This window comes from Balaenoptera ricei, chromosome 15 (assembly GCF_028023285.1).
Source record: "Balaenoptera ricei isolate mBalRic1 chromosome 15, mBalRic1.hap2, whole genome shotgun sequence".
NCBI classification, from domain to species: domain Eukaryota; kingdom Metazoa; phylum Chordata; class Mammalia; order Artiodactyla; family Balaenopteridae; genus Balaenoptera; species Balaenoptera ricei.
The window spans coordinates 59,428,750-59,536,893 of NC_082653.1; the positions used below are offsets into that span (position 1 = coordinate 59,428,750).

The 108,144-nt window shown below is 47.2% G+C and overlaps 3 protein-coding genes across 4 annotated transcripts; 2 read left to right on the forward strand and 1 right to left on the reverse strand.

Moving 5' to 3' along the window:
• Positions 1-14,259: 14,259 nt before the first annotated feature.
• Positions 14,260-32,889, forward strand: NUBP1 (NUBP iron-sulfur cluster assembly factor 1, cytosolic). 2 transcript variants are annotated; one of them, XM_059895919.1, is made up of 11 exons: positions 14,260-14,338; positions 14,417-14,521; positions 16,197-16,330; positions 22,268-22,336; positions 24,547-24,579; positions 25,479-25,569; positions 26,224-26,378; positions 28,187-28,297; positions 28,546-28,648; positions 31,787-31,870; positions 32,607-32,889. In XM_059895919.1, the coding sequence occupies exons 1-11, from the start codon at positions 14,320-14,322 to the stop codon at positions 32,663-32,665; spliced, it is 963 nt and encodes a 320-aa protein (XP_059751902.1). In that variant the 5' UTR covers positions 14,260-14,319; the 3' UTR covers positions 32,666-32,889. The 2 variants fall into 2 exon arrangements, with proteins under 2 accessions (XP_059751902.1, XP_059751903.1); XM_059895920.1 differs by having other exon boundaries at positions 28,549-28,648.
• TVP23A (trans-golgi network vesicle protein 23 homolog A) lies at positions 32,766-74,944 on the reverse strand. Its single transcript, XM_059898696.1, has 8 exons — positions 74,836-74,944; positions 72,003-72,085; positions 65,434-65,513; positions 37,466-37,610; positions 36,292-36,381; positions 35,932-36,060; positions 34,783-34,911; positions 32,766-33,016 (listed from the first exon to the last, which is right to left on the reverse strand). The coding sequence occupies exons 1-8, from the start codon at positions 74,942-74,944 to the stop codon at positions 32,984-32,986; spliced, it is 798 nt and encodes a 265-aa protein (XP_059754679.1). The 3' UTR covers positions 32,766-32,983.
• Positions 74,945-105,157: 30,213 nt separating this feature from the next.
• Positions 105,158-105,622, forward strand: LOC132349878 (MHC class II transactivator-like). Its single transcript, XM_059898697.1, has 2 exons — positions 105,158-105,440; positions 105,540-105,622. Exons 1-2 carry the CDS (start codon positions 105,158-105,160, stop codon positions 105,620-105,622), a joined length of 366 nt encoding a protein of 121 aa, XP_059754680.1.
• Positions 105,623-108,144: the final 2,522 nt, after the last annotated feature.

Sequence of the window (108,144 nt, forward strand, 5' to 3'; positions counted from 1 at the left end):
GGACATGGTTCAACCAAAACTCAGCAAAAAGGAATAGTAAAACCTAACAACTCAGTCCAAAAGACTCAAGGAATCACCTTCTAAAAATTTAGAAAGTGAAAATACTCAAATACTTTGTGTGTGACTGTTAGAGAACTCCTGATCAGTGCCTTCCAAGCATGGGGCAGTGGAGTTTTTAGGGTTCATCCATGGTGAAGCAGGTGTCGGTACTTCGTTCCCTTTTATGGCTGAATACTATCCCAATCACATGTCTAGACCACATGTCGTTTAGCCATTCATCCGTTGATGAACATTTGGGTTGTTTCCACTTTTTGGCTGTTATGAATAATATTGCTGTGAACATTTCTGTACAGGTTTTTGTGTGGACATAAGTTTTCAATTTTCTTGAATAGTTCCCAAAGAGTTGAATTGCTGGGCCCTATGGTAATTCTGTTTTGATTACTGTTGAGTTTTAATAAAATGTAAATCAGCACATTTTGTTACTTAGTTTTTAGATAAATAAAGTATTATCCATAGAAGTTAATTCAAGGAACTCCCAACTACACAGTCAGCCACCGCACACACAGGCTGGGCCACATGTGTTTGGTTGGACAGTAAGTTCCTAACGCCTGGGAATCGTTGACTCTCTCTTTGGGCTCAGTTAGTGTCTCCAAGCCCTTGGGGTGCTTTGCACCCCTGCATCCAAACAGTAGACTCAACAAACACAAGGTTAGCCGCGATGGGAAGATGAAACCAGAACACGGACTGCTTCCATTCTGTCATTCTATGTGACCCTGGGAGTTTTTATTTGTGTCTAGGATGTAAAACAGTGAAACAGAGTGTGACCTGCAAGGTGTAATATTTTTGCTTGGAACGTGGACATTTTAGTCCATGCATGAAATCTTTTACTGAACTCAGTATCTTTAAAATTGAAATGTAATCTTTGTATCTGTCAATTGTATCAAAACTAAGAAAGGGGCTTCCCTGGTGGCGCAGTGGTTGAGAATCTGCCTGCCAATGCAGGGGACACGGGTTCGAGCCCTGGTCTGGGAAGATCCCACATGCCACGGAGCAACTGGGCCCGTGAGCCACAATTACTGAGCCTGCACGTCTGGAGCCTGTGCTCCGCAACAAGAGAGGCCGCGATGGTGAGAGGCCTGCGCACCGCGATGAAGAGTGGCTCCCGCTCACCGCAACTAGAGAAAGCCCTCGCACAGAAACGAAGACTCAACACAGTCATAAATAAATAAATAAATAAATATATAAAAGTTTAAAAAAAAAAAAAAAAAAAACTAAGAAAGTAACCAGGAATATAATTATTACTGGGAATATTATTGTATAGAGGAGGAAGGTGTTAAAAAAAATTGTCTACTCTGGGTGTTGAATATACCACGCACGCCACTGCTTAGAGATCCCTCATCCACCACTAAAAGATGTTTTTTTCAATATCTTGTAAAAGAGATTCTTTCAATCTCTTTCCGGCTGATGGAAAACTCATTCAATTTCTGAAATCCCTGTGGGAATGGACTAGGAGAGGCTGGGGAGATGGGGGAGAGGAGACCCGACTGACCCCCGGAATGGGGTTCGCAATCCTCCACCCCAGCTCCGCCTCCCGATCACTGGGGACCCCCGGCCCAGCATCGCACTAACTCTATTTTATTGCCATCTCTGCCTGCAGCTGCGGCATTGAGATGGCTGCCTGACTTCCACAGGCTGTGAAGGGACACCTCCACGTCTGTGAATTTAATGTGAAATCCATCCGCCTGCAGAATAAAGGCCTGGAGAGACCGTCTTAGGTGAAGGCTGGAGCAGCGCTGTCCAGTGATAGAACTTTTCTGCAGCGATCAACTCAACAAGTCAGCAAGCGTTCCTTGGGCGCCCCCTGCAGGTAGATAGGAATCTGTCACTTGTCCTTCCCCGCAGCCAAAATCTGTGACTGGAGGTGACTCCAAGCAGTGCTTAGAAAACTGGAAAAATAGGGTCACACACAGGAAAGAGAGAAAAAAATCCAGGAAGAAGCTGCTTTCAATTCAACATCCGTGTCAGTTTGTATCATTCAAAAACTAAAGTTATATTTTACAATATAGCTTTTTTTTTTCACTTTGAATTTCGGAAGATATATATATATATTTTAAAATAAATCTTAACCACTTTTTATTATTATTTATTTATTTATGGCTGTGTTGGGTCTTCGTTTCTGTGCGAGGCGTTTCTCTAGTTGCGGCAAGCGGGGGCCACTCTTCATCGCGGTGCACAGGCCTCTCACTGTCGCGGCCTCTCTTGTTGCGGAGCACAGGCTCCAGACACGCAGGCTCAGTAATTGTGGCTCACGGGCCCAGTTGCTCCGCGGCACGCGGGATCCTCCCAGACCAGGGCTCGAACCCGTGTCCCCTGCATTGGCAGGCAGATTCTCAACCACTGCGCCACCAGGGAAGCCCCGGAAGATATCTTTTTGGTGCTTAGAGCACTGGCCCTGGCTGGTGTCCAACGACTCAGCAATCTCTCTGGAAATCTACCTGCGAATACACACATACGTGTGTGCTAAAACACACACGTATATGTGCTCACTGCTGCATTGATTGTAGCAGGGAAAAAGTGCAGCTAACCAAATGGCCCTCAGTACAGGGTGGCTAAATAAAATATACGACACTTATTCTATGGAGAACTCTGCAGCATAAAAAGAAGTTAGGCCTGTATTTGCCGATATGAAAAGATTTCTGAGATATCAATGCAAGTGAAAAAAGCAAGGTATAGAAGAGTATATACCCTATGGTACCACTTGAGCAGATATGTAGGTAATTGTATACAAACAAACACTTCTGGAAGGATACACAGGAACCAGTGCCTGAGTGATTACCTTTGGACAAGGACAGGAATGGAACCGAGGCACAGGGGGAGACTTTTATTTTTTGATTAAGCCTTCCATACTGCTCTATATACACAGTCGACCCTGGAACAACGTGGGGGGTAGGGGCGCCGACACTCAACACGGTCGAAAATCCGAGTATAATTTATAGTCGGCCCTCTTTATCCACCATTCCACATCTCAACCAACTGTAGGTTGTGTAGAAATGTTGTATTTATTATTGAAAAAAATCCAGGTATAAGTGGACACGTGCAGTTCAAACCCATGTTGTTCAAGGGTCAACTGTAATTTTTCTTAGTATATATGTAATATATGCAATATATATAGTATAATTAGCATACTATATATGTAATATATTCACATGTATAACCTAATAGGACATCTACTTCCCGCCAAGATTGGGTAATAGGGATTAGCTGTACCCTCCCATCTGAAGCTACTCAAAAAACACTCAAAATATATGAAATGATGATTTTCAAGACACTGGACATCAGGCATGAAGGACAGTCCTCCCTGTGAGACGGGAAACAAATGAGGTGAGTCCTCCAACCACCACAGCTCACTGCCTGGGCAGAGTTTCCAGGCCATGGTGCAGGGAGGGGGACTGTCTCCAGTTAAGGGAGCCGGGCAGGTGGGACACAAATGTGTCTAGAGTCTGAAGGACAAAGCTTGAAGGAGGACGGAGCTGCCCAGAGAGAGCTCTGTAGACTTGTAGATGGTTCCCTTGGTGTCCAGCTGAGCAGGATCAGTGCACACCTGTGAGGAAATGACCCCGGGCTGGGGAAGAACCACCCCAAAGCATCAGAGGGAACAATCCCAGAGCCCCCCCCAGGCTGGGAATAGTTCCCCATCCCACCAGCCACAGTAGATTTCATCATCTGTGCAGCATCAAGTCAAATAGCCAGAGGGTTTTGCTTAAGTATTAGAGCAAAATTAGTCCCAGACTCATTACCACTCTGGTCCTGCCTAACAAAGCTTAAAAGCAGTACCCCAAAGATTAAAATGTTTTCAGTCCGTTTGCTGATGTCCCAGAAAAAAATCGAGAATATTTGTAAAAATACAAACATTTTCAGCACTCAGTAAGGTAAAATTCACAATATCTGGCATCCAGTAAAAAGTTGGATCGCAATTTTAAAAACTGCAAAGAAGTAGGAAACGAAGACCCATAATGGGAGGTGGGGGGTGGGGTGGATCAATCTAATGAACCCAAACCAGAAATGATACAGATAATAGAATTAGTAGACAAGAACATTTAAAAAGTTATCATAACTACATCAGTGTGTTCAAGAAGACAGAGGAAAAATTGGCCACATTAAGTGGAGACTTGGAGGATATTAAAAAACAAAACAAAATACCTGAATTGAACTTCTAGAGAGGAAAAGCACAATGTCTGAGATGAAAAATATACAAGATGAGATTAAAGGTATGTTTTAGTCGACCAAGGCTGCCATACAAAATACCATAAACTGACACAAAATACTCTAAGTACCAGAAATTTATGTCTCACAGTTCTGGAAGCTGGAAGTCCGAGATCGGGGCCAGCATGGTCGGGTTCTGGTGAGGTCTCTCTAGTTGGCTTACAGACAGCCGCCTTCTCACTCACTGTGTTCCCACATGGCCTTTCCTTGTGTGGAGAGAGAGCGAGTTAAGTGTCTCCTCTTATAAAGACACTAATCCCATCATGAGGACTCCCTCTCCTCTCCATGACCTCATCACCTCCCAAAGGCCCACCTTCCAATACCATCACATTGGGAGTTAGGGCTTCAACATATGAATTGGGGTGTGCAGAGTGGGGTAACACAAACATTCAGTCTATAATAAGGCAGATTAAATACTGCAGAAGAAAAGATTAGTGAAGTTGAAGATAGAGCAACAGAGACTACCCAAAATGAAACAGAGAAAAAAAAAAAGACCGAGAAACAGAACTATAGAATAGTGCTGAGAGAAATCTAGAAGGACCTAAATAGAGAGATAAATCATGTGTGTGGACTAGGAGACTCAATATTGTTGAGGCCAGTTCTTCCCAAACTGAAGGTTAGATTCAATGCAAATCCAACCAAAATCCCAGCAGGCTTTTTGGGGTAGAAATTAATTAACTGATTCTAAAATTCAAATGGAAATTCAAAGGATCTAAATAGCCAAAACAACTTTGAAAAGAAAAACAAAGTTGGAGGATTTGAGGTCTCTGACTTGAAGACGTATTATAAAGCTACAGTATGGTATTGGCACAAAGACAGACAAAGATCTTATTCTGAATAAAGAATCCAGATATATATCCACATATTCATGGTCAGGTGACTTTCAGCAAAGGTACAAAGTTAATTGTGTGGAGAAAAAATAGTATTTTCAACAAAAGATGCTGGAACAATTGGAGATATATATGTGTGTATATATATATATCCATATCTATATCTATATATATCTCAACCCATACCTTGCACTATATACAAAAATTACATACAAAAATAATTAACTCCAAATGAGTCATAGACCTAAATTTAAGGTCTAAAACTATAAAAATTCTAGAAAGAAACATAGGAGAAAATATTTGTGACCTTGTGTAAGGCAAATTTCTTAGGTATGTTTTCTAAAACACAATACATAAAAGAAAAAAACTGATAAACTGGACCTCATCAAAATTAAGAGCGGCTCTTCAAAAGACATTCACAAGAGAATTTTCAATCTCAAGCCACAGACTAGGAGAAATATTTGCCAAACATATAACTGATAAGGAACCTGTATCCAGAACATATACAGTATTCTCAAAACTCAATACTTGGGCTTCCCTGGTGGCGCAGTGGTTGAGAATCTGCCTGCCAATTCCAGGCACACGGGTTCGAGCCCTGGTCTGGGAAGATCCCACATGCCGCGGAGCAGCTCGGCAGCAAGAGAGGCCGCGATAGTGAGAGGCCCACGCACCGCGATGAAGAGTGGCCCACGCTTGCCGCAACTAGAGAAAGCCCTCGCACAGAAACGAAGACCCAGCACAGCCATAAATAAATAAAAATTTAAAAAAACTCAAGCAACCAAAATTTTTTTAAACGGGCTTAAAATTTGAACACTTTGGCAAAGAAGATATGCTGATGGCAAATGAACACCTGAAAAGATGGCAACATAATTTCTCACTAGGGAAATGCAAATTAAAACCACAATAAGATACCACTATACACCTATTAGAATGCCAAAAACCCAAAAGACGGGTTACACTCGCTGTTGGCAACAATATGGGGCAACTAAAACGCTCAGACGCTGCAGGTGGGGATGGACAGCCACTCTGGAGAACACGTCACCAGTTTCCTACCATCCCACTCCTAGGTGCTAACTCCAGAGAAATGACAGTGTGTGTCATTATGAAGCTTGTACAACAATGCTCGCAGCAGCTTTATTTGTAACACCCGCAGGCTGGAAGCAATCCAAATGTCCATCTACAGGTAAGTGGATTAACAAGCTGTGGTGTACTCATACAATGAAATACTTCACCGAAGCCAGAAGAAATGAACTTCACACACTCAACAACATGGATGAACCTGAAATAAACATGCTGAAGGAAGCCAGATGAAAAGGAGCACACACCGTATGATTCCACTGATAAAAAATTCTAGAAAATCCACACTCATTTATGGAGGCAGGAAACAGGGCAGTGACTGCCGGCGGGGATCAGGGGCAGGTTTGCAAAGGTCATGAGGAAACTTTGGGGGATGATCTGTGTGTTCACTATCTTGATTGCGGTGATGGTTTCACAGGTACAGTATATATAAGTCAAAACTTAACCAACTGTACGCTTTAAATATGTGCAGTCTGTTTATCAGTTATCCATCAATAAAGCTGTTTGTTTAAGAAATTAACAATTGCTAACACCTATATACTGCACAAATGTGTGAGGAATTTTTTAAAAACTTGTTTTACTCATATTAACTTATTTAATCCTTCCAACAATAATCCTCTGAGGGAGTTAATATTATCGTTGCCATTTTACAGGGGAGGAAACTAAGGCCTGAAGAAAAGATTTGAAAGCTGGTAAATGGGAGGCTGGAATTTGAACGCAGACGGCTGGCATTCAAAAATCCACGTTCCTAACCAGCAAACGAGTCAACTTCTCCATATGTAATGGATCTGAACCTTATTTTTCGACTCAGTTATATATCAAGCACCTGCAGTGTATTCGACTCAGTTATATATCAAGTGCCTGTATACACTGCAGGCGCTTGATATATAACTGATATCTGATATCTAATATCTTCGTTAGATATTTTTGCTGGGTCCAAGGGAAGAGGTAGGAAATTCTCTACTCCAGAACTTAAAATTTTTTCCACGTCCTGACTTTGGTCATAGATGGGGTAGGAGCGCCACCTGGTGGTACAATGTGGAACTTCATGCATCTCCTGTGCATTTCACAGGGTAGCGTTTTCACCACCTGCAGTGTGTTTAAGATGCTCCAGTCCTGCTAGATCACCATCTAAATTCTTAACCTGATTGACCCAGGTGCTAGTCTTGTTTCATTCACTAACCTGCTATGTGATTAGGGACAATTTTCTCTGTCTAGGCCTCAGTTCCCCCATCTGTAAACAAGGGTACGGGATCTCACTTCTGCAACTCTCACCTACAACCCCAAGTTTACTTAAACACAACTCTGTATCACACATCCCAACCATGGAAGTCTGTAGTGCCATCGCTAGAAACCCTGAGGAGTTTTTTAAACATGCGGTGATATTATGATTTATAATAAGAAACATATGTTTGGTCTTTTTTCCCGTGTCTGGCACAGAGCTCCTAAAATCCTTGGAATTTCCTAAGGGCGGAGAGCAATAAAGGTGTCTCTTGTTATGTTAATGAACCTCACTTAAGGATGGGGGCTGGTTGCCAGGGGAACCAACCTAGCCATAGGAGGGTTGGAACTTTCAGTCCCACCTCCCCAGCTTGGGGCTGAACCAATCGCTGATGACTTACTCAGTCGTGACGGGGTAATGAAGCCTCCATTAAAAGGACAGGTTTCAGTGAAAACTTGGAGATTTGGGGAGAGAGGTGCGCTTGGAGAGGGCTTGGACTCTCTGAGCCCTTTCCTCATGCCTTGCCCTGTGCATCTCTTCCATCTGGCTGTTCCTGAGTTATAATCTTTTAGGATAAACCGGTGTCCAGTAAGTAAAATGTTTCTCTGATTTCTGTGAGCTACTCTAGCAAATTAATTGAATCCAAAGCAGGAGGAGGTCATGGGTACCTCTGATTTATAGTCAGTCAGTCAGTCAGAAGCACAGGTAACAACCTGGGCTTGCAACTGGCATCTTGGGGAGGAGGGCAGTCTTGTAAGATTGAGGCCTTAACCTGTGGAATCTGACGCTAACTCCAATAGCATCAAAATTGTTGAATTGTAGGACACCCATCTGGTGTCCAGGGCATTTTTCGTTGGCATGGGAAACCCCACACACACACCTCCCACCCACATTGGAAACTGGGTTCAGAACCTCTTTATAGGCCCAGGCCCCATGCACAAGTTTCTGATTTAATTGATGTGGAGGAGGAGAACCGGCCCATAAAATACCCCAGGTGATTATAATGTGTAGCCAGGCTGAGAAACCCTGCTGTCAAAAGAATATATCCAGTGTCCCATCAGTCTCAGTGCAGATTTAAGCTCTAATAATTTCAGAAGTATAAACAAATTTTGTTTCTAGAGCAGTTTTAGGCGTACAGAAAAAAAACTTTCAGAAAGTTCAGAGAGTTCTGATATATTCCCCCCACCCCGTTGCCCCCATTATTATTAACATCTTGCATTGGTGTGGTATATTTGTTGTCATTGGTGAACCAATATTGATACATTATTATTAACTAAAGTCCATAGTTTAAGTTAGGGTTCACTCTTAATGTTGTACCTTCTATGAGATTTGATAAATGCATAACGTAATGTCCTGTGGCCACCATTACAGTATCCCACAGAATAGTTTTACTGCCCTGAAGTCCCCTGTGCTTTTCATCCCTCCCACTCCTAACCCCTCCCCCAAATCCTGGCAATCACTAATCTTTTCACTGTCTCTAGTTTTTACAAACTTATTTTTCAAATCATTAAAAAATTTAGCTATTTGAATCTACAGCAACACGTTTTTCAACTTTAATTTTGTTGTTTCTTTTTGGCCGTGCCACACAGCTTGCAGAATCTCAGTTCCCCGAACAGGGATTGAACCCAGGCCCCGGCAGTGAGAGCCCAGAATCCTAACTACTCGGCCACCAGGGAACTCCCTAAATTTTCATTTTGTTGTTTTAGTCATCATGGCCATCTACCATCAGAGGGACTGAAATAAAAAATTTTAAGCCTATTGTTTCAAACTCAGGAAGTGAAATAAGTGTAAAGGAAATGTAAACTTTCAAATGCCAGATTTTGTAAGTTTGTTCATACTTCAAAAGTTCCTAAAGGAGAAAACTGGGCTCAGACTTTTGGAACATGCTGTACTCGAGAAAGGAGAACCAGTTGCTTCCACAGGCCAGGAACAGCATCTGTGAGAAGATCGTGCTCAGGGGTCTCCCACGGGGGACTGGGTAATGGCTGGACAGGCAAGGGCTGGGGGAGGGGTGGGCAGCGGGGACATTCCTGGCAGAAGGACCTCTGTGAGCAACAGAGTAATGGGCTGGGGTCCCCGGGGACGTGCCAGCTGTTCAGTGGTTAGGGCCCAGCCTTCACACTGGCCCAGGGCAAGAAATGAGCCTGGATGGGGATATATGTTTATGTATAGCTGATTCACTTTGTTATACAGCAGAAACTAGCACACCATTGTAAAGCAATTATACTCCAATAAAGATGTTTTAAAAAAAAAGAAAAGAAAAGAAAGAAATAAGCCTGGAGTGGTCAGATGGTCACCGAGGCCACTGAAAACCATGCGAAGATTGGATGTTAGCCTGTGGGCCATAGGGAGCCATTGAAGGTTTAAGAGTAGCAGAGCAACACCGTGTGATCTGCGTGGGGAAAGGTCAAGAGCAGAGAAGCCCTGCGAGGAACTACAGGGGACAGTCCAGGGCCCACTCCCTATGCCTCTCTGGGTATGACCATGGGACTCAATCTCGCCAGGGAAAGTGAGCAAATAGGTGTCACATCTGGGGGGACGCATTTAAGCGGCAGCGTACAATTCACGCTCTCCACCTTTGAAGCCCTGTGTTCAGATGGCTGCAACGTAAGATGACAGTGCCTCTGTCTGTATCCCTGAGCTACAGTGAGCAGGGGCCTCTGCCGAGAAGCTGTATATGAGCAGGAACAAAAAATAGACCTTGCTGCCTTGAGCTTGTGCAGCCTGGGGGATGTTTGTCTGGCAGCATAGCCTGGCCTGACACAGAAACTATTGCAGGCCCAGGAGGACAAAGGCCTGAGCCAAGGCAGTAGGGATGATGGAAGTTGTGGCCTGGGACTTGTATATCGCCACCCCAAACACAGTGGTTTAAAGCAGTGTTTATTTAGCTCATGAGTCTTTGGGTTGGCTGGGTGGCTCTTGTGGACTCGGCTGGACTCACTCATACATCTGTTGTCATCTGTGGGTCTGCAGCTCTTGGTCCTGTGTGTCTCAGGGTCACTGGTCTGGGATGGCCTTGGCTGGGATCACTGGGGAGGGGGTGCTCAGCCCATCTCCATGTCTTACCTTGATCAGGCTAGGCCAGAGATATCCTCACAGCCATGGCAGAGGGGCAGGAGAGGGAAGTGAAAACAGGCAAGGGCTTTTATGAGGTTTTTCTTAGATCCCGTTTGCTAACATTTCATTAGCAAAATAAGTCACATGCCTGAGCCCAGAGTCAAGGGTAGAACAGAATGTACTGCAAAGCTAGATAGCAAAGAGCACAGATAAAGAGGGGGGCGAAGAATCAGGCCACTTGTGCAGCCAGGCCCCCACAGCCCCCATTGGGGAAGCTACAGGACTTGATGATTGGCTGTAAAGGGAGATACCGCGGATGTCTCCAACAGTGGCCACCAACGCTTACCCCCATGTCTGTACCCGCCTGCCACTCCACCCATCAAGATATGGTGTCTGTTTCCCCACCCCTTGAACCTGGGCTGCTCTTGTGACTTACTCTGACCAACAGAATGTGAGAGAGTGACCCTGTGCCAGTTCTTAGCCGTGCCCAGCTGCAATGGAAAGGTGCTCAGGCTGGACCACTGAATGATGAGAGGCCACATGGTGGGGAGAGGTCATGTGGAGGGAAATGCAGGCAGACACAAGTGAGAATCTTAGATCTTCTAGTCAACTCCTGCCTGAATGAAGCCACATGAGTGAGCTTGGATAAAACCAGAGGAGTCATGAGAAACAATAAACCATTGTTGTCTTAACTACTAGGTATCAGGGTAATTTGTTACACAGCAATTGATAACTGATACAGAGGAGATGGAGACAACTAAGCAAGGCTGGTGCTCAGATTGATGACTTGAGTTCTTCGGCAGTGGTGGTGTCAGTCTCTGAGATGAGAACTCCAGAGGCAGGAACTGGTTTGAGGAGAAAGTTGTGGACATGAGTTTTATGCTCATAGGACATCAGTGCAGTAAAACCCAATAAGCGTCGACTGAGATACATGTGTCTGAACTTAGGGAGAGATAGGGGCTGGAGACTGGGGAATGTTTCATATGGAATAACGGAGGATGCCGTGGACATAATGCTGCTCATGGTGGGGAGGATGTGGAAAGTGTGACTAAAAGTGGGCCAAGAACAGTCTTGAGGAGTGCTCATCGTAAGAAGTGGTTCTCAAACTTTAGTGGATGTAATTACTATCCTGTGAGAATGTGAAGATACAGATTCCCTGGCCCAGCCCTCCAGTTTCTGAGTCAGGAGGTCAGGGATGGGCCTGGGAATCTGCTTTGCCACCTGGCTCCCACCCTTCTGCTCCCAAATACAACAGGTGGAAAGTTCCATCCCATGTGAGACAGGAGTTTGGCTGGGAGAGTAGGAGAGAGACCTGGAGCAAAGTTGAGAGGTTTGTTTGATTTTGTTTGATTTCACCATCATTCTTACAGCCTTGTGGGGAGGAGCGAGTCGAGAGAGGAAGGCTGAAGAACAGTAGACTTTTTCCTCCCTGCCACTGAGCAAAGACCCACTGAGTGCTGAGTGGGAGAGCCCTGTACAATTAGGGACAAAAGAGCTCTGCAGTGGCCCTGCCGCTGAGAACAGCTAAGGGGAACGTGCATGAAATGTCTTAGGGGACATCAGGAAGGAACACCTGAAGTGGGCTGGCCTGAGGCTTCTGCAGTGTGACTGGGAGAAAAAGAGCCTGTGCTCAGAAGAATTCAGTGGAGCCTGCTGGCTGTGAGACCCTAGACAAGGCTCTCTGAGCCTCAGCGAAAGGAGCATAATTTGCATCCTGCCTCCCAGTGTACAGCAGAGTGGTTAAAAGCCCAGGCCCTATACCAGACTTTGTTGGAGTCCCAGCTCTGCCACTTACTGGCCCTAAGACCCTGGGCAAGTCATTCTCTGTGACCCAGTCTTCTGACCTGCAAAACAGAAATCACAATACTCCCTGCCTCATAAGGGAACTCCTCTGACCTCCAGGCTTTGCTCAGGCTGTTTGCTCAGTTTGAAACTGCTACTTGCCTCCACCCTACCCTGCCCCAATCTGGGTGTCTCCTACTCAGGAATTCTTTCCTGACCCCTATCACTCTGATCCTCTTCGGTCGTAGCACTTATCACATCGCAATTACGTGCTTCAGCATCTGTTGTCCCAACCAAGTTGGGCTCCAGGAAGACAGGAACTAGATCAGTTTGGTATCGCTAGCACCGTATGTTATGGATGAGAGTTCAGGCTCCGGGGCCAGACAGCTGAAGTTCATCAGTCTGGCTCCCTCGCTATTATCTGTGTGACCTTAGGAAAGTAGTTTAATCATTGTGAAAGGCAGTTTTCTCATCCAAAAATAGAGATAGTAGGACCTAGAGGACAGGATTGATGAAGAGCATAAATTAGGTAATTCACATAAAAGCACCAGGTAATAGCTGGTGAATAGTAAGCATTCCACAAATGCTAGCTATAATTGGTGGCAGGGATAGGCAACTAATACATTATTTTTAATGAGTTTCTATATCCTTAGTGCCTGAGGCTGGGGAAAGTTTGTTCACTCATTAAAATTTGTCCCAAACCTGTAAGCAATGATACTCCAGTAGCAATGAGCAAATAGCGTCCACATCTTGGATGGTTTCTAAAGACAGTTCTCCAGGAAAAGCAACCAGGGGTCCTTGGAGATATAGCTGTAGCAAAGAAAATAGGAGGAGAGCCTGGAACATCCTATTGTCAGAAAGCAAGAAAGTGCTCAAAGGGGTTTGATTAATGTCCAAGACACAGAAGCTTGACGAGCCTTCAATGGCCACATTTTGGGGAAAAATTGATCAGAAAGAATAATGATAATTTATTATTAAATACAGAATTTTTTTAAAACCCATGAGTCCATAGTGATTCTCAAAAAAAGGGCGGGAGGGAAACTTATTTACTGAGGAATGCCAATTAATTAATTGAGATAAGGATAAAGGACTGGGAAAAAGCGCAATTTTGCGAACACTTATGTAACTGATCCAGGCAAGAAGGATGTTAAAACCACTGAGTGAAGGCTGATCGAGAACAGGATATTCATATGATCTCAATGTGTCTCCCCAGAGAGTCTGTATTAATTACAAATGGAAAATGGTGCCATTCCCTAGAGAAACAGGACACACACCATCTTTATCAAGTGATCAAGCTCTCACATCACCAATAATGGACCCAACTGGCATTACGTGCTTCCTGCTGTGACAACGGTAAGTGCATTCTGCTAAAAACTTTAACCTGGGGACTTCCCTGGTGGTGCAGTGGTTAAGAATCTGCCTGCCACTGCAGGGGACACAGGTTCGAGCCCTGGTCCGGGAAGATCCCACATCTTCCCGGACCAGGGCAGATCTTTCCGGACCAGGGTTTAGGCACGGAGCAACTAAGCCCATGTGCCACAACTACTGAAGCCCGCGCACCTAGAGCCCAGGCTCTGCAACAAGAGAAGCCACTGCAATGAGAAGCCCGCGCACCGCAACGAAGAGTAGACCCCGCTCACCGCAACTAAAGAAAGCCCGTGCACAGCAACGAAGACCCAAAGGAGCCCAAAATAAAATTAATTAATTAATTTTAAAAAACCTTGAATCTAATCAAGGGGGGTTGGGGGAGCAGGGAGCTCTTCCTTAATCTGAATATAAAGTGAATATTAGCTAACAGTTTTGCATTAATGTTAAATCTCGGATATGAAAATGGTATTGAAGTCATGTAGGACAAAGTCTTTGATCCTAGGAGATACATGCTGAAGTATTTATGATAGATATCTGCAACTCAGTTTTAAAAGGAACACAAAGAGAACAGCCTGAAACTCCCACCACAAGGTTCGCGCGTGCGCACAGCCCTCTTTCGGAGACACGATTTCGCGCAGCTGGAGGGTCAGATTGGGCGCCACGAGGCGGAAATACGTAACGGCGGTTTCCGGTGACCGCGTACGCGTCCAAGGCAGCGGGATGGAGGAGGTGCCTCACGGTGAGCGCGCGGAGGGGGCGTGGGGGGCGGGCCTGAAAGGACAGGAGCCACTCTAACTGTGATCTTGTCTCCGCGCAGACTGTCCCGGGGTCAGCAGCGCCCAAGCAGGTCGAGGGGCCTCATGTCAGGGGTGCCCCAACCAGGGGCTCTGCGCTTCTGGAGCTGGTGCCGCTCCGGACCCGGGTGAGGAAGGGGCAAGGCTTCAACGGGAAGTGAGAAGCGCTGTCCTGGAAGAGGCGGGACGTGGGCGGGGTGTGGATGGTGTTGGGATAGGGGCCTTAAGGAGGAGGGGCAGGGGCCCAGAGGAGGCGGGTCGTCCTGTCGTCTTCAGGATAAGGGGCGGGGCTTGAGGGATGAGTGACAGGAGCGGGGCCCAGAGGGGCAGGGCTTTTAAAAGACTAGGAGAGGAGAAAATTGGCGGGGTGGGGGCGGAGCCTGAACCCGTGACTGGCGTGGAGTCAAAAGGGGTCTCAGGAGGGGCGGGGCATGGGAGAAAGTCGTGGGAGGTGAGGGGTGGGACCAGCGGTTTGAGTGACAGTAACTGGAAGTGGTTGGGAGGAGGCGGGCACCAGAGGGAATAGGGTATAAACTTTGAAGTCAGGGAGCTTAGGCTTAAATCCTAGCTCCGCCAGCTGTTTTCTTTGGACAAAATTTCCTTCCTTTTGAGGAGCGATTCTCCCATTAATTCAACAGAAGTATGTATTGATCACTTGCAGGCACAGTGCTCTGTGCTGGGGATACAGCTATGAATGAGACAGATGAGGTGATTAAAAAGCCTTAACCTCTCTGAGTCTCCGTTTCCTCATCAAAAATGGGGGAAAAATAGTTACAGTGTTGTTTTAGGGATTTGAACTAGGATGAAATATTGAAAGCATAGTAAATGTGTAATAGTGATAGTTATCAGTGACAGGTAACTAAGTGCCTGCAGTTTGTCAGTTTCTCACTCTTGGCACTACTGACCCTCAGGGTTGGATAATTCTTTGTGGTGGGGATGTCTGCCCTGTTTCTCTGCCCTGAACATTTAGCAGCATCCCTGACCTCTACCCACTACATGTCAGCAACACTCCTTCCTGTGACAACCAAAAATGTCCCGAGACATTGCCAGATGTGCCCTGGTGGGGTTTGCCCGCAGATTGGGAATCATTGCTGTATTGAAAGCTCTGTTCTGGAACTGGGAATATAGTGTGAACACTTCAGAGTTCCCCCCTTCATGGACTTTATATTCTAGTAGGGGAGACAAACAAGTAAACCGATAAATAAGGAAATGTCAGATGTACTCGTAGCCTTGGGGGTTTTTTTGTTTGGTTTTGGTTTGGGGTTTTTTAGTAGCACTTATTACTACCATTGCTGAGGTGCTGTTTCACTCACGATCCCTTGAAATAGCCCAAGGACTTAGCTTCCTCCAGCCCATTGGAAGAGTGACATTCAGAGAGGGACAAATATCATATGATATCGCTTCTATGTAGAATCTAAAAAAATGGTACAAATGAACTTATTTACAAAACAGAAATAGAGTCACAAATGAGAAATAGAGAAAACAAACTTATGGTTACCATGGGGGAAAGGAGGGGGAGGGATAAATTGGGAGATTGGGATTGACATATACACACTACTATATATAAAATAGATGACTAATAAGGACCCACTGTATAGCACAGAGAACTCGACTCAATACTCTGTTATGGCCTATGTGGGAAAATAATCTAAAAAAGAGTGGATAAATGTATAACTGATTCACTTTGCTGTACACCTGAAACTAACACAACATTGTAAATCAACTATACTCCAATAAAAATTTTAAAAAAAATAAAAAAAGATTGAGTCAGGGGCTTGGTCATCTGAATTGCTTTCTTTGCAGCCATAGAGGAAATCAAAGAAAAAATGAAGACCGTGAAACACAAGATCTTGGTGTTGTCTGGGAAAGGCGGCGTTGGGAAAAGCACATTCAGTGCCCACCTGGCCCACGGCCTAGCAGAAGATGAAAACACACAGGTGGGACCTTAAGGAAAAACTGGGAGAGGCTCATGTCTGAGGGCTCATGACGGCTCGTAGGGAGCTGATTCGTTAATGTCAGTTTATCTGGCCTCTTTGGAATCTAGATCCCTGCAGAGAGAACGAGGAAATGCAAGGCAGTCGAGCAATGAAATGAATATTTCATTGGATTCTCTAGCCATGAACATGGCTAGCAGGTGTACATTTCTCTTGGCTTGCTGATTATTTATTATGTTAAGTTCAGGCTTCTTTCTCTTTATGAACCCCTTCTGCCTTTTTCTAGGTCAGGGGTCTACCAACGATAGCCTGTGGTCAAATCCAGCCCATCTCCTGTCTTTTTATGGCCTGTGAGCTATGAATGTTTTTTACATTTATAAATGGTTGCTTTTACAGTGTTACATTAGTACTTCTGAATCCTTGATTTTGCCCACAAAGCCTAAAATACTTTCCGTTTGGCCCTTGAAGAAAACGCTTGCCAACCCCTACACTAGGCCATTCACTTACACCCACGTACACAGAGGAGCTTGAAAACTCAAATTCCCCAGTACTGCTCTCAGGATTTCAGCTTTAATAAAAGGTGTGGTAGGGTGAGGAAGAAAAAAATTACTTTTACCAAAAAGATCAAATGGAAATTTGCAGTACCTGTGATTTAAAAAATACAGGTTATTCATTGGGACTCATGATGGTTTTGCACTGATCTTAGGAAATGATCCCAATATTCACTTTGATTACAATTTTATACCTAATGAAACCATGAATGCTGCGGGGTTATTTATTTTTATTTTTTTAACACAGAACACGTTCCACCATTTGGTTTTGCCAAAATGAAATTATGTTCAAAATTCTAATTGAAAAATATATATATATACATGCCAGAACTGCTAGAGAAGCATCGGTGTCTCTTAGACACCACTGCCCAACACGTTGAGCCCTGAAACAAGAGCCGTGGTGAGGACTTGTGTGTTGGTGCTGTGTGTGCACTGGGTGAGAGAGCCCACTACACACTCTGTGTGGGTCACCAACTCTGCTGTTTTTCCGTCAGAGCGCTGTTTGGGGCCTGCAGAGGAGTTCCGTGTAACATGGAAACAATTTTATTGTGTTCATGTTGAAAGCCATTCCCAACCATTCCAGTTCTTTCCTTGGTCTTGGTGCGTGCCTTCTTTCCGTACACTGATATATTTTTGAAAATTAGTTTTGTCTTTGTGCATTTTGAATGTTGAAATTTATTTTTATATAAACAAGGGCTAACTAACTTTCAGTTCACATTTCTTTTATAACTGGCAAATGACCTTTCACTTCGGTTTGGCTTTTTTTTTTTTAAAGATAGTGCTAGTGGGGAGTGTAAAGGTATGTTTAATATTGACATTTCAAAACTGCCACATATTGCCAGTTATTTTTTTTAAACTCTATTAACTGGATAAATTTCATACTTTGTACTTGTGTGAGATAAACCATTCTATTCCAGTATGAAATAGCACCCTAAGTTCTTAATAAAATAAAGGCTTTATTTCCTCCACAGAAAAACCCAGTAAAGGTAGCTACCGTGGGCAGGGGGATCAAGCCCACCATTCCGACCTGCCCTCAGTATGCTCGAGCGCGTGCGCGCGCACACACACGCGTGCACATGCACACACGCACGCACACACACGCACACACACACACAGATAAACAGTGGCCTCTCAGATACCTCACCGAAGGCTCCAGGAATATATTTTTTTAAATCATTGGGTTAAGAAAGTTGAGTTTACTTCAGGGGTCAGCAGACTTTTTATATAAAGAGCCAGATGGTAAATATTTTAGGCTTTGTAGGCTATACAGTTTCTGTAGCAGCTATTCACTTCTGCCCTTGAACATGAAAGCAGCCGTAGACAACCTGTGAACAAATGAGTGTGGCTGTGTTCTAATAAAACTTCGAATTTCGTATAATTTGAATTTCATAATTTTCATGCTGTCGTGAAATAAATGTATACTTCTGATTTTCTTTTTCCCCCCAACTCTAAAAACATAATAGCCATTCTTAGCTATGGGCTGTACAGAAACAGGTGGCATTCTGGGTTTGGCCCCTGGGTTGTAGTTTGCCAGCCCCTGGTTTGGTTTGTAGCTCCAGAAGCACTAGTGCTGGCTGGGGAAGAACTTCTTTGGGGGAGGATTGAAACCTTGGGAAGGCCGTGGCCTTCTTGGGACAGTGCAGAGGCTGGACTAGGGGACCTGTAAAGCTTGGTGTTTCTCTCACTAGGGCTCTGAATCCTGCTTATAACTCATTTCTCTTCGGATCATTTTATGATGTGTGGATCTGCTTTTGTTGGCCTACATGACTGACGTGCGCTTCTCTGGAATCTGGTATCTGTCACCCAAGATGTGCTCTAGGCATCTGGGGAAAGGGAGAAGTGACTGGCAGGGGACAGCTGGGCAGGCTCGTGGGAGAAGGCGGCCTTGGACTCTGATGGCGGCTGATGGGATGTGGCGGGAGGAGGTGGAGGCAGAGGCGCAGAGCTGGGACCGCCGGGGCAGACAGGCTGGGCAGGCAGGGCTGCTGCTGCTGCAGCAGAGGGGCCGAGGGTGAGGCTCAGCCTGAGCCAGACCTGGGAGGCTTTAACGCCCTGGGAGGATGTTCCAGCGGGAAAGAGGCATGGTTTGAGGGTTGCTATAGCAGCAGCCGAGTGTGTGATCGAGTGTCGTCAGAGGGTGACGGTAAACCAGCGGGAGGTGTTGCTCTTGTCTCCATGAGAGGCCACGAGGACACAACCGGGGCAGTGCTGGAACAAACGGAGCAGCAGGGCCTCCAACTCTTGGAGAAGAGGGTCAGAAGTCTGGCTGAGCGTTTGGGGCAGGAGGTGGGTGCAGTCTAGTGGGGTGGCCAAGAACACAGGCTCTGGAGTCGGTCTGCCCACGATCACATCCCAGTGCCGCCGATACCACTGCTGTGGCCTTGGGCAGGTTATCAGACTGTCTCTGCCTCAGTTTTCTCATCTGTAAAATGGGACTCAGGACCGAGTGAGATGATGCACGTAACTGTAAAATGCTTAACACGATGCCTGATGCATAGGAAGTGCTCAATAAATGTCCCTGATAGAATATGGAGGGGAGAAGACTATTTCTGCTTTGGTGATAATGAGTTTGTAGCCCACCCAGAGTCAAGTGCCAAGCAGGTTCAAATATACTCGCCCATCTGTATTTCTGTTAGTCAACAGTCTCTTGCTGTCTGAGGGTCAAGTTTGTATTGGCCAGTTGGCCAGCCAAGAAATCTGTTTTCTGTGATGATCCATGTTGCCCAGAATAATCTCTGCTTTCAGAAGCTGTCAGGCATCTTCTTAAACAACTGTCTGGAAATGTGCTTTAACCAGGCCAGCTACAAGGAACCACTTGTGAATAGACAGCTGTTTACATAGAATCACGCTTCCGTGTTGTTACGTTCTGAAGTCCCACTGCGCACACGTTGAAACTTTGCAGTAGACTGAAGGGAAGCTCACCAGCTGTGTGGAAACATGGCTAGATGAGCTGGATTTTTTTCTTGCAGTGGTGCTTAAAAAAAAAAGTCAGCACTTAAGAAAGTCTGTCTCCCCTCAGGCAGACCTACTGGTGGCAGAAAACATCACTGTCTCCAAAGGGTGCCCGGCGTGGGCACAGAGTACACACCGAGTGTCTTGTTGACTAAAGTCAAGTAGCTCACACCCCTCCCTGCCCTAAATTCAGCAGGATGGTGAGGACCGCCCTGTCCTTTTCTGCCTGCCGCCTGGTGGCAGCTCATTACTGACTGCGAGCAAGGCTGTTCCATGATAGCACTTGGGCAGGCAGGTGTCTGATGGTTTGCAGAGGGCCTTGAATCGCGGGGTAGCCCCTGACTAATCACAGGTGGGCCGGGGAATGTGCAGGTTGGGGTGAAGGGAGGAGGAGGAGCCTCTGTGGTGCAGACCTGAGCCGTGAGACATCCAAGTATCACGTGCCTTCTTTCCACCGCAAGAGTCAGCAGCTCCCGTCAGTCACCAGCTCATCCTCCTGCCTTGTGATCTGAAAGGCAAACTGTGTCATTAAAAGGCCCAGGCTATAGTGTCTGAGGCCCTCTCGGCAGCTTGTAGACTCGAGGGCTGGAAGGAGCCTAATGATCTCCCGAAACACTGGTTTCGCAGATCAGAAGCTCAGACAGATCGGGGAGGAGAAGCAGCTTGTGCGAGGCGACACGGCCTCAGAGTGCCAGGAGTTAGGACTGAGCCCGCTTCCCGTGACCTCTTCTTAAGTGGAAGTGTGGGGCGCTGGGTAGGGAACGCTGTGGATCCTGACAGCCCTGCAGCGCCCACTCCACCACTTCCTAGCTGGGAGAGCTGTGGCAAAGCCTCCTCTTCCCATCAGCCTTCTAGCACCTTCCACATACCCTGTGAGGATTAATGCAGGCGTGTTTCTTCCAGCTGGGGTTCTCTGGTGTAACTGGGGCAGAAAGGGGATTAATTGGAGGGCTATGGGGGTAGCGGCAGGGTCAGCAGGATGTCTGAAGTGGGCAGGACGCGCCACTGGAGAGCTGGCTAGCAGGAAAGTGCCACAGCCTTTCCGGGTACCGCCGCAGAGGGAGTGCATGTGATCTCTTCCTTGTATCATTTCACTCAGGATACCCACTTGGTTGTGGGGAAGAGGGGGTGTAATGCCTCAAAAGGAAACTGATTAAACTGTTCCCAAAAGAGAGCGAGATTTTCTAGACCAAGTGGCTAGAAACTCGAGATTATTGACGAAAGTCTCCGTTAGGGTCGTAGCGATGGTATAATTTCCCAAGTCGTGAGGCTCTGATGTAAAACGTCTGGATCATTAACCACACATCAGCGTGAAGCATCAAGAAGGCCAAGGAAGTCAGGTCTTCAGGATGACGTCTTCACCCTGATGGGTCTTCAGGGTGAGCGTTGTTCTGTTGCGTTCTTCTTGAGGTCCAGCAGAGGGCGCGTGAGGCAAGCGACTATCCAGTGTATGAACGAACCGCGCTCCTGACCTAGTGTGAAGTCATGTGAGGATCGTAGGAGGTTGTCGAGAGGATTGAAGAGGAAAGCAAGAAACGAATTCGGGGCAAGTTACAAAGTTACCCAGAGGTGCTCTACTTTGGATCTAAGATGTGAGAGCTTTCAAGATGAACACGGCCCTGCTCTTTAGAAGGTTTCTGAGGGCTGTCTCAGACCTTTTCACGAATCAGATGGGGAAAGTAGGGCGTTTGGGGTAGAAGGAGTCCTCCAAGGCTGCACGTATCACTAGCAAAGAACTTCTGTAGATTTCCTTATTTTCACTTTCTTTTTTAGAAGTTGAGCCTAAGCCATCATTAACCTTCAGCATCACAGGAAAACGGGGCTTGGTCAGAGCTCAGCTAGAGGGTCCACTCTGGCCCTCCTTGCCAGGCCCCCGGGGTGGTGGGAAGAGCCCTGGCGTTGGAGTCCAGAGGCCTCAGTTCATGTCCCAGCTGTGCTTCTTGCTCGTTGAACAAGTCTGTGGGCCTCTCTGAATCTCTGTTTCCTCTTCTGTAAAGCAGAGATAATGACCCCTAACACACAGACAGGCGCGCGCACACACACACACACACACACACACACACACACCCCCAATACATGGTAAGGGCCACGAAAACAGTGGCTGGGCCTGAATCTTCAAGCGGCCTGATGCCCTGGACCATAAGCTCAGCCTGAAAATAGGCCACACTGAGGGTGGCTGGGGTGCGGCAGGGGCGTGGGCGGAGCACGGGGGTGTTGGTGTACTTTGTACGTTCTTGTTAGGAGTTTCGTCTGTGTCTCTGTGGCCCGGAAAATAAATGTTGTAACTCTCCCTCGTGAGATTCCGCTCGGTCCAAGTTCAACCCAGTTTTTCTTCACCTTCTCCCCTCCCTCCTTTTCCTGGAAGCCCATCCCCTCCCGATTGTGCACATCTGGAGGACTGTACATCGGCTTACATCACGTCTCCTCTTTTCCCCAGGTGGCTCTTCTAGACATTGATATATGCGGGCCGTCAATTCCCAAGATCATGGGATTGGAAGGAGAACAGGTAATAATGACAAGACAAAACGCAGGGAAGTATTTTCTTACGGTAAACTATAGCGCCAAGCTGCTAAACCTAAGCCAGGGGGTCAGCAGAGCCCATGCATTTTTACCTGGACGTGACGAGATCAGGTAAATGTTCACTAGACCGCCTGTCTGCTTTTAACAACAGCCGTGAGTTTGGTGGCGGTGTGGATTATATTTAAGTTCATCCAAACCTTCTGAGAATTGTTAGTTCGATGCCTTCTTAGAGGGGAAGGGAAACAATACGTCAAATGCAGAAGTAAGACACAGAAACTTAGCCCTGGCTGGGAAAGCTAGACCAGGGGTGGCTAAGGTTCTGTACTCTGGAAGCAAGGGAATATCTCTGCTCCTGTGGTCACCAGAGGGGAAGTGAGACTGCGAGGCCGGCGAAGAATATGGGCGGGGGCGGGGGTGGGGCAGCAGGTGCTGCCCCCTCCCTTCTGGGTGGCACAGAGCCATCCAAGAAAGGGTTCCCCTGGGGGGTGCATTGAAGCCGGGCTGGAGGACTAGGCTTTTCCTGGGCTGTTGGGATCGGTACATTCTTTACTGAAGCGCCGGGTGCTGGGGTTCAGAGGCGAACAAGGCAGATAAAGACCCCACCTTTGTGGGAGGGGCAGGTGATAATAGGACACTAAGCAGGGTAAGGGGACAGACATGGCAGGGCAGGGCGGCCAGGGGAGCTGCTCTTCGGGAGGGGGTGGTCAAGGGCTCCCTGCTCAGAGAACCCAGAGAAGGGTGCGCTGGGATGGGGAGCACATGCAGGAGCCCGGATGCAGGGGTGTCCTCGTGTCCTCGGCAAAGTGGCCCACGGGGATGGGGCAGAGTGACGGGGCGGCAGAGAGTAGCCAGAGGCAGATGGAGCCAGTCCCTGGGGACTCTGCTCAGGGCTTGGGACTTGCTTCTGCCGTGCTGGGAAGCAGCAGGAATCACAGCTCTGACCACGTACCGGTAAGCAGCAAGCTCTGGAGCACATGCCCCCCAGCACGGGGGTCCATTACCGTCAGTCACATGCATGTACTACTCATTGGGCCAGGACACAAGTAGTTACAAAAATTGAAAATTTTAAATGGTGAGATAAAACAGCAGTTCTACTATTTTCTCCTCCTGTGCTATTGGATCATCGTGTTTACCCCTCTTTCAAAACCAGTGACTTAGAGAATTAGTATTAATAGGAATCAATGGGTTTTTTTTTTTTAAGTATGACTTCAAAGCCGGTGACAAAGGACCCCATGTTATCTGATTGCAGTTCTGTGAAATGTCAGCAGCAGGCACATCTGTAGACACAGTAGATCCGTGGTCAGCTAGGACTGGGGGGAAGTGTGGGGGTCGGGGGTGACACTTAAGGGGTGCAGGGTATCTTCTAAGAGTAACGAAAGTGTTCTAACATTGATTGTGGTGATGGAGGTACAATTCTGTGAGTATCCTGAAGCCATTTAATTGTACGCTTTAAATGGGTGAGTTGTGTGGTATGTGAATTATATCTCAAAAGACTGTTTAAAAAAGTAAGAATTCATCAGGAAAAATGGGCTGTTTTGGGTCCAACGTTACTTGAAGCGTAAATCTAAGATTGATGTGTGGTTGGAAGTTGCGTAAGTTCCCGTTTCACAGTAAAGCGTCGATGCGGACTTGAGCCCTGGCAGTTAGTGAACACCTACTGCGAGGAAAGGGTCTGGGTCTTGAAGTAGCCCGAGCTTCCCGCCGACACGACACCGCTTCCCCATCGTTGTCCCCTGGGGGCAGCAGCTCAGCCCCGAAGTTCACGCCACTGAGGGGAGGGTTCTGTGTCTGCTGTTTCACCAAAGGTCATCCCTCCACTCCTGGACTTGTACAGAGACCGCCTCGCTGCTCCAAAGTTACCTGCATCTTCTCAGCAACCCCCAACTGATTTCTGTCACCCTTTTAAAATATCCCAAATTATATTTGGACTCCAGTAACATCGGTCCCCTGACCAGATATCTAAGCAGTTTCCAAATAACCCAACCTGGGAGGGAAAGAGCAAATGAATTCTATCATCCATAACCCAGCCTCTGACCCCGCTCTGTTCACTCCCTATTAAGAATTTAGTGGTAGCATTTAAGACAATGAATTGTAATTTATAAAACTGCCTTCTTACTGTGTAAACTTTGTCTGCAAGAGAAGCGTGACCAGGGTGTATAATTTCTCACAAATAAGTATGGGCTTCTGTTCCTGCAGGTTCACCAGAGTGGCTCGGGCTGGTCTCCAGTGGTGAGTGCTAACCCCCTTTTCTTCAGGGTCTCTTGTCATATGTGTACATAAAGGGTTGTAACTGTTTATCGTCAACAGATATTTATTGAGGCACTTTCCTAGGCACAGGGAATCCAGTTCCAACCTGGGATTGGCACACTTTTTCTGTAAAGGCTCAGAGAGTAAATATTTCTAGTTTGTGGGCCATACAGTTGCCACCGTCATAGCTGGAAAGTAGTGATAAGCAAATGAATGACCGTGGCCGTTTTCCAATAACACTTTATGCAAAACCAGAAGTGGGGCCATAGTTTGCCAACCCAGGTTAAGATAGTAAAGGAGACGAGGTTTGTTTATTTCAGCTGAGTTCGCTGTCATTGCCGCATAGGGCCGTATGGTGACTCTTTCAATCCCCCCAATATGGTAAACTTTAATTAATTAATTAATTTATTTATTTATTTTTGGCTGTGTTGGGTCTTCGTTTCTGTGCAAGGGCTTTCTCTAGTTGCGGCAAGCGGGGGCCACTCTTCATCGCGGTGCGCGGGCCTCTCACTATCGCGGCCTCTCTTGTTGCGGAGCACAGGCTCCAGATGCACAGGCTCAGTAGTTGTGGCACACGGGCTTAGTTGCTCCGCGGCATGTGGGATCTTCCCAGACCAGGGCTCGAACCCGTGTCCCCTGCATTGGCAGGCAGATTCTCAACCACTGCGCCACCAGGGAAGCCCCAAGTAACCTTTTTTTTTAATGATTTTTTTCAAAAAAAAGAAAAGAAAAGATTTAAGGATTCAAAGAGTGAATATACTCACAGATCACATAGTAATTTTGTCCCCCCAGTTTTTTCAGCCAGAGCTCAGACAAAAGACATAGGGAAGTGCCTTGCACTGTGGTTTTAAGTAAAATGTTTCTTGCATCATCCTTTCTAGTTCCTGGAAGACAACTTGGGGGTGATGTCCGTGGGTTTCTTGCTCAGCAGCCCCGATGATGCCGTTATCTGGAGGGGACCAAAGAAAAATGGTTTGCCACTCTGCTTTCTGTCTCTTATCACGTCCTTCCAAGGGCAGAATTGCATCCCGTTCTGTCAGGATGGCCTCAGGCTCATCCTGCTGGGCTTCATAGCGTATTATTTTTATGCATCTGGTTGCCTCTTCACTGGTTGAAGAGAGCCAATAGAAATACCAATTTTATTTAACGAAATGTTATAATTTTAAAAATCTATTGGGGGTTTTTGTCTCCTGAAAATCTACCTAACCCTGAAATTATTCCTAAGGTGGTCTGTGTTCTTATTTGTGTCAAAGAGAGAAGTATGTGAGGTCAAATCAGTAGCAGGTTGACTAGGCACTGAGGCTGCAGGTAATGATGGGAAAGTGCCCATCTGGGCAAGGTTCCTCAGCCTCGGTGCTGTTGGCGTTCTGAGCCAGATAATTCCTTGTTTGGGGAGGGTGGGCTGTCCTCCGCATCACAGGGGGTTAGCAGTACCCTGGCGTCTGGGCGCCAGAGGCGAGTAGAACTCCCACCCTAGTCATTGACAAGCAGACGTGTCCCCAGACGTTGCCAAACACCACTGATTGAGAGCACAGGTGATCCATTCGTAAAGGTCACGAGCTGTGCTCTGTAAAGAGAGTCAGAAGGACGGGAGCGAGGAGGCATCCCCGCGGCTCCTCCTTGCAGGCATGATCAAGCAGTTCCTCCGAGATGTCGACTGGGGCGAGGTGGACTACCTCATCGTGGACACCCCGCCCGGGACGTCGGATGAACACCTGTCGGCCGTGCAGTACCTGGCCGCAGCGCACATCGATGGGGCGGTGATCATCACCACGCCGCAGGTGAGCCAGGGCCCCCCACCCGGAGGGCCTCTTTCTCCGACAGCCCGAGACCCTGGGCTCTGCAGCACACCCTGACTGGGATCCGTAGAAGCCTTACGTTGACCTTCGGTCCAGCTATTGTCCGCGGACAGGGAGGCATTAGGTGGCGGGGGCGGGGGTGGGCCTGGGTGAGGGGCTCCTGGCCCGAGGATGGCGCTGGAGAGAAGACGAATTTGTCGTTAGGGATGTTTCCTACTGAATTTTTAAAGAGAGGCTGGGGCCCACCCTTAGACCAGCAGTGCTCTCAAGAGTAGGTCCCAAAGAAATGACCCATGAGAACAGTGGCGTGGGGACGTCCGCTCTGATGCGGGTGCTGACGGTGGGCAGGGCTTTCCACGTGGGGCAGGGGCACATGGGAACTCTGTGCTTTCTATGAAGCTAAAACCGCTCTAAAAGTCAAGTCTAAAGCAACAGCAACAATCGAGTTGACACAAGGATGGCCTCTCCGATACCATATTTACTGTGAAGGAAAGAGAGTCCGCTTGGGTTCAGGAGGAGGGGAGTGGACCAAGCAGATGCCGGCCCTTCTCCAGGAAGCCTGGGGGGGATGCCCCGTGTTTGTGCACCTCTGTATGTAACTTCTCTAGAAAACGTGGCTTCAGGCTGGGGACGCGCACTTTCTCGGAGCCCTGCACATCCAGCAGCTGCCTTTCTTTAGGGGTCATTTTTCTTTTTTTTAATTTCTTTTTTTTTTTTTGTGAGAACTGCATTTTTTAAAAATAAATTAATTTATTTATTTTAACATCTTTATTGGAGTATAATTGCTTTACAGTGGTGTGTTAGTTTCTGGGGGTCATTTTTGACAAAGCAGGGCTTGTAGAGGATACCAGGGAGAGAACCACGGCTGCACTGAGGTGAGACGCTTAGTAACAGCCAGTTTACTTTCTAGCTAAATGCCCTTCTGTCTGTACCCCAGCCTCAAAGGGCTCGAGGGCCAAACGTGGGCCTCAGGAGAATAGAGGACTCAAAGCCAGGACCCTTTGGAGGCCTGTGACCGTTAAAGCCACAGATGTTAAGGAGTAGCCGTATTTGACAGCCATGACCCTTGGACACGTGTCTGCAGTAAAATTAAATGGGGGACTGGGGTGGGTACTAAGCCCGGATTATCCACAGTCCTCACGCTGTAAGATACACATTCAGAGTCCAGAAGTGAATCTGAAGGGATCCAAACCTGGTAATAGTCCTTATTTTCTTTTTGTGCATAAAGTTGTTTGGGTTCACGATACCCAGGATCAGAGGTTGGTGTACTTTTTCTGTGAAGGACTGGAGAGTAACTGTTTCAGGCTTTTCAGGTCACACGGTCTCTGTCACGGCCCTTTAGCTGTACCATTGTGGGGCGAAAGCGGCCCGAGATACTGTGCAGAAGAGTGGGCCGGGCTGTGTTCCAGAAGAACTTTATTTATGAAACTAGGCAGCCAGACGAGCCCACAGGCTGCCCCTGACCTGGAAAGCTGTGCCCACTCGGGCTCAGCCTAGTACACTGACGGGAAAGTGGAACACGGAGGTGGGTTAAAGGGTCACTTTCCTGTAGATTCGTTGTACATTGGACATTTGCCTGTTCAGGTTTATCCTTTGAGCTTTGTGGGAAGTAAGTAGCACCTGGAACAGGGCTCACACGTGGTCGGCATGAAACAAATACGGAACACGGGGCACAGTCTCTAACGCCTCATGGTGGTGATGCCACGGCCCTGCAGCCATCCCTCCACCACGCGGATGTTCTCTTTTTATGCTTTGACTTTGACACAACTGGACTTCTTGAACCTTGGCAGGAGGTGTCGCTCCAGGACGTCCGGAAAGAGATCAACTTCTGCCACAAGGTGAAGCTGCCCATCATCGGGGTGGTGGAGAACATGAGCGGCTTCACCTGCCCCAAGTGCCAGGTGAGAGCACGTCCAACCAGGTCCCGTCCTCCTGCCTGAGGAAGTCGTAGGGGTGGATCTCTGGGAAACCGTTTCTGTTTTCCCCATTGTTTCGGGAAGTGGAATCAGTTAAAACCCTCCGTTGCTGATTTAATGAAAATTCTTTTCACATTCAAAATAGCCATTTTTTAAAGTTGCTTTAAAATGTGGTCCATTCGTATGATTCTGAAACGAAATCAGGATTCCTCCCCCTTTAATTTGCCTCCCAGAAGGAGTCTCAGATATTCCCGCCGACGACTGGGGGTGCGGAGGTCATGTGCCAGGACCTGAAGGTCCCGCTTCTCGGCAAAGTGCCTCTGGATCCACGCATAGGTGGGTGAGTCCCTGGAGCCTGCAGGCCCTCCAGCCGAGAGGAGCAGTGAGACCCGTGGCGGCCTGTGGCCGAGGGAGCAGGGGAACTTTGGGGGGGCGGGAGGGGCCTGGAAGAGGAGAAGAGAGCAGGGGGCGGGAGGAAAGAAAGTCACTGAGGAGAGGGGCCAGACCAGCGTAACCTGGGGAGGCGGCCAGGGGCGTGCCTTCGAGTCTTCTCTTACCCAGGAATTAGGTTCTGACTGAAAGTCAGGTACAGAATTAGCCTTGAAAACTCCCGAGGAAGGTGCCCCGCATGTCCCGTCCACAGGGAAGCGCGGCGCAGCCCTCCTCGCGCCCGGCTTCTCTCGGCGAGCGCGAGGGGAAGTCGCTGGCCTGCCTCCAGGGCGCGCGCTCCTCTCTGGGTACCAGAGTCCTCCGGGGAGCCCACCTCCACCCCACACTCACTCCGGGGCGTCGGCTCGCTGGGTGGGGCGGCAAGGACAGCCGCCGCCAGATTTGCTTCCCCACAGTAGCAGGAGCTGACCTTGCTGAAGTCAGGTGTGACCCCCCCCCCCCACCACGAGGAAGTGGGACAGTTAGGTTACGCAGGGGTGCCCGGGCCTGAGGGAGGCCGACAGACTGACGGGGCTCGGGCCCCAGTTGTTCGGAAGTGAGAGCCTTGGGAGGGTGGGCGCCGTGTGCGCTTAGAGGCCGAGGCCGCGGCGGCTGCGCTGGCAGGAGAACCGGGAGGTGGTTAGGGCTGGGCTGGGGCCTGGGCGTTGCCAGGGAGAGGGGGACACACAGAGGGGAAGTGCCAGGATTTGAGAGGTGTCACGGACGTCCGTGCTGCCCAGTGTGAGCCACGGGGAGACGGGGACAGCCCCCGGAACCGGCGAGCGCAGGAGGCGCCATCCAGGCACTGGCGGCTCCCTCCTGGTGCTGTGTGGAGGCGGCCGAGGCCTTGGCTTTGTCAGCGGGCGGGGAGAGGGGTCAGGGCTGGAGGGGGACGCGCCCGCGACCGGGTGGGAGGTGCAGAGAGGCGGGGCCGAGAGCGCAGCTTGGAGGCCTGCCCTGAGGAGGTGGACGGGAAGAGCCCCAGAGAAGCCCGGGGACCCGAGGTGCGGTCCTGAGACCGCACCTCGCCCGTTTCCACGCCCAGCAGCGCTCCTGGCATGTGGTTTCCCCGAGAAACAGAGGACTCCGGCTGCTTTTCCAGCCTTCCCCGGCGCTGTAAACTGTCTTCGCGTTGACCAGAGCTTCCCTCTGGGCCGTAGGAGCAGGCGCCTCCCCTCAAAGGCCTCCGGAGGCGGGCGGCCCACGTGACGCCGTGGGGGCCGGTGAGCCGTGGCAGCCTGAGCGGTCACCGCCACCCGCTCCCGGCTGCGCTGCCGCCCTAGTCCTCAGGGCAGCTCACAGGAGGGGGCCCGGTGCAGCCTCCGATTCAGTGCCGTCTAGCGGGCACGGTCCTGTGTGACAAGGTACATGTCCCCAGACCTCACCTCCGGTTGTAGCTGCAGAGAGCTGGGCCAGCGCCGGGAAGGACAGGCGGTTAATGCCGTGACGTGCTGCGGCGAGGCGGGCAGGGCCAAGTGAGGTCACTGTGACCTTCCGGAGCCGCTTTTGTCCGGTGAGGGAACAGCCGCGTTACCAGGAACAGACGAGGCCGTGAAGGACGCGCTCAGCCCCTGTGGGAACGTGCGGCAGAGGAGCGGCCGGGCTCTGGCGCCGTGATGCTCGGCCTCCCCAGCCCCGCACGCCTGAGGGTCACGCGGAAGCACCTCTGGGGCCGGGCGCCGGGCCTGGATCCGCACTGCCCCAGCGCTGGCTGCGGGCTCCGGCGGGTCCTTGCCAGGCGCTGGGCCTCAGGCCGCACCTGCGAGGTGGCGACGGTGATGGAGCCACTGCCGGGGGCTGCGCGGATGGAAGGAGGGCCACGAGGGGAGCCTTGGACAGGGCAGTGCCCAAGGGGTGCCGCCTGCAGGCGACAGGCAGGAGAGGGGGAGGTTTGTGGAGATGGGGAACCGACCAGAGCGCATCTGTAAGGGGACAGGCGGGTCCTCTGGGGAAGGGAGGACGAGGAGTGAGAGGACGCGGGGTGAGAATCAGAAGGAAGTGGCCCCACGAGCCTGTTGTGGGACCTGTGACTTCCCAGACCCGGTCCAGCGGCCGTGAACTCGGAGGCTACCCTAGCTGCTTCCGCCACAGTTCACGGTGCCCGGGCCACGTGGGGGCCCACTCTGCCCCCCGTCTCGGGTGTCCCTGTCCCACCGGGCAACGTGCTGGGGAGCTGAGGCGACGACTGCTCCACGGTTGGCCTGGCCAGGATCCCCCCAGGAGGCTGGGGAGCGGCTGTGGGTCGTGGAACCACTGACCCTGCTTCTCCAGCAGGGGGGGCGGGGGCAGAGGAGCTGGCAGCGGGGTCTACCCAGGACCAGACGGGAGGGGAGCACGCCGCCTGCCCAAGGTCCCGCCCCGTGCTCACCTGGATGCGAGACCACCTGTGTGTCCCGAGGAGGCGCTGCAGTACACAGAGCAGGTGGACTGATGCCAACCTGGAGTGACCTTCAAGATAAAGTACACATGGAGAAAGCAATGGGCAGAATATGTGTGTCATACACTCCCAAGCATTTTTTTAAAATACATGAGTGTGTATATGTATATATATGCCACGTTTATATACATATATTTCTAGAAGGATACTTGAAACACTGGTAGCCTCCTTTGAACTCATTCTTCGTGGTATAACCTTTTATATTCCATACTCTTACTGCGTGCCTTTATTATCTTTTTACTGAAAGAACGAATTGGTCTTTTAAATGCAGGTTCCTGGGCCTGCCTAGGAGCTGCTGTATCTGATCATAATGGGGGCCCCGGAACCTGCATTTGCTGCACATGACCCAGATGACTCGCAGGCACACACACTAAACAAACACCATCGGCCAGGTACGGGTCAGAGCTGCGAGGAAACGCTAGCCAAGGTCCCTGCTGGATGGAGGCGGGGAAGGCGAGGTCCTCGAGACCCCGACATTCTGTCTCAGCTTTGATCTTCATTACAAGTGAGGTGGGCTCGATCTTCAGTGTCACGGGCACAGAAAGAGCCCCAGGTTCACATCACCGCTGTGCTTTCTTCATGGATTTTCTTTCTTTTGTTTCTTTAAGGTAAGAGTTGTGACAAAGGAGAGTCTTTTTTTGCTGAAGCACCGGATTCACCAGCCACTTTAGCCTACAGAAGTATAATTCAGAGTAAGTGTTTAAGTGAATCTTGAGACTCCACATGGCACGGGGCCAGGAAGTGACATAAGTGAGCAGAGTGGGCTGGGTGTGAAAAGGTCCCATTCAGGATCATAAATGGTCACTGCAGCCATAAGTGGCCACACAGCTTCAGTGGGGACACTGGGGTAGTGAGGTCTGGGATGACCCCGTCAGCCCAGGAAGCCAGGAGTCTTGAAAAATCTTCCGGTACATCAGTGTTGTGAACTAAGTCATAGTTTAAAAAACACGGTGAAGTTTATGGTATAGGAAATACACCTCAATAAAGCTGTAAAAAGAAATTAAGAAGGAAAAAAAAGCACAGTGAGCCAAACCAAACCCACGTGCAGGCCTGATTCAGTCAACAGGTAGCTGTCAGAGGCGTTGAATTTAAGGCAGAGGTGTCGTCAGTAGTTAAAGCTTTAGGCTCCCAGCTTGTGGCTGAGTTCTTTTGACCTAGTGAAATGGTGTTGAGGGTAAATCACGTCATTTCCGGGATTCTTGATCTGTAGAATGGGCCGGCGTGAGGCCTCCAGCCGTGGTTATAACCACAGATGGGCAGTGGGCAGTATTGGGCTCACTTTCAGAGATTCAGGGCATCAGCCGAAATGGGACTATTGGGAGAATTAAAACACCTGGGGACTCCACCCCATCTAGACACGGCCTCGCCAGCACAGGGCAGGGCCACCAAGAGCCGCCACTGCTTCCTCGCCTGCCGTCTGTTTTCTAGGAATCCAGGAGTCCTGTAGTCTGCGTCAGCCAAAAGGGGAGAACCTCGTCGGCTCCTGAAACAGGAGGACGTTAGGGACACAGGCGGCACGTCCCATCACACCTGACCAGCTGGGTGACAGAGCAGGGGTCACAGGCAGAGAGGGACCAGCCCCAGGCATGGTGTGAAGTCCCTTTTTCAGAGACACTTTAATCATCTAACACTTGTACACTTTTCTTTAGAACATATGTAAAGGGCATTCTTTACAGATGTGCCGTTTGAAAAATAAAAACATCTCCTCAAACCTCTGCCCCAAGGCCTGCTTCATGTAAAAAACCAGCGGCTTGTGGGTCATGGAATTTTCTTCTCTGTCGGAAGCTGTTCCATTACAGAACCTCTCACTTGAGCCTTCGCTGCCTCGGAAAATAAGCCTGAAAAAGAACCAAAGGGATAAAGGGGTGAATGTGTGGCTTCGCTGCAGATATTCAGTCACAGTTTCAGACAGCATAGTGCAAACGCTGTTCCTCAGGCGGAGAAAAAATTACAGCAGTGATTGATAGACCCTCCTGCTGGGGCTTGTCCTGAGGTCAGTGCACACCACACGGCTGGGCATAGTCAAAAAACCCTCGGATCACCCACAGGAGAACAGGTTTGGGGGTCAGTGTCGACACCCTGTATAGGAATGTGTGTTCACTATATCCAGCAATTTCCAGTGTCAGACAATTTACAGGGTTTTTTAACATTACATAAAAAGGAGAGAGATGCAGACTCCAAGAAGATCCTCGTTGCCATGAGACGCTCACTCTGAAAGACACACAGGACCTGAGCACAGCTGAGGGAAGAGTGAATTCCCAGTTCCCATCTTCCTCCAGGCGTGGAAGTGGAAGGGGGGCAAGTCCCCTTGTTCCTTCCCTCCCCTTCTCTCGTCACCTGCCCCGCTTGCCTGCATAGGGTCAAATCTGCACCTGTTCAAGGTGAGGAAGGTGGGACCCCTCTAAAGGGCCCACCCAGACCACAGGCCCAGCTGAGCCCAGGGGAGCTGCGCTTCCACGGGAGCCCCCGGCCCCGCACCGTCCAGGCCGCCACCTCGATCCCACCTCTTACCTAATACTTGTGAATCTCCAGCCCCTCAAGGCCAGGCTTCTGGAAGTCTCTTGGACAGGCCTGCAAGGGGAAGAGGCTGCCCTGGCTTTGTGTCTCACATGTGTGTGGCCTGATCCTGCTGATTCAAGGCCAGAGCAAACCCACAGTGAACTGAAAGCCCGTAGGGCTGGTTGCTCAAGGTCTTGGTGTGAAGCTGCACTGTTCACATTTAAGATGGTTCAGACCATTTCAGGAAGAGCCTGGTCAAACTTAGAAGATCTATTTCTCTCCTAGAACTAAGGCTAGGTTTAAAGAAAAAAATGCGTTATGGTTCTTAATTCTGTCGTTTAAAGAAATCACTCAAAACCGACAATGGCAGTCACACAAAGACAAGTGCTGTATGATTCCACTTACGTGAGGTCCCTAGATTCGTCAGATGCATGGGGACAGGAAGTAGGTGGTTGCCAGGAGCTTGCTGGTGGGGGGCAGGGTGGGGAATGGGGAGTTAAACATTTAGTGGGTACAGAGTTTCGGTTTGTGAAGATCAGAGTTGTGGTGACATGATGATGTGGGTACACTGAACTGTACACTTTTTTTTAAAGGACTCTGCCATCTTTTTTTTGGCTGTGTTGGGTCTTCGTTGCTGCGCGCGGGTTTTCTCTAGTTGCGGCGAGCAGGGGCTACTCTTCATTGCGACGCGCAGGCTTCTTATTGTGGTGGCTTCTCTTGTTGCGGAGCACGGGCTCTAGGCACGCGTGCTTCAGTAGTTGTGGCACGCGGGCTCTAGAGTGCAGGCTCAGTAGTTGTGACGCACGGGCTTAGTTGCTCCGCGGCATGTGGGATCTTCCTGGACCAGGGCTCGAACCCGTGTCCCCTGCATTGGCAGGCGGATTCTTAACCACTGCGCCACCAGGGAAGCCCTGAACTGTACACTTAAAAATGGTTAAAAGGGTAAATTTTGTTGGGTATGTTTTAACCACACACACAAAAAAACAACTAACCATGGCGGCCTGGCTGATATGGAAAACATCAAAACCTGCCGTTGCCAACAGGATTCCTTGACTTTTAAGTGTTTGGAGATCAGGGGTCCAGGAATCAGACTTCAGTAACTCACCGTCTGGAACACCGTCTGGGACAGAAAACTGGCTGTGACTTTGCTGATGTCACTCTCGCCTCCCATCTTACAAAGGACATAGCCATACAGGTTAGCGGCTTGGAGAGAAATCCCAGCTATCACGAGGGCCTGCGCTCAGATAAAGCAAATGTAATTCTCCTAAGAGCATGTACTGAAATGTTCCTCCCAAAGCAAGTAGGACTGGCTCTGGCCCACACCTGCTAGTAATAGCCAACCTCTATGGAGTGCTTACAAATACTCATGGACACCTTTTAATCACCAGGAACCCGAGAGGTTGGGGCCATTATCATCCCATTTTATAGGGAGGACATGGAAGCCCAGGGAAGCTAAAGTTGCCTGAGGTCGCAGAGCTGGAGTGAGGCTGAGCCGGGATCCAGACTCCAGAACCCACACTTCTTTATGCCGTTGCTCAGACTGTCCATAGATATTTTGTTTCCTCACTGAATGAATCAGATCATGGCAATGCAACATGATAACTCTGAAATAAAACTGCAGAACCCCAAGGCTAGCTTATTCCTACTGAGGAAGGGTTCCCTATCCAAGGTAGGATGTCATCCACTTTTTCTAAAAGCTCCTCTCTCAGCAGCGTTATTCAGAGCCAAAAGCTGGAAACAAATAACCATTGATTATCTCACTGATGGATAAATGGATAAACAAAATGTGGTCTAATACCATGGAATAGTATTCATCCATAAGAAAGAAAGCAGTACTGACACCTGCTACAACAGGGATGAACCCTGAAAACAATGTTAAGTGAAAGGGCTCAGTCACACAAGACCACATATTATATGATTCTTTTACAGAAAATGTCCAGAATAGCCAAATCTGTAGAAACAGAGAAATCAGTGCGTGGCAGGGGCTGGGGGGACAGGTGTATGGGGAGGGTGATGGCTGAAGGGCTCAAGGTTTCCTTCTGGGGTGATGAAAATACCCTAAAACTGATTGTGGTGATGGTTGCACAACCCTGTGAATAGACTAGAAGCCCCTGAATTGTACACACTAACGGGTGCACTGCCTGGTATGTGAATTCTATCTCAAAGTTGTTTCGATTGATCGGTTGATCAATAGCAAAAACCCCCTCCTGCAACCACTGGTTCTATACAGATGTTTCAGCAAATGTTGCCTTACCAGCCACTTGAGCTTCAAGGAAAATAAGGAGCTAAAAAAGAACACGATCCAAATCATGGGGCAGATGATGAGGCCGAGCCAGAAGACCCGAGCTTCCGCCTCTGTGGCAGCCACGGTATTTGGAGAGACCTGTGGCGGGAAAGTGATTCGATTTCAATACTAGCAAAAATGGTTGCAAAGGAGTGTGCTATGATTTTTGTTCATGTCACGTGCTTCTGCCACATGTGACTCTGAACGGAGCGCCAGCAGCAGTGGGCTTTGTGTACGGCGGGGATCAGATCCCACAAAGCTCAAAAGGAACCCATGGGAACTTTCCACAGCCGTTTTCCCGGTTCTAGCTTGACACGTATTGGAGAGTACCTTTCTGGCTTCAAAAATCCAGTGGCTTTTCCCATCTTCGTCGATCTGGTTCCACCAGCGAAGGCCCACCATGAGTCGTCCGGTTACATTCTGAGGAAAATGGACAGAATGTCTCCAAGCAGGCCACGGGTCATTCATTGATGAATAAAAGTCACCAATTCATGCCAAACTTGCACCATGAGAAGGAGGAGAGGGGAACTGAACTGTGGGGCTTTCTCAAAATCAGTTTTGAGGCCTCTAATTCTTAACTAAGCTTACCTTAAAAAGCAACCTAAATGTCCATCGACAGAAGAATGGACAAAGAAGATGTACATATATAAAATGGAATATTACTCAGCCATAAAAAAGAATGAAATAATGCCATTTGCAGCAACATGGATGGACCTAGAGATTGTCATACTGAGTGAAGTAAGTCAGAAAGAGAAGGACAAATATCATATGATATTGCTTATATGTGGAATCTAAAAATGTGGTACAAATGAACTTATTAATGAAACAGAAATAGAGTCACAGATGTAGAAAACAATCTTATGGTTACCAGTGGGGAAGGGGAGGGAGGGATAAATTGGGAGATTGGGATTGACATATACACACTACTATATATAAAATAGATAATTAATAAGGACCTACTGTATAGCACAAGGAACTCTACTCAATATTCTGTAATGACCTATATGGGAAAAGAATCTAAAAAAGAGTGGATATATGTATATGTATAACTGACTCACTTTGCTACACAGCAGAAAGTAACACAACATTGTAAATCAACTATACTCCAATAAAAATTTTAAAAACAAAGTTTCATTCATGAAATAAAAGGACTCCCCAGACACACACACACACATATATTCATATTATATAGAATTTTAAAATATATTATTTATAATATTGTGTCATATGTAAAATTTACAAAAAATCCAAAGCCCTATGGAGTTGTCACCCTCATATACTATATGTTTGCAAGCATGACAGAAGCCATTTATTCAACTAAGCAATGTATTTTTTCTCTAATTTTAAGTGACAGTATTCGGCTCAGTATTCTTAAGTGCATATCAGCAGTTTAAAGCAAAGTGCCTCTGAGCCCAGATCAGCCACATAACATCACAACTGTGAGCATCTGGAAACGCAGCCACGTGTTTCAGGAGCGAGGCTGCCACAGGTGAGGGGGCCTTACCTTCACAGACCAGAAGTCGAAGGACAGGAGGAGAAGCACGGTGACAAAACAGCCCACGAAGCTTCTGCTGAACCAGTCACAGCCCACGTAGGTGATGATGGCACTTACTCGGAAAAACAGGTGGAAAAACGTGGCCACCGGGTGCCTAGGAAAGAACCCAGAGCCCCCTCACTCCAGGGCCCAAAGGGCAGTGGCTGAACTCACTCTGTGGTTTCCACATCCCACGTGTTCCCCGTGCATTTAAACCCAAACTCATTCAGGCTGCAGCTCTAACCTAGAAGGCTCGAAACAGTCCTCATCACACCAGCATTTTTTCCCCACCCTCTTGAAGAATCCAGTACTTTCCCCTAATGTGACTCCAAATATCACTTGCCCTCTTTGAAAATGGGTCACCTTTGAAGTGAACTGTGTCGGTGACAGTGATCACCACCTTCCCACCTAGCAGCGACAGTGACCAATTCCCCAAAGGGAAATGTTGGGTTATTCCGCCAGTAACTGAACAGCGCGGCCACGTGCAGCCCACGGGTGCAGAAGCCTCACATCAGTGGGGCCCTTGTGCTCCTGATGGAGGGAAGCGAGCACGATGTGCACAGGTCGGCGCCAGCTCCCGGCCGCTTGTGAGGAGCTGCATTTCAGCGCTGGAGCCAGAAAGCAGCCGTGCGCAAGGAGGAGGGGGTGGGGGAGGGAGGGACTGGGAGTTTGGGATTAGCAGGTGCAAACTATTATACACAGGATGGATAAACAACAAGGTCCTACTGTACAGCACAGGGAACTGTATTCAATATCCTGTGATAGACCATAATGGAAAACAATATGAAAGAGAATGTATATAGGGACTTCCCTGGTGGTCCAGTGGTTAAGAATCTGCCTTCCAATGCAGAGGACACTGGTTCCATCCCTGGTTGGGGAACTAAGATCCCACATGCCACGGGGCAACTAAGCCCGTGTGCCCAACTACTGAGCCCTCGCGCCTCAACTAGAGAGAAGCCCGCGCACCACAACGAGGAGCCCGAGCGCCGCAACTAAGACCCGATGCAGCCAAAAAATAAAAATAAAATAAGAATTTTTAAAAATCATCATTAAAAATAAAGAATGTATATATATGTATAACTGAGTCACTCTGCTGTACAGCAGTAATTAACACAACACTGTAAATCAACTATACTCTAATAAAAATTTTTTTTAAAAACTTCTATACAATTAAAAAGAAACTATCTTTAAAAAAAAAAAAAGCAACCCTGCGAGCCCCATGACGGGTGGCAATTCATTGCTGGGCGGGGAGGGCAGGCGACTCTACTCAGCAAACCTCACCTGGTACTGCCAGATCCGATATCTTCACGGGAAGCCAGAAACCCAGACTTTTCATGGGAAATGAGATTTTTATACAAAGGCCACTCATTATGTTAACAAAATGCCACAGGCTGTGTTGCACACTGGCCTGTGAGCCGCCAGCTTGCCACATCGTGGGGAGCAGAGGTAGCCAGCAGGCCTGTGGGGGACAAGCCTGCTTGACCTTCCGAGAAGGAAGGTGGTCAGGGTAAGCACCCGGGAGGCTCCTATAGAACCGTGGGCTTCTGACGCCCAAGGGAGCATCAGCTAAGATTCAGAGGCAGGATGTGTAATGACATCTGCATTTACTCCTCACATTCCAAAGGAAGAAGGGGCTGTGCCCGAACCCCAGCTGTCCTCCAGAATGTTCTCACCTGTGTCTTTCAGATGCTGAGATCTCCTGGTGACCGTACCTGGCCTTTAAGAATTAGACATGATCACGTAGCACTTCCAAACCTGGAATGTTCCAGAAGATAAGACCCTTGGGAGTCTCTTATACCCTTTTCGCCTTAAACCTTATTGAGGATCTTTCAACTAATTGTCTTAGTACAATTTTGCCCCCTTCACTCCAAGATAAATGAGTCCTCTTCCAATAACTGAACATCCTTCGAGGGCAGAGACCATGTTTTCAATAATTTTATATCCCCAAGAGCACCTGGCATTAAGATTCTCGGCAAATATTTGTCGTGTTGAACCTTATAATCCAGTCCCTTCAGGCTCACTGGGGACATCTGTCCTTTTTGTAGAACAGCGGTTCCCAACCTTTTTGGCACCAGGGACAGATTTCATGGAAGACAATTTTTCCGTGGACGAGGCGGGGGTGGGGTGTGCTGGGTGGGGGAATGGTTCGGGCGGTAATGCGAGCGATGGGGCGCGAGCGGCAGATGAAGCTTTGCTCGCTCACCTGCTGCTGTGTGGCCTGGTTCCTAACAGGCCACGGACTGGTACCGGTCTGTGGCCTGGGGGTTGGGGACCTCTGTTGTAGAACAATACAGGCTTAAAAGGTTTACAAGAGACCCAAGTGTGCACTGGTCCAGGGTGAAACCTGGAAGTTATGCATTTAAATAAATCCCCTGCCCACCCACTGTTTTTCTATTTTTGACTGTGGTTTCCTGAAATAAAATGCAGGAAAAATTCCACTTGTTGGAAGGTTCTGTTTATTTAGTTGAGTCCTGGTTGACTGTTTCCTTAACTTGAATGGAAGGTATTATTATTGTTGTTGTTGCTGTTGTTATAATTATGCAAAGCAAGTAGAAAAAGATGCCCATTATACTTCCAAACATTGTTTTTATCCTGTTTTACACGGGTTGTTCTCTGGGCAACCCTCCAAACCCTCACTCTGTCCACCTCTGCAGTTTGCCCAGTCTGTGCCCCACCTCCGCCGCTAACATGAATGTGGTCTCAGATCAGCTTTCTAGTTTGGAGAGTTTTGAAGGCCATGGCTTGAGCCTGCCCACCCTTCCCTGACATGGGGTCCTCCATCCCCCCAGCCTTCTCTCCTGCCACCTCCGCAGCCACGGAGCACACACGCGCCAACAGTCGCCTCCACCTCTCAATGCCACCGGCTTCCAACTCCCCCCTCCCAGGCACCCACCTGGTCACCCCCTTGAGAGACAAACAGTACAGAGGCGCCTGACTGCCAGGGTCCAAATCCTGGCTCCAACCTCTGAGTAGCTCCTCGGCTGTCCCTAAGCTACGGAACCTCTCACCGCCTCAGTCTCCACTTCTGTAAAATGGGAATGCCCACAGGAGCCACTGCCGAGGGTATTCGATTAAAAAGATCAAGTGAAGGTAGCAGGTATATAGTGCCTGAAACACACACCACGCTCAGTCATTGTGAACAGCTGACAATCTCACTGTCACTCAAAACTGTTCCAAGGAGCCAAACTGTAAAATTCCCCCTCTGACCACAACTTTTTCTCTCTCACTCCCCAGGGGCTGACTTTTCATCTGTGCAGGGATCCCCCAAGACTCCTGATCTCCCCATATTCCCCCAGCCCCTCCACTTTCACCAAGGAAACTTCCTTATCCTCAGTGGGAGTATTTTCTGGTCAGTATCCATCACGCTTCCTCCACCCGCCAGGCAGAAGCCTCTTATCTCAAGAGGAGGAGGAGAGAATGACTGATGGTGAAAGGAGAAATGAGATTACCTAAGTCAAGGTGGGGAGGGTCTAGCTGGGCTTTTGTTTAAATTTAAATCCACTTTCACAGTTCTGGGCCCAGGACATGCCTTGTTCCCCCCGCCCCCTTGGAGGGAAACCCAGTAGGTTCTCATGGAATGTGCTTGAAAGTTACCCGAGGAGGCCTTAAAATGCACGCAACGCTGCCCTGGTCCCGGGACATGCGGATTCAGATTTGGAGTGGGGCCTGGACATGAACTTTGCAAAGGAAAAGCACTGTTCTACCCTGGATTCACAAACTCCAGCCCAAGGGCCAAATCTTGCCCACTTCCTGTTTCTGTAAATAAAGTTTTATTAGAATGCAGCCACGCTCACTCAATCGCTGGCAAAGTTGAAAATATTTACCCAGAACTTGTGCCAATCCCTGCTCTGGATGGGCAAGAAGAATTTGGTGATAAAATTAGGCTCCATTCAAAACAAATCAAAATGAAGCAAACTGTCACTAACGGACTCTTCTCCCCACCCGCACCCCCAAAAAATCCCCTTTCCAAAGCTGCAGGGTGGGAGCTGCCCAACTGGCAGAAACAATGGATTGTGCTAGAGGTCAGAGGAGTGTTATCTCTGGGGATGGTAGAGGGCCAGCAACTGGGAAGGCGCACAAGGGGGCTTCCAATACTGGAGATGCTCCGCATCTTGACCTGTGTGGGCATGTGTATAAAAATTCATCCAACTGTACATTTAGGATTAGTGCACTTTACTGTATGTATGCTACACCTCAATAAAAATTCTGATTGAAGCCATTGACCAAAGAAAAATCTCTGCAAGTCACCCTAAAATTTCTACATGAGCTACAGCCCAGCAACTGCACTCCTATTTACCCAAATGAGTTGAAAACTTACGTCCGCACAAAAACCAGCACACAGATGTTTCTAGCACCTTTAGTCATAATTGCCCCAGATCGGAACCAACTAAGATGTCCTTCAATAGGTGAATGGATACATCACAGTACATCCACACAATGGAATATTATTCAGCACGAAAAAGTAATGAGCTCCCAAGCCATGAAAAGACATGGAGGAACCTTAATGCATATTACACAGTAAAAGAAGCCGGGCTGAAAAGACTACATACTGCATGATTCTAACTCTATGACATTTTGGAAAAGACTTAGCTATAGAGATAGTAAAAAGGTCAGTGGTTGCCAGGGGTTAGGGGAGAGGGAGGATGAATAGTTGGAGCCCAGGGGATGTTTAGGGCAGTGAAACTAGTCTGTATGATACTGTAATGGTGGATACATGTCATTATACATTTGTCAAAGCCTGTGGAAGGTACAATACCAAGAGTGGACCCTGATGGAAACTATGGACTTTAGTTAATAATAATGTACTGGTTCATCATAACAAATGGATGACACTAATGCAAGATGTTAATAATAGGGGGAACTTTGTGGTGGGGAGGGGCTTATGGGAATTCTCTGTACTTTTTGCTCAGTTTTTCTGTAAACCTAAAACCGCTCTAAAAAATGGACACAGGTTGGGGGCGGTGCTCTGTCTAGACAGAGTAAAGTCGGTGGTGGGCGTGGGGAGGACTGCATCCCACAGGCACCATACGCATCCCCCTTCCCACAAACTTCTAAAGCACGTTTGATTTGGGGCCGGGTGGGGGAAGGTTGATTTAATCCTCAATTCAGCAGTGATCGAACAGTCTCTTTAAAAGTTGCCCTTGGGCTTCCCTGGTGGCGCAGTGGTTGAGAATCTGCCTGCCAATGCAGGGGACACGGGTTCGAGCCCTGGTCTGGGAAGATCCCACATGCCGCGGAGCAACTAGGCCCGTGAGCCACAACTACTGAGCCTGCGCGTCTGGAGCCTGTACTCCGCAACAAGAGAGGCCGCGATAGTGAGAGGCCCGCGCGCCGCGATGAAGAGTGGCCCCCACTTGCCGCAACTAGAGAAAGCCCTAGCACAGAAACGAAGACCCAACATAGCAATCAATCAATCAATCAATTAATCAATAAATCTTAAAAAAAAAAAAGTTGCCCTTTATTGGTTTCAAATACTTTGAAAACTGAATTCCTCATCAGACGTCCTATTTTAAATTCTCTTTCAGACACTCTGCAAAGCCTTCTGCTTTTCACTGTGGCAAAGGTCTGAGGAAAGATGGTATCTTTTCTCCTTGCTTCACTTTGCTACGAAAATAGCATCTGGGATGATGTCTAGAATTTGCTTCAAGATAATTCGGGGGTGGGGAGTGCATGGGGGTGAAGACGAAACAGGCTGGCCACGTGCTGATCATGACTGAGCAGGGCAAAGGGAATACCAGTGTCACTGTTCTCTGTACTTTTATGTAAATTTGAATTAAAATATAGAAAAACAAAGAAATGATCAGAGGCAGCCTCAACTTTGCATTGAGGCAAGATGCGTTTCAGAAAAAAACAAGCCCATTGATATTCTGGGGGCCATCCGTGGTCCAAATAAAAAAAATATTCAGACCTAAAAATCCCCAGTTGAGTAATTGGCCATTACAGTTGGATGTGTGCGAAAATTCCAGAAAGCAAGTCCTTTCGTCTGGGCTTACCAGTCCCTATGCAAAAAAAAGGGCCACCACTCTCTGTGGAGTAAAAATGCCCACTCTGGCCCCTACCTGGACAGGGGTACAGTGAAAGCCAGAGAGCCCTGACCCACATTCATGCTCCATCCTTGCTGCATACATGGTCCTGGACAGGGCACTAAACCACTCAGAGCCTCAGTTTACTCATCTGTAAAATGGGAGAGTAACATTTAACCTCAGATGTCCAAGGCTTCTGGGATGAAAAATACCTACGATGCCAGACCAGGGGGGGCCTCAGGTCGCTGTGGTTAATATCACTCTATTTATTGTTTGACTCCTTCATGATCGAGATTTTTGAGAACAGGAGAAAGTGAGAAAAAGCCTCGGCAGGCGATGATCTTTTTGGATGTCTTCCGTTAGATGTTTTTCCCTGTTGTTGAAAAGAAGTAGGATGCTGCTATTTATTTCTTCAGCCCCGACACCCACTTAGAGTTAGGTGGCTCTTCTGCTAACCGCAGCGTACCACCAGGAAGACGTGGGAGGAAGGGGACCCCGAGGTGTGACAGAGAGGCAGCTGAGACCACATCTGCCCAGCCCTCGGCCCGTCCACCTGCTCCCCACGTGCCCTGGAGCTCGTTAGAAGCGCAGGGTCAGCAGCCCCACCCCAGGCCCCCTGAGCCTGAATCTCCATTTTAACAATACCCCAGCTGATCTGTGTGCCCGCTGCCATCCAGCAGCCCTCCTTTGTTCCATTTTCAAGGTAAACTCAGTTCGGGGAACAAAGCAGGAAGGAAGGAAACCACAACTAAATAAAGCAGAGGACCCTATGAGCCTTCAGAAACCGTGTGGGCCTGGCTAACCCAGGGTGTGCGCCGTGGGGGCTGGACTGTTCTTCTCTAGAATGCTCCAGATGCAACATTAGCTCCGTCAGCCTTCAGGCTCCACCTTCTTGCTTCAAACGACAGCACATCCTCCTTCTCCCCCGACATCTGGGCCCGGGATGGGCAGGTTTAAGGCTGTTGGATGTCTGAGCAGATGCTGATTGCTAAGTCGTCATAGCTTTGATTCAAAGGTCAGCACAATAGAGGTTTGAGTGTGGAAGCGAATAAAAGAACAGACTTCCCTCTGGTCACTAAGTCTTCCCTCTAGCTTCTGTTCTTTATTTCTTTTTAGAGAGACATCCCAACTTTATTGGCTGGGTATGCGTGGCAGCAAAATGCCAGCGGACCCCTGGCCGCTCGGCCCTGGATGGGCCCTGTGCAAGGACCCTCACCTCTCCCCTGGGGGCACCCAGGCCAATTCCCCTACCTCCACCCCAGCTACTGCGCACTGCCCCCTGCTGCTGCTGCTGGAACCACGGACCAAATTCCTTAAAGACCCAGAGTTTTCAAAAGAAATGGGAAAACAAAAGAGCTGAAAACAAGCCTTCAAACAAAAACGTGTACACACATGTCCACGGCAGCAACATTCACCATCACCGAAAGGTGGAAACCACCCAGACGTCCATCAGCGGACAAGCAGATGAGCAAAACGTGGCCTGTCCAAGCAATGGGATGTCACTCAGCCATAAAAAGGAATGAAGCACTGATACCTGCTACAATGTGGGCGAACCTTGAAAACCTTAGGCTCGGGGAAAGAAGCCAGATACAAAAGCACAGATACTGTATGATTCCACTTACCTAAGCTACCCAGAAAAGGCAAAATCATAGAGACAGAAAGTAGAATAGAGGCTACTGGAGGCTGGTGGGAGGAGGAAATGGGGAGTGATTGCTCCATGGACACAAGCTCTCAGTTTAGGGTGACGAAGGGGTTCTAGAGATGGATGGTGGTGACGGTGACACAACAGCGTGAATGGACTTACTGCCACTGAGTTGAAAATGGTTAAAATGGTAGATTTTTTTTGCTATGCATATTTAACCACAGCTAAAAAAAAAAACATGAAAAAAATTATTGGAGTACTGATGCGTGCGACAACATGGAGGAACCTTGAAAACATACTAAGTGAAAGAAGCCAGACATAAAAGGTCCCATATTGTAGGATTCCATTCTTAAAATATCCAGAATAGGCCAGTTCATAGAGACAGAAAGCAGAATAGTGGTTGCCGGGGGCTTGGGGGAACAGGGAGTGACTGCTTAATAGCTATGGGGTTTCCTTTTGGGGTGATAAAAATATTCTGGAATGGAATAGTGATGATGGTTGCATAACATTGTGAATGTCCTAAATGCCATTGAATCGTTCACTTTAAAATGGTTAAGGGACTTCCCAGCAGTCCAGTGTTTAGGACTCAGTGCTTTCACTGCCAAGGGCCCAGGTTCGATCCGTGGTCGGGGAACTAAGATCCCACAAGCCGCGCAACGCAGCCAAAAAATAAATAAATAAAATAAAATGGTTAAAAACGTCACTTTGATGCTATGTGTATTTTACAATTTAAAAGAGAGAAGAAATGGCGGGAGAAAAGACGCTGCCTTCACTGGCTCTCCTTTAGAGAGAGGGGTTGGGCTGTGAGTAGAGGGTCCCGGGTACAAGTTCAGAGACAAATTAGCAGATTCAAATCCCAGCTCCACCACTGAGGACCTGTGTGACCTTGAGCAAGTGACTTAACCTTGCTGTGTGTCCCAGTTTCCTCATCTATAAAATGGGATAATAAGAGTCAGGGCTGCTGAGTTGCACAACACCAGGGGGCGTCATTCAATCATAGTCGGTGTGAATCGTGTTCCCTGGAGTAGTGCAGTGCACACATCGGGAAGTACCAACTGCACGGAGCTGCCAGGAAGATTACATGAGAATCATAATGTACATAAAGGGCTTGGGATACTGCCTGGTGGGCAGTGAGAGTTCAATACCAACTATGAACAGAAATAATTGTGCATTTGCCCTGCGGGCTAATCATTCCGCCACCCTCCTATTATATAATGCAGTGCTTCCCCACATACAAACCACCTGGCTCTCTTGTTAAATGCAGACTCTGATTCAGGAGGTCTGGGATGGGGCCTGAGAGTGCATTTTAATGAGCACCTAGATGATCCTGAGGCTGTGGGTCCATGGACCACCCTCGGAGTAGCAGGGAACAGGGGAAAGCAGTCACGGCTGTATCCATTTCCCAGGGCTGCTGTAACAAAGCACAGCAAACTGGGCAACTTAAAACACCAAAATCATGTTGTCTTAAAACCTGCCTTTTCACTGTGCTCAAAAAAACAAAGCAAAACGAAACAAACACCAAAATCTCTGTCTGCAGGGTTGGTTCCTTCTGGGGGATAATCTATCCCAGGACTCTCTCCTACCCTCTGATGACAGCTGGCACCCTTGGCCTTCCTTGGCTTGTAGCTGCATCACTCCAACCTCTGCCTGCGTTGTCACATGGCCTTCTCCACGTGTTTGTCTTCACATGGCCATCTTTTTGTAAGGACACCAGTCATATAGGACTAGGGGCCCACCCTACTCCAGGATGACCTCATCTTAACTAATTACATCTGCAAAAACTCTATTTCCAAATGAAGTCACGTTTTGAGGTACTGCAGGTTAGGACGTCCATATTATCTCTTTTGGGGAGGATACAAGTCAACCCATAACACCCGCCTGGGGACAAATGAGCCCAAAGAAAATAAGCGAGGTTGGAAAGGGACAGAGAGCCATTTTGCAGATGAGGAGTCGGGAGCTCAGGGAGGTGAAGTGAACTGCCCCAGGGTCAGAGCAAAGAAGCAATTGCCCAGGTGATGCGCTGCTGGAATCAGGTGCATGCTCTGCTCTCCAGTTGCAGGCAGTTGCAGTTCCCTGGAGGGAACTGTCTGCCCATGGAAGGGCCATCCTTTCTGATTTGCACGGAGGCGCCCTATGGGCGAGCAGCTGCTCTGAGTGGCAGAATCAGCCACACTCAATCTCAGCCCAGAGTTTCATAGCTGCCCCACTGTCGGCTGCCCCGATGGACTGCAGATCAAATGAAAGGGACACGTGCTTGGTGACAACAGTGAATCCCCAAAATACGTCCACTAAGAGATGCTATCAGCCCTGCTTGATGCACTTCCTAGCCACAGAGCCAGAGAGCTGGCACAGGAGACGAACCCAGACTGTGGCTTCTAAACTCCATTCTCCAAAGGAGCCAGGGCTCCTTGGAGAAATGGCAATTCCAGGCCATCCCAGCCTGATGAGGCTGGCATATCGGAACATCCCAGGTTGCAAGGAAGCTGTCAAAGACCATGAGAGCCAGGTCAAAAGACTCAGAGGCCAACGGGTAGAGCCTCCCACTGGCCAAAGATGGAACAACTTGAGCAGCAATAAGAATGCTGTAATCCGTGAGTCATGTGATACTTAATCAAAACCCTCAGTGGTCACTTATGAGGGATGCTGGGGAAAAAACTCATCACTAGAAAACAGAAAAATGAAGAGGAAGCATCAAACGTTTATTATGTCTTTTCTCTGTAAAGTGTATCTTGCAATGACTAAATATTTGAAGAGGGGGAGTTTCTCGTTCTGGATTCCTTCGGCTTACAAACGGAGACAGAATGATAGCGTTAGAATGCCACCATGCTGCAGCCCCTAATGCATTCAAGAGCAGTGGCTGAGGACAACCAGGCATTGGGAGCCCCTGATGGAAGAACTCAACCCCTCCTTTGAAGTCAGCTGTGCCCCAAAATATCACACCTGAATCTCATCAAGCTCAGGAAACATAGGGAACAAAGGCAAAGATTAAAGGACACATCAGGGTTGCAATCAGCAATTTTCCAGACTGTGAGAAGCTCTACAGAACAACAAATCAATTGCAAAGGGGGAAAAAAATGAGAGAGAGCAAGGAGAGGACTGGGAAATCTACAGATGAAAAGGGACCTAAGAAATCCAGCCACCAAATGCAAAATGTGGAAGATATTCAATTGTGGTTCCAACAAATAATAAAGTTACGAGACGATCAAGGGAATTTGGACCCTGGATATTTCTTGATTGAAATATCATGGGAATTGTTAACTATTTTTAAAGTGAGAAAATGCTATTGTGGTTTTGCTTTTAAAAACAAATTCTTGTCTTTTAGAGATAACATCACAATATTTATGTTTGAAGTGATGTAATGTCTGGGGTTTGTTTCAAAATAATCAGGGGGAGGGGGAGAGGCAGGGTATAAATGAAAGAAGATTGTTCAGGAGTTGACATTTCTGAAGCTGTGTGATGGCCACATGGGGCTCATTTATATTATTCTATTTGGTATACATTTGGAACTCTTTAATAATTTTTTTTTTAAGGAAGCAGACTACTGCCTTTCAAATTCCAGTTCTGTCACTTACTGTGTGACCTTAGACCTGTGACTCAACCTTTCTGGTTCAGTTTCCTCACCTGTAAAATGGGGATAATCACATCTACCTAATAACAGGGCCTGGAGTACAGTGGGTACTCTGTAGACACACATGCATTTGTTCCTTTTTTGGGCTGAGATCTGTAAGTAGCCAGCCTCTGAATTGGCCCCCATGATCCCAACCTCCTGGTATTTATACCCTTGTACAGTCCCCTCCAACAATGAATCACTGGGGCTGGTCTGCATGACTGATAGGACACATTAGAAGTAATTGTATATCATACCTGATATTAGGTCATAAAAGACACTGTGGCTTCTGTCTTGGTCACTCTCTTTTGCTCTCTCCCTTGCTTTCCCTGGGGGAAACCAGCTGCCACGTTGGGAGCAGCCCTACAGAGAGGTCCATATGTCTAAGAAACTGAGGCCTCCAGCCAACAGCCACATGAGGGAGCTCTCTTGGAAGCAGCTCCTCCTGCCCCAGTCAAGCCTTAATATGACAGCAGCCTCATGAGACCCTGAGACAGAACCACCCAGCTAAGCTGCCCCCAGTTTCCTGAGCTTCAGGCACAGTGTGAGATCATAAATGTTTGTTGTCTGAAGCTGCTAAGTTTGGCGTAACTTGTTATACAGCAGTAGCTAACGCATACAGGCTCTAATGTTGAAGAGTTTAAACTCTGTATAATCCACATTATGTTTTGTCAGGTGGTTTCAAAGGGCAGAAAGGGCAAGGAGAGTCAGATTCCTCCAAGAATCCGGGTGGTAAAATGAAGGGTTGCAGTCTTACTTGAAGACAGCTGGTGGTGGGGGGAGATCATGAGGGCAGCTGCAGTTACACTCACCTCTTTTAAACAGGAGACTCGGAGTTATTAACTGAGGGTGAGAAAAAAGCAGAGAGGCCAAGGACTGATTTTTCCAGAAGGTCAGAGCAGAAGTCAGCCAGCAGGAAGGCACTTAGAGCAGGTGGTACCTCGGGGAGGTTGAAGGAGGTAAGAAACCTGCATTCCTGTTTGTCTTCACCCTCACTCTGAGTGAGATGCTTTTTTTTTTTTTCGCACTGGAAGCAGAGAGTAGAATTCACCTACTTAATGTGCTTTAGCTACTAGATTCTGCTCAAAAGTGGGCAGGATCTGAAGTCATCAAATACTGACCCTTAAGTGAGGTTGGGTCTGTAATCTGGCTCTTGGGAGCCTCGGTTTCCTCATCTGCAAAATAGAATCCTGTCTTTCCCTGCATTTTTATTTTTGACCATTTAAAAATTTTTTTAAATATTTATTTATTTATTTTCCTTATTTTTTTGGCTGTGTCGGTTCTTAGTTGCAGCACATGAGATCTTCGTTGAGGCGCCGGGCTCCAGGGCACGTGGGCTCTGTAGTTGTGGCGCGTGGGCTCTGTAGTTTGCAGCACACATGCTCTCTCGTTGAGGTGTGTGAGCTCAATAGTTGTGGCATACGGGCTTAGCTGCCCAGCAGCATGTGGGATCTTGGTTCCCTGACCAGGGATCAAACCCGTGTCCCCTGCATTGGAAGGCGGATTCTTTACCACTGGACTACCAGGGAAGTCCCTTTTTTGACCATTTTAATGTGTCTGGAATCAGGATGCATCCACTAAAGGATGCAAATATTAATATGGTATTTATTCCCCACCCCCAAGAGCTATAACTGAACCAGTGTACCTTCAAATGATAGCATCTTATGCAAACTATTATACATAGAATAGATAAACAATAAGGTCCTACTGTATAGCACAGGGAACTATATATTCAATATTATCCTGTGATAAACTATAATGGAAAAGAATATGAAAAAGAATGTGTATATATATACACATACATGTATAACTGAATCACTTTGCTACACAGCAGAAATTAACACAACGTTGTAAATCAACTATATGTCAATAAAATAAATTTTTAAAAATGATAGCATCTTAGAAACAAAGAGCCTTACAGGTTATTTAATGAGAGAATTGAATAAAATCATATTAATTCATTTAGCAAACACTGTGGGAGCCTCATTAAACTAGTTTTTCTTCTTTAGAACAGCCTGTGACACTTTAAAAAATATAAAAAATATCTGTGTTTGCTGGCAACAAAAGGATGTTCCAGATGCAGTCTGACTGGTTTCTGCCTCAAGATTTGGAATTGGCTCCTGTCTAAGGAGCCTGGGTTCTCTGAGCAGCAAAATGCAGGTAAGAGGTGGTGGAGGGCAAAAAAAGTGCCACATCTGGGCCACCTTTAGTAGCGACAGAGCTTGAAAAAAAGGCCTTTTAGAACACAACATCATTTCTGCAGCATTTCTGCCAAAAATCATGACCTGGATCTAATCATGAGTAATATGAGACAGACCCAAGTTCAGGTACATTCCTCAAAATAGCTGACCTTTACTCCTCAAAACTGTCCATGTCACGAAAAGACAGAAAAAGGCTGAGAAAAGTTCAAGAATAACTAACTGCAGGGACTTCCCTGGCGGTCCAGTGGTTAAGACACCACACTTCCACTGCAGTGGGCGCGGGTTCAATCCCTGGTCAGGGAACTAAGATACCACATGCCACGCAGTGTGGCCAAAAAAAAAAAAGAATAACTAAATGCAATGGGTGATCCCAATTGGATCTTGAACTGGGAAAAAAAAAAGTTACAATAAAAGACATGGGAATATGGACTGAAGATTAGGTAAGTGTCTCATTTTGAATCATTGTCCTATGTTTATGTAAGAGAATATCCTGTTCGTAGAATACACATTGAAGGATTCAGGAGGAAGGGAGCATTATACGTGCATTTTACTCTTAAACACTTCATAACATAAACACACACGGCAAAGTGTTAACAATAGCTGAATCAAGGTAAAGGACACGTCTCAGTTCTTTGTACTATTCTTGCTACTTTCCTGTAAGTTTGAAATTATTTCGAAGTAAAAAGTTTTTTTTTTAATTTAATTAATTAATTTATTTATTTATGGCTGCATTGGGTCTTCGTTTCTGTGCGAGGGCTTTCTCTAGTTCCGGCGAGCGGGGGCCACTCTTCATCGCGGATGCGCGGGCCTCTCACTATCGCGGCCTCTCTTGTTGCGGAGCACAGGCTCCAGACGCGCAGGCTCAGTAGTTGTGGCTCACGGGCCCAGTTGCTCCGCGGCATGTGGGATCTTCCCAGACCAGGGCTTGAACCCGTGTCCCCTGCATTGGCAGGCGGACTCTCAACCACTGCGCCACCAGGGAAGCCCAGTAAAAAGTTTTTTAAGTCCTTTTAAGGACATTGCTTCCAAACATTATTTTCCAATTTAACATATTTTGTTGCTATATTTTACAATTCTTTCATCTGGGGTCTCATCAACCACTAAAATTCCCCATCACGGGCTTCCCTGGTGGCGCAGTGGTTGAGAATCTGCCTGCCAATGCAGGGGACACGGGTTCGAGCCCTGGTCTGGGAAGATCCCACATGCCGTGGAGCAACTGGGCCCGTGAGCCACAACTACTGAGCCTGTGCGTCTGGAGCTTGTGCTCCGCAACAAGAGAGGCCGCGACAGTGAGAGGCCCGCGCACCGCGATGAAGAGTGGCCCCCACTTGCCGCAATTAGAGAAAGCCCTCGCACAGAAACGAAGACCCAACGCAGCCATAAATAAATAAAATTAAATTAAAAATTTAAAAAAATAGTAATAATAATAATATTTTAAAAAAAAATTCCCCATCACCCGGAAAGCAGTAAGTTTTGTAATTGCCGTGCATGTGTATTTATCGTTTGCAGGATAATTCGATATTCAAAATGATGACTAAAATGGAAATTGCAGTTTAAATTGTCCAACAACATAAAATTAAGTTCATAGTCAACTTAATTATAGATGCTTTAAATTGATTTTCAAAATTGCTTAAGAAATAAGGCAGTTTGAGAGATTGGGCCTAGAGCAACGGCACCACATTTATTGAACACCTATTATTTACCAAGCCCCATGCCAAATCCAAGCGAAGTACAGTGAACCAAATGCACCAAGTCCTGCCCTCATGGACATCACTGGGGTGGGGGGCATGCGGGGGAGGGAAGCAAAGAAGCAAATGGGCAATTTCTTTTTTTTTTTCTTTCAACATCTTATTGGAGCATAATTGCTTTACAATGGTGTGTTAGTTTCTGCTGTATCACAAAGTGAATCAGCTATACATATACATATATCCCCATATCTCCTCCCTCTTGCGTTTCCACCCTCCCTATCCCACCCCTCTAGGGGGACACAAAGCACCGAACTGATCTCTCTGTGCTATGTGGCTGCTTCCCACTAGCTATCTATTTTACATTTGGTAGTGTCCCCCTCCCCGTGTCCTCAAGTCCATTCTCTACGTCTGCGTCTTTATTACTGTCCTGCCCCTAGGTTCATCAGAACCTTTTTTTTTTTTTTTTAGATTCCATATATATGTGTTAGCATACGGTATTTGTTTTTCTCTTTCTGACTTACTTCACTCTGTATGACAGACTCTAGGTCCATCCACCTCACTACAAATAACTCAATTTCGTTTCTTTTTATGGCTGAGTAATATTCCATTGTATGTATGTGCCAATGGGCAATTTCAACTCAGTCTGAAAGGTGTCATTAATGGGGTAAGCAGAGTCATGATCAAAATATTCAACATGGCATGGCCACTATCCAGTCAGAATGGACAGTGGTGCAGGGTGCCCCCAGCTGCCCCTGCTATTCCAGGTGCTAATCCTTTAGTTATGAGGGCAGGGTATCCATAAGGCTCTTGTCTATTTAGTGACATTTTAGCAAACCCAAGAGGTGGACACAACAGCTGGCCACCAGGCTGGGGTAGACACGGGGGCACTTGGGGCTGAGAGGAGGGGCACCTAGCTCAGAGTAGGGGATGGTTCTTAGAGATGAGGATGAAGATCTAAAGGACATAGGGTTTCTTTTGCAGGCGATGAAAACGTTCTGGAATTAGACAGTAATGATGGTTGCACAACCTTTGGAATATACTAAAGGCCACTGAGTTGTAGCCTTTAAAGGGGTGAATGCTATGGTATATGTATTATTATATCTCAATTAAGAATATATGAATTTTTAGGGCTTCCCTGGTGGCGCAGTGGTTGAGAATCTGCCTGCCGATGCAGGGGACACGGGTTCGAGCCCTGGTCTGGGAAGATCCCACATGCCGCGGAGCAACTAAGCCCGTGTGCCACAACTACTGAGCCTGCGCGTCTGGAGCCTGTGCTCTGCAACGAGAGGCCACGATAGTGAGAGGCCCGCGCACCGCGATGAAGAGTGGCCCCCACTCGCCGCAACTAGAGAAAGCCCTCGCACAGAAACGAAGACCCAACACAGCCAGAAATAAATAAATTAATTTAAAAAAAAAAAAGCTAGAAACAAACAACAAAAACAAATAAATCAATAAAAAAATTTAAAAAAAAAAAGAATAAATGAATTTTTAAAAAATATTTTAAGATCAGGGTTAAATTAGGAGTTTGGGATCAACATATACACACTACTATATATAAAATAGATAACTAATAAGAATCTACTGTATAGCACAGGGAACTATACTCAGTATTTTGTAATAACCTATAAGGGAAAAAACTCTGAAAAAGAATATACATATATATATACACACACACATATATACACACACACATATATATAGTATAACTGAATCACTTTGCTATACACCTGAAACTAATACAATGTTGTAAACCAACTATACTTCAATAAAAATTTTTTTTTAATTTTTAAAAAAGATAATAGGGATTTGGACACACACAAAAAAATATTTTAAGATCTAAAGGACAAATTTAGGCAGCAGAGAGTGAAGCATATATAAGGCCAGGGGATGAGCCTTATATATGGAACACGGGGGCTCAGGGTAAGTGGGCTAGGATGGCCATGTACAGCCTGACCCCGGAGGCCGGGCTACTGCAAACAGGACCCTCAATCAGCTTCAAGAGGTTTGTGGAGAAAACTACAGCATTAGAAATCCAACTCAAAGCTTCTTGTACCTCTGGAAAGTGTAGTAGAAATGCTATTGTTGGAGTAATGTTTCTTCCCCATTGTCCTTGAGGGGTGGCGATGAGGGTGCTGCAAAATCAGGTACTTAGAGGGCTGAGCTGGGGTAGGAAATAAGTCAGCTCGTTGGGTGATAGCTGGGGCTCACCCTGAAGGGACAGGTCCACCCTTCCAAATCTAACAGCCATTCACAAGAAGTCAGCAATTCAGAGTAAAATTTAAAAAAAAAAAAGATTTAATTGCATATTACTAAGAAGCCACCCTGAAAAAGCTGCATACTGTATGATTCCAACTATATGCCATTCTAGAAAAGGCAAAACTATGGCGGCAGTAAAAAGATCAGGGATTAGGGTGGAGGGAGGGAGTGAACAGGTTTTTGGGGGGCAGTGAAACTATTCTGTATGATACTGTGATGGTGGATACATGTCATTATGTTTGTCCAAACCTATAGAAGGTACAACACCAAGAGTGAACCCTAATGTAAACTATGGACTTTGGGTGATGATGACGTGTCAATATAGGTTCATCAATTGTAGCAAATTTTTCCTCTGGCAGGGGATGTTGATAATGAGGGAGGCTATTTGTGGGAGCGGGGCAGGGGGGTATATGAGAAATCTCTATACATTCCCCTTAATTTTGCTGTGAACTTAAAACTGTTCCAAAAAAATAAGTTCTAAAGTATTTTTAAAAGTACTTTAAAATATTTAAATATTTTAATTTAATATGTTAAATATTTAAATGTAATATTTAAAAATAATACAGCAAAAAATGTATCGAGGTGAAATTCACATCGCATAAAATTAACCATTTTAAAGTGAAGAATTCAGTGGCATTTAGTACTTCACACTGTCGTTCCCAAACATTTCCATCATTCCAAAGTAAAACCCCATACCAATTGGGCAGTTTCTCCCCATTTTTTCCTCTCCACAGCCCCTGGCAACCACCAATCTGCCTTCTGTCTCTGTGGCTCATCTACTCTGAGCAAGTCACATTGCTAATGTGATCTGTTCCAATTTTTAAATATAAATTCACATTCATTTAAAATACCTCCCTGGCCCAAGAGAGTATGTCTGAGGCTTGGAGTCAGTCGGCTGACTGTCCCTTTGCACTTTCTATTCTAAAGTATTTTACGATCGGGGGGGGGGGGGGGGGGAAGATACATCTGTACTGTAATGCCAGAAAAACATAAGGATCCATTAACACGATCTCTGGCTGCTTCTGAGTCATTCTGGAAGCCTCATTACTCCTGTAATGAGTGAGGAGTGAGTCACTGGCCGTGGAACACCCAAGGCTGAGCCCCTGTGTGAAGAGAATTTCCTTAGGGCTGGAGTAGGGCCAGCCCCAGGCCTTTCTCCTTGGATTCCAACCCGAATTTATCGAGCTGGTCTTTACTGAGGAAACATCATCGGCATCACTTGCCAGAATATATAGCTGAGCCTTGTATCAACACCAAACCCCACTCCAATGAAGGTGAACACACACACACACACACACACACACACACACACACTCCCTACTTAATCCAGAAATAGACAACCTAGAAAAATATGCCAAGTGACTCGGAGCAGAGCAGAATCACGCTGCAGGAGCCTTTCACACCCATCTCAACACCTACTGAGTCAAATCTTCAGGAATGGAGACCCTGAAGTTTTGGCCCTTTGTTTGCTGAGTTCCTCAGGGATGCTGATGAAGTTGAGATCTCCTGGGAATGCACGTCCCACAACCTGCATTTGGAACCCACTGCCTTCAACCATCTCCGTCCGATCTCAGAAGTCCCAGCAGCTGGCAGAATTTGGACAAAGACCAGTTTGAGCCAAGTTCCCACGTGTGTCCCTGGAGTGCAGCCAGTCCGGGCCACCAGCATCTTTCACCGACCCCTCCACCAGCCCGTAACAGATGTCCCTGCTGCTGTTCTTCCCCTACAGGCCACCTGGCAGTCGCGGGCAGTTTTCTCAAGTGTCAATCAGATCATACCTCTCCCCTGCTCAAACCTCTCCAAAGACTGCCCATCAAAGCAGACAAAATTCCAAATTCCCATCAGAATTTTCAAAGTCCCCACATCCTTTCCCTAACAAATCTCCAAAGGTCTCCTCCTCCTACTATCCCACTTTCTACACCCTAGCCCGGTTCCAACAATCCCTAGTATATACTCCCACCTCAGGGCCTTTGCACTTGCTGTTTCCTCTGCCAGAAGTCTCTTCCTGTGCATCTTCCCATGCCTGGCTCCTCCTTCATATTTGGGTCTCGGACCGAATAATGCATCTCCTCAGGCCTCCTCTGACCCCCCTGGAACGTAAAGGGGCCCCCAGCCCTGGCCCCCTTTTTCATGGCACTTACCACTCTCCGATGTCACTTTGTTTAGATATTTGCTTATGTGTTCACTGTCTCTCCATGACAGGAGAAAGTCAGCTCCATGAAGGCAAGGACCAGGCCTGTCTGGTTTTCCCTGTGGCCCTTAGAACAGTGTTTGGCACGCAAAGGTCCTTGAAAGGTTCTGTTGACTTAATGCATAAATGAATGAGTGAAAGAATAAATCAGTGCTTCTCAAATGGAAGTGATTCGGGGTCCCCCACCAGCAATGTCTGGAAACATTTTTGGTTGTCACAACTTGGGGAGGGGTTGCTCCTGGCATCTAGTGGGTGGAGGCCAGGGATGCAGCTAAACATCCTACAGTGCACAGGACGGGCCCCCACAGCAAAGGATGTCCAGCCCCAAATGTCAATAGCGTCAACCCTGGAATAAATGAGTGAGTGAGTTAAACACTCCAGGTCCACACGGTCCAGCTGTTCTCCAATACTGAACATCAAGGAACCAACTTCTGACCAAAGTCTTCTTCTGGTCCCAAATGCCTTCCCCAATTGTGTGGGTCATAGTTTAGAAGAAATCTCCCTTTGGTGAATTTATTGTTGGCACTGCTTATGCAATCAATTTCATGTTAACAAGAAATATAAATAACGGGAAGTAAAGCAGCTGGAGATGTAAGGGGTTAATTTCAAAACATGTAATCCCTCGCCCTAATCAAAGAGAACTGAAATCTGTCTAGTTCCTTGATTCTGCGGGTTATTTTCCTTGGTAATCATGAACCTTCCTTAAATTTAAACCATCAGCCATTGGTGAGACCTGCTTATGCGTCATTATTTCTATATTTTAAAAATAGATTTTAGAGTGGGAAGAGGGGCAGCGTGACTTGTTGCCCAAAGTCACCGGGGACAGGGGTCTGGGCGAGGGGTCCAGAGGCAATCAGACTTATCAAGGCAATCAGACTTCCTAACAACAAAGTAAAACCAAAATTATTCTTATCTGTGTGTTGTAGCACAATGCGTGTGTGTGTGTGTGTGTGTGTGTGTGTAGCAATTAGAGGTGTGCCTGTGTTGATTTCTGGGAATAATGGACGGCCACCAAGGTGCATCTGTACCATCACCTGCCCCCCTCCTTCCTTGGCCCCCGCCCCAGCAGCTTCTCTTGGGTCAATGTCAAACACAGAGGTCTCAGACCTCTGAGTTCCCTCAAGTGCAAATTTAATTTCTCCAAATCCAGACCCCAGAGAGAGCAAGAGAATACTCTAAATCAGGGTTCTCAACCAGGGGCAATTTTGCCCCTAGGGGACTTCCCTTGGCAATGTCTGGAGTCTTCTTTGGTTGTCACGACTGTAGAAGGCAGTGTTACTGGCATCTAGTAGGTGAAGTCCAGGGATGCCGCTAAAGTCCTACAATACACAGGACAGCCTCCACAAAGAATTACCCAGCGCCAAGTATCACAGTGTCGAGGGTTCAGAAAGCCTGATCTAAAGAGTGGGCAATTCCACATTCTCACGTACACAAGGAAAATATAAAGTACTCCCCAGAGGAAGCACAAGATGGAAGGCCTGAGAATGCCGTTCCCAGGGCAGAGCCTGTCCCCGAGCGTCCCTCCCTGCGTGAGCATCTGTGCCCCTAAGCACAGCATAACCTGAGATGCAACTCCAGAGCCGGATCTAAGGGTTCAAATCCCCACCCCACAATTTCACAGCTGTGTGACGTCGGGCCAATCCCTCAACTCTTTCCCTCAATTTCTTTCATCTTGAAATTGATAAAAATCATAGTATCGACTTCATAGGTTTGTAATACAGCTTAAATGAATTTTATGAGTAAAATACTGAGAACAGTGCCTGCGTATAGTAAGTGCTAGGTAAGTAAGTGTTTGCTATTGTTTTTCATTCAATCTAACTTCCCCTAAAAAGCAGCCAACAATTTCATCTGCAGCTCGTTCTGAGGAACAGCTTTGGTATCCAACATGGGAAGATGAATGGACGGTAGGAGACTTCCTGAAAGACAAAATGTTATTCTACTCGACAGGCTAGATGGGGATTTGCAGGGGCAGTTTTGATTTTATGTGATTTCTGCCTTGGGTCCTGGCCCCACTAACATGTGACTCCCAGTGGCACCTGACACCAAAGAGTGAGATTCCCCTCAATTTAATGCCCACTGTGCTGAATGAGGACCAACCACAGAACACTGACCAAACCCTGCCAATAAACCAGCCCTGACAACTGAGACCAAAATCAGATCCAATAACTCTGCCTGGGGCAAGAGGACATCATCCTACTTTGGGTGGGAATCCATTGGAAACCACGACTTTTGGGTCCAAATGAATTTTGTGAAGACAGTGCCTTGAAAGCATAAACCAATCTTTCCACATGAGGGACAGTCTCCAGCTCCAGGGACAACCCCAGTGTGATGTCCTGTTGCAACTGAGGACATGCCTCTGCCCCAGCCCTGCCCACAGAGTCAAGACACTGAAGTACAGTTATGATAGCAAGTACCATTTATGAAGGACATACAAGGTGTCAGGGGTCCCGCTGGATTTGTTGCATACATTCGTCACCCAATTGAGTCCTCTTTACACAACCCTATGATGGAGCTAACATCATTCACATTTTACAGATGAGAAAATGGGGGATCCGGAGGTGCCCTGATTTGTTCAAGGTCACTGTGAGTGAAGGGTTAACATCAGGACCACCTGCCTGGGAATGATCTGGGTCTCCCATGGCAGTGTCCTATGTGCTTGCTCGTGGCGTGGAACTGCCCCTGGGCTGGAGGATCTGTGAGCTGGCAAGCAGGCCTTGGACCTTGGTGAACAGAATCCTAGAAAAGGTTGGCAGGAAACAGAACTGAAGCTGTTATGCCTCAAGGTGACCCACAGTGTCTGGCTCTTGTCGCTGCTAGCCCAGCAGAGCCCCCGTAGCGACAGAGCAGAAGCAGCTGAGTCCCCCGATGAGATGAAGACGCTGTGTCTCTGCCTCGTATCCTTCTCGAGAGCCAAGTAAACAGGTGTATATGAAAGCCTGTCTGTGTCTGGAGAGGCTGTCTGCCAATCTAACCCACAGCCGCAGTTAGTTGGCTGGGGAATGGCGGAACCAAGATCCAAAGCTGGGTCTGTCTGACCTCGAGTCCAGGCTTCTCCTGCTCCCCAAGGCAGCTGGAAGCCCAGAGTACTCACTAAAAGTTGGTCTGTAACACAGCATGGCTAAAACACAGAGTTACCATTTGGCCAAGCAGTTTTGCTTCTAGGTTGATGCCCAAGAGAACTGAAAACATATGTTCATACATAAACTTGTACATGGATGTTCACAGCAGCGTTATTCACAGGAACCAAAAAGCAGAAACAACTCAAATGCCCATCAACTTACGAAGGATAAGAAAAATGTACTCTATCCATACAATGAAATATTATTCAGCAGTAAAAAGTAATGAAGTTCACGCCAACACGTGGGTGAGCCTTGCAAACATTTTGCTCAGTGAAAAAAGCCAGATACAAGGCCACATACTGTATGATCCCATTTACATGAAATGTCCAGAATAGGCCAATTCAAAGGGACAGAAAGTAGATTAGTGGTTTCCAGGGGCTGGGGGAGGGGAGAAATGGGAAATGACAGCTTAATGGGTAAAGGGCTTCCATCTGGGGTGATCAAAAATTCTGGAACTTGGGCTTCCCTGGTGGTGCAGTGGTTGAGAATCTGCCTGCCAATGCAGGGGACACGGGTTCGAGCCCTGGGCTGGGAAGATCCCACATGCCGCGGAGCAACTAGGCCCGTGAGCCACAGCTGCTGAGCCTGCGCGTCTGGAGCCCGTGCTCCGCAACGAGAGAGGCCGCGACAGTGAAAGGCCCGCGCACCGCAATGAAGAGTGGCCCCCCCCACTTGCCACAACTAGAGAAAGCTCTCACACAGAAACGAAGACCCAACACAGCTAAAAATAAATAAATAAATAATTTAAAAAAAAAAAATTCTGGAACTATATAGTGATGATGATTGCACAACCTTGTGAATAGACTAAAAACCACACTGAATTGTATATTTTAAAGTGTGAATTTATGATATGTGAATTATATTTCAGTAAAAACATACACTCACACATACAATATGACACCAAAAGCAGAGACAACAAAAGTAAAAATAGATAAATGGAACTATATAAAATTTAAAAACTTTTGTGCATCAGAGGACACCATCAACAGAGTGGAAAGGCAACCCATGAAATGGGAGAAAATACTTGCAAATCATACATTTCATAAGGGCTTAATATCCAGAAAATATAAAGAACTCCTACAACTGAACAACAACAAAAAATCCAATAACCTGATTAAAAACTAGGCAAAGGACTTTGGATAGACATTTCTCCTAAGATGATACACAAATGGCAAACATGCATATGAAGAGATGCTCAACATCACTAATCACTCGGGAAATGCAATCAAATCCACAATGAGATACCACCTCACATCCATCAAGATGGATACTCTGAAAAAACAGAAAGTAACAATTGTTGGTGAGGATGTAGAGAAATTGGAACCCTGTGCATTGTTTTTGGGATTGTAAAATGGTTCAATTGTTATGGAAAATAGCATGAAAGTTCCTCAAAAAATTAAAACTAGGGACTTCCCTGGTGGTCAAAGACTCTGCGCTCCCACTGCAGGGGGTGTGGGTTCAATCCCTGGTCAGGGAACTAGGATCCCACATGCCGTGTGGTGCAGCCAAAAAGGAAAAAAAAAAGGAAAAAAAAAATTAAAACTAGAATTATCATATGACCCAACAGTTCCACTTCTGGGTATACATGAAGAATTGAAAGCAGGGTCTTGAAGAGATAATTGCATATCTATGTTCATTTCAGTACTATTCGCAAGGGCTAAAACGTGGAAGCAACCCAAGTGTCCACTAACAGACGAATCGATGAACAAAGTGTGGTCTATACACACAATGGAATATTTTTCAGTCTTTAAAAGGAAGAAAATTCTGATACGTGATACAACATGATGAACCTTGAGAACATTATGTTAAGTGAAAAAAGCCAGTCACAAAAAGACATATTCTCTATGATTCCATTTACGTGAAGTATCTAAAGTTGTCAAGTTTAGAGAGACAGAAAGAAGAATGATGGTTGCCAGGGGCTGAGGGGAGGGGGGATAGAGAGGTGGTGTTTCATGGGGACAGACGTTCAGATTTGCAAGATGAAAAAGTTCTGGAGATCTGTTTTACAACAACATGAATATATTTAACACTACTGAACACTTAAAAAAAGGGTTAAAATGATAAATTTTATGTCGTGGGGAGTTTTTTTCCACAATAAGAAAAGGTAAAAAAGGAAAAAAAAGTAGCGCACTGGAAAAACACACACAGCATACCTAACATTTCCTCTACCTGTTGTGGAGTCACATCCTTCACTGATTCTGCAAGGTGCTCTCCCCACCACACTGCACTTCACTGACCTGGAACCAGGGACAGGAAGGGAAGGGACCAGGTGTCTGTCCCCAGGGCTTAGCTAGCACCTCTACACAGATGCTGGGTAAATACGTACTGAACAAATTGTATAGCCACCACGTGGTGAGGTCAGGATGGTACAAGTACCCCCATTTTACAGATGGGTCAAGGCTCAACAAGGCAAGGTGAACACTGTCCAAAATCACAAAGTCAGCAAGTGGTAAAGGAAGAAGTGGCCCTGAAATCCCAGACTCCTGTTATAGGGCCCCTTCCATCACTTCACCTCCCTTCAAAGTCAACCTGGAATCCATTTCAACATGGAATTGACAAATAACAATTCTCACCTGATACTAGTGATTCTTGTTTGGATCATGGACCCATTTGACAATGTAATTAAAGTTTGAGTCCTTTTCCGAAAGCAGCACACATGTGAAACTTAGATAATAGTTTACACAGGGTTCCTGAACCCTGTGAAGCCCATATACAGACCCCAGTTAAGAACCTCCTTTCCATCCTGCTATCTGGGTGACTTCATTTATGCTCAGGATTTAGAGCCATCTCTATATTCTTCTTGAGCATCAGAATCAACTAGAGATGCCCATCCCCTATGAATCTGGTTACGTAGGTTGAGGCCTGTACCAGAAATCTGCATTAGGCACAGAGGATTCTGGGATGGTTAGCTCTCAAACACACACACAGCCATGAGCTGCTGCCTCCCAGATCTCTGCATGCAGCCCAGATGACGCCCCCAGAGCTCCCAGCCTCTCTTCCCTGCTGCCCATCACACCTGGCCATTAGAACATTCTACCACAACCCAACGAAGATGACTCTGGGCTCAACGTCTTTCCCCCAGAAGTGCTCCTTCACCTGGGTCACTAGGCCAGAGGCCTGGGCATCACCCTTGACTATTCCCATCCACACCCACATCTTGATCATCACCGAGGCTGGCTGATTCTGCCTCTTCTGTGCCTCTGGGCCCCTCCACTTCCCTCCATCACCCCTGCCCGCGCCCTGGCCCAAGCTCCCAGCTTCTGCTTCGCGATTCCTTCTTCTCTTACAATCCACCGTCTATTGTGTAATTCTGATCATGTCACTGCATTGTGCAAATTCCAACTCTAGAATTGCACTGTCCAATATGGTAGCCACATGTGGCTATTAAAATTAAATATTCAAACGTGTGTCCCTCAGTCACACTAGCCACATATCAAGTGTTCACCAGCCAGAGTGGCTGGTGGCCACCACACCAAACAGCACAGGTGTAGTACATTCCCATATGTTCTAGTGGACAGTGCAGCTCCAGAACTTCCCCTGTAAGCCCTTCCCGGTGTGGCCGCAGCCTCCGCTCAGACTACTCTCCACTAAAGCAGTCTCAGCTCGCTAAACTCATGACCTCACCTCTAAGCCTTTGCATGTGTCCCCCCACCCCCGCTTCGTTAACTCCTACCTATCCTTCAGGTCTCAGCTTAGCTGTCACTTCCTCCCCTGACCAGCATAAGTGCCCAAGCTTCTGCCAATCACAGCACTTAAAACACTGAATCATAACAGCCATGGGCATGCTTACACCCTACATCCCCACACCGACAGTTTTCAACCCGGGGCGAGTCTGCCTCCCAGGGAACATTTGGCAGTGTCTGCAGACACTACTCGTGGGATGCTACTGGGCATCTGGTCAGTAAAGGCCATGGCTTTACTGCTAAATATCCTGCAATGCACAGGACAGCCCCTGCAGCACAGAGGTATCTGGCCCCAAATGTCAGCAGTGTCGAGGGTGACCATCCCTGCTCTAGACCAGGCGACTCCACAGAGGCAGGGGGTGTGTCCTGTATACTGTATATCCCCAGCCACCAGCCCAGGTGGGCATACAGAAGGAGCTCAATAAAGACTGAACATATAATGCATTTAGATGTTCTAGAAGATTCCCCAGGATTCCAGTTGTCTTATTGTGTCTTTTCTTAAAAACAATCATTGGCCATTATGATAAGCTCAATAATTGCCCCTCAATCCAGGGTCCTAATCCCTGAAAGCTGTGAATGTTACCACATACTGCAAAAAGGGCTTTGCAGGTGTGATTAAATTAAGGTTCTTCAAATGGGGAGATTACCCTGGATTATCCAGGTGGGCTGTAAATGCAATCACAAGTAACCCTGTAAGAGGAAGGCAGAGGGAGATTTCACACAGAGGAAAAGGCGATGTGAAATGGAACAGAGAAAGACTGGAAGATGCTACACTGCTGCCCTTGAAGGGCAGAGGCCACCAGAAGCTGGAAAAGGCAAAGAACAGATTTTCCCCTAGAACCTCCAGAAGGAGTGTTGTCCTGCAGACACTTTGGTCTCAGCCCAGTAAAACTGATTTTGGACTTCTAGCCTCCAGAACTGTGAGATAATAAATCTCTGTTGTTTTAAGCCAACACTACGTCTGGCTGGCTGGAGCTGAAGCAGGGATAAGAATAAAAATTCAAGCCCTTGTCCACCTCTCCAGCCTCCTGCCAACCCCTGTCTTCTCCCCCACTACCCTCCAGACACAGTGGCTTTTCTCTGACCTTCCAAACACAGCCTGGGGCCCTTGAACCTGCTGTTCCTTCTACATGGAAGGCTTCCTGCAGTCTCCCATGCATGGCTGGCTGCCTCTCATCATTCAGGTCTCAGCCGAAACATCACCTCCTCAGAGAGGCCCTCCCTGACTGCATTAAGGCAACTGGCCTCCCCCAATTACTTTCTCTTTCGTCATCCGGTTGATTTTCTTCCCAACTCTTCTCACACTAATTATCTTGTTAATATCTTTGTTTGCCTGTTCAATGTTCGTCCCCTCCCCCGCAAGGCTGCAGGCTCCAGGAGGGCAGAACCTTGTCTGATCTGTCCAGGGTGTGTCCCTTGCCCCATGCCTGGCACACACCAGGTGCTCAATACATTCTGAATGAATGAATGTGAATGAATGAATTTGCAGCTCTGTGGGATGCTTGCCCAATGCCCAGTCCCAGCATACCTGATCTTGGCTTTCCGAAACGCCAGCTCCTCTTCGTTGCCAAAATCCAGGGACACATCCTCAGTATCGTCCACCAGGGCCTGGGGGACACCAAAGGCGGGTGAAAAACCCTTACGCGGTGCACAGGCCCTTTGACCCCAACCCTCTCTGCTGGCGGGACCCCTCCCCTTCTCCGCCTTCGGCCCATTTGGGGTCCAGAGCAGGCCCAAGCCCCGGCGCCCGCATCCCTCCTCCTCCTCCCCGCTTCTCCCAGCGCTCCCGCAGGCTCCTGGCGTCCTCGCCACCACCCTCCCATCCCCAGATCCCCGCGGCCCTACCTGCTTCATCCCTCCCAGAGCCCACCTGGAGCCCACAACCCAGCCTCCGGCTCCACCTCTCGCTGGGATGCCCGGCGGGCAGCTGCGGCTAGAGGCGCGGTGGGGTCGGAACCTGAGGCCCCCGGTTCAGCCTCCGCTCAGGTCTCCGGTGGGGGCGGGGCGCGCGGGGCCCAGAGCGCAGTCGCGGGCGGGGGAGGTGGGCTCGGCTGCCCGGGCGGGGGCGGGGCTTGGGAGGGTCCCTCGGCCCCCGGCTCGCTGGGGACAGCGCCTAGGAAAGAAAGAGCTGGCGCCCAGTGGAAGGATGGAGGGCGAAGACAGAGCGGCGGCAGGGAGGGGACGATACGGGCTCAGAGGAGGACATGGGAACCGAGGCCAGTGATCCAGGGAGGAATAGAGCGGGTGGGTCCGTGAATGAGGTGGATGGTCCGTAGGTGTCGAATGAGCGAGTGAGAGGGTGAATGAATGAATGTCAGTGTTGGGCAGCCTCTTTCAGGCTTTGGAGAAGGTCAGTGTTTCCCAAAACTCTCGGATCCCGAGAATTCCCTAGGGCCATTATTAAAAGCAGTTTCCCAGGCCCAACCCTTCAGATTCATAAGGCCTGGAGTGGATCCCGGGATTCTGCCTTTTAACGGGCGAATCTGCTGCAGCCACGGCTTGGGTACCACTGCTGCCCACAGTTGACATCTGCATGCATCGTGGCGCCAGACACATATTGTGCACAAAATAATTTTTATTAACAGTAATAGTAGTGTTTCTGGATGTAAAGGCCTTCCCAGGAAAGAAGGCTTGCCACCTGAAACTTTTTCCTGGCCCGGGACAAGGTCACTCCTCTCCTTTCTGCCCTCTCCTCCTCCTGGCCAGTTACCCAGGGACAGAGGGCCTAGAGTCTAGATGCCAAGGCCCCTAGTCCTGCCCTTTGCCCTCCTGCCACGGACAACAGGTACCTGCCCCCCATCCCTGGTGACCCAGAAAAGGACTAGTGGTCCACAAGCTCCTGACACAATTAACCCACTGCTGGTCCCCACCGGGGTGGCCGCCTGGGGTGTGCCCTGGAGGAGGGGTAGGGAGCAGAGCTGCAAGAATGTACCTAAACTCTGAGCCCTGGTCAGGCACCCCACTCAATGCCCTAACCTGAACCCATGAAGGGCCTGCCAGGTACTGTGGAGGGAAGGTATTTTCTCCTGCGAATGCCACCTTCAGGAGTCCGGGGACCTGCGAGGAGCCTGAGAGGCTGCAGCTCTGACAAGTGCTCAGGGGATGCTGATGCAGGCCTCTGGACCACCCTTTGAATCGTAAGGATCTAAACCACCAAAGCCCGGCTTTCTAGAAAAGCCTATTGGCTCTTCCAGCTCAAAGTCGGCTCCAGGCACAAAAGAGTGTCACACTGAGAGACTGGGGTGCCCTAAGCTCCCCTCCCCCTCTGGGCCCCAGCTGCCCGCGAGGGGTAATAGGGGAGGGGTGAGAAAGGGCCACAGCAGAGGGCAGGTGGAGGTGAGAAGCCGTTACAGAACATTTAGGGGTTTTTCCTCTCTGAGAATCACCAACTGTTGGTATCTGTCAAGTTGGGGCTTAGAGAGTCCCCAAGGGGGAGAGGAGGTAGGAAAGCCCCCTTGGAAGCCCCATTTGGGGACAAACTGTCATTCTCAGTCATGGGGTTGGGGGTACCTTCAGAAGAGCCTCAGCTCCCACCATGTGGAGGTCACATGCTCCTGAGCTGTCCTCAGGGGCGGGCACAGGCTGAGGGTGCAGATGTTGGGGCCCAAAGCGGGGCCTCCAGGGGAAAGCGCCCTCCCTCCCCCATACACCTGGATGACCCTCTGTGGGGTCAGCCTGTGGAATTTGAGAGTGGGCAGAGAACCCGAGGACTCTGCAGGGAATTCATCATTGGCTTTGAAACCAGCTGCAGTGGTTTCACCTGGGGCTGCTGGTTAAATGCAGATTCCAGGACCCCACTCTGGGCCTTCTGAAGCTCCAGGGCCACGCTTGGGCATCTGCTTTTAATAAGGGCCCTGGGGAATCCTTGGGTTCAGAGACTTCCAGGAAACACTGACCTTCTCCCCTCACACTGGTGCCACTGAACCTGGCCCCTGAAACCTGCCTCAAGTCACCTCTGCTCGTCTCGGCCCAGGAGGGGCTTGGGGAACAGAGCTTTGAGAAGCAGCCCCATCTCTGATCCCTGCGGTGTGGCTTCCAGCCCTGAAGCCAGAACAACCCAAGGGCAGGGTCTCCAGGCTCAGGCAGCCACTGGCCTCTAGACGGCCCTTGGAGGTCAACTCCGGAGTCAGGCAGCCCCAGCTGCGCATGTGGGTCCACCATTTCCTGGCTGGGTGGCCTTGGGCAGGGGGCTTCACCTCTCTGGTCTCGTCTCCACACCTGTAAAATGGGACTGCACCTCCCCTCACCTGGCAAGGATGATGCAAGGACTAGAGAAAACACATGTGAAAAGCTTGCCTCAGAGTAGGGGCTCAGAAACAGTGGCCCTGGTGACACTGGCTGTGGTCATCAGCAGAGGGGCTCGAGGTCCAAGGAGCCCCTGTGGGCTGGGCAGCACACAGGACCTGAGCCTCAGGCCACAGTCATTCCTTCTGCCGAGGGACAACCACCTTCATGGGGGCACAGGAGCTGCACATTCAGCTCTGTTGGCCATTTCGCATCTGCGTGTACCCGGCACTAATGACAGCTGGAATAGAGGACTGTGCATGGCTCTCTCCCCCAGACAGGACCCCAGGAGCCCTGAACCAGAAGGCAGAGACTTGGATTGGACTAACAAGGCTGAACGTGGGAGCCCGGAGCATGGCTGGGGGAGGCGGGAGGAGTCAGCCTGGCTGGACCATGCTGGCTCTCTGCACACAGACTTTCTGCTCTTTATCCTGCAGCACAAGGGCAGCTAGCACTGATGAAGTAGTAATTAGGGGGAGGGTGTGTAGGGGCTGCCCTTGGGATCCCCATCCACCTTGCCAGGGGGAGGCAGTGCATGTGGTGAGCCCTGGATTTCTACCCAGATGGACCTCAGCTGTGCCTGGGCCTCTGATTCCCCATCTGTGAAATGGGTAGAGATTCACTTCCCTGAACACTCCCGGGTCCTTCACTCACTCAGCCCTCACCTGCTCTGTGCTTGATATGCTGGTCTAGACACAGGGACACAGCACTTGGTGAGACACATAAGGTGCTTGCCCTCTTTGGGCCGACATCCCAGTTGTAGATGGATAAAAAAAAAAAGTCACAAGAGCTTTTTGAAAAGTGCATTAAGTGCCCCAAACAAAGCTGCCCTGTCCAATCTGGGAGCCAGGAGTTACTATGGAGCCGTTGAAAGGGGGCGAGACCGATGGCGGTGTTCTGTCAGCATAAAATACACACTGAGGTTTGAAGACTTAGCAGGAAAAAAGGATGTAAAATATCTTCTCATAATTTTAAAATGGCTCACGTGTTACAATGATCCTGTTTTGGCTCTATTGGGTTAAAGTACAATTAAAATCAACTTGCCTTGTTTTTACTTTTTTAAATGTGGCTACCAGCACATTTACTATGATGTGTGTGGCTCGCATTACATTTCTATTCTAGAGAGTGATTGACTGGGAATTCAAAAGGAGGACAGGGAAGCCACTCTGGACTGAGCCTCGATATTAAAAAGAATTTTTATGCCCAAATTGAAACAAATATAAAGTAAATAGCATAATAAACCCTCATGCACTTGTCCTGATTCAAAATTCCCAACTCAAACAGCCCATCTTTTTGCATTGATCCATTCCCTCTTTCCTTCTTCTGTATGATTTTGAAGCAAACCACAGCATCTTATCATTTCACTGTAATATTTTGGTACGTAGCTCTAAGAATGGACTCTTGAAAAAAACAAAGCCGTAGCAATTCCACTCCTAGGTACGTCCCCAAGAGAACTGAAAACATGTTCACAAAAAACCTTGTACAGGAATGTTCATAGCAACATAATTCATAGTAGCCCAAAGATAGAAACAGCCCAAATGCCTGTCAGCTGATGAAGGGATAAACAAAATGTACCCTATCCATACAATGAATAATCTCCACAATAAGAAGGAATGAAGTGCCCATACCTGCTACACCTGGATGAATCTTGCAAACATGCTCAGTGAAAGAAGCTGTATGCACCCATTGCCTGATTCCATTTATACGAAATGTCCAGAATTGGCAAATCCATAGAGACAGAAAGTATATGAATGGTTGCCAGGGGTTAGGGGGTGACTGCTAATTAGTACTCAATTTCTTTTGCGGGTGATGAAAGTGTTCTGGAATTAGATAGTGGTGACGATTGCACAGCTTTGGGAATATCCTAAAAATCACCACGTGTTACACTTTAAAAGGGTGAATTCTATGGTATTTGAATTATGTGTCCATTTTTAAAAGTTGCAGTCTCATCACCAGGCCTAACACAATGAATAATAACCCTAGTGTTAGAGATCTTATCCAAAATCCCGTCAGGGTTCATTTCCCAAGTGTTTCATAAATATTTTTATATCCCAGGGTTTGTGTCAGTCACATACCAACCAGGGCCACACCCTGCAAGTGATTAACGCACAGATAAATCTCGCAAAACCAGAAGGTTCCTCTCCCTAGCTCTTCTCTTGCAATGTGTCTGTGAAGGACCCAGACCGTTTGTCTTCTGCATCTTCCCACAGTCTGTGTTCTATTGCCTCCCTGGGGAGGGGAACCCCACATTCTCAGCCTGTTAAATAGGGCACTCCACCCCAGCCCACCCCTATGGCAGCTGACTTGACAAAGAAATACCGCTGCAAGGTAGGGGCTGGGTGCCAGGTAAATAGCAAGGGCTAGGCCTTGCCTGCAAACTGCTACAGGAATATTGTCGGAGAGACCAGGACTTCCCCAACGAACAGGACTTTTCCTAGGTCTTCTTATCTTTCCACTTAGCACAGATTTCACAGGGCACTCCACCCCTCCCACGTCTGCTGCCAGAGCTGTATCCTGCCCTGTGCAGAGGTGGGAGCAGGAAACCTGGGTCTCCATCCTCAGCTGAGAGGCTTCCACCTTCCCCCCTCCCATCAGATAGACCCCAAACTCCCACCCTGGCTCATAAGGCTTTGCAGGGCCGAACCAGCTACCCTCTGCCAGCTGGCTCAGAGACACTCTGCTACTGTACGCCGGCCAGATCCCACCGGTCATCAGAACACCCACATGGGTCTTTCCTTCCTCGGGGCCTTCGCACGTGCTGTTTCTTCTGCATCAATGCTTCCCAGCACACACACTGATTTTTCACGGGGCTGATAACACAGAGGCTCCAAGCCACTCTTCCTGACCTCCTGCCTACTCTCCCACCCAACCACTATCTCTACGCCTTTGCTCTCTCTGTTTTGAGTTCTTGAGAGACCTTTCATGTCCCTCCTAACTCTTTCCTTTTGCTTGCTGTGTTTGGTCATTCGTATTCTCTCTGAACTAGAATTTAGCTCCGTGAGGGTAGGGCCCTGTGTCTAGATTTGAGCACAGAGGAGATGGATGAGCAGGTAAGTGAAGGACCCAGGAGTGTGCAGGGCAGCGACTCTCTGCCCATCTCACAGATGGGGAAATAGAGGCCCGGGCACAGCTGAGGTCCATCTGGATAGAAATCGAGGGCTCACCCTGTGCACCACCTGCCCTTGGGAAGGTGGATGGGTGCTCCACGGGCAGCCCACAGGAGGGACCCACTTTCCCCCCTCGGCCATCTGTTCTGCCTTCCTGGACACCTGCTGTGGCTGCCAGCGTGGAGAAGGACAGGGCCCAGTTCAGGGGGGAGGAGCCCTGTGAAGTGAGCGCAGCTTCTGCAGGGAAGCAGGAAGGTGAGGGGCACAGGGGCAGCTGGGCAGCCTTGTGGGCCTGGATGCACCCTGGCCTGGAGTCATAGGTTTGCCAGATGCAATAGAGGACAAAGTTGAGATGAACGACTGATAATGTTTTAGTATAACTATCTCCCAAATAGTGCATGGGACGTACTTATACTAAAAAGTGGTTTACGTCAAGTTCACTTTCACCGGGCTCCCTTATTTTTACTCGCTAGATCTGGCAACCCGACTTGGGGGGAATGCAGGACCACTGCCAGGTGCCAGGCAGGCAGACCTTAGGCACCAGCGGGAATGCCAGGCTGAGGGTGAGAAGCGGCTGCTGGCCCGGGAATGACAGGCCTGGGGGCTGTTGCTTCCCCCCCGCCTGATGGGGGATCAGGGGCAGCTCAGGGCCTTTCCCAGGCCCAGGTCTGATCACACATACACCCTACCCCTACTCACTACTTACCCCTCGGTGCCAGCCGCCCTCGACCGTCAGGATGAAGAGCAGAGAGTCTGCATGGCTTAGAGCCCGGCATGGTCTGCAAGTTACTTATCCGCTGCGTGACTCTGTTTCCCCAGTGGCAGTGCCCTCATGATATGGGCCCCTCCCTGGTAGGGTGGTGTGAGGATTGACAGATTGATCCGGGTTGAGTGCCTGGCACAGAGGAGCTGGACGGTCACCATCCTTCCTGCAGCTGCCAATCTGCATCCCCTCATGTGGCCCCCGCTGGCCACCCATTTTTGCTGAGGCCTCCTTCCCTGAAGCCCTGTGATGCTGCCTCTGTGTGCCGGAAGCTTGCTCCTTGCTCTGGTCTGCCCCTCCCTGGGGGGCGGGGTGTGGGGAGCTGGCCTAGCGAAGCCACACGCTCTGACCCCAGTGCAAACACAGGCCCACACAAAGACGCAGATGCACACTAATATCTAGACTCAGGAGCACGCAGCCGTATGTGTAGACACGTGTCTGTGGACAGTGCCAACCCCACACTCACAGGCCCCTCCACACAGGCGTGTGTGCACACAGGCGTGCGTGTGTGTGGATGTAGACGCACATTTCCACCGATGAAGGCCAGTCACCTGCGTCATTTGTGAAGTGCATAGACTGTGAAAACACCCCCTCCCCAGGGAAGCCACCTTCCTCAGGGATGGGGCTGAGGAGGGACTCCACTCCGCCCCCCAACTCAGGGATCCCTGACCCTGCGTGGAGTGACAGATCAAAGACACCCTCCAGCAAGCGTAGTGAAGAGACCATCAGGATGAAGTAGTGATTCTGATAGGGGTTCTAAGCGTCCCTCGGAAGGAAGTTTTTCTCTAAAAAAAAAAGGCCGGCTGGCCACTCCCCCGAGAAGGGGAATTCCAGACCAGGGGCCAAAAGGGACAGCCAAGCTTTGATGTGTCCGACCTGGCCTCCCAAGTCATCTGACATCTCGCCAGGCCGTGGAGGAGTTGGCAAACAGGCAAGAGAAGGCCTCTTATCCCTCAAGGGCTGGGACAAGGGCAGAAATGTCAGGTTCATGGCAGGGCTATTTCAGGGAGAGTGGGTGGAAGTTGTTACTCATCTTGAGCTCTGGCCTCCTCTTGGAGCAGTGAGAGCTTGGCAGGTCTCTCCCACAGGCCCAGGGAAGATCATAAGGCTGGTCTCTCCCCCAGAAGCTGGAGGTCCAGTTTGGGTCCTTCCCCACTGGAGAAGATGTCCCCAGTGGGCCCTGCTTGGTGGGGACCTATTGATTTTTCCCACCTCACCCTCCACCACTCATCATGGTAACACTGGCCAGACTCTAAGATTTCCAGCAACCCCATCCCCCTTCCTGCCGCAGGGCCTTTGCACCTGCTGTTTCCCCTGCCAGGAGTGCCCTACCCCTCCAGATTTTCTTAGGACTGAAAATATGAGCTCTCTCTCCAGGAGGCCTGCCCTGAGCCCCAGCTCATGTTCCAGCCAATCTTTTTCTAGGGTCTGGGATCTAGACATGTTTTGTCCTGTTTCTGACACTTTCCATGATGTTTAATTATCTTGTTTTCTTATTAGTTAAGCAAACTTTCTCCTCCCCATCTCCCCACTAGAATATTATCTCCATAAGAGCAGGTGCCCCTTCTGTCCACCTAGCACAGTGCCGGGCACACTCTGGACATTCGACCAGTGTCTGGTGAGTAAGTGAATGAAGAGATGAATGACCCTGAGGAATGTGCCAGGCAGCGGGTCTCTGCCCATCCCTTTTTTATAGGGATACCAGTCATGCTGGATTGAAGGCCCACCCTACCCCAGTATGACCTCATCTTAAATATTTACATTGGCCATGACTTTATTTCCAAATAAGGTCACATTCTGAGGTACTGGGGGTTAGGACTTTAACATATGAATTTGGGGAGGGGGGGAAACAATGCAGCCCATAATAGAAGGTAACTGTGGCTCACTCACAATCTCCACTTGGGGGAGGGAGTGGAAGTATTTATACTCCCCCATGCATCAGCTATCGGTTCAGGGCTGCCCCCAGCAGGGACAGGTATTCCCAGGCACTTCCGACTCCGGGCACACACAGGCAAGGCAGGTTCCAGCACCATGAGGGCTGTCCTCCAGCAAAGGGGAGCAGGCGGTGCTGCTGGGAGTAAAAGCTCGAAGGAGGCTGGTGGGCATGAGGGTGGGAAGGGGATCTGAGGGACGTGGGCACCTGCCGTGCCCACCATCTGTTGGATGCACTGAAAGCAGAACCTTCAGCCCACATCTGCCACCCACCTGCTTGGGGTAGGTTGGCACCTCCATGCCTTCCTATATCTACATACAGTCCACATTTAGCTGGACCGGAGCTGCTGGGGCAGGTGTGGACCACATGCACCAACCCCCAATCCATGGGTACCCTGACCCCACTGGCACTTAAGGATTGTCGGCAGGTGGAAGTGTGCAGAGCCCTCATACCTGCCAGCCTCACCTACAGAGGGGCTGAGGAGCCCTGGGAGAGATGGGACCCCCAGCTCTGAAACCACAGCTCATGAAATGCAGCATCTGTAGGCAGGAAGGGGTGCCAGAAATGAGGATAACAGTGAGGAAACGGGGGTCCTAGGGTGGTGAATTTTACTCAGCACTGCAGGCAGGGGTCAGAGAGGAGTGGTGCTCCAGGCGCACGTGAAAAGGTGACAAGATTTGCCCCCACTTCAGCCACCTGGGCACTGAAGTGCTTGTGTGCAGTGTGCCTGGGGGTCCAGGCAGTTTGCTGTGGATCACCTGCTGGGAGCATAACGCAAAGAAGGAGGCAGCAGTGCTGTCTGGGAGATGCGCACAGACATCGTGCCCAGCGGGGATCTGGTACCCTGGTGGCATATGGCAGCCTTGACCTGCGAGAACATCAAGGTTTGAGCTAGAAGTCCCAGCTTGGCCAGCAGCACCAGCAGGGATATCTGTGCCCTGTCCAGCTCCATGGATTCATGGTGGCAGCGGTGAACTGGCCTGGACCCCACCCTCTGTACCCCTGACTCTAAACCCACTAGCAGCTGAGGGTGGTCGAGGCCAGCAGATGTGGGAGAACGAACTGAAGCTGGACGTGCCAGTGGCATCAGTGCTTGTGGAACAAACCTCATGGCCATACACCAGTGCAAGTCAGAGCTGACACCCCTGGAGTCTGACAGTCTGGTTCCAATCCCAGCTCTGCCACAACTTAGCCCGAGCTAGGCTGCTCTAACAAATAGACCTTACATTTTCCGAGCCTTAACATAATAGAAATTGGTCTCCTGCTCACTTAATGGCCCTGAGTGGTTGCTCAGGCTGGCAGGGCAGTTCTCCACTTGGAAGAATCCAGGCTCTTTCTATCCCATGGCTGCTATGCCCTAGGACCTTGTTGTCTTCCATACCCAGAAAGTGGAAGGAGAAAAGAGGACATGGGGGAGGGAGGTAGATTCGCTCTCTTAAAGGACCCAGAAGAGGCAGAGATGCCACTGGAGTGAACTTGGTCACATGACCACACCTAAATGCAAGGGAGGCTGGGAAATGTGGTCCAGTTGTGTGCTTGACTACAATCCTACTTTTATAGAGGATGGAGAAGACAGCTTTCAATGGATATCTATAGCATCTTCCCTGAGGTGAGTTAATGTCTCTGGGGTCCCATCTTCTTGACTGTAAAGTGGGAATGACAGTCCTTCCTCACGTAAAGTGCTTAGCACGGTGCCTGGCGCATGGTAAATCCTTGATAAATGGGCATCCAGCATTACCAGATACCTGTAGCCACCCTTGGGGTTCTTGGATATATTTGGGGAAGAGAACCATGGGCAAGACTGGACCTCCTGCTAGGCAGGAGGGGTCAGGCATATTGAGATTTGGGGCATTAACTAAAACACGACCAACAACATTTGGACTCCATCCGGGGAAACCCAAGCGTCTACAGTTACACAGCTTTCTCAGAATTCAGTTCAACACTCTCCACATTCAGATGTGAACATTGAGTAAGCGCCATGTTGCCAGTTCCAGAGAATAATCAGCCTTAGCTCCTGCCTTCCAGAGCCCTGAACGAGGTGACCAGCCAACCCCAGGGTTGACTGGACGTGGCCAGGTTACCTCGAAGACTAAGTCTTCATTTCTCAGACTCACTTGGTCTTTGTGCCTCCAGGACACAGCATTCTTAATTCATAACGTTAACTCAGTTCGCTTTTGGAAAAACCCAGCCACCCAGCAGAGACCTTGAGAAAGGACCCACCCTGAACTTGACTGGTCCAGGCATGGCCACTCCTGCCTGAGGGGATGTGTCAAGACCCCTCCTTCTGCTTCCAGCACAGGCAGGAGGCCCTCACCCAGCTGTGCTCAGGGTACGAATGCTCCCGGGACCTCAGTGGAGTCACCAAACATCCCTCTGAAGCAGACGAGACCCAGCTTGTCGCCCTCACTTTTCTGATGGGAAGCTCACGCCCAGGAAAGGGAAGGTGTTGGCCTGGGGCCACGCCGCCAGGTGAGACAGAGCCGGGCCCTGCATAACTCAGTTTCTCCGCTTTGCTCTTCTTACCCCCCTTCCTGCAGCCCACCCTCTGGACTTCACTCAAGGTGAGACTGTTGCCACACAGTAACTGGATCTTGTTGGACTCCTGCTTCAGACTCTCCGAAGGCTTCCCATTGTCCGCATGAATCAGATCTCAGCTCCGGGCTGTGCGTGACGCACCCAGGAGGTCCCCACCCAGCTCCTGCCACCTCCCATCCCAGGGCGACGGCAGCCACACCGCCATCCTGGCTGTTCTCAGAGCACAGGGAGCTTGCCCCTGCCTCAGGGGGGTTTCTCTTGCTTCTCCGGTGCCTAGCATGCCCACCACATGTCCTGACATGCTTGTCACAGACTAACTCTGTCACATCCTACAGGTGGTTCCTCAAATGTCACTTCCTGGAACAGCCACAGTTGGTGACTCACCGGCATCTCATGGTTCCCATGCTTGAAAACACCTTCCATTCTTTGCTGGAGGCTTTCTCTGTCCTCCAGAAGTCGCCAGTCCCAGCGGTGGGGTGGTAAACCCTCAGGGGCTCCCCGCACCAATGACTTTCAGGAGTTGGTGTCTAAATGCCCCAGTGCCCTTGCCCCCTGGGTGGGCGGGTAGCTCTGAGGCTCCGGTTCAGAGCAGCATCCTGGAGGTCCCCAGCGGAACAGAGCCCCAGGTACCTGATGCTCAAGGCGTCTCTTCCCTGCTTCCCAGAAGTGCTTCCTGCCACCCCCTACAACCTGGCCTTGCAGTCGGCTTCTGGAATGATTCACACCAAGACACATCCTCAGAGGCCTTCCCTGCCCACCGTACCTGTAGGAGGTTGACTTGTAGCCCCAGAAAAGATACGTCCACATCCGAACCCTTAGAATCTGAGAATGTGATCTTATTTGGAAAAGGCGTATTTGCAAATGTAATTAAGGATCTAGAAATAAGGTCATCCTGGATTACCCAGGTGGGCCCTAAATCCAGGAACTGGTGTCCTTATAAGAAGAGGAGAGGACACACAGAGAGAAGAAGAAGGCTATGTGATGACACAGACACAGAGGAAAATGCCATGTGCAGTCAGAGGCAGAGAATGGAATGATGCCCCCACAAGCCAAGGAACGCCGGCGGCCCCCAGAAGTCAGGAGAGAGGCACGGGACAGATTCTCCCCTAGACCCTCCAGAGGGAACCAATTCTGCAAACACCTTGATCTCAGACTTCTGGCCTCCAGAACTGTGAGAACACATTCCTGCTGTTTTAAGCCACCCAGTTGGTGGTAATCTGTTATGGCAGCTCCAGGAAAATAAGGCAATATCTAAGTAGCTCTGCACCCCAGTTCATTCAACAGACCCCAGTTCACTCAACACATCACTCAGTTGAACATCTTCATCAGAAAGTATGCAGGTGACCTGTTTTCTGTCTGTGTCCCTCTCTAGAATGAAAGCAGGTCCTAACTGTCCTCTTTGCCCCTCCCTGTATCTCAGCCCCAGGACTGCACCTGACCCATGATACGTCCTCTGTACAGAACTGATTAATGAATGAATGAGCCAATGGACCCCTGTCTAGCGGTCCTTGTCCACTCCTCAGCTCCCACCTGATCTAGAAGACAAATATCCATCCCCAACTAACCTTGGCCTCATTCTCTCTAGGCCTGGAGCTCTCAACCTGGTGGCACATTAGAATCCCCTAGAGATTTTTTCACAAGCCCCGGCCCAGCCCCATTCCTGAGATTCTGAATGAACTGGTCCAAGGTGGGACCCAGGCAGCAGTATTTTTTTTTAAATTCTCCAGGTGATGCCAATGGGCAGCCAGGGCTGGGAAGCACTGGTTTAGATGGGGTGTAGGGGTGGGAGTGGGGAACAAGCTAGGGTCAGAGTTCTAGAGGGACCCACCTACCCAGTTTGCCTGGACTGAGGGAGTTCCAGGGATGTAGAACTTGCAGTGCTAAAGCCACAACCATCCCAGCCAATCAGGACGAGTTGGTATAAATGTTCCTCAAGCCTTGTGAACGATATTCCACCCAGCCAGCCACACCCCATCCTAGCCGCTTTTAGAGGAAGGAATCCCTACTATCTAGAGCAGAGGCCCACGGGTGCCTGCTCTAGCCACGTGGACGTCAGAAAAGAGGGACAGGGCCGCAGCTGGACAGTAGGGGGGTGGGGCAGGGACCTGGGACTCAGGTGCTGATGACGGATAGCCAGCCCCCCACCCCCCAGGCAGGCACGATTCTAACAGAAGAATTTTCTGTTAAGGATTCTAACAGAAGGATTTTCCCATGTGGTTTGTGGGCACTGCAGACTCATTGTGAGAGTCTTTTGGGGTCAGGCTTGGTTTGTTTCCTCCTCAGTGTTCCCTACTAGGGCCTGGCACATAGTAGGTGCTCAGTCAACAGAGGTTGCATGAATAAAGGCTTGTAAGAGATTGATAATCGTGTCAGCTGGGAACAACCAGGCCACTCCTGACTTCCTCCTGCCCCAGGAGAAGCCCTGCGATGGAGGATCAACGCCCCAGCTCCCTCGCCATGAGGTGGGACTTCCCTTCCTTCCTGGGATCCCTTCCCAAATGAACGATTTCCACCCACATCCTTTTCTCAGGATCCCTTTCTGAGGAGTGTACTGGCTGGGCCCCATTTTGTTTCCATTTCCTGCATTCAAGATATTCAGCCCCAGTTTGTGATCTCAGTCTTCCTGGGCCTGAGAAACCAACAGACCCCCCCCCCCCGTTTGCCCAGTGGCTGGGGTCACCTGGTAGGCACCAGTGTAGCCCTGCAGGTGTGCCTGGCTAGTGCTCATTCTGACGGTCTGGTGCCCTTTCTAATGCTGATGCCCCACTGAATGGTTAGACCAGCTTTATTGAGATGTAATTCCCATACTATACAATATATTCATTTAAAGTATACAATTCAATAGCTTTTAGTATATGAACTAGATGTCTAACCATCACTACAGTCAAGTTTAGGACATTTTCATTGGTCCAAGATACCTTGTACATCTAATACACTATTTCCCCAAACCTTCATCCTCCCCAGCCCTAGGCACCCAGTAATCTATTTTACTGTCTCTATGGATTTGCCTATTTGGACATTTCATGTAAATGGAATCATACAATATGTGGTCCTCTGTGTCTGGCTTCTTTCACTCAGTATGCTATTTTTAAGGTTCCTCCATGTTGTAGCATGTGTCAGTACTTCACTCCTGTTTAAGGCTGAATAATATTCCATTGTATGGGTAGGTCACACTTGATTTATCCATTTATCCCTGGATGGACATTTGGGTTGTTTTCACTTTTTGGCTATTCTGAATAAGCTGCTATGAACATTCCTGCATAAATCTTTGTATGGATAGATTTTTTTTCAATTCTTTTGTGCGTATACCTAGGAGTGAGATTGCTAGGTCTATATATCTTTTGAGGAACTGCAAGACTGTTCTCCAAAGCTTTATTGAATTAAAAAAAAAAATTTAATGGAAGCAGAACATAACATATATACAGACCAGTGCAAAATCATAAATGTACAACTTAATGTGTTTTCACAAACTGAGCAGTCCCGTGTCACCAGCTCCCAAAAATCAAGGAGCAGGATGTTTCCAGCCCTCCGGTCCTCTCCCAGTCCCCTCCCAGTCCCCTCCCCAAGGGCAACCATTGTTTTGTCCTGTAATAGCACAAGTTCATGTTCCTTTCTGGATTTAAAATATTCTCCACCCTGCGGAGGGTTGGCAGACCATGTTCATAACCAGGACTCCGTGTCCCCTTCCAGCATGGGGGACCCTCAACCCTCCAGGCACAGAGGAATCCTTCCCCCTCCCACCAGGTCAGAGCAATGCCTTCTCTGTTCATCAGAGTGGGAAGAGCTTGGCAAGCTTCAAGAAGGAAGCAGATTGCCTCACCTCTCAGGAACCCTTTTTTCTGTTTCCATGTCTCGCAAGAGGAGGCAGGAAGGCCCAGGAGGCTGGGTGACCTCAGGCTGGGAACATGCCAGGAGGGAAACACACTCCCAAATCTGGAGCCAGGGAGGCTGGCAATGGGGCCTATGGGCCTTCTTCATGCAGCCCCCGTGCCTCCCCAGTGACAGCCTGCTGGGAGTTTTAGGGGCTTTCCCGAAGTTATACAACCAAGAGACATTTTTCTTGAGACATTTTCTTGATCTTGGCTTGGCCTCGAGCTCCGACACTCAGCCTGAAACCGAAAGCTGGGGTTGGTCTGAGCTGTGACTTCTCTTGTCTGAGATTAGGGCTCAGGCCAGATGCAGTAACTTCAAAGTCATAACTCATGTGGCCTAAGGGCATGGATGAGCATCTTCATCTGTTTGACATCAGAAGTCCCTCAGAGAGCCCAGACGTCTTAGCCTGGCCGAGACACACAGCGGTTGGGAGGGGGATCTGGTACCCGGAGCACAGTCTCCCAGGGAGCGGGGGTGGCGGCAGGGTCTGTGCTGAAGTAACGCCATGACACGACTACTGTTAGGCTGCAATGAGAGGACCCCAGAGGTCGCAGAGTGTGCCCTTCTGTTGCCCTCTGGATGGACCCTCCTGCCTTCATCACCCGCCACGCTTGCTCTCTGCACAGGGCTCTGACCCTTAAGCAACACATAAACAGGCAAGCTCCCGAGCCCGCCAGCTTCCACTGGCCAATGGGGGCCCCCGACAGGAGGTCAGAATGTAGGGGAGACTGAGCTGCCTCCGTCAAAGATCAACAAACTTGGACACGAGTTAAAGCGGCGAGGATGGGTTTTATTCAGTGATGCTCTTGTAATAAGGAAGGGGGACCAGTGTGAATGGGACTCAACTTCCCTGAAATAAGAGGCTGGAGACTCTTAAAGGCTGGGTCTGCTGAGGGAAGGGCACTGCAGGGTGGGAAGGGGGTTTGTCCATGGGATCATGTCACCTGGCTTTGTTAACTGACTTTTGTCTGGAGGGAAAAAAACTTCTGCTACCTTTACGACAGGAGGCGGTGGTGCAGAGTGAAGTGAGGTCCTTATCCTCCCATAGGGACTAGGAGAGAAAGTGTGTTTTGTGAGGAGCAGAGCGTGTACACTTTTTGGCTTGGAAACTATACTCTGGAGGTCCAGTGGTTAAGACTCTGTGCTCCTAATGCAAGGGGCCAGGGTTCGATTCCTGGTCAGGGAACTAGATCCCATATACTGCAACTAAGCCCACGCACCACAATTAGAGAGGACCGTGCGCTGCAACAAAGACCCAGCACAGCCAAAATAAATAAATTAATTAATTAAATTAAAAAAAAAAAAAGAAACTGTACTCTTCAGTGCAAACAGATAAAAGCAGCATTTGGCAATGAAAAAGAAAAAAAAGAAAAAAATGTGAGCAGTGGTGAGGCAACCTGCCTCCTTCTTGAAGCGTGCCTAGCTCTTCTTACTCTGACGAACAGAGAAGGCGTTGCTCTAACCTGGGGAGGGGGGCCGAGGGAGGATCCCTCTGTACCTGAATGTTTGCTTTTCAAAGAGAAGGAGAAGATACCCAGGTCCTGGAGAAAATGGTTTTGGGTGGTAGATTTACATTGCAAAGGGCAGAGAAAGGATTTAGAAACATCTCTCCAGCAGTCAAGGAGATCCCAGTGACCCGCTTTAGGCCCCAGCTCTTAGGAATGGTCTCCAATGCCCTCCTCAGCATCACCTGGGAGCTTGATGGAAATGCAGAATCTCAGGCCCCACCCCAGACCCACTGAACTCAAACCAGTGATTCTTAACCACTGCACCACCAGGGAAGTCCCAAGAATTCACCTTCCAATGCAAGGGAGGCAGGTTCCATCCCTGGTTGGAGAAGGAAGAAGTAAAATTATCCCTGTTCATGGATGATATGATCTGATGTGTAGAAAACCCTAAAGAGTCCACACCAAAAAATTTGTTAGAATTAATAAATGAATTCAGCAAAGTAGCAGGTTACGAAACCAATACACAGAAGTCAGTTGCATTTCCATATGCTAACAATGAATGATCCAAAAAGGAAATTAAGAATACAATAGCATCAAAATGAATAAAATACTTAGGAATTAATTTGACCAGGGAGGTGAACGACGCGTACAATCAAAACTTCAAAACATTGCTGAAAGAAATCAGAGCGTAAATAAATGGAAATACAACCCATGTTCATAGACTGGAAGACTTAATATTGTTAAGCTGTCAATATTACCCAAATCAATCTACAGAGTCAATGCAATCCCTATCAAAATCCCAATGGCCTTTTTTGTAGAAATAGAAAAATCCATATTAAAATTCATATGGAATCTCAAGGGATCCCAAATAGCCAAGACAATCTTGAAAAAGAACAGAGCTGGAGGACTCACACTTCTTGACTCCAAAACTTCCTACAAAGCTACAGAAATCAAAAGTGTGATACTAGCATAAAGACAGATATATAGATCAATAGAAAAGAATAAAGCACCTAGAAATAAACCCTCATATATATGGTCAAATGATTTTGACAAGGGTGCCAAGATCATTTAATGGGGAAAAGACAGTCTTTTCAACAAATGGTGCTGGAAAAAGTGAATATCCACGTGCCAAAGAATGAAATTGGACCCTTACCTAACATCATATATAAAAATTAACTCAAAATGTGTCAAAGACCTGAAACAAGTTTTAACTCTCGGAAGAAAACATAGGGCAAAAGCTTCACAACCCTGCATTTGGCAATGATTTCTTGGATATGACACAAAGGCACAGGCAACAACAACCAAAAAATAGACAAAATGAACTTCATGAAAAAAGTTTAAATTGTGCATCAAAAGGCACTGTCAACAGAGTAAGAAGCAACCCACAGAATGGAAAAAAATTTGCAAATCGTGTATCTGATAAGGGATTAATATCCAGATTATTTGCAAATCATGTATCTGATAAGGGATTAATATCGAGATTATATTGAAAATTCCTAAAACTCAACAACCCAATCCAAAATGGGCAAAGAACTTAGCCATTTCTCCAAAGAGTATATGCAAATGGCCAATTAACACATGAAAAGGAACTCAACATTACTAACCATTAAGGAAGTGCAAATCAAGACTACAATGAGATATCAACTCACACCCACTGGATGGCTGCTATTTAAAAAAAAAACTGTTGCTGATGATGTGGAGAAATTAAAACCCTTATGAATTGTTGATGGGAATGTAAAATGGTACAGCCACTGTGGAAAACAGTATGGCAGTTCCTCAAAAAATTAAAAATAGAGCTACCACATGATCCAGCAATTCCACTTCTGGTTATACACCCAAAAGAACTGAAAGTAAGGTCTCAAAGACACATTTGTACACCCATATTCACAGCAGCATTATTCACAGTAGCTAAAACATGGAAGCAACCTGTGTCCATCAACGAATGAGTAAATGAGCAAAATGTGATACATGCCTACAACAGAATATTATTCAGTCTTAAAGAGGAAGGAAATTCAGACCCTTGTTACAATACGGATGAACCTTGAGGACATTATGCTAAGTGAAATAAGCCAGACACAAAGAGACAAATACTGTATGACTCCACTTATGTAAAGTACTTAGAAGAGTCAAATTCATAGAGATGGAAAGTAGAATGGTGGTTGCCAGGGGCTAGTGGTAAGTGGGGGATGGGTGGTTATTGTTTAATGTGTGTAGAGTTTTAGGTTTACAAGGTGAAAAGAGTTCTGAGATGGATGGTGGTGATGGTAGCACAAGATTATGAATGTATTTAATACCACTGAGCAGTATACTTAAAAATGGTAAAGATGGTAGGTTTTATGTTGTGTTTATTTTACCACAATAAAAAAATTGGGGCAAAAAAAGTAGCTACTTTTTTTTACTTTCCACAAGTAGCCTTTTAGTAGGTATAATTCAGACACCACCAGGAGAAAAGAGGCAACGTAAATGAGTAAAGCAGGTGGGTGTCAGGCATTAGGGAGTGGCGGAGATTGTGTCTAACTAAGAAGGACATTGTCCCTGTATTAGTTTGCTACAGCTGCCATAACAGAGTACTATAGACTGGGTGGCTTAAATAACAAAAAAATGATTTTCTCACAATTCCAGGGTTAGAAGTCTGAGATCAAGGTGTCAGCAGGTTTAGTTTCTCCTGAGTCCTCTCTCCTCGGCTTGTAGATGGCTGCCTTCTCCCTGTGTCTTCACTCTGTACATTCTTATAGGGACCCCAATCACATTGGATTAGGGCCCCACCCCAATGACCTCATGTTAACCTAATTACCTCTTTAAAGACCCCATCTCCAAATGTAGTGACATTCTGAGGTACTGAGGGTCAAGACTTCAATATATGAATTTGGGGAGGGGGCCCAATTCAGCACACAACATTCTCCATGAGAAGATTCCCTTTCACATTAAAAAAAAAAATTCATTTTGCATGCCAATCGCTTTCACCCCCTGCCTGTTTGCAGGCTTTGCTGCAGCACATTTGTTGACTGAAGAACGGTGGGCATTTCTTCCTAGACGCGAGAAACCCAGACTTTGCTGGAATTGGGGTGATCTTTGTTCCCTGCACTGTCCAGATTTGGAGAAGCAGATTCATGCATTTATTTGGAAAGGAGAACTCACCCCTGTGGTTTCTCCATCTTGGGAGGAAGTTCCATGAAAACAAAACAAAACAAAACTTGTTTCTGAAACACTTTCTCCCAAAATACGTTGGATACTTAGAATTACCACCCTCCTTCCCCGATGATGCCTGGAGGAACCCAGCCAGGCCTGGCTTGGGGACGAGGAATTTCGGGTTGAGTGAGTCTAAGGCAGCACCTCACCCTCACCCGCCTTCTCAGTGTCCCTGTAGCTGGTCATCACGCACGTTTCTTAACACCCACCCTGGATGTGGCAGCTTCAGAGAAACACTAATTGAGTGCCTGATGAATGCAGAACCTTTTGGTGGTAGGGGAGAGGAGAAATGAGAAGGTATGTGTTTTGTGAAGGGTGCGTGCTGAGCTAGTTCTAATGATGACTGTTTTACTTTTTTGCTGTGAGATCACAAGCAAGCGGCTTTGCCTCTCTGAGCCTCAGTTTTCCTGTCCTCAGAATGAGGATGAGCCTCACCCACCTTGTAGGGTTGCCAGGTGACTCAAGTGTGAAAACCTAGATGAGTGTGCTTTCAAAAGTCATGAAGGCCTGGGAAGCATGGGCTTTGTCATCACAGTTGGGGTAAACTCAAAATCAGAATGAGACGCACGCCAGTGAAATATCAGAAACGGAGTCCCTAAAAAGATGTGGTGAAGTAGAGCAGAAAGGCAAGAAGTTGGGTTTCAGTTCATTACTGTGAGCTACACAAATTGTCCACCCTTGTGCTCCTTGGGCTCCTCTTCTGTAAAATGGAGATCAAAGTATCTACCTTTCAGAGCCATTTTGAGACCATAATAATCAATACTAATCTGCACTGGACCCTTACTCTGTGCCGGGCTCAGGTGTTTCATTCACAATTCCTCATTTCAGCCCCATGACAGCTCCAAGGGGTAGGGACTAATTTCTACATCCATTTCACGGATGAAGCTCAGAGAAGTCAATTAACTTGCCCAGAGTCACACAGCTTGGGAGAGGTTTACCAGGCTCTCAAATGTGGGCTAGTCGATCTGTGAAAATGCTTATAAGATGTCAAGCTTCAAACAAAGCTACAATGTTGTCAGCGATTGCAAGGGGACAGGGAGTGGAGGTGAGGAGAATATAGAAGTGGTGAGTAGTGGGTGGGTAAAACTGAGAAGCCTTCCTGGAGGAATCAGATGTGGTCAGGTCTTGAAGAAGATTAGGGCTATTGACAAATAGAGAGACGGGTGAGGGAATTCCAGGTGGGTGGATTGAAGGGGCAAAGGCAGGGAGGGGGGAATTAGCAAGCTCTGTGCACCGGTGGGAAAGCAGATCGTCTCTGATTGGAGGGTACTGGCGAGAAGGCTGAGACGAACTGAGTGGGGTTAAAAAGGTAAATGGGAGGAAATTATAATTGTGTTATAACCACAACTGTGTTAGTATTAATTGAAGGCTTGCTCTGTACTGGGTACTCTAACACTTAGCTCTAAACTTCAGTTTTCTTATCTGAAAAGAGGTTAAATAGTTGCCTATCTCTCAGGGCTGTTATGAGGATTATATGAAAGAATAGGTGTCCAACTCTTGTAAGCCCAGAAACATACTTGCGGCTTCCTGGTCCCCAATCTTTTGGGGGTGCCCCTGAGCGCGCCCTGTGTGCACTTCATTCCTTCACGCATTCTACAAGCATTTACTGAGCACCCAGCAGGTGCCAGGCCCTGGGGATTCAACGTGGACCAGACAGAAAACCTCACTGTCCCATTCAGGTGAGAGACACATGCTATGGAGAAAAATAAAGCAGAGAAAGAGGGTAGGGAAGGAGAGAGCCATGTGGATAACTGAGAGGAAGAACATTCTAGGCAAAGAGAGCAGCAAGTGCAAAGGCTCTGGGCTGGATCAGGTGCGCCATACTTGAGGAACAGCAGGGAGGTCAACAGAGCTGGAATGGGCAGGGGGAGGCTGGGAGGAGGTGAGGTCAGAGAGGTAGAGGGGGGTTGGAATGTCAGGGTCTTACAGGCACAGGGAGGGGCCGGATTCTCCTCTGAGCAAGATGGGAGCCCACGGAGCTTCAGGCAAGCAGAGGAGTGACCTGCTTTTGTAGAAGAGCATCTAGCTGCTGGGTGGAGAATATACTGAGTGGCTAGGGGGAAAAGTAGGTGACAGGCTAGTGGCTCAGACATGGATGGTGGCAGTGGAAGTGGTAAGAAGTGGTCCAGTTCAGGGTAGTAATTCCAAAGGTAAAGCCAATAGGCTTCATTGGTGGCTTGGTTGGAGGGTGTGAGGAACCAGAAGGATGGCATCATCCTCAACAGAGATAAAGAAGGTGGTGGCTGGGTAGGTGTGAAGAAGGAAATTGTGAGTTTGTTACATTTTTTTCATCTGAAAGGGACTTTAACTTCTTTTCTAAATTGAAATAAATTGACATAATATAAAATGCAGTGATTTGCATATTCACAAAGTTGTGCAACCATCATCACTATCTAACTCGAGAAAATTTTCATCACCCCCAAAAGAAACCCCATTAGTAGTCACGCCCCATTCCTTCTCCTCCAGCCCCTGGCAACCACTTATCTGCTTTCTGTCTCTATGGATTTGCCAATCCTGGACATTTCATACAAATGGAATCATATACGTTACAACCTCTTGTGTTTGGTTTCTCTCACTCACCATGATGTCTTCAAGGTTCATCCAAGTTGCAGCATGAATACTGACGATGTACTGACTTCATTTTTTATGAATGAAAAATATTCCGTTGTGTGGATATATCACATTTTGTTTATCCACTCCTCCACTGAGGGATGTTTGGGTTGTCTCTACTTTGGGGCTATTTCAAATAATGCTGCTATGAGTATTCGTGTACAATTTTTTGTGTGGACATGTTTTTACTTCTCTTGGATATATGCCTAAGTGTGGAATTGCTGGGTCACATGATAACCCTGTGTAACTTTCTGAGGAATTGCCAAACTGTTTTCCAAAGTGGCTGCACCATTTCAAATTCCCAACAATGTATGAGGGTTCCAGTTTCTCCACAGTTTTGCCCACACTTACTATTGTTCATCTTTTTCGCCATCCCAGTGAGTGTGGAGGGGTTTTGGTTTGCATTTCCCTGATGACTGATGTTCTTGAGCATCTGTTCCTGTGTGAGCGTGTTACATTGGAGATGTCTGCTGGACATCCGGATAGAGCACAGACAGATGAGGAACAGACAGATGGACATGGAGACCTAGAGTTCGTGGCAGAGGTCTGGGAGGGGGACATAAATATTGGAGTCAAGAGCATATGGGTGGCACTTAAAACCATGGGGCTGGATGTGATCACTCAGGGGGTGAGTGTGGCTAAAGAAGAGAAGAGGTCTGAGGACAGAGCCTTGGAGTTCTCTAACTTTGAGGGGGGGCGGGGCAACCAAGACAAGATATAGGAGGAGAAGCAACCCCAAGTGGGGAAAGTATTGCAGAAAGAGAGTGATGGCCTGTGCCATGCACTACAGGTTGTTCAAGTTACATGTTGGTTTTAACAGCATGGAGGCAACAGTAACCTTGACAAGAGCAATTTCGGTGGATGGCAGGAGAGAAAGCCTGGTTGGAGGGAGGTTGGGAGGATTGGATGAGGGCAGTCAAAAGGTACAAACTTCCAGTTACACGATAAATAAGTACAAACAACAAGGGTTTACTATATAGCACAGGGAACTGTATTCAATGCCTTGTAATAAACTCTAATGGAAAAGAATAGAAAAAAAGAATATAGATATATATGTATAACCAAATCACTTTGCTGTACACCTGAAACTAACACAATATTGTAAATCAACTATACTTCAATTAAAAAAAAAGATAAATAAGTACTAGGGATGTAAAGTACAACATGATAAGTATAATTAACACTGCTGCTTGCTATAAGTGAAGGTTGCTAAAAGGGTAAATCCTAAGCGTTCTCATCACAAGGAAAAAAGTTGTTTTCCTATTTCTTTAATTTTGTATCTATATGAAATGTTGATGCTCACTAAACTTGTGGTAACCGTTTCATGAGGTATTTAAGTCAAATCATTATGCTGTACACCTTAAACTTACACAGTGCTGTATGTCAAGTACATCTCAATAAAACTGGAAGGAAACGAAATTTTTAAATAAATGGAAACAAAGAGAGAGAGAGAGAATGGGAGGAGAAGAATTCAAGACGAGGAATATAGATAGTGCTTTCAAGGAGTTTGGCTTTAAAGGGAGCTGAGAAAGATATCACCTCACCCCTGCTCGAATGGCTTTCATAAAAACACAAGAGATAACATGTCGGCGAGGATGTAGAGAAAAGAGCACACTTGTGCACTGTTGGTGGGAATGTAAATTGGTGCAGACACTATGGAAAACAGTATGTACATTCCTCAGAAACTTACAAACAGAACTATCATGCGATCCAGCAATCCAACTTCTGGGAATTTATCCTAAAGAAATGAAGTCAGGATTTCTTCAAGATCCTGCACTCCCATGTACATTACAGCACCATTCACAATAGCCAAGACATGGAAGCAAGCTAAGTGTGTGTCAGCAGGTGAGTGGGTAAAGAAGATGTGGTACACATATACAGTGGAATATTATTCAACTACAAGAAAGAATGAAATCCCACCGTTTGTAGCAACATGGATGATCCTTGACGACGTTAATGCTAAGTGATATAAGTCAAACAGAGAAAGACAAGTACTGTATGACTTCACCTGTATGTGGAATCTTAAAAAGCCGAACTCAAAGAAACAGAGGAGAGTGGTGGTTACCAGGGGCTGGGGGCAGGGGAAGCGGGGAGATGCTGGTTCCAGTCATAAGATGAATAAGCTCTGGGGAAGGAATGCACAGCACCGTGAATACAGATAACAGTACTGCACTTTGCACTTGAAAGTTGCCAGAGAGTAGATGTTAAATGTTCTCACCACAAAAAGAAGTGTTAATTATGTGACATGATGGAGGTGTTAACTAACAGGGCGGTGGTAATCGTGTGGCAATATACAAGTGTATCAAATCAACACGCTGTACCCCTTAAATTTACACAATGTTGTATGTCAATGATATAATAAAGTTGGGGAAAAAATGAAAAATAAAAGGAGCTGAGAAGTGGGGCTGGGGCTGGAGGACCTGTGCAGTAGAGAGAGGCACCTCAGAGGACCTACCTCTCTTCCTGGCCATTGTTATCTCCCTGCCCCACCTGCTGCTTGGCAACCGACCTGGGCTTGGGACTAAACGTCTGTAAAATAAATAATGATTATAATAGCAATGCCAGTCGCCAGTCCCATTGTCCCCTCAAGGTTGTTAGGAGACTGAAAGTAGAACAAAAATAGCCAAGAGAGCTCCTGGTAAAGTGAGGTTCATTCTTCTCTGGTACGGGAAGTGTCGTCATCATATATAACAGGATTTCCTTTTTCTTTCCAAAGAACTGGCTTAATGGTTCTACGCTGTAGCTGAGAGTGTGAACACAGCCTCAACCTTTGGGAGGACAGATTGGCACTAGCCAGCAACCTCTAGGCATTTAGAGGTGTGTGATCATTGCAGGGTTGTCTGTAAAAAAAAAACCCAAAGTAACATCAATGCCCATTCTTAAGAGGAATTGGCTAGGTAAACAATGATATATCCATTCCATACAATATTATCATACTGTCAAAAAGAAGGAAAGAGATTTACATGCATGGATATAGAATGATGTCCAAAATACATTAAACGAAATATTTGAAGACCTAGCTGCATAGCAGTATGTGTAGTAGGACGTTAGAAAAGACAAGGACAAGTATGGCTAGCAGGATTTATTTTTTATCAGTTTCAGGGAAAAGAAAGGAGGCAAAGCCAGTGTAGGAATTGATCCCCCACTTTGCAGATGGAGCTGTTATTTCCCAGGAGGCAAAACCAACTTCCTAACCCCCCTTACTGAGCCTGAGGCTGAGCTGTGTGGGGAAGAGTTGATTCTTAGCTACGGGGCACTTTCCAGGGGGCAGTGAAGGTGGCTTCACCCAAACTGGGCTTTCCTGAACATACCACTTCTGAAATTCCCCAAGCCCTCCTCACTGATTATGGGGGGCCAGGAGAGGTATGTGGGCAAACACCATCTGCTTGCATATGCTAAGAGCAAGTGGAGTAAATCCTACGGGCAGGCTTCCCATCACCCGTGGCAATTATGGTTACATCCAAAACTCCAACCAAACCACCTCTAGAAGAAATCGGCTGCCCTTCCCAGGGCTTAGCTATGCCAGGACCATATTAGAAACCCAATCTTCTAGTGCCTTTGTTCACGTCGTCATTCATTTATTCACTCATTAAGTTTTTATCAAAGGCTTTATCTATGGCAGACCTTATGATGGACCCTGGAAATAGAAAGGTGAATGAGGTCCATTCTCTGCCTTTAAGGAGTACACAGTCCAATGGGAGAAGGTAGGTAGTTAAGTAAATAATTATAATTTCATGAAAGGAGTTAGTGAAAACCCAAGTATTTAGTGAAAACCCCTACTCCCCACCTGGATGCCTAGGAAAACAAAAGCAATCATCACAAGAAAATTTTAATGACGTGTCTGGTCCTTTATAAGTTTAATTTATAAGTTTAGTTCTCATGCATTTAGTCTCCATATTTCCTTAGGCTCCTATTGGCTGTGAATTGTTTTTATATTTGTAACTTTTTACTGTGAAATAATTATAGACTCATAAGCTGTTGCAAAAATAGTATCAAGCAGTGTGGTGTGTCTCTCACCCAGCTTCCCCCAATGGCAACATCTCACATAACTACAGTGCATTAGCAGACCCAGGAAACTGACATTGGCCCAATAGAATTAACCAGACTACAGACCTGTCGAACCCTCCCTACTGAATGCAACATCTGACTCTGTCCATCACCCTCTTTCTTGGGTGTTGGTCAGTTTGTCTGAATGTTTGCCACCATTTGCAAAATAAAATTGTCATTCTTGCAAAGTTACAGAATTTCCTGAAGTTGATGTACGTGATATTGGAGAACCATTCAAACACCCCCGAAGATATTGACAAATGAGCATCCGGCCTATGTGATTCTTAGACCAAGGCACAACTAAAGAAGAGGAAAATGAGGAGAAGAAGACAGGACAGGTGCTTAAAAGAGAACAATTTCATTATGAAAAGACTAAGAAAGGCCTCTGGAAAACTGATAGCATCTTATAATATTTTTACAAGCATGACTCTCTGTATGATCATGGTGTGAAACTTGCAGAAAAGGATGTCATATCATAACTTTCAAACAAATTTTTGTGAGGAAGATGTGTCAAAGAGAAAAAGAAATATCGGCCCTGGCTTCATCATCTGTTTAGTCTAAGAATTAGTACAGAATTGCAATTGTAATTTTGTTAGCTAAAGATAGAATAATGCCTGTAAATTTTAGTTTCATTTAGTTTCACTTTTAAAAGTAGAGTCTCAATCAAATCTGTTTTTTCCTCTTGACATTTACTATGAAATTTTAGTTCCATTCTAACTGAATTTGCTTTTACTTTACTTTTTTTGGTACAAATGATCCTCAAAGATCAAGAATTTCCTGACAAGGTATTAAAGGGCAAAGGACACAATGACTAGTTCTTCCTGGAGGGGGTCAGGAGAGTCTTCCCCTAAGTAACATTTGGGCTGGGTATTGAAGAATGTGTAGGAGTTCACCAAGTGAAGAAGAGGAGAAAATGTATACAGTAAGAGAATAGTGTGAGTTGAAGTCACAGGAGGATGGAAAAGCATGGCTTCCCTTCAGATACTGTGAGTGGGTCACGATGTAGCTGCAGTAGACTGGGATGGGGTAAGGGGTGTTTTTCGTAGTAGGAGATGAAAGCACAGAGGCTGTGCACATGAGACCTCATTGAAGAGCTGATGCTTTATCCCAAGGCAGTGGGGATAAAGGGTTTTGAGCAGAGGGTTTTGAGCTGAGGCACGACATGATCAGTGTTGCAGTTTAGAAAGATTCCCCTAGCTGCTGCGGCTGTGAATTAGAGGAGGTGAGGGTGAAGGTAGGAAAACAAATTTTTTTTTTTTTTTTGGCCGTGCCGCAGGGCTTGTGGGATCTTAGTTCCCCCGACCAGGGATTGAACCTGGTCCTCAGCAGTGAAAGCACGGAGTCCTAACCACTGGACCAGGAAAACACATTTAGAGAGTGGTGGCTACGATATAGGCTCTAGATTAGACCACTGTGTGGCGTCAGGCTCTACCACTGACTAGCCCTGGGACACTCCCTTAACCTTTACAAGCCTCTGCTTCTTCATCTGTATAATGGGAATAGTAACAGTACACACCTCATAGGATTTTCAGGAAGATTAACTGTCAGATATTCTGCTATTAGATAAGGACCACATTGGAGGCTAGATGAGACATGATGGGGAAGATTATATTAAGGATTATAATTTAGGCTGGGTAGAGATGAAGGTGGATTAGAAACTCCAGATATACATTGGCCATATAATCAAATGACCCAGGAACAAATTGCAGGAAGGGGAAGGATGTGGTTCAAGCGGAAGATGTACTTCAGGTCCCTGACCTGGCTGCCCGGGGAGAGGGAACGTCATTCACTGACTCAGGAAACAAAGAAAGAGGAGCAGATTTTGAGTTCAGAGTGAGTAGGTTTGGCTTTGAGCGTGCGTAGAAAGATGAGATGCCCTATCGTAGTTAGGAATTTTTATCTTTGTGTCAGGAATGTTTTTATTTAATGCAAGTTTGTCATAAATAGTTCCATAAAGAACTAGAGAAATTATGGTAGCTATCTCAACCACTAGAAATTATGCCAGACTTTTATAGTCCGAAAAAAACCCATAGTTTGTTCAAGAAGGGAGAGGACTAAGAACAAAATTCTAGGAAATTTCACACCTCCTGAAGTCATTTATATTAGAAGTAATAGAGAGACTCCTAATTCTAGCTCTATGGAGGATTAGGACCCTAATACTCCACCCACTGAAACAACTAAAATGCTGCATAAAATACTTGAATGCATCTTTTAAACACTTTGCTGATCTAGCACAAAGGTAAGGAATCCACGGAGTCCCCAGAGACATAAAGTCAGGGATACTGGGTGGTGAGCATCCATCAAAGCCAGTTCTTTCCTGAGGGTTTCTTTCAAACTCTGGATAATCTGAGCTTCACCTTTAAAGGATGCAGTAGGTATAAGGGCAGGACACAGTCTAGGGAACCCCCAACTGAGAATTTAACAGTAGATCCCATAATAGAGCAGAACCCCAGAGGATTACACCCTCTCTGTAAGGATGTGTGAGAAACATACCCTGCCAGACAGAAGAGATAGCTACAAAACTTGTCTGTCTCAATCATGGGGGTGAGTGTAGGAGAAAAAAAATCTCACCTGAGAATCTGTCATCACAAGGGGGTCTTCACTCAGGCTTGTGACCTGAATTCATGCTACGTAAGTAGTAAATAAAAAATTAAAAAAAAAAACCCTCAAGCAAATATGTAATTTAAAGATGTCACAAGTTGAAAGTAGGGTCCCCAGGGGTTAGCAGAAGTGAAGCTGACTACTCACTAATGGAACTAACTTTACAACAGAACTCAAACAACACCTACAATAAATTTCTAAAGAAGCGAATAGCTCACAGGTAAAAAAATCCCACACAGAGGAAAGGAAGTACAGCACCATGAGTAGAAATGTAAATGGATCAAACTCTCTTGTCAAAAGACAATGATTTTTAGAATGGATATATTATGTATAAGAGGTATATTTAAAGTTTAAGAGCTCTAGAGAGATTAAAAGTAAATGAGGAGTTCCCTGGCGGTCCAGTGGTTAGGACTCGGCGCTTACACTGCCATGGCCCGGGTTCAATCCCTGGTTGGGGAACTAAGATCCCGAAAGCCATGCAGTGTGGCCAAATAAATAAATAAATAAGATAAAAAGTCAAATGATATGGGAAAAAGATATGCCAGATAAATATAATTAAAATAAAGTTAGTGTCACTATATTAGTATAAGACAAATAGACTTTAAGGTAAAAGCATTATCAGAGGTCAAGAGAGTCATCGCATAATGATAACAAGTTCAATTCAACAAGAAGATGTAACAATTCTAGTTCTGCTCTCAAGTTTTTCCCTTCTCAAAGGAGAGGCTTATCTTACTTGGTTTCAACAGCTGTTCAGACATTCAAGATATTTCAGATTTAGCTTTAACCGATAAGACTAATTTCCATGAGAATAGGAATTTTGGTCTTTTTTGTTCACTGCTATATTCCCAATGCCTGGTAAATATAGTACCACACTTGGGTTAGGCACTCAGTAAATGAAATAATTTGTTGGATGCCTACTATGTGTCAGGACATGTATACATGTTTTCTGATAACTTAAATAAAGAATTATGTCCTCAAAACCTCCCTAGACGGCTGGGATGATTAACACCATTTCAAACATGAGGAAATTAAGGCAGTAAGGCACAGAGAAGTAAAAGGGCATCTTCAAACTTGTATCTGGTAGAATAGGGATTCAAATCCACCTATACTAACAACAAAGCCAGCCATTCCCACACACTCCCTGGCTTCCTTTCCGTTAACATGGGCCAGATGTACATCAGTGCAGTTTTATGACACTGCAGTAGATTTATATTAATTTTATACTTGCTACAGGAAACAGTTACGTTAGTACACACTCATTCCACAGGCTAAGGAGTATGAGTGTCTAAAGTCATATCTTAAAGATGGAAAACAATTCCCTCTGCTATGATGGTACAAACTTCTACCCTTGTGTCATTTGAGGTCCTCCAGGAAGCAGACACCAAGACAGAGTTGGAATTCAAGAGACTGTTAGGGGATAATGCCTCCAAAAGATAAAGGGGAGAGAGAACAGGACTAGGCGAGCAGATCTGACATGTTTGAAAAGAGAGGAGGATTATGTAGAAAGAGCTTCAGATGTGGTGCAGCTCTGAGAAGGCTCAGACAGGTCAACAGGGAGCCTGGGTACTTAGGATGCCCATAGAAGAGCCCCACACTGCCCAGAAATGGCCTTGTATCACTGCCATGCTCAGTCATTGGCCACAGACTTCCTGGGAAACACCTAGCATGAACCTACAAGCAGAGGCAGAGTCCTGAGGCATCCAGGGCTGGAAGCTGTCAGCTGACTGCACACTCTGTGGCAGGTTCTCTCTTGAGGAGAGCCAAGTGGCACATCTCCAGGGCTACCAAAACCTCGATAGTTTACGAAGGACTCACATCACCCCAGCTCCATGACTAAGGCAGTGGTTAAGTTTGTGATCCTGTAGGCTTTGACAGCAGACACCCTCTGATTAAATCCTGGCAGTTACTGGTTATATGACCTTGAGCAGGACACAATGTCTCTGAGTCTCAGGTCCCTGTGATACCCAAATTCCTTTCATAAGTCTAGAGAACTTATAGAAAACAGTTTGATCTTCTCTGCATCCCCAGAACTGACCCACTGAGAGAAAGAGATAGCATTTCCACATTGGGTCAAATTCCATGTTAACAAATGGTCCCAATACCCCCTTGTTAAGAATATCAAGAGGAATCACAAGGGCCTGCTTTTGAATCTTCTTCAAGTTTCCTTGTACAATGGTGATAATAAGAAAACTCACCTTATAAGCTGGTGTACAAGTTTCTGAGTTGAAGATGATGCATGGTGCCAGAGGCGGTAATAATGTTGTGGTAGGAAGAGTGCTTATCATGACGGAGGTTTGGAGCTGGTGGAGGTGATGGTGATCATGAAAGATGGCGGTGAAAAGTGGTGAAAGTGGTGGTGGGGATGGTGGAAAAGATAGAGGTGGTGGGAAGAAGATGATGGAGGTGGTGGAGGTGGTGGTGATCGTGGAAGTAATGGCGGGGATGATGGGGGTGGTGGAGAGGGAAATGATGGTGGCGGTAATGGAAGTGGAGGGGCAGATGGTACTGGTGATGATGGGGAAGGCGATGGTGGTGGTGAAAATGATAGATGTAGTAGAAGTGGTGGAGATGATAGAGATGATAGAGGTGGTATCAGTGGTAGTGGTGATGATGGAGGTGGTAGAGATGGTGGTGCTTGTGATCATGGAAGTAGTGGTGGGAACGATGGAGGTAGGAGATGAAGGGAGATGAGGGTAGTGATGCTGGAGAAGGAAATGGTGGTGGTGATTACTGGCGGTGGTGGAGGGGGAGATGGTGAAGCCGACTCCAGCACCCCACTGGGCCCAGGTCCCCTGACTCCAACTCTGGCCCCCATGAGCCTAGGCAGGTCATGACATCATCCTGTAAACTACATGTCAGTCCCCACCCACTCTCCCCACTACCACTGCAGTCACAAACCAGGAGAAAACCCAAGAAGCAAAAGCAACCGTCCACATCCGTGAGTGGTGGTTAAGGTGACTCAGGCTGCGACGTAGTGGCTCATTGTCCTGGTCTGTGGGCAGACACGCGGCAGCCACAGGGCCCAGTCCTGCCATGCTTACAGGACCTGTGGACGCAGGAAGCTGCTCTCCTGGCATCTCAGGAGGAAGCAGCCAGGACCTCTCTTCCTTTTGCAAGCCCCCAGCCGGGATTCTTCCTCAGGTTCCTGCTGGGTTCTGCGACTTCACGTCTCTGAGCCTCATCTGTAAGATGAGATGATTATGCACACCTTGCGGCGCCTTTGGTGATGATGAGACCATATACAGAAAGTGTCTAGCTCCCCACTACTTTCACTCAAGATATGGTATCTGAATATTTTAATACATCATCATTATCATCATCTATCTCCAAGTCAGAGGAGCAGGAAATAGTAAGAAGGCAATTGCCTCTCACTCAGCAGGCAGGTGACCTCAAGGACGACCTGAGCCCTGAGCCTAGGGCCTGGGCATTCTTGCCTGTGACCCAGCTGCACTGCCTCCTCTCTGCAGACCCTAGAGCACCCTCTCTTTCACCACTTCTAGTCTCAGACCACAAGTTTCTCATCCCCAAGGCCAGACCACAGGTCTCGATTTATGACAAAACCATGACAACATTCACTAAATCAGTTTCCCAAGTGTGGCTCCTGTACCACCCTGCTGGTAACCAGATAACAGGAGAGGAGGGGTTCACCTATAGGCTTTAAATGACAGTGAATCCCATGGCAAGAGAGTTACCTTTCAATTCTTCGTCATCATCGCCATCATCATTATACTGGTCACACCATATGATGCGGCTGTTTTGTAGATTAAAGCAGACAAATATCAGCAATGTCATATGCCTCAGCCTAATTGGATATTTTAGACACAAAAGAAGTTATAACGAATAAGAATAGGAATAGGTATGTAATCGTAATTCTGCTAATGAAATAGAACATTAAAGCTTTATCTAAGTCCCCTTGAATCCCTCCGTGATGCTGTCCCCCTTCCTCCCTCTCATGGCCACGCCTCTTCGTTCTAGAAATAACCAGTCTCCTGAATTGACAGTTGATCATTTTCATGCACATCCTCCCCTTGTATGTACCCCATCCCTAGACAGTACTTTGCAGACTGCAATTGGTTTTACACTTGTTATGTTGTTGAGCTTGGCATGTTAACGTATGCAGCCCTGGTTCATGTATTTTAACTACTGTGTGAGATTCCATTGTAGCAATATATATTTTTATTTATTTTTTTTATACAGCAGGTTCTTATTAGTTATCTATTTTATACATATTAGTGTATATGTAGCACTATATTGCAACTTGTTTATCCAGTCTACTTTGGAAACATATTTAGGTTGTTTCTAGGTTCTTAGGGTGATTTTTTATGGGTCAATGAAATGACTACCTTCTTTCATTGGTTTTCGTTTATACACGTTAAGTTTCAACTTTTAATAATAAAATCCAATAGCTTTGATTCTATAATCATAAAACCTTGCTTCACGTATCATTTTCATGTCTCCCAAGTCTTCAGCCACACAGAACATCATAAGGACTAATTGAGTCTACGCTCGGTTACATCACACAGGACAGACCTAATCAAGTCACTCAAGGATGAAATTATACATATGCACAGTGTATTTGTCGCTGTTCATAAATTTTATAATGCCTTTCTCTCTGAGATAGACATTCTTTTTTTTTTCTTTTTTTCATTGTTTTTTTTATTGAATTTGTTACAATACTGCTTCTGTTTTATGTTTTTGGTTTTTTGGCTGCGAGGCATGTGGGATCTTAGCTCCTTAACCAGGGATCAAACCCACACTCCCTGCAATGGAAGGTGAAGTCTTAACCACTGGACCACCAGGGAAGTCCCAACTCTTGCTTTCTTGACCCTTGGTCTTCTCCTTTCTAGACCCTATGCTTCTAGACTCCATGCATCTTCTATTAACAGATGAGATAGACATTCTTAAGCCTTAGACACAATATGTAGAAATTTGCTATTAGCATAAAAGGCATCCAACTTTGTAACAATAATCATATAATCTTAAAAAACCTAAAATACAACCAGAATTGGGAATGGAACTCAGACTCTCCAACCTCTTGGCTATACTCCAAATAGCTGCCTTCCACGAGGCAAGTTTAATGTGGTCATTTTGCCACTGTGGGATTGTCAAACAGAAACCATTTAAAGACATTATCCTTCAATACACATAAAGATGAACAGCACTTTTCTTTAAAATTATCAGTTTTTCGTGGAAGTACAGTCAGATAGCCTTCTTGACATATAACCTGTGATGATTCTGGAAGGAATTACAGGTAGGCAATCATGAATGACCAATGCCACAAAAGGGGTAGAGATTATACTATCAGCTGAGCTCGTGAGAAGATTCTGGAATGCCTATATCAGAATTCAGAGCCCTTGGTAACCTGTTTTAAGGTTCTCTTCTTAGAAATATAACACCCTCATGGACTTAGCGGCTTTTGGATTCACCTTTGTGTGTAACACCATACTATCATGAAACAGAAGGATATGAAATTGTAAAGATGTAACCATTAACCCTTTAAAACTTGCACTATATCTCAAAGTGTAATTGATTTGACTGACTCCATTTTTAACAGCCATTAAATTCCTTCACTCTGATTGGGTCCATTATGTGCAATTCATTAAATCCGCATGTGTTCCAGAATGCTTATAAAAGACATTCATCTCTATTCTATGTTGATTGTTATCTCTTATTTTTTGCCATCACAAATAATGCCGCTTGGTGTGTCTTGCACATGTGTTAAGAATTTTCCTGGGTTATATGGTGAGGAGTGGAAATACTGGGTATGTACTTCTCCCATTTCACTAGGTATTGCCAAAGGGTTACCCTAGATGATCACACTATTCTAAGTGCTCTCCAGCCGAGTAGGAGAGTTCTTGTTTTTCTACATCCTTAGTGGTAGCTTTTAAATTTTTTACTAGTTTTCTGATGCAGACCGTTTCAGCTAGGTGCTGGTCTACCTTTAACCCCTCTGTAACACTTGCTAACCACCCTTTGTCACAAAGAGACATTGGACCTCAGGATCAGAAACCTCAACAAGCAGAAGAATATAAACATCATTTTACTTTCCATCCGTTTATCACTATTCTTGGGCAAGTGATATGACTTTCCAACTGTGATAGGAATATGAAATTTCCCTTTATGATATATTAAAGAAATAATCCAGATTAAAGTAAAATATCAGGTAAATAATAGCACACATTGCATGAGATTATAAGAAAAAAGTCTTACAGGGAGATTTGAATCACTGTAGACAGAGGAAATGCTGCGCTCATGACTAATCACAAGGGAATACTGGGGAGCTCTGGGACCAGTGGTTCTGCAGCAAGGTAACAGCAGCATCTCAGAACTGAAAGAAATTCTAGGAATCATGTAATCTGACCTACTATTTCACATGTGATGAAATAGTGGGCCAGAGAGAGGAAATGTACTGCCTGTGGTGGCACAGTGAGTCAGTGACCAAGTAGAAGCTGGCTTTCAGATTTTCCTGACTAAGCATGTGAACTGGTAGTGCACTGGATTGATAGGAAAGAGGAAGGTAACCTTGGAAATGGCTAGGAAAAGCTACCCTAGTCCCTGGTTCTGTGCACCCAATGTTTGCTGTTTCATTATCCATCATCTCCACCTTGGATGCTCGGGGATGGATTCTCATGCCCTGGTTCTCATCCCCACCTTGGATGCTCGGGGATGGATTCTCATGCCCTGGTTCTCATCCCCACCTTGGATGCTCGGGGATGGATTCTCATGCCCTGGTTCTCATCCCCACCTTGGATGCTCGGGGATGGATTCTCATGCCCTGGTTCTCATCACCACCTTGGATGCTCGGGGATGGATTCTCATGCCCTGGTTCTCATCCCCACCTTGGATGCTCGGGGATGGATTCTCATGGCCTGGTTCTCACCCCCACCTTGGATGCTTGGGGTTGGATTCTCATGGCCTGGTTCTCATCCCCACCTTGGGATGTTTGATGGAGACTCATGGCCTTGTTCTTATCCCCACGTTGGATGCTTGGGGATGGATTCTCAGGCCTGGTCCTCTCTCTCAAGTGCCTCAGAGGTGAGGTACTTTAGAACACGGTTTCCTTATTCCTCTCAGCAACTGACCCACCTGCCATCTTCTCCACAACCATGGCTGAAGATGCCATCTATTCCTTCTGTTAAAATTCTCTTTTGGCCCCCTTCTTTCCTAACTAATAAGTTTTAAGCTCTCAAATCTCCTCTTTTTCTCTCAGGGATAATTGATGGGCATTACCACCTTGTCCAAGAAACTGTGTGGTCTTCCAACTGCTGGGGAAAGAAATCTCAGAAAGAAAGGGGAAGTAGGGGTAAAAATTTCCTCTTCCTCTCTAGCTGCGGTAAAGCAGACACTTTTCTGCATGACAAAGTTAGTTCTGATGAAACTGAGAACATTTGCACAGGTATCTACCTCATTCTTTTGTCATGGGGGAAGACCTGTGTAAAGATGTAAAACTTTGTTTTGTGATTGTAAAACTATTCTTAAAAGTATTATTTGCACAAAGAAGTACAAGATACCCAGCCTTCAAAATTAGTGATTTGCCGTGTGAATTATGACTTTAATGCCTAAAAAGTGTGCAATTTTGATTGTCTTAATTGATAATTTGTTGCCAGGAGGATAATATTTACATCTACATCTCTGTTTGCTTGAAAGTACAAGTACTTTATTAGGTGAGAAAAGCTTTAGAATTTTATCTTCTACTTCTCTACCTTCTGCCTTTATACATAAAATTTATAATGTCATGATCTTGTTGGACTGCTTATTCAAGCCAAGAGTTGAATCCATCTCATTTAAACTTCTGTATTAATTTCAAATTGCTGCTTAGCTATACCTTTTTGCATGATGTTTTAGTGGTTGTCCAAGGGCTTTTAATATACACCTTCCATTCTCCCAGCCTACATAGAGGTAATATTGTACCACTTGATATATAGAAACCTTGCTATCATATGGGTCCAATAATCACCCTGTATGCTATACCATCCTTTATGGTATAGACTTCATATGTATTATATCTACATATATTTAAAATCACAAGATAGTACCCTACCTTTTGCTTTAAGCAGTTATGTTTTTTAATAAATTAAGAGGAAAAAAAGCAATCTTTTATACTTACCCGGAGATTACTATTTCTGATGCTCCTCAATCCGTCCTGTAGAGCTGAGTTTCTAACTGATATCATTTTCCTTCCACCTAAAGAACTTATTTTAGCATTTCTTATAGTGCAGGTCTGTTGCAACACATTCTTTTAGTTTTTAAAATCTGAAAATATCTATTTTTCCTGCATTCTGGAGGGATGTTTTCACTGTATTTCGAAATCTCTGTTGACATTTTTTTTCTTCTCAGTTTTTCCAGGATACTGTTCCACTGTCTTCTGGCCTCCATGATTTCTAATGAGAAGTCGGTGATTATTCACGTGCCCTACTGAATGTAATGTGTTCTTTTGATCTGGCTGCTTTCATGAGTTTCTCCTTATCTGTGGCTTTCAGCAGTTTGATTATGATGTGTCTAGGTGTGGATTCCCTTGTATTTGTCCTGCTGAGTTTCATGGTTTTCATTTCACCAAATCTGAGAAGTTTATTTCTTCAAATCTTTTTTCTCATCTTTTTTCTCCCCATTCTCTTCAAATCGTTTTTCTCATCTTTTTTCTCCCCATTCTCTCTCTTCTCCTTCTGTGACTCTAAATATGTATAAGTTTGACCTTTTGACATTGTCCCACATATCCTTGAAGCTCATTTTTTTCAATCTTATTCTCTCTGTTCTTCAGATCAAGTAATTTCTATTGCTGCATCTTAAAGTTTCTTTTGTCATCGCCATTTTGCTGTTAATCCCATTCAATTACTTTTAAATTTTCATATATTGTAATTTTCACTTTTATAATTTCCATTTGGTAATTTTTAATATTTTCTGTTTTTCTGCTGAAAGTTCCTATCTTTTTATTTTCATGAGCATATTTTCCTTGACATCCTTTATGTCTTTTTCATTCATGGTTAGAGTCACTGCTTTAAAAAAATCCTTGCCTGCTAATTTCAACATCTGGGTCATCTTGAGGTCAATTTCCATTGATTGTTCTTTTCTCTTGAGAGTGGGTCCCTATTTCCTATCTCTATATAGTCAGGTAATTTTGGATGTGCACTGCCCATCATGAATGATATATTGTAAACACTCTGGATTATGTTATAATCAGAATAGGGTTAATTTTGTTGCTGTTGTTGTTTTGGCAGGCTCATATCTTGGCTGGAATCAAGTGCATAGTCTCCTACCCCCACCCCACCCCCATAGTAGGTTGCAGCTCAAGTCTCAGCCCAGCTCCTTTAGCCTTAGTTAGTTGTTTGGAGTCTGCCCATGAATGCATGAATGAGCAAGAACATGAATGAGCCATGAATTCAAGGTTCAGAGGTCAGCCAGATACTTGGGCAGTTTATACACAGAATTTGGAGCAACTTCTCTCTGTCTTTCTCCTTCCTGGAATTTCTACTCCCACTTTCCAGCAATGATTGTTATCCCAAATTCTGTCCTCTGGTTATTCAGGGCAGTAAAACTTTTCATTTTTTACAGAATTTTAGTTGCCCTGCACAGCACTAATTGAGACCTCTTTGAGCTAAGCTAATGAGCTGGGAATTCACCAGTGATATTCTTATCTTCCACATATGGACTCCCTTCCAGGGTCTGCCTGCTCTGGTCACTCCCCAGGGCCTTCAGGTAGTCATTTTTTATAACCTCTCCCCTGCCCCACCAGAGTTTTTAGTTGTCATTTATGGTAGAGTTAGTCAGATAGGAGCTCTCACCCATACTGGAAGTGGAAATCCCTGTTTGTCTCATTGAAATGAACAATGCAAATGGTCCCATTTTGAGAGATGGTAAAGCTGAGGCCAGGAAAGGAAACCAGGTCACAGTGTGTTTCTGGAAGAGCAATCAACTATGATTTTAAAGAAAAGGTGGGGTTGGGTTTTTCAGGGTAGAATCCTACAACAGACTGGCTCCTATGTAAAGCCTCTGTTTTGTGTGTTAGTAAATGGGGATAATATTAGTATGTAGTCAATGTTCATGAAGTGCTTCTTACGGCCAGTACTAAGCCCTTTAAAGGCATTATCTCTTATAATCCTCAGGACAACTTGATGAGATTGAATTACTTTTATTGAGAGATTTTTCAGAGGAAGAGTCTGAAGTTTAGTGAGGTTGAGCCCAAGGTGACACAGCTGTTTGCATGATTAATCAATAACAATAATGGCTCATATTTATTGAACTCAGTTGTATTGAACTATTAACAAGTTGTAGATAATGTGCTAGGTACTCTACATGCATTATCTTATTTAATCTTCCCTACAACTCTAAGAGGTAAGTACTATTATTATCCCTACAGCTTTTCAGATGGAGAAATGGGGGCAAGAAGAGGCTAAGTAACGTGCCCAATATCAAGTAATCTGGGATTTGAACACAGACAGATTGGCTCCAAACCCAACTGCTTAACCTCTACGCCCCAATGCCTTCTTGTTATGATACAACACCTAAAAAGGCCTATCACCTTATAGGTCCTCAAAGAGGCAAGCCCCCTTCCTCTTAGTATAATAAACACTGGATTGGATCTAAAGGAGTCCACAAAGCTGTGAGCTTCTCTGGTACATGCGCATGAGTGGTACCAGCGAACATCTATGGGGTCTAAATCAGCCCCAGAACCCACTTCCATTAATTCACCAGGCAACCCCAGCCTAACACGCAAATGAGGAAATCCTCCTAAGCAGGAATAAACTGCAATAAACTGCAGAGGTTCCCTCATCCTGTTTCTCACTTCACGTTTTGGATGCTGCAGGCTGGGTGAGCAGAGATCCCAGGCGCTGTCCCGGGCAGCTGCCCTGCATCCGAGAGCTACCATGAATCACTTCCAGACCATCCTGAGTCAGGTCCGGATGCTGCTCTCCAGCCATCGGCCGAGCCAAGTGCAGGCGCTTCTGGACAACCTGCTGGCAGAGGATCTTCTCTCCAGGGAGTACCACTATGCCCTGCTCCATGAGCCTGACGGTGAGGCTCTGGCCAGGAAGATCTCCTTGACCCTGATGGAGAAAGGAGACCCAGACCTGGCCCCCTTGGGATGGATCTGGAGCGGGCTGCAGGCCCCGGCAGCCGAGAGGGACTCCGGCTACAAGGACCCTGGGGGTAAGTGCCATCCCCTTTTCTCATGGAGCAACGCCTGGCTGTAGGCAGCCCAGGGATTTTCCCTCTACTCTCTGAAAATGTGATCATCCGGGTCCCAAGTTGGAAAGGCAGCCTTGGACAGGAATCAAGGTCTCTGGTTGAGCTGGCGGGAGCGGCAAGTGCTTCGAGAGCTCAGGCTGTGATGCTGAGGGCACTGGAGAAACAGTGTGCTTCCCACTCTACTTAAGAGTAAACTGTCCACGCAGCCAGATGCCCACTTGGGTCACTCTCCGAGCCGCCTTGATACCTTAGGCACAATGCAAGGCACTGGTGAGGGGCACAGATGGACAAATCGGCTATTGCCTGCAAGTGGGGAAGACGGATGCAGGCACAATCAGTGTGTGGAAAAACAGGTTGCCACAGAGAGGAAGGGCCAAAGAGCTGGGGAGCAGAGATTGCCGTGTGTGTGTGCGCATGTGTGTGCATGCGTGCAAGAGTGCACCTGCGTGTATGTGCAGGTGCACATATGTGTGGGCACATGCTTGCATGTGTATGTACTTGTTTGTGTGTGTGCGTACACGTGTGCGTGAGTGCAAGAGTGCACGTGTGTGTGTGTGCTGGTGCACGTATGTGTGGGCACATGCTTGCATGTGTATGTACTTGTTTGTGTGTGCGCGCGCATGTGTGCGTGCGTGCAAGAGTGCACGTGCGTGTATGTGCCGGTGCACGTATGTGTGGGCATATGCTTGCATGTGTATGTACTTGTGTGTGTATGTGTGCACATGTGTGTGTGTGCATCTGGGTCATGGAGAGAGACAGAAACTGAAAGACAGACAGGGAGAGAGAGAAAGGGAGGGAGAGACAGGAGAGAAAGAGACAGAAATGGAGATGGAGAGAAGGAGGGAAGAAGGGAGGGAGGATGGGAGGAAAGAAGAGAGAGATGGAAGGAGGAAGAGAAAGAGGGAGATGGTGGGGGAAAGAGAGAGAGAGACAGACGAGGAACCAGACTGGAGGGAGAGAGTGTCTTATTTTTAAAAAGTACTGATGGCAATTAATGCATCTTAAATCAGGAGAACAAGCCTATACCATACCGTTTCTGCTCGCACTCTTGGCTCCCCAAACATTTTAGGTCTTCCTTCCCAGTTCCAAAGAGGGTCTCACTTCAATGCAAACAACAGTTTTCCTAAAGACACACGTCTTTCAGTCTCCTCTACGTAAATCAGTGCTTTCCCAGTTTTATGAGCTGGTGTCATAAACTCTAGTTCTTCCTGGTCCTTTCATGGTTCTGGAGTAACTTGAAACAAGATAATCACAATGATTCACATTTATTGAGTATTTACTGTGCACCAGGCACAGCCTAAGCCAGCAGGTAGTTCTCATATCCACCCTAAATGCTTTGATGATCTCCAACCGTATTTTATGCAGAAAGAAGAAACAGAGGCTACCCAGAAGTGACCAACCCCAGTCCCCAGGTGGGAAGTGGTGGAGGCTGGATTTGAAGGCAGACAAGCTTTTAGCCTCAATCTGACCTTGAGGGGTAAAAAAGCCCCTTGATGATTTTGCCATGGGCACCAGGGCAGTGTAGATATTTCTCCAACTCTTCTGCCAAGATACAAGTTTACATGGGGTTGGCTGTCCTCCTGGCTGAACTCACTCAGATGGTCTCTATCTGTTCCTCAGACACATCTTTTACTCTCCCCCTCCTAACAGACCCCTGGGGGACTGGGGCATCTTTACCAGCTGAACGACCTCCCTGACTTCTTTTTTTTATTTATTTATTTATTTATTTATTTATGGCTGTGTTGGGTCTTTGTTTCTGTGCGAGGGCTTTCTCCAGTTGTGGCAAGCGGGGGCCACTCTTCATTGCGGTGCGCGGGCCTCTCACTATCGCGGCCTCTCCTGTTGCGGAGCACAGGCTCCAGACGCGCAGGCTCAGTAGTTGTGGCTCACGGGCCCAGTTGCTCTGCGGCATATGGGATCTTCCCAGACCAGGGCTCGAACCCATGTCCCCTGCATTGGCAGGCAGATTCTCAACCACTGCACCACCAGGGAAGCCCTCCCTGACTTCTTAATGGGAGTGCAAGTGGCCTCTGTGGTCTTTTTTTTTTTTTTAACTTTTTATTTTATATTGGAGTATAGTTGATTAACAATGTTGTGTTAGTTTCAGGTGCACAGCAAAGTGGTTCAGTTATACATATACATGTATCTATTCTTTTTCAAATTCTTTTCCCATTTAGGTTGTTACATAATATTGAGCAGAGATCTCTGTGCTATACAGTAGGTCCTTGTTGGTTATCTGTTTTAAATATAGCAGTGTGTACATGTCAGTCCTAAAGATGCTACCAGAAAACCACCAGAGCTCATCAATGAATTCGGTAAAGTTGCAGGTTACAAAATTAGTACACAGAAATCTATTGCATTTCTATACACTAACAACGAAAGATCAGAAAGAGAAATTAAAGAAACAATCCCATTTACCATCGCATCAAAAAGAATAAAATACCTAGGAATAAACCTACCTAAGGAGGCAAAAACCTATACTCCGAAAACTGTAAGACACTGATGAAAAGAAATGGAAGACGACGCAAACAACCTATGCGGTCTTGATGGGGGTGCAGATGCCAACTTCCGGGGCTGTCAAAGCGTTCCTCTCTCCTTGACTCGCCCCCTGCTAACTGCAGGCTCCTTCACACCGCAGGCTACCCAACACCTCTGCCCTGCCCTC

What these genes read in the sequence shown, in the direction of transcription:
- NUBP1 (XM_059895919.1), top strand. An exon ending in GCTCGGGCTGGTCTCCAGTG is followed by an intron (nt 24,580 to 25,478) that starts GTGAGTGCTAAC and finishes CATCCTTTCTAG; the next exon opens with TTCCTGGAAGACAACTTGGG. An exon ending in TGATCATCACCACGCCGCAG is followed by an intron (nt 26,379 to 28,186) that starts GTGAGCCAGGGC and finishes GAACCTTGGCAG; the next exon opens with GAGGTGTCGCTCCAGGACGT.
- TVP23A (XM_059898696.1), bottom strand. Translation starts at nt 74,944, where the DNA reads ATGGAGCTGGACAGGGCACAGATATCCCTGCTGGTGCTGCTGGCCAAG. An exon ending in TTTCGGAAAGCCAAGATCAG is followed by an intron (nt 37,611 to 65,433) that starts GTATGCTGGGAC and finishes GTTCTTTCCTAG; the next exon opens with GCACCCGGTGGCCACGTTTT. An exon ending in CCTTGAAGCTCAAGTGGCTG is followed by an intron (nt 34,912 to 35,931) that starts GTAAGGCAACAT and finishes ATCTGAGCGCAG; the next exon opens with GCCCTCGTGATAGCTGGGAT.
- LOC132349878 (XM_059898697.1), top strand. Translation starts at nt 105,158, where the DNA reads ATGAATCACTTCCAGACCATCCTGAGTCAGGTCCGGATGCTGCTCTCC. An exon ending in CGGCTACAAGGACCCTGGGG is followed by an intron (nt 105,441 to 105,539) that starts GTAAGTGCCATC and finishes CCGGGTCCCAAG; the next exon opens with TTGGAAAGGCAGCCTTGGAC.